The following is a 117,000-nucleotide window of genomic DNA, read 5'->3' as shown; positions in this document are numbered from 1 at the left end:
GCCTGTTCTTCCTGTTTACAGTAGCCTAAAGGGCCTTGTCTACTCTACACCCTCCTCATCAGCCTGTTCTTCCTGTTTACAGTAGCCTAAAGGCTCTTGTCTACTCTATACCCTCCCCATCAGCCTGTTCTTCCTGTTTACAGTAGCCTAAAGGCTCTTGTCTACTCTACACCCATCAGCCTGTTCTTCCTGTTTACAGTAGCCTAAAGGCTCTTGTCTACTCTACACCCTCCTCATCAGCCTGTTCTTCCTGTTTACAGTAGCCTAAAGGGTCTTGTCTACTCTACATCCTCCCCATCAGCCTGTTCTTCCTTTTTACAGTAGCCTAAAGGGTCTTGTCTACTCTATACCCTCCCCATCAGCATGTTCTTCCTGTTTACAGTAGCCTAAAGGGCCTTGTCTACTCTACACCCTCCCCATCAGCCTGTTCTTCCTGTTTACAGTAGCCTAAAGGGTCTTGTCTACTCTATACCCTCCTCATCAGCCTGTTCTTCCTTTTTACAGTAGCCTAAAGGGCCTTGTCTACTCTACACCCTCCCCATTAGCCTGTTCTTCCTGTTTACAGTAGCCTAAAGGGTCTTGTCTACTCTATACCCTCCTCATCAGCCTGTTCTTCCTTTTTACAGTAGTCTAAAGGGCCTTGTCTACTCTACACCCTCCCCATCAGCCTGTTCTTCCTGTTTACAGTAGCCTAAAGGGTCTTGTCTACTCTATACCCTCCTCATCAGCCTGTTCTTCCTTTTTACAGTAGCCTAAAGGCTCTTGTCTACTCTACACCCTCCCCATCAGCCTGTTCTTCCTTTTTACAGTAGCCTAAAGGGTCTTGTCTACTCTACACCCTCCGCATCAGCCTGTTCTTCCTTTTTACAGTAGCCTAAAGGCTCTTGTCTACTCTACACCCTCCCCATCAGCCTGTTCTTCCTGTTTACAGTAGCCTAAAGGGTCTTGTCTACTCTACACCCTCCCCATCAGCCTGTTCTTCCTTTTTACAGTAGCTTAAAGGGTCTTGTCTACTCTACACCCTCCTCATCAGTCTGTTCTTCCTGTTTACAGTAGCCTAAAGGGTCTTGTCTACTCTACACCCTCCTCATCAGCATGTTCTTCCTGTTTACAGTAGCCTAAAGGGTCTTGTCTACTCTACACCAGAGTCCTGCACCGGGTCGGGGTTCCGCGGGGCCCCGCCGGGTACCCGCAAGAAAATGCGGGGGGCGGGTGTTATTTTGTCTTCATTTTATTTGCAGGTTCGGATCTGGGTAGAATAAACAACATGCGGCCCGGGTCACGGGTGTTGTATAATATATGTATTTTTATTTACTTTTTATATAACGATAATAATTCAGTCAGTGTGTAACTTCATGTTTTGTCTGAGTCTGACCTGACGTCTTTGACCTCAATCATTTCCGCTGGTCCTTTCCTTCCGGGTCAGCTCTCCCTCACTCCGGTCAGGTATAAACAGAAATGACCTAGACCTATGCTAGCTAGCTTGTTGCATTGCATGACAGCTAGCGCCAGCAAGGCTAGCATGTTTCCTTTAGCTGCTGGCTGGCCTGCTGGCACCGTCAATGTGCTTAATTGTAAATAACGTTATGCAATGCCTGCCGAGTGCGACTGCACCGACCACCGTTGTTGGCTCTCTAACACTTTACTGGTACATATATACATGAAGTAGTAGGCTGAACTAGGTGTTTGTTCTGTATCACTACACACTTCTCTAACACTTTACTGGTACATACATGGAAGTAGTAGGCTGAACTAAGTGTTTGTTCTGTATCACTACACACTTCTCTAACACTTTACTGGTACATACATGAAGTAGTAGGCTGAACTAGGTGTTTGTTCTGTATCACTACACACTTCTCTAACACTTTACTGGTACATACATGAAGTAGTAGGCTGAACTAGGTGTTTGTTCTGTATCACTACACACTTCTCTAACACTTTACTGGTACATACATGAAGTAGTAGGCTGAACTAGGTGTTTGTTCTGTATCACTACACACTTCTCTAACACTTTACTGGTACATACATGGAAGTAGTAGGCTGAACTAGGTGTTTGTTCTGTATCACTACACACTTCTCTAACACTTTACTGGTACATACATGGAAGTAGTAGGCTGAACTAGGTGTTTGTTCTGTATCACTACACACTTCTCTAACACTTTACTGGTACATACATGGAAGTAGTAGGCTGAACTAGGTGTTTGTTCTGTATCACTACACACTTCTCTAACACTTTACTGGTACATACATGGAAGTAGTAGGCTGAACTAGGTGTTTGTTCTGTATCACTACACACTTCTCTAACACTTTACTGGTACATGAAGTAGTAGGCTGAACTAGGTGTTTGTTCTGTATCACTACACACTTCTCTAACACTTTACTGGTACATACATGAAGTAGTAGGCTGAACTAGGTGTTTGTTCTGTATCACTACACTTCTCTAACACTTTACTGGTACATACATGAAGTAGTAGGCTGAACTAGGTGTTTGTTCTGTATCACTACACACTTCTCTAACACTTTACTGGTACATACATGGAAGTAGTAGGCTGAACTAGGTGTTTGTTCTGTATCACTGCACACTTCTCTAACACTTTACTGGTACATACATGAAGTAGTAGGCTGAACTAGGTGTTTGTTCTGTATCACTACACTTCTCTAACACTTTACTGGTACATACATGAAGTAGTAGGCTGAACTAGGTGTTTGTTCTGTATCACTACACACTTCTCTAACACTTTACTGGTACATACATGAAGTAGTAGGCTGAACTAGGTGTTTGTTCTGTATCACTACACACTTCTCTAACACTTTACTGGTACATACATGAAGTAGTAGGCTGAACTAGGTGTTTGTTCTGTATCACTACACACTTCTCTAACACTTTACTGGTACATACATGAAGTAGTAGGCTGAACTAGGTGTTTGTTCTGTATCACTACACACTTCTCTAACACTTTACTGATTGAGTTCTTTATTTATTGATAATGAATACACAGTATATACAATGTACATATATACATACACAGGCCCACCATTATCAAAAGGATAAAAACGCAATAAAGCTAGCAGCTTATTTCCATTGCGGTCCTCATGATGACTGTTATAAAATGTGTACTGTTGTGTGTATGTCTGGATGTGTGTAAGTGTATAACAGTGTGAGTGCCACAAGCACTTGTCAGAGTCTGAGGGTATCGCGTGGGTGTGCCTGCCACGCCGGGGGGAGAATAATATGGGAAAGTGGGGCACAGTGAATAACCAATAAAAATAAGCATAAAATAAAATAAAAGACAATTTGTGCTATTAAAAAATAAACCCATCAAATCCTAATAGAAAACATACATTAAAATATAATCAAGTAAAATAAATAAAATAAAATAAGATCTAATAAAATACAGGGTCGAGTGAAACACCGGCTCACTTACTGGCTGGCTGACAACAGGTCGCCCCCCACCTCAAACACCTTGGCTACCATCAAATCCAGCATACCTGTACCTATACTGGACAATATATTATAAGATATTATAGTTCATACTGGTACATACATGAAGTAGTAGGCTGAACTAGGTGTTTGTTCTGTATCACTACACACTTCTCTAACACTTTACTGGTACATACATGAAGTAGTAGGCTGAACTAGGTGTTTGTTTTGTATCACTACACTTCTCTAACACTTTACTGGTACATACATGAAGTAGTAGGCTGAACTAGGTGTTTGTTCTGTATCACTACACTTCTCTAACACTTTACTGGTACATACATGGAAGTAGTAGGCTGAACTAGGTGTTTGTTCTGTATCACTACACACTTCTCTAACACTTTACTGGTACATACATGAAGTAGTAGGCTTAACTAGGTGTTTGTTCTGTATCACTACACACTTCTCTAACACTTTACTGGTACATACATGGAAGTAGTAGGCTGAACTAGGTGTTTGTTCTGTATCACTACACACTTCTCTAACACTTTACTGGTACATACATGAAGTAGTAGGCTGAACTAGATGTTTGTTCTGTATCACTACACACTTCTCTAACACTTTACTGGTACATACATGAAGTAGTAGGCTGAACTAGGTGTTTGTTCTGTATCACTACACACTTCTCTAACACTTTACTGGTACATACATGAAGTAGTAGGCTGAACTAGGTGTTTGTTCTGTATCACTACACACTTCTCTAACACTTTACTGGTACATACATGAAGTAGTAGGCTGAACTAGGTGTTTGTTCTGTATCACTACACACTTCTCTAACACTTTACTGGTACATACATGAAGTAGTAGGCTGAACTAGGTGTTTGTTCTGTATCACTACACACTTCTCTAACACTTTACTGGTACATACATGGAAGTAGTAGGCTGAACTAGGTGTTTGTTCTGTATCACTACACACTTCTCTAACACTTTACTGGTACATACATGAAGTAGTAGGCTTAACTAGGTGTTTGTTCTGTATCACTACACACTTCTCTAACACTTTACTGGTACATACATGGAAGTAGTAGGCTGAACTAGGTGTTTGTTCTGTATCACTACACACTTCTCTAACACTTTACTGGTACATACATGAAGTAGTAGGCTGAACTAGATGTTTGTTCTGTATCACTACACACTTCTCTAACACTTTACTGGTACATACATGAAGTAGTAGGCTGAACTAGGTGTTTGTTCTGTATCACTACACACTTCTCTAACACTTTACTGGTACATACATGAAGTAGTAGGCTGAACTAGGTGTTTGTTCTGTATCACTACACACTTCTCTAACACTTTACTGGTACATACATGAAGTAGTAGGCTGAACTAGGTGTTTGTTCTGTATCACTACACACTTCTCTAACACTTTACTGGTACATACATGAAGTAGTAGGCTGAACTAGGTGTTTGTTCTGTATCACTACACACTTCTCTAACACTTTACTGGTACATACATGGAAGTAGTAGGCTGAACTAGGTGTTTGTTCTGTATCACTACACACTTCTCTAACACTTTACTGGTACATACATGAAGTAGTAGGCTGAACTAGGTGTTTGTTCTGTATCACTACACACTTCTCTAACACTTTACTGGTACATACATGAAGTAGTAGGCTGAACTAGGTGTTTGTTCTGTATCACTACACACTTCTCTAACACTTTACTGGTACATACATGAAGTAGTAGGCTGAACTAGGTGTTTGTTCTGTATCACTACACACTTCTCTAACACTTTACTGGTACATACATGAAGTAGTAGGCTGAAGTAGGTGTTTGTTCTGTATCACTACACTTCTCTAACACTTTACTGGTACATAGCCTACATGAAGTAGTAGGCTGAACTAGGTGTTTGTTCTGTATCACTACACTTCTCTAACACTTTACTGGTACATACATGAAGTAGTAGGCTGAACTAGGTGTTTGTTCTGTATCACTACACACTTCTCTAACACTTTACTGGTACATACATGAAGTAGTAGGCTGAACTAGGTGTTTGTTCTGTATCACTACACACTTCTCTAACACTTTACTGGTACATACATGAAGTAGTAGGCTGAACTAGGTGTTTGTTCTGTATCACTACACACTTCTCTAACACTTTACTGGTACATACAGGAAGTAGTAGGTTGAACTAGGTGTTTGTTCTGTATCACTACACACTTCTCTAACACTTTACTGGTACATACATGAAGTAGTAGGCTGAACTAGGTGTTTGTTCTGTATCACTACACACTTCTCTAACACTTTACTGGTACATACATGGAAGTAGTAGGCTGAACTAGGTGTTTGTTCTGTATCACTACACACTTCTCTAACACTTTACTGGTACATACATGAAGTAGTAGGCTGAACTAGGTGTTTGTTCTGTATCACTACACACTTCTATAACACTTTACTGGTACATACATGGAAGTAGTAGGCTGAACTAGGTGTTTGTTCTGTATCACTACACACTTCTCTAACACTTTACTGGTACATACATGGAAGTAGTAGGCTGAACTAGGTGTTTGTTCTGTATCACTACACACTTCTCTAACACTTTACTGGTACATACATGGAAGTAGTAGGCTGAACTAGGTGTTCTGTATCACTACACACTTCTCTAACACTTTACTGGTACATACATTGAAGTAGTAGGCTGAACTAGGTGTTTGTTCTGTATCACTACACTTCTCTAACACTTTACTGGTACATATATGGAAGTAGTAGGCTGAACTAGGTGTTTGTTCTGTATCACTACACACTTCTCTAACACTTTACTGGTACATGGAAGTAGTAGGCTGAACTAGGTGTTTGTTCTGTATCACTACACACTTCTCTAACACTTTACTGGTACATACATCGAAGTAGTAGGCTGAACTAGGTGTTCTGTATCACTACACACTTCTCTAACACTTTACTGGTACATACATGGAAGTAGTAGGCTGAACTAGGTGTTTGTTCTGTATCACTACACTTCTCTAACACTTTACTGGTACATACATGGAAGTAGTAGGCTGAACTAGGTGTTTGTTCTGTATCACTACACACTTCTCTAACACTTTACTGGTACATACATGAAGTAGTAGGCTGAACTAGGTGTTTGTTCTGTATCACTACACACTTCTCTAACACTTTACTGGTACATACATGGAAGTAGTAGGCTGAAATAGGTGTTCTGTATCACTACACACTTCTCTAACACTTTACTGGTACATACATGGAAGTAGTAGGCTGAACTAGGTGTTTGTTCTGTATGACTACACACTTCTCTAACACTTTACTGGTACATACATGGAAGTAGTAGGCTGAACTAGGTGTTTGTTCTGTATCACTGCACACTTCTCTAACACTTTACTGGTACATACATGAAGTAGTAGGCTGAACTAGGTGTTTGTTCTGTATCACTACACTTCTCTAACACTTTACTGGTACATACATGAAGTAGTAGGCTGAACTAGGTGTTTGTTCTGTATCACTACACACTTCTCTAACACTTTACTGGTACATACATGAAGTAGTAGGCTGAACTAGGTGTTTGTTCTGTATCACTACACACTTCTCTAACACTTTACTGGTACATACATGAAGTAGTAGGCTGAACTAGGTGTTTGTTCTGTATCACTACACACTTCTCTAACACTTTACTGATTGAGTTCTTTATTTATTGATAATGAATACACAGTATATACAATGTACATATATACATACACAGGCCCACCATTATCAAAAGGATAAAAACGCAATAAAGCTAGCAGCTTATTTCCATTGCGGTCCTCATGATGACTGTTATAAAATGTGTACTGTTGTGTGTATGTCTGGATGTGTGTAAGTGTATAACAGTGTGAGTGCCACAAGCACTTGTCAGAGTCTGAGGGTATCGCGTGGGTGTGCCTGCCACGCCGGGGGGAGAATAATATGGGAAAGTGGGGCACAGTGAATAACCAATAAAAATAAGCATAAAATAAAATAAAAGACAATTTGTGCTATTAAAAAATAAACCCATCAAATCCTAATAGAAAACATACATTAAAATATAATCAAGTAAAATAAATAAAATAAAATAAGATCTAATAAAATACAGGGTCGAGTGAAACACCGGCTCACTTACTGGCTGGCTGACAACAGGTCGCCCCCCACCTCAAACACCTTGGCTACCATCAAATCCAGCATACCTGTACCTATACTGGACAATATATTATAAGATATTATAGTTCATACTGGTACATACATGAAGTAGTAGGCTGAACTAGGTGTTTGTTCTGTATCACTACACACTTCTCTAACACTTTACTGGTACATACATGAAGTAGTAGGCTGAACTAGGTGTTTGTTTTGTATCACTACACTTCTCTAACACTTTACTGGTACATACATGAAGTAGTAGGCTGAACTAGGTGTTTGTTCTGTATCACTACACTTCTCTAACACTTTACTGGTACATACATGAAGTAGTAGGCTGAACTAGGTGTTTGGTCTGTATCACTACACACTTCTCTAACACTTTACTGGTACATACATGGAAGTAGTAGGCTGAACTAGGTGTTTGTTCTGTATCACTACACACTTCTCTAACACTTTACTGGTACATACATGAAGTAGTAGGCTTAACTAGGTGTTTGTTCTGTATCACTACACACTTCTCTAACACTTTACTGGTACATACATGGAAGTAGTAGGCTGAACTAGGTGTTTGTTCTGTATCACTACACACTTCTCTAACACTTTACTGGTACATACATGAAGTAGTAGGCTGAACTAGATGTTTGTTCTGTATCACTACACACTTCTCTAACACTTTACTGGTACATACATGAAGTAGTAGGCTACACTAGGTGTTTGTTCTGTATCACTACACACTTCTCTAACACTTTACTGGTACATACATGAAGTAGTAGGCTGAACTAGGTGTTTGTTCTGTATCACTACACACTTCTCTAACACTTTACTGGTACATACATGAAGTAGTAGGCTGAACTAGGTGTTTGTTCTGTATCACTACACACTTCTCTAACACTTTACTGGTACATACATGAAGTAGTAGGCTGAACTAGGTGTTTGTTCTGTATCACTACACACTTCTCTAACACTTTACTGGTACATACATGGAAGTAGTAGGCTGAACTAGGTGTTTGTTCTGTATCACTACACACTTCTCTAACACTTTACTGGTACATACATGAAGTAGTAGGCTGAACTAGGTGTTTGTTCTGTATCACTACACACTTCTCTAACACTTTACTGGTACATACATGAAGTAGTAGGCTGAACTAGGTGTTTTTTCTGTATCACTACACACTTCTCTAACACTTTACTGGTACATACATGAAGTAGTAGGCTGAACTAGGTGTTTGTTCTGTATCACTACACACTTCTCTAACACTTTACTGGTACATACATGAAGTAGTAGGCTGAAGTAGGTGTTTGTTCTGTATCACTACACTTCTCTAACACTTTACTGGTACATAGCCTACATGAAGTAGTAGGCTGAACTAGGTGTTTCTTCTGTATCACTACACTTCTCTAACACTTTACTGGTACATACATGAAGTAGTAGGCTGAACTAGGTGTTTGTTCTGTATCACTACACACTTCTCTAACACTTTACTGGTACATACATGAAGTAGTAGGCTGAACTAGGTGTTTGTTCTGTATCACTACACACTTCTCTAACACTTTACTGGTACATACATGGAAGTAGTAGGCTGAACTAGGTGTTTGTTCTGTATCACTACACACTTCTCTAACACTTTACTGGTACATACAGGAAGTAGTAGGTTGAACTAGGTGTTTGTTCTGTATCACTACACACTTCTCTAACACTTTACTGGTACATACATGAAGTAGTAGGCTGAACTAGGTGTTTGTTCTGTATCACTACACACTTCTCTAACACTTTACTGGTACATACATGGAAGTAGTAGGCTGAACTAGGTGTTTGTTCTGTATCACTACACACTTCTCTAACACTTTACTGGTACATACATGAAGTAGTAGGCTGAACTAGGTGTTTGTTCTGTATCACTACACACTTCTATAACACTTTACTGGTACATACATGGAAGTAGTAGGCTGAACTAGGTGTTTGTTCTGTATCACTACACACTTCTCTAACACTTTACTGGTACATACATGGAAGTAGTAGGCTGAACTAGGTGTTTGTTCTGTATCACTACACACTTCTCTAACACTTTACTGGTACATACATGGAAGTAGTAGGCTGAACTAGGTGTTCTGTATCACTACACACTTCTCTAACACTTTACTGGTACATACATGAAGTAGTAGGCTGAACTAGATGTTTGTTCTGTATCACTACACACTTCTCTAACACTTTACTGGTACATACATGAAGTAGTAGGCTGAACTAGGTGTTTGTTCTGTATCACTACACACTTCTCTAACACTTTACTGGTACATACATGAAGTAGTAGGCTGAACTAGGTGTTTGTTCTGTATCACTACACACTTCTCTAACACTTTACTGGTACATACATGAAGTAGTAGGCTGAACTAGGTGTTTGTTCTGTATCACTACACACTTCTCTAACACTTTACTGGTACATACATGAAGTAGTAGGCTGAACTAGGTGTTTGTTCTGTATCACTACACACTTCTCTAACACTTTACTGGTACATACATGGAAGTAGTAGGCTGAACTAGGTGTTTGTTCTGTATCACTACACACTTCTCTAACACTTTACTGGTACATACATGAAGTAGTAGGCTTAACTAGGTGTTTGTTCTGTATCACTACACACTTCTCTAACACTTTACTGGTACATACATGGAAGTAGTAGGCTGAACTAGGTGTTTGTTCTGTATCACTACACACTTCTCTAACACTTTACTGGTACATACATGAAGTAGTAGGCTGAACTAGATGTTTGTTCTGTATCACTACACACTTCTCTAACACTTTACTGGTACATACATGAAGTAGTAGGCTGAACTAGGTGTTTGTTCTGTATCACTACACACTTCTCTAACACTTTACTGGTACATACATGAAGTAGTAGGCTGAACTAGGTGTTTGTTCTGTATCACTACACACTTCTCTAACACTTTACTGGTACATACATGAAGTAGTAGGCTGAACTAGGTGTTTGTTCTGTATCACTACACACTTCTCTAACACTTTACTGGTACATACATGAAGTAGTAGGCTGAACTAGGTGTTTGTTCTGTATCACTACACACTTCTCTAACACTTTACTGGTACATACATGGAAGTAGTAGGCTGAACTAGGTGTTTGTTCTGTATCACTACACACTTCTCTAACACTTTACTGGTACATACATGAAGTAGTAGGCTGAACTAGGTGTTTGTTCTGTATCACTACACACTTCTCTAACACTTTACTGGTACATACATGAAGTAGTAGGCTGAACTAGGTGTTTGTTCTGTATCACTACACACTTCTCTAACACTTTACTGGGACATACATGAAGTAGTAGGCTGAACTAGGTGTTTGTTCTGTATCACTACACACTTCTCTAACACTTTACTGGTACATACATGAAGTAGTAGGCTGAAGTAGGTGTTTGTTCTGTATCACTACACTTCTCTAACACTTTACTGGTACATAGCCTACATGAAGTAGTAGGCTGAACTAGGTGTTTGTTCTGTATCACTACACTTCTCTAACACTTTACTGGTACATACATGAAGTAGTAGGCTGAACTAGGTGTTTGTTCTGTATCACTACACACTTCTCTAACACTTTACTGGTACATACATGAAGTAGTAGGCTGAACTAGGTGTTTGTTCTGTATCACTACACACTTCTCTAACACTTTACTGGTACATACATGGAAGTAGTAGGCTGAACTAGGTGTTTGTTCTGTATCACTACACACTTCTCTAACACTTTACTGGTACATACAGGAAGTAGTAGGTTGAACTAGGTGTTTGTTCTGTATCACTACACACTTCTCTAACACTTTACTGGTACATACATGAAGTAGTAGGCTGAACTAGGTGTTTGTTCTGTATCACTACACACTTCTCTAACACTTTACTGGTACATACATGGAAGTAGTAGGCTGAACTAGGTGTTTGTTCTGTATCACTACACACTTCTCTAACACTTTACTGGTACATACATGAAGTAGTAGGCTGAACTAGGTGTTTGTTCTGTATCACTACACACTTCTATAACACTTTACTGGTACATACATGGAAGTAGTAGGCTGAACTAGGTGTTTGTTCTGTATCACTACACACTTCTCTAACACTTTACTGGTACATACATGGAAGTAGTAGGCTGAACTAGGTGTTTGTTCTGTATCACTACACACTTCTCTAACACTTTACTGGTACATACATGGAAGTAGTAGGCTGAACTAGGTGTTCTGTATCACTACACACTTCTCTAACACTTTACTGGTACATACATGGAAGTAGTAGGCTGAACTAGGTGTTTGTTCTGTATCACTACACACTTCTCTAACACTTTACTGGTACATACATGGAAGTAGTAGGCTGAACTAGGTGTTCTGTATCACTACACACTTCTCTAACACTTTACTGGTACATACATGAAGTAGTAGGCTGAACTAGGTGTTTTTTCTGTATCACTACACACTTCTCTAACACTTTACTGGTACATACATGAAGTAGTAGGCTGAACTAGGTGTTTGTTCTGTATCACTACACACTTCTCTAACACTTTACTGGTACATACATGAAGTAGTAGGCTGAAGTAGGTGTTTGTTCTGTATCACTACACTTCTCTAACACTTTACTGGTACATAGCCTACATGAAGTAGTAGGCTGAACTAGGTGTTTGTTCTGTATCACTACACTTCTCTAACACTTTACTGGTACATACATGAAGTAGTAGGCTGAACTAGGTGTTTGTTCTGTATCACTACACACTTCTCTAACACTTTACTGGTACATACATGAAGTAGTAGGCTGAACTAGGTGTTTGTTCTGTATCACTACACACTTCTCTAACACTTTACTGGTACATACATGGAAGTAGTAGGCTGAACTAGGTGTTTGTTCTGTATCACTACACACTTCTCTAACACTTTACTGGTACATACAGGAAGTAGTAGGTTGAACTAGGTGTTTGTTCTGTATCACTACACACTTCTCTAACACTTTACTGGTACATACATGAAGTAGTAGGCTGAACTAGGTGTTTGTTCTGTATCACTACACACTTCTCTAACACTTTACTGGTACATACATGGAAGTAGTAGGCTGAACTAGGTGTTTGTTCTGTATCACTACACACTTCTCTAACACTTTACTGGTACATACATGAAGTAGTAGGCTGAACTAGGTGTTTGTTCTGTATCACTACACACTTCTATAACACTTTACTGGTACATACATGGAAGTAGTAGGCTGAACTAGGTGTTTGTTCTGTATCACTACACACTTCTCTAACACTTTACTGGTACATACATGGAAGTAGTAGGCTGAACTAGGTGTTTGTTCTGTATCACTACACACTTCTCTAACACTTTACTGGTACATACATGGAAGTAGTAGGCTGAACTAGGTGTTCTGTATCACTACACACTTCTCTAACACTTTACTGGTACATACATGAAGTAGTAGGCTGAACTAGATGTTTGTTCTGTATCACTACACACTTCTCTAACACTTTACTGGTACATACATGAAGTAGTAGGCTGAACTAGGTGTTTGTTCTGTATCACTACACACTTCTCTAACACTTTACTGGTACATACATGAAGTAGTAGGCTGAACTAGGTGTTTGTTCTGTATCACTACACACTTCTCTAACACTTTACTGGTACATACATGAAGTAGTAGGCTGAACTAGGTGTTTGTTCTGTATCACTACACACTTCTCTAACACTTTACTGGTACATACATGAAGTAGTAGGCTGAACTAGGTGTTTGTTCTGTATCACTACACACTTCTCTAACACTTTACTGGTACATACATGGAAGTAGTAGGCTGAACTAGGTGTTTGTTCTGTATCACTACACACTTCTCTAACACTTTACTGGTACATACATGAAGTAGTAGGCTTAACTAGGTGTTTGTTCTGTATCACTACACACTTCTCTAACACTTTACTGGTACATACATGGAAGTAGTAGGCTGAACTAGGTGTTTGTTCTGTATCACTACACACTTCTCTAACACTTTACTGGTACATACATGAAGTAGTAGGCTGAACTAGATGTTTGTTCTGTATCACTACACACTTCTCTAACACTTTACTGGTACATACATGAAGTAGTAGGCTGAACTAGGTGTTTGTTCTGTATCACTACACACTTCTCTAACACTTTACTGGTACATACATGAAGTAGTAGGCTGAACTAGGTGTTTGTTCTGTATCACTACACACTTCTCTAACACTTTACTGGTACATACATGAAGTAGTAGGCTGAACTAGGTGTTTGTTCTGTATCACTACACACTTCTCTAACACTTTACTGGTACATACATGAAGTAGTAGGCTGAACTAGGTGTTTGTTCTGTATCACTACACACTTCTCTAACACTTTACTGGTACATACATGGAAGTAGTAGGCTGAACTAGGTGTTTGTTCTGTATCACTACACACTTCTCTAACACTTTACTGGTACATACATGAAGTAGTAGGCTGAACTAGGTGTTTGTTCTGTATCACTACACACTTCTCTAACACTTTACTGGTACATACATGAAGTAGTAGGCTGAACTAGGTGTTTGTTCTGTATCACTACACACTTCTCTAACACTTTACTGGGACATACATGAAGTAGTAGGCTGAACTAGGTGTTTGTTCTGTATCACTACACACTTCTCTAACACTTTACTGGTACATACATGAAGTAGTAGGCTGAAGTAGGTGTTTGTTCTGTATCACTACACTTCTCTAACACTTTACTGGTACATAGCCTACATGAAGTAGTAGGCTGAACTAGGTGTTTGTTCTGTATCACTACACTTCTCTAACACTTTACTGGTACATACATGAAGTAGTAGGCTGAACTAGGTGTTTGTTCTGTATCACTACACACTTCTCTAACACTTTACTGGTACATACATGAAGTAGTAGGCTGAACTAGGTGTTTGTTCTGTATCACTACACACTTCTCTAACACTTTACTGGTACATACATGGAAGTAGTAGGCTGAACTAGGTGTTTGTTCTGTATCACTACACACTTCTCTAACACTTTACTGGTACATACAGGAAGTAGTAGGTTGAACTAGGTGTTTGTTCTGTATCACTACACACTTCTCTAACACTTTACTGGTACATACATGAAGTAGTAGGCTGAACTAGGTGTTTGTTCTGTATCACTACACACTTCTCTAACACTTTACTGGTACATACATGGAAGTAGTAGGCTGAACTAGGTGTTTGTTCTGTATCACTACACACTTCTCTAACACTTTACTGGTACATACATGAAGTAGTAGGCTGAACTAGGTGTTTGTTCTGTATCACTACACACTTCTATAACACTTTACTGGTACATACATGGAAGTAGTAGGCTGAACTAGGTGTTTGTTCTGTATCACTACACACTTCTCTAACACTTTACTGGTACATACATGGAAGTAGTAGGCTGAACTAGGTGTTTGTTCTGTATCACTACACACTTCTCTAACACTTTACTGGTACATACATGGAAGTAGTAGGCTGAACTAGGTGTTCTGTATCACTACACACTTCTCTAACACTTTACTGGTACATACATGGAAGTAGTAGGCTGAACTAGGTGTTTGTTCTGTATCACTACACTTCTCTAACACTTTACTGGTACATATATGGAAGTAGTAGGCTGAACTAGGTGTTTGTTCTGTATCACTACACACTTCTCTAACACTTTACTGGTACATACATGGAAGTAGTAGGCTGAACTAGGTGTTTGTTCTGTATCACTACACACTTCTCTAACACTTTACTGGTACATACATCGAAGTAGTAGGCTGAACTAGGTGTTCTGTATCACTACACACTTCTCTAACACTTTACTGGTACATACATGGAAGTAGTAGGCTGAACTAGGTGTTTGTTCTGTATCACTACACTTCTCTAACACTTTACTGGTACATACATGGAAGTAGTAGGCTGAACTAGGTGTTTGTTCTGTATCACTACACACTTCTCTAACACTTTACTGGTACATACATGAAGTAGTAGGCTGAACTAGGTGTTTGTTCTGTATCACTACACACTTCTCTAACACTTTACTGGTACATACATGGAAGTAGTAGGCTGAAATAGTTGTTCTGTATCACTACACACTTCTCTAACACTTTACTGGTACATACATGGAAGTAGTAGGCTGAACTAGGTGTTTGTTCTGTATGACTACACACTTCTCTAACACTTTACTGGTACATACATGGAAGTAGTAGGCTGAACTAGGTGTTTGTTCTGTATCACTGCACACTTCTCTAACACTTTACTGGTACATACATGAAGTAGTAGGCTGAACTAGGTGTTTGTTCTGTATCACTACACTTCTCTAACACTTTACTGGTACATACATGAAGTAGTAGGCTGAACTAGGTGTTTGTTCTGTATCACTACACACTTCTCTAACACTTTACTGGTACATACATGAAGTAGTAGGCTGAACTAGGTGTTTGTTCTGTATCACTACACACTTCTCTAACACTTTACTGGTACATACATGAAGTAGTAGGCTGAACTAGGTGTTTGTTCTGTATCACTACACACTTCTCTAACACTTTACTGGTACATACATGAAGTAGTAGGCTGAACTAGGTGTTTGTTCTGTATCACTACACACTTCTCTAACACTTTACTGATTGAGTTCTTTATTTATTGATAATGAATACACAGTATATACAATGTACATATATACATACACAGGCCCACCATTATCAAAAGGATAAAAACGCAATAAAGCTAGCAGCTTATTTCCATTGCGGTCCTCATGATGACTGTTATAAAATGTGTACTGTTGTGTGTATGTCTGGATGTGTGTAAGTGTATAACAGTGTGAGTGCCACAAGCACTTGTCAGAGTCTGAGGGTATCGCGTGGGTGTGCCTGCCACGCCGGGGGGAGAATAATATGGGAAAGTGGGGCACAGTGAATAACCAATAAAAATAAGCATAAAATAAAATAAAAGACAATTTGTGCTATTAAAAAATAAACCCATCAAATCCTAATAGAAAACATACATTAAAATATAATCAAGTAAAATAAATAAAATAAAATAAGATCTAATAAAATACAGGGTCGAGTGAAACACCGGCTCACTTACTGGCTGGCTGACAACAGGTCGCCCCCCACCTCAAACACCTTGGCTACCATCAAATCCAGCATACCTGTACCTATACTGGACAATATATTATAAGATATTATAGTTCATACTGGTACATACATGAAGTAGTAGGCTGAACTAGGTGTTTGTTCTGTATCACTACACACTTCTCTAACACTTTACTGGTACATACATGAAGTAGTAGGCTGAACTAGGTGTTTGTTTTGTATCACTACACTTCTCTAACACTTTACTGGTACATACATGAAGTAGTAGGCTGAACTAGGTGTTTGTTCTGTATCACTACACTTCTCTAACACTTTACTGGTACATACATGAAGTAGTAGGCTGAACTAGGTGTTTGGTCTGTATCACTACACACTTCTCTAACACTTTACTGGTACATACATGGAAGTAGTAGGCTGAACTAGGTGTTTGTTCTGTATCACTACACACTTCTCTAACACTTTACTGGTACATACATGAAGTAGTAGGCTTAACTAGGTGTTTGTTCTGTATCACTACACACTTCTCTAACACTTTACTGGTACATACATGGAAGTAGTAGGCTGAACTAGGTGTTTGTTCTGTATCACTACACACTTCTCTAACACTTTACTGGTACATACATGAAGTAGTAGGCTGAACTAGATGTTTGTTCTGTATCACTACACACTTCTCTAACACTTTACTGGTACATACATGAAGTAGTAGGCTACACTAGGTGTTTGTTCTGTATCACTACACACTTCTCTAACACTTTACTGGTACATACATGAAGTAGTAGGCTGAACTAGGTGTTTGTTCTGTATCACTACACACTTCTCTAACACTTTACTGGTACATACATGAAGTAGTAGGCTGAACTAGGTGTTTGTTCTGTATCACTACACACTTCTCTAACACTTTACTGGTACATACATGAAGTAGTAGGCTGAACTAGGTGTTTGTTCTGTATCACTACACACTTCTCTAACACTTTACTGGTACATACATGGAAGTAGTAGGCTGAACTAGGTGTTTGTTCTGTATCACTACACACTTCTCTAACACTTTACTGGTACATACATGAAGTAGTAGGCTGAACTAGGTGTTTGTTCTGTATCACTACACACTTCTCTAACACTTTACTGGTACATACATGAAGTAGTAGGCTGAACTAGGTGTTTTTTCTGTATCACTACACACTTCTCTAACACTTTACTGGTACATACATGAAGTAGTAGGCTGAACTAGGTGTTTGTTCTGTATCATTACACACTTCTCTAACACTTTACTGGTACATACATGAAGTAGTAGGCTGAAGTAGGTGTTTGTTCTGTATCACTACACTTCTCTAACACTTTACTGGTACATAGCCTACATGAAGTAGTAGGCTGAACTAGGTGTTTGTTCTGTATCACTACACTTCTCTAACACTTTACTGGTACATACATGAAGTAGTAGGCTGAACTAGGTGTTTGTTCTGTATCACTACACACTTCTCTAACACTTTACTGGTACATACATGAAGTAGTAGGCTGAACTAGGTGTTTGTTCTGTATCACTACACACTTCTCTAACACTTTACTGGTACATACATGGAAGTAGTAGGCTGAACTAGGTGTTTGTTCTGTATCACTACACACTTCTCTAACACTTTACTGGTACATACAGGAAGTAGTAGGTTGAACTAGGTGTTTGTTCTGTATCACTACACACTTCTCTAACACTTTACTGGTACATACATGAAGTAGTAGGCTGAACTAGGTGTTTGTTCTGTATCACTACACACTTCTCTAACACTTTACTGGTACATACATGGAAGTAGTAGGCTGAACTAGGTGTTTGTTCTGTATCACTACACACTTCTCTAACACTTTACTGGTACATACATGAAGTAGTAGGCTGAACTAGGTGTTTGTTCTGTATCACTACACACTTCTATAACACTTTACTGGTACATACATGGAAGTAGTAGGCTGAACTAGGTGTTTGTTCTGTATCACTACACACTTCTCTAACACTTTACTGGTACATACATGGAAGTAGTAGGCTGAACTAGGTGTTTGTTCTGTATCACTACACACTTCTCTAACACTTTACTGGTACATACATGGAAGTAGTAGGCTGAACTAGGTGTTCTGTATCACTACACACTTCTCTAACACTTTACTGGTACATACATGGAAGTAGTAGGCTGAACTAGGTGTTTGTTCTGTATCACTACACTTCTCTAACACTTTACTGGTACATATATGGAAGTAGTAGGCTGAACTAGGTGTTTGTTCTGTATCACTACACACTTCTCTAACACTTTACTGGTACATACATGGAAGTAGTAGGCTGAACTAGGTGTTTGTTCTGTATCACTACACACTTCTCTAACACTTTACTGGTACATACATCGAAGTAGTAGGCTGAACTAGGTGTTTGTTCTGTATCACTACACACTTCTCTAACACTTTACTGGTACATACATGAAGTAGTAGGCTGAACTAGGTGTTTGTTCTGTATCACTACACACTTCTCTAACACTTTACTGGTACATACATGAAGTAGTAGGCTGAACTAGGTGTTTGTTCTGTATCACTACACACTTCTCTAACACTTTACTGGTACATACATGAAGTAGTAGGCTGAACTAGGTGTTTGTTCTGTATCACTACACACTTCTCTAACACTTTACTGGTACATACATGAAGTAGTAGGCTGAACTAGGTGTTTGTTCTGTATCACTACACACTTCTCTAACACTTTACTGGTACATACATGGAAGTAGTAGGCTGAACTAGGTGTTTGTTCTGTATCACTACACACTTCTCTAACACTTTACTGGTACATACATGAAGTAGTAGGCTGAACTAGGTGTTTGTTCTGTATCACTACACACTTCTCTAACACTTTACTGGTACATACATGAAGTAGTAGGCTGAACTAGGTGTTTGTTCTGTATCACTACACACTTCTCTAACACTTTACTGGTACATACATGAAGTAGTAGGCTGAACTAGGTGTTTGTTCTGTATCACTACACACTTCTCTAACACTTTACTGGTACATACATGGAAGTAGTAGGCTGAACTAGGTGTTTGTTCTGTATCACTACACACTTCTCTAACACTTTACTGGTACATACATGAAGTAGTAGGCTGAACTAGGTGTTTGTTCTGTATCACTACACACTTCTCTAACACTTTACTGGTACATACATGAAGTAGTAGGCTGAACTAGGTGTTTTTTCTGTATCACTACACACTTCTCTAACACTTTACTGGTACATACATGAAGTAGTAGGCTGAACTAGGTGTTTGTTCTGTATCACTACACACTTCTCTAACACTTTACTGGTACATACATGAAGTAGTAGGCTGAAGTAGGTGTTTGTTCTGTATCACTACACTTCTCTAACACTTTACTGGTACATAGCCTACATGAAGTAGTAGGCTGAACTAGGTGTTTGTTCTGTATCACTACACTTCTCTAACACTTTACTGGTACATACATGAAGTAGTAGGCTGAACTAGGTGTTTGTTCTGTATCACTACACACTTCTCTAACACTTTACTGGTACATACATGAAGTAGTAGGCTGAACTAGGTGTTTGTTCTGTATCACTACACACTTCTCTAACACTTTACTGGTACATACATGGAAGTAGTAGGCTGAACTAGGTGTTTGTTCTGTATCACTACACACTTCTCTAACACTTTACTGGTACATACAGGAAGTAGTAGGTTGAACTAGGTGTTTGTTCTGTATCACTACACACTTCTCTAACACTTTACTGGTACATACATGAAGTAGTAGGCTGAACTAGGTGTTTGTTCTGTATCACTACACACTTCTCTAACACTTTACTGGTACATACATGGAAGTAGTAGGCTGAACTAGGTGTTTGTTCTGTATCACTACACACTTCTCTAACACTTTACTGGTACATACATGAAGTAGTAGGCTGAACTAGGTGTTTGTTCTGTATCACTACACACTTCTATAACACTTTACTGGTACATACATGGAAGTAGTAGGCTGAACTAGGTGTTTGTTCTGTATCACTACACACTTCTCTAACACTTTACTGGTACATACATGGAAGTAGTAGGCTGAACTAGGTGTTTGTTCTGTATCACTACACACTTCTCTAACACTTTACTGGTACATACATGGAAGTAGTAGGCTGAACTAGGTGTTCTGTATCACTACACACTTCTCTAACACTTTACTGGTACATACATGGAAGTAGTAGGCTGAACTAGGTGTTTGTTCTGTATCACTACACTTCTCTAACACTTTACTGGTACATATATGGAAGTAGTAGGCTGAACTAGGTGTTTGTTCTGTATCACTACACACTTATCTAACACTTTACTGGTATATACATGGAAGTAGTAGGCTGAACTAGGTGTTTGTTCTGTATCACTACACACTTCTCTAACACTTTACTGGTACATACATCGAAGTAGTAGGCTGAACTAGGTGTTCTGTATCACTACACACTTCTCTAACACTTTACTGGTACATACATGGAAGTAGTAGGCTGAACTAGGTGTTTGTTCTGTATCACTACACTTCTCTAACACTTTACTGGTACATACATGGAAGTAGTAGGCTGAACTAGGTGTTTGTTCTGTATCACTACACACTTCTCTAACACTTTACTGGTACATACATGAAGTAGTAGGCTGAACTAGGTGTTTGTTCTGTATCACTACACACTTCTCTAACACTTTACTGGTACATACATGGAAGTAGTAGGCTGAAATAGGTGTTCTGTATCACTACACACTTCTCTAACACTTTACTGGTACATACATGGAAGTAGTAGGCTGAACTAGGTGTTTGTTCTGTATGACTACACACTTCTCTAACACTTTACTGGTATCATACATGGAAGTAGTAGGCTGAACTAGGTGTTTGTTCTGTATCACTACACACTTCTCTAACACTTTACTGGTACATACATGGAAGTAGTAGGCTGAACTAGGTGTTTGTTCTGTATCACTACACACTTCTCTAACACTTCTCTAACACACTTGGTCACACACGCACTCCCCCAAACCCCCCCCCCCTCCCGCCCCCCTCCCCTAAACCCCACCCCCCACCTTCAGCAACTTCCCCCCGCTTTCGCAAACCACCCACCACCCCCCCCCCCCCCTTCCCTCCCACGAACCAAGCTGGCGCTGAAATGGCAGCCTCCTTGGTGTCGTGGTGTGGGTTGTCTTTGCTGGTAATCCTGTACATTTACAACAAATGTATTTGTATTGTATAATATTGAAGTGTGCCTTCATTACTTTTCAAATTAGTAATAATGTGAATTCTGAGTGTATTTCATTTAAATGCTTTGTCCAATCCAAATTGCTGGCGCTGTTCAATGGCGACCCGGTTTTGCTCTCCGACTCTGAGAGGGAACCAAGCAGAATTTCGCTCGTGATACTTGTACCATGAAGTGACAATAAAGTTGATCTCATCTCATCTCATCTCATCTCACTTTACTGGTACATACATGGAAGTAGTAGGCTGAACTAGGTGTTTGTTCTGTATCACTACACTTCTCTAACACTTTACTGGTACATACATGGAAGTAGTAGGCTGAACTAGGTGTTTGTTCTGTATCACTACACTTCTCTAACACTTTACTGGTACATACATTAGGGATGGCCATTTCTAGCAAAAACACTATTCGAAATTCGCTGGCCAAAGTCGACTTTTAATCGAAATTCGAAAAAAAAAAAAAAAAAAAAAAAAATAATAATAATAATAATAATTGTGTGAGTGAAATGTTGCATTGTCTCCCCTGATTCTAAGTCTAAGGCTTTATTAATTAATAGAAAAAGCTTCTGCTGTGGATTTTTAGCTCAAACAAGCATTGCACCACTGAAGTAAAGAACATGTTACATGACATTGACATTTTCGAAAATAAAAAACAGTTTTGACAATCATGAGTGGTTCATGAAATATTTAGTAGGCTCTAGTCTCGGCTCGAAGACGTTTGGTGAGCTGCGCCACCAAACGTCTGGGAATTTCACTGTCAGAAACTGTGTCTCCGAGCCCGGCGAGAACCGCCGGCAGCAGACACGCCTACATTTATTATTAGAATTTTATTTGGTAGCGGCAATGCCATTTATCATAGTCCTAACACAGAGCATGAAGCTGATATGCTCCAAACAAAATTTATAGCTGTGGTTTATTTTACAATAATTTTTCCTACCCGGAAGTGGTCCGCTTGCTACTGTGAAGTCATCAGCAGGCTCTGTAACGTTAGCCTCGGGAGTCTGGTTTATCGCTGGGGGAAAGACCTCTAGCCGCCGGGGCCGGATGAAACACGTCCTATTAACAGGTTATGTTTGTTTCTAAGTGATTAATATGTTTAATCACATCCGCAAATGCAACGATGTTTTGCGAGACACCGGTTCTGCATGAGAACTGCCCCCAGAAAGCAGGCCCGCCCACAACACTCATGATTGGTTCTCCGATGCAAGGCTTCCAACAGCGCCACCTAACGTTATGCAAAGATTTAAATAGTAATATTCTCAGTCTTACAGGAGTGAAACGGATTAAGACTGAGGGCTGAGTCTAAGTAGGCTCAGGTCTGAGTGCCAAAGGGGTGCCAAAGTCACCCCCTCTCCCTCTTCATGGGATTTCATCCGCCATTCATTTTTCCATAAACCTTGCTTAAAATGCTTATAAAAATTGTTTTACTTGCTCAAACCAAGCGATTCGACTATACTTAGAATCAGGGGAGACAATGCAACATTTCACTCACAAAAAAAAAAAAAAAAAAAAAAAAATCTTCTAATTTCGACTTTCAATAATAAAAGTTGACCTTGATAATAACAACGATTATTCGGAAATTCGATGCCCATCCCTAACATACATGGAAGTAGTAGGCTGAACTAGGTGTTTGTTCTGTATCACTACACTTCTCTAACACTTTACTGGTACATACATGGAAGTATGAAACGCATTAGGAAAGTGTTTACTGAGGCCACAAATCAATGGGTCGCCCCCTGCAGGCAAAGAGGACACTTCTGCATTGGCTTCAATTTTGACAAACAGAGCTACCCCCTTGTACACATTTATGTGTCATGAATGGTTTACACTTTAGATTAGGGGATGCAGAAAGCGTTGTAAATTAATTGTAAATTATTTGCATAATTTACAACAGGTGAGGAACACTTCATTTACTAAAGGTTTATAGATGACTTACAACACATTTGTATATGTTAACATAACATTTATTAATCATCTACAAATGTATATTCATGTTTTGTAAACAGTGTTGGGGGTAACTCATTACAAAAGTAACATATTACATGTAATATATTACTTTTAGCAGTAACTCAGTAATATAACTTACTACTTATACGATTTCGGTAATATTATACCAGTTACTTTGTCAAGTAACTCAAGTTACAAATTGAGTTACATTTTATTAAATCAAAGCACATATTTAAAAAAGATACAATAATTTCCTAATCAAACTGTGTTTTTATGCAAATAACTACTATAGATGACAATAACAAAGGAAAAGAATAACATTTAGAATTTTGGATTGTTTACACTGACTACAAGGCGGTTGAAATTATTTTTTGGGAAGGTTCCGGGCTGGCGATGTCATTCTGCTGCTGCTGTTGTTTTGGTGAAAGTAATGCAAAAGTAGTGTAATAAGTAATGAGCTACTCTACACAGAAAGTAATATTGTAAAGTAACTCGTTACTTTCAAATGAAAGTAACTAGTAATATGTAGTATATTACATTTTGAAAGTAACTTGCCCAACACTGTTTGTAAATGGTTAGTTCATCATTAACTAAAGGCTTATAAATGACTTACGACTGAACGTTATTATAAAGTGTTACTGATTAGGGTTAGGTCAATAGGTTATGGTTAGGGTTAGGTTAAGGTTCGGGTTAGGTCAATAGGTTAGGGTTAAGGGGTAGGGTTAATGTTAGGCAAGTAGTGGCTATGGTTATGGTTATGGTAAGACTACAGGGCAGGGAATGCATATAAATCTATGTAAATACCCCCAAAGTGACCTAAGTAAGACTGTGTGTGTGTGTGTGTGTGTGTGTGTGTGTGTGTGTGTGTGTGTGTGTGTGTGTGTGTGTGTGTGTGTGTGCGTGGTTTGTTTCAGACTGACTAAAGTCCTGAAGATGGGGGCGAGGCAGAGCAGAGCAAAGTCTTCAACACCCCGCTCTAAGGAAATACTTCCAAACTTCAGTAATGAACCTGGACCTTCAGACACAAAGTAAGACGACTGTTAAACTGTAAAGAGATAATCAAAGATAATCAGTGCTGGACTGGGACAAAATATTGGCCCTGGCATTTTGGCCCCCAGACTGCCCACAATCCATCACAGACCATCTTTGTGCTCCCCTGAATATGTACCCACCGTGCCTCTCCCTAAAACATGAAAGCTGTTTACATGTTTCAATGAGTCAGATGAAATCAAGGAGTATTAAGAGAGAGGACACATGATAAACACCTTCTAAACATGTCTGTAACATAGAAGGCTCAGGGCAGAGAAATTAATTGATGACTTCCTGTTCCTTGCTCTCCTCTTGTTCCTTGCTCTCCTCTCTCCGCCTGACACTCTCCTCTGGTGATGCTAGCTCAACCTGGCTCAGTAGAGTACTGCAGGGCAGTGGTGCCAGAATGACTTTTGAGATGGGGGGACAATAAAATAAAACAAAACTAGATATTTATTGACCTCCACAGTGATCGATGTGTCCTGTGTGTAAGCCAGCATCTTCTGCACTGCCTCTTTGCGCTGTTCGCTCATCTCATGATTGTCCAGAATCTGGCATTTCTTCCAATTGTTCACTCCTATGCTGGGGGGGGGGGGTCACTTCTATGCTTGGGGGGGGGGGGAGTTCACTTCTATGCTTGGGGGGGAGTTCACTCCTATACTGGGGGGGGGGGGGGGAGTTCACTTCTATGCTTTTGGGGGAGTTCACTCCTATGCTGGGGGGGAGAGATCACTTCTATGCTTGGGTGGCGAGTTCACTCCTATGCCGGGGGGGGGGGGGGGGGGGGGGGGGGGGGGCGGAGTTCACTCCTATGCTGGGGGGGAGGAGTTCAGTCATATGCTGGGGGGGAGGAGTAAAGTCATATGCTGGGGGCGGGAGTTCACTCCAATGCTGAGGGGGGGGGGGGAGTTCACTCCTATGCTGGAGGGGAGGAGTTCAGTCATATGCTGGGGGCGGGAGTTCACTCCTATGCTGAGGGGGGGGGAGTTCACTCCTATGCTTGGGGGGGAATTCACTCCTATGCTGGGGGGGAGGAGTTCAGTCAAATGCTGGGTGCGGGAGTTCACTCCTATGCTGAGGGGCGGGGGGGGTTCACTCCTATGCTTGGGGGGGAATTCACTCCTATGCTGGGGGGGAGGAGTTCAGTCATATGCTGGGGGCGGGAGTTCACTCCTATGCTGAGGGGGGGGGGGGGGTTCACTCCTATGCTTGGGGGGGTTCACTCCTATGCTGGGGGGGAATTCACTCTTATGCTGGGGGGGGGGGGTTCACTTCTATGCTTTGGGCGGGAGCCGGTCACATGAACTCACATTTCATTTTGTTCTACAGACCATCTGGCCTCAATCCCTGGGAGGGTATTTGCAGAAATTGCAAATAATTCTAGCCAAGCCGCCTCATAGTTGACATCATAACCGGCCAATCAGGAACGCTGCTAGCAAAACAATAATGGCTGCCTCCTTGCCTCTCCGCCTAGACTTTAAACCGCAATAAAGTGCAGTTATTGCAGAAATATACTCGATAACAATAATTAAAGAAGTACAGGAGTATGCAACAGCGGAGTTCCTCAGCGGAAAATATGTTTTTGCCTATACCAAGCTATGGGGGCGTGGCTCGCTCGCTTTCCCCTCCCCGGCTGCTGTTTATTCTCCTCTCTCTTTTTTTTCACTCTCCGTCCATAGAGAGCCCCAGGAATGAGTCCAGAAAACATTGATGCTAGCACTTCCTGGTTCTTCACTGTTTTCGCCTATGGGATTTTTGAATGAGTTTTTGGTGCGATGCTTCTAATAAGGTCTCTGGGCAATGCAAGCTTATTCAAACATGAACCAGCTTTCAGCGAGATAATCTTCACACATGAGGACCACTTTTATGAGTTTTTAAGCTTTTACGTGCCGTTAAAAGGGCGGCTAGCTAGCAAACGGCTAAATGAGACTACACTGTTGAGTCGACGGGGATATTATACGTCAATAACGTCATCACTTCAAAGGACGAACACGGAAATTCTCTTTCCCTCACCTGGTTCAGCCCGGGGTAATCAGTGCACAGCAGCGCACACATCAACAACACTACAGGTTGAGTGGTGACTGTGTGTAGTTCTGGATTAGCTTAGCACAAGCTTTTTACTTCTAGGGCTCGCATTTACCCTTCAAAACTCATGAAAGTGGTCCTCATGTGTGAAGATTATCCCGCTGAACACTGGTTCGCGTTTGATAAAGCTTGCGTTGCCCGCAGACCTTATTTGACGCATCACACCAAAAACCCATTCAAAAATCCCATAGGCAGAAACAGTGAAGAACCCGGAAGTCCACTACTTCCGCGTTCTGACTACAAAAATATGTCATCCCTGGGGCTCTCTATTGCGGGGACAAATTGTCCCTTTGCTGCTGCCCCCTTTCTGGTGATGCTGTAGGGATGACATTTTTGAAGGCTTAACCAGGAGGCCCTGCATTCCTGGTTCGTAGGCGTAAAAGTCAATGGGATTTTGCATGGGAATTTTGGTTAAATGCATGAAATAAGGTCCTGTGGTTAACAAAAGTTTATGAAACGGCAAAGTTTGTGTTCAATCTTCACACATGAGCAGGGTTGGGGAGTAACGGATTACATGTAACGCCGTTACGTAATCTGATTACAAAAAAACGGTAACTGTAATCTGTCACAGTACATTTTAACACATTCACTGCCAACAGTTTTTCCAATACAGTAGGTAGCTTCTGCCAAGGGTTTTTTTGAGGATTCTGGCTCATCTTTCAAGAGCCGAGGATTATTTTCTGCTAGGACTTTGTTAACACAAAATATCTCAAAAGAACTAATAGAATGTGTGCTTTCTCTGTCTAAAAGAGTTAGTTTTTATCATGTTCTGTTATGTAGGCATTAGCAGTTGAATACAGCATGGTTTCAGCGTCTGAGAAAGAAAGCTGAGATAAATGCATTTTTGTGAAATTCGATAGAACAGGCAGAACAGTCACTTTAACCATTTATTTTTGGCATCAGTGAGACATCAGACATCTAAACAATAGTTCTGAACAGTAATTTCCTCCAAAACAGCACCCCCACCCCCCTCTCCTTCAAACTCCTCCCTCCGTGGGTGTGTCTCTGGTGGCTTTGCAGCGTGTGTCACAGGCGAGTCTCTGCTGCCTGTCTGTGCTGCCTGGCGGCCGCTCGTCGGGCAAGTCTGGATCGGGCTCGTTCGTTTCTGGGGTTTCGGTTGTGAGCTGGGATGAAGCTGCGTGCGATTCTGGGCTTTCTGCTGCGTGTTTCAAAGTGTGTTGCACCCAGAGTCTATTTTTGGAATCCCCCACCGTTGTGCGCCAGCTCCCAGCGCGAAAGCGTTTTCGCCAAACCATTTTCATGCGAATGGTTTCCTCACGCTTTTTCCTGCTGTTTTTGCTCGGCTTTCTCTAGTCTGGAGAGCACTGTCGCCACTTAGTGGGTCGGTAAAATAGGTTATACACATTCAATAGCTCCCATATTTTTATAGGAGATGTAAAAGGGTTTGATCCACGTCCCACCGTCAAAAAAAACAAACTTTTTGACGAGTTAACTCGTCGACGGCAGTCAACCGTTGTTGTTTTTTGACGAGTTAACTCATCGACGGCAGTGAACGTGTTAAGATGTGTAATCTAGATTACAGTAACGGGGGTATAGTAACAGCGTTACAGGCGGGATTACATTCGCCCTTGCCTCTTCATTAATTTTACAAAATAACAACAAAAAACGGTGTAGCCTGGTGCCAGTGACTGACTGTGACGAGGACGAGCGAGGCGGAGCAACAGCAGCTGCAGGCAGCATTCATGATGACAGAGGCACCCGCCTATGTGGTGCCTCCTCCCACGAGTGCATTCACCTCATGGAAATATAACAAGCATTTCACTTTTACGTTCGCTCAGTGTTTAGACAGATCAAGCGTCTTCCACATGTGGAAGGCACTTGTGTGTGGGGCTGTCAGCTGAACCTTACGAGCTGCCAGGCAGTGGAAAATCTGCATTGAATTTCTCCGCCAACACCTGTGCTGACAAACGCTGCTCTAGTCTGCATGGGGCGAGAGGTTTTTACTTTCACTTATATGGACACATTCCACTGAGTCCGTGTTCGGTCCGTCTGCGCTGCGGTACGGCTTCGGAGCCGATACGTTTCCACTCTAATCATTGTGTCAACTCCCACCTTGGTTCATTGTCTGTACTGACACTGGGCTGACCCAATCACATCTCTTACTAGCCCCTCCTCCCCACCCCCACCCCTTGTCCTCGCACAGCTCCGAGCCAGAAATGAGTTGATGGGCCTTTTTTCAAAGCAGTCATTTTGTGTCTAGAAGGCAGGGTAAACATGTCCAAGCTAAATATTAACACGTTCACTGCCAATGACGTGTTTTTACGTCAAACAAAATCCAACCGTTCACTGCCAATGACGTGTTTTTTCGATTTTGTTTTTTTGACGGTGGGATGTGCATCTAACCCTTTTACATCTCTTATATAAGTATTGGACGTGTACAACGTGTACAACCCATTCCACCGACCCACTAAGTGGCGACAGTGCTTTCCTGACTAGAGGAAGGCAAGCAAAAAGCAGTGTGACGAAGCCATTCTCATGAAAATGGATTGGCGAAAACGCTTTCGTTTTCACGCTGATTGCTGGCTGTGCGGGATTGCAAATTTGCATAATAGATTACGGGTGGAACACACTTTGAAACACGCAGCATAAATATGACCAGAATCGCAAAAGCTTCATCAAAGCTCTCAACCAAAACTCCAAGAAGCGAGCGAGTCCATCCAGACTTCCTCAAAGAGCGGCCGCGCAGACAGGCACAGCAGCAGCAAAGCAGTGAGACTGGAACAGAAACGAGCTTGTGACACGGCCGCTGCAGCCAACAAGAACACACACGGAGGGAGGAGTTGGAAGCAGAGGGGGGTTTCCTGCTGTTATGGAGGAAATTACTGTTCAAAACTATTGTTTAGATGTCTGAGGTCTTACTGATGCCAAAAATGAATGGTTAAAGTGACTGTTCTATCGAATTTCACAAAAAGCCGTTTATCTCAGAATAATTTTTCTGATGCTGAAACCATGCTGTATTCAACTGCTAATGCTTACATAACTACTAACTCTACAAACTAACTATTTTAGACAGAGAAAGCACACATTCTATTAGTTCTTTTGAGATATTGTGTGTTCACAAAATCTTAGCAGAAAAGAATCCTCGGGTCTTGAAAGATGAGCCAGAATCCTCAAAAAAACCCTCTGGCAGAACCTACCTACAGTAAAAAAAAAACGGCTGGCAGTGAATGTGTTAATAAGGGCTTCCAACTTCCATCTATTTAGGTGTTCCAGTGCTGGGGCCCTCCTTAATATTTTGGTTGCACCTGTGTTCTCCCTGCCTTTTAAACACAAAATGGCTGCTGTGAAAAATGCCCATGATGATGGATAAACAAAAGCCAAGCGAGGTGCAGAGAAGTTTCATGCCAAGAAACTAAAATAAAACTTGGGTTGGATGCTGGCAAATATGCATGTTTGCAGGGGCACCCGTCATTGTAGAGCAATGTGTGCCTCTCCATGCTCACCATAAGCCATTTCCAGGCACGGTGGCTCAGTGGTAGAGCTGTCGCCTCACAGTCAGAAGGTCCTGAGTTTGATTCTCGCCTGGGACACTGTGGGCGCTGTGGTTGTGTTCCCCCCCATATCTTCAGTGCCTACTGCCCAGGTGGGGTATCTCGTCATAAGGGCCTTTCTCTCTGTGTGGAGTTTGCATGTTCTCCCCGTGCTCCCCCAGGGGGTTCCTCCGTATATAACCCCCCCACTAAAAACATGCAGAAGATCAGATCGTCATCGTCATCCGACCAGTGACGACAACATCCGAAGTTGGTCCCCGGGCGCTGTACGAGAAAGCGACCACTGCTCCTGGCCTGCCCCCCGGAGGAAAGGACATGCCTGGATGGGTTAAATGCAGAGGACACTTTTCACACTTTTCACCATGTGGCCGCATGCATGTGTTGTGGTGTTCGTGTGACAATAAAAGACAGGGCTTGTCCCGTTACGAGAGAGTTTTTTTTACGAGAGTTTTTTTTCCACACATGAAGTCTGGACTCTGCCCATTAAATCAGACCTGGGTATTTACCAGACTTAACCTTCCAGACACGAGGGATCATTTCCACACATGAAGTCTGGACTCTGCCCAATAAATCAGGCCTGCCTGACTTTAGTTAGCTAACGTTAGTCCTAGTACTGGCCAGCTGGCCAGCCTCCCCTCCGTACCGGGAGAGGAGTCTGGGATAACTGGGATAAACCCTCCCCTGCTCTACTCTGCTCTCCCATTGGAGCGACTGTTTCAGTCGCTGCCGGATGTCCGCTCCCGGCTTATTACAAGCTCTGTCATTGGCTCCGACCATGTCAATCAGAGCGGGTTCCGCTCCCTCCTCCCTGTGTGTCGCTGTAAATAGTGCCCTGCCGCCGCAGCGAAAACAACAACGCTAAGTAGCTAGCCAGCTAATGGCACAAACCTCCACGCTAGCTCATTGCTACATGCTGAAAACGGCAAGTTGGATTGTTGGAAACTATTTTCCATGGGCAGTGCCGCTAAGCGCCGTCCATGGCAATCCCATTATGGAGACCTGCGGCGCCAGACTCCTCTCGCGGTAGGGAGGGGAGGCTGGCCAGCGAGACTAGGGATGCATCAATATGAAAATTGTGACCGATACCGATAACCGATATCAACTTTGCTGTTATGGCCGATAACCGATATTTGCCAACATTTATTTACTCAAAAGGAATTTCAGCATTTCAGTTTAATGTGTTTCCAAATGCAGCTGCTTCTTTTAATTAAATACTGCTTCACTACCCTGTTTAATTTGATGCTGCTTTTAACACTACTTTTAATCAATAGTGTTACAATATGATTGTATCTGTGTATAGGATACTAGTTTCCACACGGACAGTTTTGTGTGTAACACCAGGAACAGAGAATGGTGTATGTTTTGCTATCAGTCTGCTGAGCATGTTCATCTGAAGACTTGATTAATAAATAATAGTGTAAGCCACTAAAGAGCTTTAATCGTCCTTTCTATAGATACAAGATAGAATGAAACATGGTGGCAGCAGTGTTGGGAAGTAACGAGTTACTAGTTACTCGTTACTGTAATAATATTACTTTTTCCAAGTAACGAGTAGTGTAACGAATTACTATAGAATATAAGTAATAATATTACAGTTACTTCAAGATAAACGAGCTTGTTACGTTAGTCGTTACATCTTTTGTTGAGTCCATTCTGTGATGCCCCTGCGCTGCAAAACGACACGCGGCATTCATTGATCACAAGCAGCATGGCTTTAACGCTCCCAAAACAAGGTGACGTCACCGCAGAGCCGAGGAGGAAAATCCGTGGCTGCGAATATATTCCCATGACTTTGTTTTTGTCGGGAAGAAAGGTGACACGATTGAACATCAAAGTCAAATGTAAACGGTGTCCAGGACAGGTAGGCTACTAACACTCTTTCCACTGTGAAAAACACGAGCTCAAACTTCCTAACGTTAACGTTACGAGACGAGAGGACAGCACAACAGAAACCGGAGAGATAACGTAAAAACTCACAAGCTGGTGGACATCAAACATTGCTGTTATTATTGTCAGGTTAATGTTAATGTTGCAGAGCTAACGTTATTTGTGACACAAACTTGTTAAGCAAAGATGTAGCCTATACGTATTGAGTTTGCATTGGCAGTGCTTACTGCATTCTATAAAACAGAAGATAAAAGATTGCATCTTGTCAGTCATCACTTTGAGCCAGGTGTGCTCTTCATCAAGCATCTCTGTAGGAAGCTGTGCTCTGGCAAAGCGATTAGTTTAAATGGAACGGCACATAATAGACCTAGTTCACACATTCGCACCGCAAAGTCTGCATTTTGATGAGAAAAACGCTATGGGCCTTTTTCACAACGGCCATTTGTGTCTAGAAGATACAGTATACACAGGTGCAACCAACTAACTAATTAAGGCTCCAGCACTGGAACACCTAAATGGACTGGAAGTTGGAGGCCCTAATTAACATCTTGGTGCACCTGTGTTACCTCCTGCCTTTTAGACACAAAATCGCTGCAGTGAAAAAGGCCTATTGCCATTTGTGTGGAATGTAACGGAAAAGTAATATAACGAGTATCTAACGAATTACTTTTGGCATGGAGTAATAAGTAAAGTAATAATATTACTTTTGAAAATAGTAACGAGTAATATGTAATATATTACTTTTTTAGTAATGAGTGCCCAACACTGGGTGGCAGCGGTAAGCTACTTTGTGAAAAAGTAGTAAAAAACTAACTTTAGCTGTGTGCAGCTACCCAGCGCTAGCGCGAGCTAGCAGGCCGGCTAGCAGCTAGCAGAAACAACGCAGGAGCTGGAGGGGGATAGCGAGGAGGAGTCTCCGGATCGGCAGGTGAAGATGGAAGGCTTGAAGCCCCCCCGCCGCTATGTTTGGACTCTGGCAACCTGGCGAAGTCGTGGAAGTCATGGAAAGAGGAGTTTACACTCTACATGGATCTTTCAATACCGGATGCAGATGAAGGTATGAAGATAAAGCTGTTCTACTACCTCATAGGAGAGACCGGTAGAGAACTTTGTGCAACCTTGATGAGCGATGTGACTTCTGCCAGAAGGAAACTGGATGATATGATAGCAAAATTTGATGAACATTGCAACCCGAAGATAAATGAGACAGTAGAAAGATATCGATTCTTCATGAGAAATCAAGGCAATGAGGAGAATATTGACTCATATGTGACTGATCTCAGAGTGCTAGCCAGCACATGCAACTTCGGAGACATAAAGGACTCACTTATACGTGATAGGATTGTCTGTGGCAACAACAACTCAGGACTGAGAGAAAGGCTACTCAGAGAGGAAAAGTTGACATTGGACAAGTGTCTACATCTGTGCAGAGCTACAGAACTGTCACGTGAAAATAGCAAAACCCTGCAAGGAAATGCAGTGGAAGAGGTCCACATGATGAGACACACGGCTGAGCATGATAAAAACACAAAGACGGTGTCATGCATGTTCTGTGGGAATACGCACGAACGGAACAAGAGCAAATGCCCAGCCTTCGGAAAACGCTGCAAAAAATGTGGTAAAGAAAATCATTTTGCGATAAAATGTAAATGCAAACAAGAAAAATTCAAACAAGAGAAATGGAGAGGAGGAAAACAGGTACACTATGTAGCTGAACATGACGGCAGGCGCGGCTCCAGTATTGGGCCTGGCGGGCCTAGGCCCACCCACTTTTTCCCCAGGCCCAATCAGATTTTTTTTTTTTTTTTTTTTTTAATTAATTAATTTTTAAAACGAACATTTGAATACAAAATAAACACACAAAAACGTTTCCTGACTCTTTCTAACAATAAAAGAAAAATAAAACTGTTATATTAGACTTCAAGTACTGACGGGAGTTAAATTTGGCGCTTCAGTTGTTGTTGTAATGTACAGTGTAGCTAAAAAAGGTCAAAAAAAGCCCTCAAATCATTAATTTAAATGAGATATTCCTCTAAATATCGCTAAAAATGTAAAAAAAAAAGACCTCAAAATTTTTTTTGGCGAGGGTGCCGCCAAATCGGGTGCCGCCCATCTTGGCGGCACCCTTCGGGTGCCGCCAAGATGGGCCCAGCCTACATTTGTTGAGCCCACCCAAAACTGAAATCCTGGAGCCGCCCTACGGTGAGGATTATGAAGATATCTTGAGTGTCCCTGCTACAGAGATTCAGAAGGGGGAAAGTGGCAATGACAAAGCCAAGAGCAGCCAGCTTTTTGCAGGGATGCTGGTGGACGAAGAGCTTGTGAGGTTTCAAATAGACTGTGGAGCTACGTGTAATATAATCCCCATAAATCTAGTGAATCCAGACACTCAAATGGAACACACTAAAAAAGTGTTGGTAATGTATAATAAAACCAAGCTCTATCCACTAGGCAAATGCAAAGTGAAAGTGAGGAATCCGCGGAACCAGAAGCTGTACCGGCTGGAGTTTGTGGTAGTGGATAAAGACTGCAGACTGCCACTGCTGGGCAGAAAAGCAAGTGAAGCTATGAAGCTAATCAAAGTACAGTATGAAAACATACTGGCTATCGACAGCATTGTGACAGAAGAGGAACCATCTCAGAGCGAAACAATAAATATGGAGAAGATAAAGAAAGAGTATGGAGATGTGTTCACAGGTGATGGCTGCCTGGAAGGGGAGTACAAGATCGAGATCAAAGAAGAGGTGGAGCCGGTGAAACTTCCCAAGCGACGAGTCCCAGTCGCCATGATGACTCCGCTGAAGGAGGAGTTAAAAGATCTTCAAAGGAGAGAGATCATCACTCCAGTGGAGAAAAGCACAGACTGGATCAGTAGTCTGATCACCGTGCGTAAACCTAATGGGAAGCTACGGATATGTATAGATCCTAAACCACTAAATAAAGCACTGAAGCGCAGTCATTTTACCCTTCCCACTATTGATGACGTCCTCCCCGACCTCTCAAGAGCAAAGGTGTTTTCTGTCTGTGATGTCAAGCATGGATTTTGGCATGTTAAACCCCGTGGAGAAATCAAGCCATCTGACCACATTCTCTACACCATTTGGCAGATTCCGGTGGCTCAGGATGCCCATGGGAATCAGTCCGGCCCCTGAGATTTTCCAGCTGAAACTGACACAGGCACTGGAGGGACTGCCGGGCATATACATCATAGCCGATGATGTATTGATCACTGGAGAGGGTGATACACAGGAGAAGGCCAACAAAGACCATGACGAGAAACTGAGACAATTCCTAAACAGGTGCAGGGAAAAGAACATAAAACTGAATGCGGACAAGTTCAAACTGCGCCAAAAAGAGGTGCCATACATCGGACACCTGTTGACAGACGATAGACTAAAGCCCAACCCAGATAAGGTTCGAGCGGTGAGAGACATGCCGAGGCCAACTGACGTGAAAGGCATACAGAGACTCGTCGGCATGGTGAATTATCTCTCCAGTCAAATTTATTTATATATTTTTTTTTATATAGCCCTAATTCACAAGCATGTCTCAGAGGGCTTCACAGAAAGTATGTCTAGCTAATTCTAGCTGACACAACAGTAACATGAATATACAGAATAAAGATAACATTTGAACAATTGATAATATAGAAAATATAGGAATGAGGGGAGAGCAGAGGAGAGCGCAGAAGAAGGGAGAATAGCAGGGGGAATGTGAGAGAGTGATGGGGTGGGGAGGGTATAGGAGGTGGGGAAGGAGCAAGAGGAGAGAGCAGGAGAGGGGAAGGGAGGGGAGGTGTGGGGGAGAAGAGAGCAGGGGGAGGGAGGAGGTGGGGAGAGAATGAGCAATATAGACGGAGGAGAGGGGGGAGGTGGGGAGAAGATAGGAATGTGGAGGAGGAGAGAAGGAGAGATGGGGATGCAGGGGAGGGAGAGCCAGGGTAGAGAAGCAGGGGGAGCGTCCCACATCCCCCCCCCCCCCCCCCCCCCCCCCAGAGAGGACAGAGAGGAGGAGAGAACAGAGAAGGAGAGGTGGGAGGGTGCAGGGGAAGAAGTGCAGAGGAAGAAGTGCAGAGGAGGAGAGAACAGAGAAGGAGAGGTGGGAGGGTGCAGGGGAAGAAGTGCAGGGGGAGAGGAGGAGAAAACAGAGAAGGAGAGGTGGGAGGGTGCTGGGGGAACGCGGGAGGAGGAGGCGGGGGAGGGAACAGACCTCTCCGCCCCCTCCCCCCCCCCCCCCCCCGAGAGGACAGAGAGGAGGAGAGAGCAGAGAAGGAGAGGTGGGGGGGTGTAGGGGAAGGAGTGCAGGGGGAATGTGAGAGAGGGGAGAGGACAGGGAGGAGGAGAGAACAGAGAAGGAGAGGTGGGAGGGTGCAGGGGAGGGAGAGCAGGGGGAACGTGGGAAGGGGCGGCGGGGGAGGGAAGAGCATGGAAAGAGAGGGGACGGGGGGGGGTGGGAAATGTGGGAGAGTGGGGAACAGGAGGGGGAAGAAGGGAAAGGAGCGGGGGAAAGAGAAAGAGAGGGGGGGGGGGGAAGATCAGACAACTGACTACACTGACTACTCTAAGCATTAACCAGAGCTAGCTGGGACATAGTATCTAGCTAGTCTACAGCCTAATCTGGCCTATCCTACTCTGCTCTAGTCTGATCTTTGCCTGAACACTATAACAGGTCAGCCTTAGGCTGTAGCTAATCTATCGCCTACCTAAACTGTTCTAAACCAACCGGCAGCCCTCGACCAGTGATGAAGAGCACCGATGCCCCCCGCCCCGGCCCCCCGCCCACATAAGGCGTGGGAGAGAAGGCCGGGCCGGGACACAGCGGCGTCCCCACACCCCCAGTGAACGCAAGAAAACCTTTCCACCAAATGGATTGCCCCAGTGACTTGGCTTGGCTGAGGAGGAACCTTGTGAGGTCGTTGTGCTACAGGGGCCCAGCAATGGTCGCCTGGGTAAGCCCACCCCCCACGCGACCCGCTCCCAGACCCGCCCCCAGCTAGTGACTGGGAACTGAGAGAGCAGGCCACGCAGGCCACGCGGGCCCACCCAGGCAGTGAACCCAGCGGCGGACCCCCATCCGGGGACTCCCCTCCGAGACAGGCCGAGAGATGCCGGGCTAAACCATGAACAGAGTTTTCCAGCAGTGAAACTCTGCAAATGGTTTATTATGGAAATAAAATTTACAAGAGAACAGAAAATTGAAAATGTAAAAAAGAGTCCAATAGAGGGATATAAAAATGTATTTTTTAAATTATCCTAAATCAGGGAAGGGAGTTGAAAATGTCAAAAGTAGAGTCCAAAGGAAATAGAAAATGTAGTCTTTAAGTGTTCGTAGGTTTAGAGAATACTAGCTAAGGTGATGAGGCCGGGGGGGGGGGGGGGGGGGGGGGCCCGGTCCCCCCCTTCCCTTAGGCAGGCAGGTGACCAGGATGATGAGGATAGGGGTCGGTGGTGGTGAAGAGCCCGGGGTGTCAGACAGTAGAAGGAGTAGCGGGTAGATGGCCTAGAGTGACGACAGGTGGCTAGGGCGATGACGGCCGGACCTAGGGCTGCAGCGGCGGGGGTGTACGTCAGGCCAATGAAGGACACCTGAGGGGGAGAGAGAGAAGAGAGTGGGGGAATCTGCGCAGAGGTGGAACTGACTCTATAGACAACAATAAAATTAGGTCAAAACAAAATTTATTAGGATTTATTTTTTTATTTTTTAGGATGACTAATACTATACTGCTAATTCAGGTCTAAGTACCACCTAACACCACTGTCAATGATTCAGCCCTGTTGATGCGGACCGTAAATCATGACCTACAACAAAATTTATTAGGATTTTTTATTTTATTTTTTAGGATGACTAATACTATACTGCTAATTCAGGTCTAAGTACCACCTAACACCACTGTCAATGATTCAGCCCTGTTGATGCGGACCGTAAATCATGACCTACAACAAAATTTATTAGGATTTTATTTTTTTTATTTTTTAGGATGACTAATACTATACTGCTGATTCAGGTCTAAGTACCACCTAACACCACTGTCAATGATTCAGCCCTGTTGATGCGGACCGTTAATCATGACCTACAACAAACAAAACTAAATTAGGTCAAGTCTAAGTTTATACTGATACTGCTGGCTTGTGATTGCCCGCTCAGCAGTTCAGGACTAAGTTTATTCACCAGCTATTAGATTTTGTATCTAAGCTACTGGGTCGACTGATGCCATATTATTAAATTAGGTCAAGTATAAGTTTATAATGATATTGCTGGCTTGAGACAGCCCGCTCAGCAATTCAGGATTGTATGTACTCAAGAGCTAATAAATATTTCTAGAGAATGACATCATCAGACACAACTATCAAGCACAACCAAATGATTGGGAGAATAAATGGGTTTTGAGTCTAGTTTTGAAGATTTCAATGGAGCCAGCTTCCCTAACTGACAGAGGAAGCTGGTTCCAGAGATGTGGAGCACGGTAAGAAAATGCTCTGCTACCTGCTGATTTTTTCTTAATTTTAGGGACGGTAAGATAATTACCGTCCTGTGAGCGGAGAGTACGCGTGGGAACATAGGGAATGATTAGCTCAGATAAGTACGGAGGTGCGAGCCCATGCAAAGATTTATAGGTTAACAGAAGCACCTTAAAGTCTGATCTGGCCTGAATTGGGAGCCAGTGGAGGGAGATTAAGACCGGAGTTATATGATCAAACTTCTTAGTTCTAGTTAGAATTCTAGCAGCGGCGTTTTGCACGAGTTGTAATTTATTTGTGCTACAAAGTGGAAGGCCAGAGAATAAGACGTTACAGTAGTCGAGTCTAGATGAAACAAAGGCGTGTATTAAGGTTTCGGCATCCGTTGCATTTAGCAAGGGACGGATCTTTGAAATATTGCGGAGATGAAAGAAAGCTATTTTAGTGATATCCTTAATGTGAGCATTGAATGACAGAGTAGGATCAAAGGTAACACCTAGGTTTTTCACCTTTGAGTTTGGAGTAATTACGCAGTTCTCAATGTTCAGACTAAGATCAGCGAGGAATGGAAGTTGGGTTTTTGGGCCAACAACTAGTAGTTCCGTTTTGTTGGCGTTTAGTCGTAAGAAATTATTTGACATCCAGTCTGTAACAGCGGTTAAGCAGGATTCAAGATTAGCGAGTTTAGAGCGATCGTCTGGTCTAATTGGTATATAAATTTGGGTATCATCTGCATAACAGTGAAAGTTAATGCCATATCTACGGAAAATTTCGCCAAGAGGCAGTAAGTAAACTCCAAAGAGTAAGGGACCCAGGACTGATCCCTGCGGTACACCAAACTTCACTGAGGAGAAAGTGGACATAATATTTTTATATGAGACACAGTGTGTCCTATCAGACAAATATGACTTTAGCCAGGATAGGGCAGTGCCCCGGATACCTACGTAGTTAGATAAGCGGTCTAGGAGGATCTTATGATCGATTGTATCGAAGGCTGCGCTTAAGTCTAATAAAATGAGAAGAGAGGAGAAATTAGAGTCGGACGCAAGGAGAAGGTCATTGGTTACTTTTGTAAGAGCAGTTTCAGTACTATGGAGTGATCTAAAACCAGATTGAAAGGGATCGAGAAGTTTATTATGTGAGAGGTAGTCAGTTAATTGTGTCGAGACTACTCTTTCAAGAACTTTAGAGAGGAAGGGGAGATTTGAGATTGGCCTGAAGTTGTTAAGAACCTCAGAATCAAGGTTTGGCTTTTTAAGTAGAGGTTTGATTACAGCAGATTTGAAGGAGGTAGGGACAATGCCAGAGGATAGGGAGCTATTGATAATGTTAAGTAAGGGGGGGCCTAGTATTGGAAGGAGTTCCTTAATCAACTTTGCAGGGAGAGGGTCGAATAAACAGGTTGTGGATTTAGATGAAAGTACAATTTTTGAAAGTGCATTTAGAGAGATAGTCTCAAAATTCGAGAGTATAGTACTCTCGTCTAAGGTTCTAAGGACAGGGCTAGGAGAGGGGTTAGCACCCTTTGTGAGTAATAGAGAGTTGCTAATTTCATCTCTAATACAGATAATTTTACGGTTAAAGAAGTCAAGGAAGTCATTAGCTGTAAATGGAGAGTTTGTATTGGGGGAGGGTTTGCGAGTAAGATTTGCGACCGTGTCAAATAGAAATTTAGGATTATTTTTATTAGTGTTAATAAGATCTGATAGGTAGGAGGCTCTTGCAGCGGAGAGCATACATTTGTATTTTAGTAGGCTATCACTCCAAGCTAGTCGATAGACTTCAAGCTTGGATGATCGCCATTTACGTTCTAGTTTTCTGCATATTAATTTTTGTGCGCGTGTATCGTCAGTATACCAAGGCGAGGGTTTTTTAGGGCGACGGATTTTAGTACGTAGAGGTGCGATAGAATCAAGCGAGGCAAGTAAGATTGAATTAAATTGATTTGTGAATTCATTAATGGAGTCGATCCGCTCTGGGAGAGAGGAAAGCGGCCCCGATAACAAATCAGCGAGTTCAGTGGGAGTAGAACTATCGATACGGCGGGCGGTGTAGGTATCGGCTAGGTTTGATTGCCGGAGGGGCAGGTCTATTTTAAATTTAATTAGATAATGATCTGACAGTACTGGAGGGTATATCAAATTCTATGAACACTTATCAGATGACTGTGAGAGACTGAGACAGCTCACCCACAAGGAGAATATGTGGGACTGGACGTAAATGCATGAGGAAGCATTTTGCCGTCTCAAGGACAATATGACCAAAACGCCAGTACTGAGGTACTATGACCCAGTAGAAGAGCTGACACTGCAGTGCGACGCATCAGAGACAGGTCTAGGTGCGGCGCTGACACAAAAAGGGGAACCTGTCGCATTTGGAAGCAGAGCACTGACGCCAACAGAAAGGGGCTATGCCCAAATCGAAAAAGAATGTTTGGCTATTGTTTTTGGCATGGAAAAATTCCATCAATACACATATGGTCGAAGAGTGACAGTACAGAGCGACCATAAGCCGTTGGAGAATATCGTAAAAAAGCCACTGTTGAGCGCACCAAAGCGGCTCCAAAGAATGCTGCTTAGGCTGCAGAGGTATGAGATAGATGTGATTTATGTCCCTGGACGTGACATGCTGTTGGCAGATACCTTAAGCAGGGCATACCTGCCAGAGAGCTCAACGGCAGGGTCGGCGGAGTCTGAGATCGAAACAGTCAACATGGTAGACTACCTACCTATCTCCACAGAGAGACTGAGCAAGATACGCTCTGCCACCCAAAATGACAAGACACTGCAGACACTGATTAAGACCATTCAAAGCGGATGGCCACAAGACAAGAATCACACACCGAGTGATATAATGCACTATCACTCGTTCCAAGAGGAATTGAGCTTTCAGGATGGAATCATCTTCAGAGGTGAGAGAGCCGTCATTCCAAAAGCACTCCAACATGAGCTCACTAGCCGTATTCACTCTACTCACCTGGGGGTGGAGGGATGCCTCCGGCGTGCGAGAGAATGTTTGTACTGGCAGGGAATGAGCGAGCACATTAAGACATTCATACAAAAATGTGACATTTGCAGATCTGTAGAAATGAGACAACAAAAAGAGACATTGCACCCACACAAGGTAACAAGCAGACCGTGGGCCAAAGTTGGCACAGATTTGTTTACATACGACAACAAAGATTACCTCATTACGGTAGATTACTACTCAAACTTTTGGGAAATTGACTATTTGCCAGATACAAAGTCGTGTACTGTGATAAGAAAGCTGAAGGCTCACTTTGCCCGTCAGGGTATTCCAGACATTGTTGATGATAATGGGTCACAGTACGCTTCCCAGGAGTTCCAGCGGTTCCGTCAGCTGTGGGAGTTCCAACACAGAACTTCATCTCCCGGATACCCACAAAGCAACGGGATGGCGGAGTCGGCGGTGAAAACGGCAAAACGACTGATGATGAAAGCCAAGGCAGCGGGAGAGGACCCGTATCTGGCTATGTTGGATCACCGCAACACGCCAACTCAAGGACTACAGACAAGCCCAGCTCAGAGGTTGCTGAGTAGGCGACCAGAACTCTGCTACCAACGAGGGAGAGTCTTCTACAACCAGAGGTGAAACACACAACACAAGCACGGATAGACAGACAAATGAGACAAGCCAAATACTACAACAGGACAGCTAAGGACATGGACACACTACAGCGAGGAGACCGTGTTCGAATCCAGCCTTTTGAACCCCGCACCATCTGGAGAAAGGCTACAGTGGTGGATCCAGTGGATCACAGGTCCTACGCGGTACGACTGGACACCGGCGGTGTGTTACGGAGAAATCGCCGTCACCTTAGGCAGGACCGGGGCACTGAACCCGGTCTGTCAAACGAAACAGGGACTCGAGAACCACACACAAAACCAGACACTGTTGCAGCACCTGACATACGTGTTGGGGACACACAACGAACTGTGACCACCAGATCTGGGCGAGCAAGTGTGAGGCCAGGGTACCTTGCAGACTATACACGTTGAACTGGGGTGAAAGAGGGAAGAAAATAAATGAATAAAATATTGAAAAGTAAAAAAAAAAATGGAAAAATAGAAAATAGAAGAAAAATGAAATAACAATAATAATAAGAATAATAATGAGAAAAATGTGAATGAAATGTACATGATGTGCTGGAGGAAAAGAAAAAATGTTGACAGGTTGGGAAGAACGGATTGAAATGTGTTCGGAAATGTTTTTGTGTTACAGTAATTGTTGATTACAGTAATAGTAGGCTATTGTTTGAAATGCCACTAGAATGTTTAATTTACAACAGTAACAGATTGTTGATTACTACAGCAGAGATAAGTGCCACTGAGATTATATTTTATTTTCTAAGTTAATATGGAAAACATTCTGTTTATAATATTCAGTAACTGATTTGGTTATGGTTATTGTTAACAGGAGGTCACTTCAAAAAGAAAAGAAAAAGGATGTTACAATATGATTGTATCTGTGTATAGGATACTAGTTTCCACACGGACAGTTTTGTGTGTAACACCAGGAACAGAGAATGGTGTATGTTTTGCTATTAGTCTGCTGAGCATGTTCATCTGAAGACTTGATTAATAAATAATAGTGTAAGCCACTAAAGAGCTTTAATCGTCCTTTCTATAGATACAAGATAGAATGAAACAAATAGCACGTCCATCATGTGTCAATCAAATTGTCTCATCCCGCCCGCCCACCAGTAATGTAGTGTACACACTATGATCTGTGTACTCGGTGATCGACTGCACTTGACAGGTTTACGTTTGTGTCATCAAGTTAGCAACAAAGATGCTACATGTCTTTCTGTGAAGAGACGCAGGAACAGAGAGACATGACGCTTCTCTTTTGGCCCAGCAAGTAGCTGGAGCCTTTCCTAGTACTCTACATATTCCATCGCTGCTCACAAGATAGACTGAATCACTAAGCCAGAACGTGGCAATACCTCAGGCCATATCCCATAGTCCTTTGCGGGCCATGTGACTGTGGCCCTCCTTGCCCAAACCTGTACTTGTGATTTATGTCCACTAGATGTCACCACAACTGATACTTTCCATTAATTCCATACTCTGCTTGCTAGCAACAAAAGATAGTTAAACCCTTTTTTAGTTGTTTTACTACCTTTATAAACTATTCTAATTTGTATGAATGAATTGCCTTCATCTTTACAGAGAGAGGAAGACGAGTGATGACAGACGGAGACCTGGACTGCAGACATCCAGTCAAACCAGCATCGTACAAAGTAAGACTTGGAGTGTATCTACTGTTGTCACCATTTCTACAACCAGGACTTCTTGTGTTGCTACAGACACATTGTTCTTTCTCATGCAACATATACACATACACAGTTTGTGTGTGTGTGTGTGTGTGTGTGTGTGTGTGTGTGTGTGTGTGTATACACACACACACACACACACACACACACACACAACATTAATACCAGATACTATACAGTATTTGAGTAACCCTTATTTACTCCTTCATGTCTTCCAGTGGACGGTGCTCTGCAGGTGGTTTTAGATAAGCATAAGATCATTCTGATAAAGAGATGTGGATTTGTGACAGAAGGAACTGAAGCAGGAACCGCTGAAGCAGGGACTGGAACCTCCTTCAACAGGATCTACACTCTGCTCTACATCACAGTGGGACGAAGTGAAGATGTTAATACCCAACATGAGGTGTGGCAGCTGGAGACAGTGTCCAAGATGAAGACCCGCCTCCATGATGCTCCACTCAAACAGGAGACAGCATCCAAGATGGAGGAGAACCATGAAGCTCCGATCAAGTGCCACGACATCTTTAAACCCTTACCTGGCCAAGAGAAGAAAGGGAAAGAAAACAAACAAAGGTTACCTGGCCAAGAGAATGAAAAGAAAGAAAAAGAGATAAAAATCAGAGTAGTTCTGACGCAGGGCATTGCTGGCATTGGAAAAACCTTCTCAGTGCAGAAGTTCACTCTGGACTGGGCAGAGGGCTCGGAAAATCAAGATGTCAGTCTTGTGATTCCGCTTTCGTTCAGGGAGCTGAACTTGATCAAAGATAAGCGGTACAGTCTTCTCACGCTGCTCCATGTTTTCCATCCAACATTACAGACGGTCACAGCAGAGCAGCTCTCTGTCTGTAAAGTTGTGTTCATCTTTGACGGCCTGGATGAAAGCAGACTTTCAATGGATTTCCAGAAGACAAAGGTTGTGTCTGTCGTCACACAGGTATCATCAGTAAATGTGCTGTTGACAAACCTCATCAAGGGGAATCTGCTTCCCTTGGCTCTCCTCTGGATAACTTCCAGACCTGCAGCAGCCAATCAGATCCCTCCTACATGTGTTGACAGGGTGACAGAGGTACAAGGGTTCACTGACCCTCAGAAGGAGGAGTACTTCAGGAGAAGATGCAGTGATGAGAAGCAGGCCAGCAGAATCATCTCCCACATCAAGGCATCCAGGACCCTCCACATCATGTGCCACATCCCAGTCTTCTGCTTCATCACTGCTACAGTTCTGGAGGACATGTTGACTACAGACCAGAGAGAAGAGCTGCCCAAGACCCTGACTGAGATGTACTCACACTTCCTGCTGGTTCAGACACAGAGGAAGAAGCAGAAGTATGAGAGACGTGAGAGGAGTCAACAGGAGCTGATGAAGACTGACAACGAAGCTCTTCTGAAGCTGGGGAGACTGGCGTTTGAACATCTGGAGACAGGCAACCTCATGTTCTACCAAGAAGACCTGGAGAAGTGTGGTCTTGATGTCAGAGAGGCATCAGTGTTCTCAGGAGTGTGCACAGAGATCTTCAAAAGAGAGTGTGTGCACTTCGAGAAGACGATCTACTGCTTTGTTCATCTGAGCATTCAGGAGTTTCTCGCTGCGGTCTACCTGTTCCACTGCTACACAAACGGGGCTGAGAAAGTACTGGACACATTCCTGGGAAAATACTGGGACAAGGACAGATACAGGACTGAAAGTAATAAATCCCTGGATGTCTTTCTGCAGAGAGCCATGCTCAAAGCCCTGCAGAGTAAAAATGGCCACTTGGACCTCTTTGTCCGCTTCCTTCATGGCCTCTCACTGGAGTCCAGCCAGAGACTCTTAGGAGGCCTGCTGGGTCAGACAGACAGCAGACCAAAAAGCATCCAAAGAGCCATCAGCAACCTGAAAAAGATGAACACCTCCAATCTCTCTCCTGACAGAAGCATCAACATATTCCACTGTTTGATGGAGATGAATGACCAGTCAGTACATCAGGAGATCCAACAGTTCATGAAGTCAGAGAACAGATCAGATAAGGAACTCTCTGAGATCCACTGCTCAGCTCTGGCCTACATGCTGCAGATGTCAGAGGAGGTTCTAGATGTGTTGGACCTGAAGGCCTACAACACATCAGATGAGGGACGGCAGAGACTGATCCCAGCTGTGAGGAACTGCAGGAAGGCTCGGTTAGTCCTGGTATCTTATTTATTTATTTATTATTTACTTATGTATTTATGTATGTATTTATTTATTCACTCATGTCAATGGCACCAGCTAGTCTTCCTGGGGTCTGAATCCAGTCCATCATATTCATACAACATCACATTTGTGTTGTATATGTTCATCAATAAAAAATGTTGATCAGTTTAAATACGTTATTGTAGATCCCACTCTGTGCTTTAAAAAGCATATAAGGAAGATCAGCCAAACACTGAAATAGGGCTGCACGATATATCGTTTACACATCGACATTGCGATGTGCGCATGCGCGATAGTCACATCGCAGGACGTGCGATGTCAAAAGCAAATTAACTCGTCATGTTGCTTGATAAACTCTCACTTTAGGGGTAGCCTACTGAGTGAAATGCAGGCTCTCTCAAAGGAGAGAGACGCCCCGCTACTGTACTCACTCATTTAATGCTTAGCTTCAACACAACAAACATGCACAGAGAGCAAAATTGAATTGTTTTTGCTTATGTTGCGTTGCTGACAGTAGCCTGTCTGTAAACGATGTGATTGCGAGGCGGACTTGTCCACAGCTTGCAGCGCACTAGTATACAGCAGGCTGGCTGCTGTAACTCAACATGTCCGTGGAGTGGAGATATTTACTCTTGAAACACCAAAAAGCAAGACCGCAACTTATGACACGAAGGCTAAAGTGATTACTGAGAAGTTGTCCGTGTATCACCGCAGCTCTCTCTCCCCCTCAGTCTGATGTTGCATCACATGATAGCAGTAACGTTACGGTAGAGGTAATCATACATAGCGACTCATTTACACAAAACATGTCGGTGAAAATAAAAAGACAATAGACATAGCTGGGCAATTAAATATATATTTATTACTTTTCACGAATGAATTGTTTGTCACCGGTCGGCTGCATGTGAATCCTCGTCTCTGTACTGCCCTGCGTGCGCTCAAAAACCGGAACTCCCCAAATGCGGAGCGTACCACTTGGTAGTTTCTGGAGGGGGGTCAGACCAAGTGTGTGAAGTAACCATGTGTGAAGTGGCAGCGGTGTTTCATTGTTGATTTATTGAAACGTTAGAAGAACGAAAGAAGTTGAAAGCAGTGATTATAATCAATTAAATCTAATGTTTTTCTGCAAATAGCATCATTGGGAGGTAGATTCTGGCACTCAATATTAGGGGTGGGCAATATATCAAATTTATATCCATATTGTATTGTGATTTGAGACTATATGGTCTTAGATGTTGGATGGTAATATGGTGATACAGCATACATGTTGTCTTTCCCTGGTTTTAAAGGCTGCATTAAAGTGAAGTATAGGCTAGTGACATTTTAAAGTAGAATGTCATAACTCACTTTTTCATGTATGTAAGTCATGGAAATCCATTGGTCAAAATGTGTATGCACCCTGATAGATGACGCTCTGAGGCCTACCAGTAGGTCACAGCCCAGTGGTTGAGAAACATTAAAATACCTAATTTCCCCTCCAAAATCAGATGGACTCCTCTACAAAATCATCCCAATCATTCTAGAAATATTATTTTCTTTCAAATAGAGCTAATCTGGTGAAAATCTGTATTTTTTCATATCGCAATATATATCGCATGGGCGGGGAATATCGCAATGTCAGTTTTTTCCAATATCGTGTAGCCCTACACTGAAATATAATCTAGCCAATTTCAGACCGATCAGAAACTCGCTCACTACTGTGGCATCCAAGATCTTTTTAAACACAATTATTTTTTCTCATTTCTCCTATTGTATGACATGTTGGTCATAAAACATCCCTAAAGCTGCTTGAGTCTCTTCATAAACGAGCTCTGAAAATATTTGACAAGAAACCACGACAACATCACCAATGCCGTATTGTAGAAAAGGCTCCAGGTTGTAGGCGTGGAGCTGACGCGATGACGTCACCCACACACGTTTCCCCACACGCACTATCTCACTCTCTCACTCTCTCCCTCTTAATTGATACATAAAAGAATTAGCGCTTCTACCGTCTGCAGAAAGCCAGCTGAGAGACGAAAAGAGGTGAAAGGAAAGACGGGCAGTTCTCATTAACTCATTGAGTGCCAGCCACTTTTGGAGAACGGACGCTCCCAGTGCCAGAGTTTCAGAGCGTTTTCAGTGATTTCTCGAGGCCCACAGAATATTGTGTGATATTACTATGTAAACACCGAACACGCACAAAGAACGATGAGACTCTATTGTATCAGCAGCAAAAAAAAGTTTATTGATATCATTTTCCGTTCTTTAGTTATCAGCCAGAGAAGATAGGTCAAAAACAGCAAAAACAGGCGTTTCTATCTACAAGCTGAGATATTGAGCCTTTTGTGAAATTAAGCATTTCAAGCAAATCACTGACTCTGAAGCTAATATTTTCTGACCTGAAACATCTGAACAGTAATTTCCTTCAATATAACAGCACCCCCACCCCCCTCTACTGCAAACTCCTCCTCCGTGGGTGTGTCTCTGGTGGCTCTGCTTGCTCTGAGTGCTGCGTGTGTCAGGCGAGTCTCTGCTGCCTGGATGGCGGCCGCTCGTCGGGGGAGTCTGGATCGGGCTCGCTCGTTTCTGGGGTTTCGGTTGTGAGCTGGGATGAAGCTGCGTCCGATTCTGGGCTTTCTGGGCTTTCTGCTGCACGTTTCAAAGTGTGCTGCACCCAGAGTCTATTTTCGGAGCCCCCCACCGTTGTGCGCCGGCTCCCAGCGCGACAGCGAAAAGCCAAACCATTCTCATGAGAATGGTTTCATCACGGCTTTTTCTGCTGTTTTTACTCAACTTTCTCTAATCTGGAGAGCACTGTCGCCACCTAATGGGTCGGTAAAATAGGTTATACACATTCAACATGCCCCAAAATTTTACAGGAGATATATTAGGCTTTGATCCACGTCCCACCGTCAAAAAACGCAATTGACGACAATCGTCGTCATTGGCACTCTACGTTACTAAACGAATTGACGACGATTGTCGTCATTGGCACTCAATGAGTTAAGTGAAGTCAGCAGTCCTCAGTTCTCCCTGTGTTGGATTCCTCCGACGTGCGTTGTGCGTCGCTGAAGAAGAGTTAAAGTGGACACTTTAAGTTTTCCTCACTGTTTGCACCAAGAGATGGCGATGCCGCACGTGGTTAAGCACTTGTTCAGCTCTCAGCAGAGAGCGTGCATCCACATTAGAGGCAGTGAGCCTCGTCAGTATCGGGAAGAATGATGTGGAATTTGTAGTGCCTGTTGAGTTCAATGTAAAGGTTTTTTTTTTTTTTTTTTTTTAACCTTTATTTATACAGGGGGAGTCTCACTGAGAGCAATGCTCTCTTTTTCAGGAGTGCCCTGTTCACATTCACACACACATTCATACCTGGAAGCTGACCAGTACAACCACAGTCTGATCTGCTGGCCACTGATCAGCTCCACTGGAGCAGTTGGGGTTAAGGGCCTTGCTCAAGGGCACCTCAGTGGTGGTAATGAGGGAGGGGCAAGCGCTGCCTTTTCACTTTCCCCACCCAGATTTATCCTGCCGGTCCCGGGGATTGAACCGACGACCTTCCGGTCACAAGCTCGCTTCTCTAACCATTGGGCCACCACTGCCCCAAGGGGTGAATTGTAGGGGTGCACCGATCGATCGGCACGCAATCTGTATCGGCCGATTTTGACCTAAAATATGTGATCTGCTGCTGCAGATATTTCTTTATTGTCGCCGATTGCATAGCCGATCATGCTGCACGTGAGAAACATGAGGCAGCCCATTTTCATGTCTTCAATGTCTATCGTTTAACTTTCATATTGTGCTCTAACGTTTATATCATTGTGTTGCAAAGCACACGCTTTGCTTTCGTCAGTGTACTCACCTCCACACACCACACCAGACTGTCAACACACCCCTTTGAATCACACAAATCAGCTGGTGATTAGAGCAGACTCAGCAGAGAGAAGTTACCTGCAGTCCTCCCGCCTACCGAGGCATTTGCATGCTGTTAAGTCCGTGTTTGATCCATATTTGCGTGTATCCTCCTAACGTTAATAGCTCCGGTTAGCTTTAGCCTCTTTAGCTTAATCGATAAAATAGTTAACTTGGGTCGAAGTTATTTTTGTTGTGTAACAGGGAAATCCCGGAAAATGGAGTATTTTTGTTGAGTGAACTGAACTGCATTGAACTGGTAACATGGAAATCCCGAAGTGGAGTGATTTTTGTTCTTTTATAAACTGAACTGAGGGAACTGGACTACTACTAGCCATTTAGTTCAACACAGTCTTGTGCTCCAATTATCTCACACACACAAAATCATGTTGGCGGTTTCCTTTAGCCTACAAAATATAAAATATTGATGTAGAAAAAAAAGAAAATGTGCTGCACTTTCAATTTGATGAATGAAATGTAGGCCTATATGTAAAATGGAAACTGTTCTATAATAGACTGCTATAGCTGCTTACAAAATAAAAAAATAAAAAAATATATATATATATATCTGTGATCGGTAATCGGTAATCGGTGATCGGTCGATGATCGGTTGGGCAGATATTTCTCATAGGTGATCGGCAATCGGTGATCGGTGGCAAAAAACGTGATCGGTGCACCCCTAGTGAATTGTGTTTGTTTATATCTGTTTATTTAATTCCTGCAAGTTAAACGCCCAAACCTTCATGTTATTTGTTAGACTAAAAATGGGTTAATATTCTTTATGAGTGCAGAGGAATAATCGTATTGTAAATGTGAAGATACTATGATAAGCTACAGGTACATCTAGGTTTGGATATAATTACGGTTAAGTTAAAGCCCCATTCAGTAAGTTTTCCACTGCGCCCTCTGCGTGCATTAGTATCGATAACGATATCGCCGTTCAAAGTCAACAAAACACAGCGCCAGAAGCTCTATGTACATGTTGTGACATCGGGTACTCACCACGTGATGAAATAATAATCCATAGTTCCGTGAAACATCATTTTCGTAGCAAATCCGAATCGAGTTACTTCCTTGCTTTCCAGCAGACAGCGCTTACGCTGTACAGCTCATGCGCACATGCTATTTTTTTTTCTTTCTTCTTGCTACGGGACGTGACAGACAAACTGCTTAGTCCCAGTGCTGGCCAATGGAGGGCGGTGTGGGATAAATAAAGACGAGGGTCTCCCTATTAAAAGTCAATCTACCATGTCCTGTGACTAAAAAGCATTTATATTACAGTAAAAAATGTCAAAAATCTTACTGATTGGGGCTTTAATTCATTTATTGTGCATGTAAAGCCTGTCTACTTAGAACCTGCTAAGTTTCTGCCTTACACATTGAGCAATCCTCATCACCGAAATGGACTACATATGCTGTAGGATTTAATTTGGAGTTGGTTAATTAATTAATTAATTCGTTAATGACCCTTGGTGATATATATATATGTGTATATGTATACAGATAAGAAGATTATTTTACTGATCGTGATTATTATTGTTTGTTTCATAGAACCACACCCACCTGTCAAATAAACACCTTGAAAGGAAGTTCTGCCTCCCTGTACTTACCCTACACCCCATGGCGACGGTTTAACTGCTGAACCACATAGCCTCTAGAACACGTATAACCTCCCGCTATAAAATGTTAAATTTTGAAAATACAATCATGTGTTCCAATATCCATATGGTGTTCAAGATAACACATAATGCTCCTCCCTTTGTCCAACTCAGCAGCAGAACAAAGGTTTGAAAGTAAACCATAGTTTATAGATATTGACGCAGCCCTTTCAGAGGCTGTGCATGTTGGATAGTAATCCCTCACGTCAGCGATGACTAAAGATTGTTTGTACTTGCTGTCACCAACCATGGCCACGCCCCCTTGCACATCACTCCCCTTAAGGGCCGCATGTGGGGTATATAAGGCAGGCGCGCACATCGTTCTGCTCCCAAAATAGTCCTTTTTTTTCACTATTCTGTGGAGCAGTGTGCCCAGATCTGAAAGGGCTGCGCCAATATCTATAAACTATGGTTTACTTTCAAACCTTTGTTTATATTCTATTGGCTCCGCCCTTTCAGAGGCTGGGGTGACCAGGCAGGGTATTCCCCTTTGGACCACCTAGCATCCTCACGGGCCGGGCCCGGGGAGCAGGTGTGGTTTTCAAAGGGGAAAACTCATTTAAGACATAATAGGCAGAATCAGATTCTAGCCTATCCTTTCATGTCCATGAAGCACCATTTGCTCTCTACAGGAAACTCGGGAGGAAAGGGAGAGAAATAGTCTCCTGGAGAAGGTACCCAGGCAAGCATTTTGTGCCCTAATAACCTTTCCTTAAGGAGGAGGGGCAGGGGAAGTTCCTCTTATAGGAAGAAGACCCCTGTTAAGAAAACCCCACCATTTGTCTTGCTTTAGGGTTTGCACTATTTAGTGCTTGTAGAAGCATAGAAAGAGGTATTACCTTCTTTCTCGTGCTCCCAGTACTGAGTGGGTCAGAGAGCTCTCTGAGACATCTCTCAGGTAAAAGCGGATGAAGGGACCAGCTGAGGCCCATGATGCCGCTGCACAGATGTCTGCCACAGACATACCCCTCAACCGGGCCATGGAGGAGGCCATGGCTCTGGTGGAATGTGCCCTGATGCCCTGTGGGGGCTCGGTTCCTGTCTCCATATAGGCCTCTGTGATAGCATCTCAAAACCAATGGGAGAGCTGCTGTGTGGATAGGGCGGCCCCTGGTGACTGGACTCTTTAGTGGACAAACAGCTGTTGTCTCCACCTGATTTTTGACGTGCGTAAAACATATTGTGTCAGAGCGCGTATTGGGCACAGGCAGTGTGCCGCCTCCTCAGAGGGGTCTCTGTGAGGAGGAGGACAGGAAGCCTCTAAGGAGATAGTTCTTGATCTGAAGGAGCTATATAGAGACTTTGAGATAAAGGAGGGATTTGGCAACACGGTGGCTGATCCTCCATCTGCTCTGATAGACAGACACGATGGTGCTGATCCTCCATCTGCTCTGATAGACAGACATGATGGTGCTGATCCTTCATCTGCTCTGATAGACAGACACGATGGTGCTGATCCTTCATCTGCTCTGATAGACAGACATGATGGTGCTGATCCTTCATCTGCTCTGATAGACAGACATGATGGTGCTGATCCTTCATCTGCTCTGATAGACAGACATGATGGTGCTGATCCTCCATCTGCTCTGATAGACAGACACGATGGTGCTGATCCTCCATCTGCTCTGATAGACAGACACGATGGTGCTGATCCTTCATCTGCTCTGATAGACAGACATGATGGTGCTGATCCTTCATCTGCTCTGATAGACAGACATGATGGTGCTGATCCTCCATCTGCTCTGATAGACAGACACGATGGTGCCACTGACAGAGCAACAAGTCACTCACTCTTTTGGCTGAAGTGAGAGCCAATAAGAGGGCCGTTTTTAATAAGAGCATTTTGAGCCATATTTTGTCTATCGGCTCAAAAGTAGGCTCTCTGAGGGCGCGCAGTACCAAGGGCGCACAGTACCTAGGGCAGGTCCCACTGGGGGGCCAGTGAGCGCACGACAGGTCTGCTGCGTCTCAAACCTCTCAAGAATCTCCTCAGAAGGTTATGGGAGAAAACTCTTCTATCACCAAAACCTTCATGGCATGACAACATTTCTGCTGCATAACCTTTTATGGTTTCTGCAGCCAGATTTCTGTTCACCAGGGACTGTAAATATGAGAGGATAGTGGGGAGGGGACACGATGTGGGTTCCACTCCCTTTCCCTCACAACAGGCTTGGAACACAGCCCATTTTGCTGCATAAACCATGGTAGTGGAAGGGGCTCTGGCGTTCTGAATGGTGCGTACCCAGGGCGAGAAATTCATTTTGCAAAATAGGGGGGAATTCCCCCCTTAGGTTCTTCAGATAGGGGGGATTATTAGATGTTGGGGGGATTTATAGACTTTGGGGGGGATTTATTCAGTCTTAACCATCAATATTTGGTAATTTTCTCATTCACTCCCATGTCACCACCTGCTCTCCCTGCAGGGCTTGAAATTAACTTTTTTGATCACCAGCCAATTAAAGTTACAAGCCAATTAGAATTTCCACTAGCCAAAATGTTTTTCTTGAAATAAACCAGAATATGAGTGCCACTGGGTTAATTTAAGCATAAGTATCAGTAAAAAGGAGTTATAGCATAATTAATCTATAAATTACAGTATTTCACTGCTAAATTGTGTGATTTCAAATTGTGTACAAATATTTTTAGTAGCACTTCAAGTGTTAATCTATGCCTGACTGTATGTAACTTTATTTTTTATAAATTTTAATGAGAGGGGTTCCCGCTTTATACACCTGGCGCCACATTACAGAAACTCCCTATCTTATGTCTTAAGTTAGGATAGGACTAGTTTAAGATAGGATTTTTTCAGATTTTGTATTACAGAAGCAAATCCTAACTAACTTTAGGAATCCTATCTTATCTTGCTAAATCCTATCTTATGTCTTGTTAGGAAATCCTAAATACTCATCCAGCATCGGTTATCAACTTTTCTGTCTGTTACCCTAGCAACCACTAGCAACAGACACCTCCTCCTTTCTCAACTCGCAGGGGAAGTAGGAGTGCTAGTAGCCTGCTATTAGCTAGTAGGCTAACGATGTGTGTTGTTGTTGTCAAACATTTTTGAGATTGTGGGGCAATGGACCAAAAACGAAGGGCATTTAACTTCAAGGCAGATGAGTTGGAGGTCTTAGTGACCGCCGTAGAAAAGGTTAAAGACGTGCTTTTCGGAAAGTTTTCAGCCACCCTCACGCGGGAGGTGAAAGAGAGGGAATGGGCTAAAATAGCAGAAACCGTCTCTGCCGCATCAGGCATTCCTCCTCCCTTGGAAACTATATGTACCGAGGAGCCAAATTGCTGATGGCTGTTGTTGCTACCTCAGTTAAATTACGTGACATAGCAGGCCGAGATATTTTGGATATGTCGGCCACTTCAGTTTGGAAATCTCCCTTCGCAAAAAAACGAAGTGCATTTGTAAGTTGTACTACAACCGGCAGAGCCCCGTGTCGCCTAGTCGGTCTCTCCAACACAGGTCTCAGCTCCTTGGCTAGCTGCAGTATCATGACAGGGCAGTCTGTATCGATAACGAACGTTCTGTCATCAAAACGCAAAATGTCATTCGGGTCCCGCATGAGCCTTTCGGCAAATAAATTGCGCCTGTTGACATTTTGTTGGTTTTGCAAATGTAATAACAGCGCAGCCATAACGTAGGTAGGTAGGCTATAAATAGGCTATAAATTATGACGAGATGCAAGATGGCTGTTTTCCAGTTGAAAATATCGTAAATTAGTTAGGACAGCATAGCTGGCATCTTAAAGTTAGGAGAGCTTTTTGAAGATTTTGGGGAGTTGGAACGCTTCTGTAATACGCTTTTCCCATTTTAAATTAGGATGAGAATATTGACTTAGGAACTGTTGTTCTGTAATGGGTGTTTTCCTAAATCAAGTCCTAACTCTAATTACCATGGTTACCAATCATTTAGGATAGGATTTGGAATTTAGGAAGTTTCTGTAATGTCGCCCCTGGCCCCCAAAATGTCTGCACACCTCTGGCTGCATCTTACGCTCAATGCAGCAGCTCACTTGTATGTTTCACTCATGTTTTCTCTCTCTCTCTCTCTCTCTCTCTCTCTCTCTCTCTCTCTCTCTCTCTCTCTCTCAGTCACTACTGTATCTGTAAGTTCTTCACAATAGAAATCGTCCGGGTTTGTTGATGAAAGCTCGCTTTTTTATCAGCAAACGTTCAACACGGCTCCACACGGCTGAAAGCAATCAGGATCACGCCTGGCACGGGTGCTGCGTGTCAGGATCGTTAACTCATTGAGTGCCAGCCACTTTTGGAGAACGGACGCTCCAGTGCCAGAGTTTCAGAGCGTTTTCAGTGATTTCTCGAGGCCCACAGAATATTGTGTGATATTACTATGTAAACACTGAACACGCAAAAAGAACGATGAGACTCTCTTCTATCATCTGCAAAAAAAAGTTTATTGATCCCATTTTCCGTTCTTTAGTTATGAGCCGGAGAAGATAGGCTGTTTTGAGCAAAAAGACACTTTTCAAATTAGAAGCTGAGTTATTCCGCCTTTTGTGAAATGCAGCATTTCAAGCACATTCACTGAGTCTGAAGATAATATTTTCTGATGTAGTGACGTGGTTGTGTGGTGCACTGCATGCCCCACCCCCCTCTCCCCCCCTCAGCTGCAAACTCCTCCCCACACTACACAGCCTCACGCACCCAGTCTATTTTCGGAGCGCTCCGTTTGTGTGCGCCGGGCGGCTCCCAGCGCGACAAGCCCAGCGCGACAAGGAAATGCCAACCCGGACTGCAGGGAAAGGTTTGGCCCTTCGGCGTCGGGTGCTGCCTTTCTGGCGGCTAATCGTGTGAAGAAACTATGCAGACAGACAGACAGAGGCAGAGGAGCTCAGTTGTGTGCGCGGATTGACTGCTGTTCGCAGGCACCGTCAGTTGCAGCCAGAGCAATCTACATGGCTCTGGGCTGCAGCATGAGCGGTTTCTCTTTGATCACAGGGCTTTTTCAAGCTGTTTTCCGGACCTTTCTCTAATCTGGAGAGCACTGTCGCCACCTGATGAGTCCGTAAAATAGGTTATACAGCTTCAATAGCTACAATATTTGTACAGGACATACATAAGGCTTTGATCCACGTCCCACCGTCAAAAAAGGCAATTGACGACAGCTATCGTCATTGGCACTCTACGTCACTATTTACATTGACGCCTGTCGTCAATGGCACTCAATGAGTTAACCTCATTCTCGTTCTCTGAATCAACTGGCACTCAACATCGGGAGGATTAACTTTACTATTACAGTAACGTCGTTGTCGATATCAGATTCTTCATCATAAACATCACTGACACTAGAGAGTAGTGTCGAGAGAGGACAGAGTGAGCGTGCTATGACGGAAGTGAAATTTGGTCCGCGGGTCGTGTAACCATCTAACGCGTCCACCAGTCATTTGAATGCAAAGCAACGTTCTGCACTAACATAAATGGGTTCACGCATCCAATGCAGGATTATTCCCCCTTTATCAATTCAAAATATGCAGGAATTCAATAAAAATATGTATGAATCCTGCAATCCAAATTCAGGCCCTGCATAACACATTTGGTGACAGGCCTAGCCTTGTCAAACGCTCCCGTTCAGCAGCCAGGCCCACAGGCTCTCAGGAGTCACCACGGTCTGCCTCTCAGGAGTTGGATCATAGTTGGGAACTACGACGCATTCGTGCGTTCTGGTGCTCCCAGTATCAAAGATAGGCCGTCCTCCTGAACCTGTGTTAGGAGATGTGAAATCACGGGGACAGGAGGGAAGACATACAGGAGGGACTTGGGCCAGGGCTGATGGGAGAACGCGCCTACCCCTAGAGGGGGTTTGTCTCATGTGTTCAGGGAGAACCACAGAGGACAAGGGAGAACCACAGAGGACATTGCACATTTTCTTTGCTTGCAAAGAGGTCCACCTCTGCCCTGCTCCTTGCACTAGATCAGGTACCAACTTCCATTCTCCTGGACGAGCACCACCACGTGACATAAGGTCTGTGGCTTGCTTTTCCACCCCTGGAATAAAAAGAGCTTTGATGGATAGCAGATGTGTTTGTGACCACATCAGCAAATCCCTTGCTATTTCCAGGAGTGTGGCGGAGTGTGGCTCCCCCTGGCGGTTGATGTACGCTGCTGCGGTTGTGCTGTCTGTTCTGACCATCAACATATAATAGATGGACTAAGGACCTGGTCCCGTTCAGTGAAGCCGCTGCATGTTAGATCGCCGCTCTGGCGGCTGTATCCAGTATAGGTCACAAGGCCCGCCTCCCCATGTTAGTGGATGGGGAAATGGACAAACTAAACAATCACAGTACACGTTAGATAATCTTTTCCCAAAGGTGGTTGGTATCGTTTTAGATAGTTCTTCTCATGCTAATGCCTGTGCAAGTGGTCATTTTTCTGATCAGTTTGTTTTTAATTAGTTATTTGACATATAAAAAGGGATGATTGACATACATAGAGAAGACACTTCTTGGTAAAACAGTAGGAAGACACTGCTTGATCTGTCTACCAGACTGTATATCGATGGACATTGTTTTGAGAAAGGTGCGCAAGGAAGTAACGTTGGTTGGGGACTGCAGTAAGTTCAGAAAATGTGTTTTATGAGTTACTCCAGCTACGTTATCAGTTATTTTAATACACAATGGTTTTAACCGATGAAGGCTAGCATTAGCTGCTTGTGTTTTACCCAGCTGTTTTTTTGTCGGCTTAATATTACTCAGTAGCGACTGGTGCATTTTTGTCCAGGGAGGGCTATACCAAATATAGGCCTGGACAATGGGGTTGAAATCAATATGATAATTATAAGGATTATTCTCAATATCAATATCATATATTTCACGTATGCAAAATCAGTGTTCATCTCATTGAACTGAATGGTGATGTCAAACAAACCTTATATTTTGAAATAATATTCCTGCCATACCTCATTTGATCAGTTTTTAAGTAACATTTGCTTGTCATCATCAATTTAGACAGCAGAAATGTCACTATTAAAATAACTTCATATCATCACGATGATTCTACTGAAAGACAACAAACAATAATAGGCTATTGAATTATTATCCACTCCAGCCCTAAATCAAGCAAGTAGTAATGGACATTAGCCTACTAGTAGCCTACCTTCTGAATCATATGGGCAACAGATTAGTAGGCATATCAATCACGGAGCAGATTACAGAAATAGACAGTAACCTGGTCAGCAGCCCTCTGATCTCTACATCAAACTTCCCTTTAGCATCCATATTTATTTGAAAAGCACATGGCATAAACACTTTGGAAGAAGGACTTGCCACAGCATGTGAATGAGTTACATTACATTACCTATGAGGAAAGCACGTTCGTGCATGCAAATAGAGAGTCCATCAAGAATGCATTGCCATCGCTCTACCTGGCCCCACCTCCACCTGGTCGCTAGATACCAGCGCCCCAAATCCCTTTGTTTTGAGAGCGAACAGCGCATGTGCGATTTACACAGATCCCCGGACGGCGTCCGTGGCAGAAAGTAGTTGACCCAAAACAGTACACATGTAGATCATTATGAATCTACATATTTATTGCAGATTATATAGGCTACTCACTATCTAATATTCACCTCGCTCATAAAAAAAAATATATATACCGTAAATTCCGGACTATAAGCCGCGGCTTTTTTCCCGTTTTTTGGCCTTTTTTGCCCCCTGCGGCTTATATAACGGTGCGTCTTATCTATGGATTTTTTCAAAAAAAAAAAAAAAATCTCTCTTTTTTTAGCACTCTTTCTAACTATAAATCCACTTCTGTTTTAATTTCCTCTCTTGCCCTCTTTTAACAACATAACATAACATAACATAACACAACACAGGTAAGCAGAAAGAAAAAGACGAAGCAATCACGCCATGAATGAGGAAATGACTCACCTGCTGGAGGCTGGAGATACACGCTTGGGCTAAACTTTTACTCCGTGAAACACTATCGATTAAGTCCGACATCGCTCAGAGGTTTTGAGCAGCTTGAAAACAAGTTTGAAAACGTGCAGAAGTCCATCCACTCACTCACTAAAGAAACTAAGGCAACCGTGAACAGAGTTTATAATGCGGAAAGCGCATCCGCGCACTGGAGGACAAAAACAACACAGTGAGTCCGAAAATGGATAAAATGCAAAATCGAAACCCTGCACACGCAGGTTGATGACTTAATCAGCAGGAGTAAAAGAAATAACATTCGCCTGATCAATGTAAAAGAGGAGCTGAGATCGGTGACATGGACGCTTTCGTGGCAAAATCCTGTGTTACATCCTGGACCTGAAGGAAGGCGAGAAACCACCAGAGGTGGACAGGGCACACCGGGCGCCTCGGCCACGTCCAGACCCCGGCCTGCCACCGAGGGCCATCTTCATCTGCCTACTCCGCTGGCCCGACCGTCAACTCATCCTCCAGGCTGCGGGGAAGAAGCCCCTCACCTGGGAGGGTACGCGCTTTTTCGTCCGGGCAGGACCTCTCCGCGTTGGTGCAACAGAAACGCGCAACATACAACAGCATCATCGAGTCAATGGATATCGCTTTGGCGTACTGTACCCAGCGAGACTCGTCATAACCAGACCGGACTATCTTTAGCACTCTTTCTAACTATAAATCCACTTCTGTTTTAATTTCCTCTCTTGCCCTCTTTTCACCACACCGCGGACACTGTGTGCCCAGCGGCGGAACAAGAGCTCAAAGTGAAACTGCCGAATATCTTTTGAGTTGGACTGGTCAATAGTACTGTGAGTAACTAAAATAAAAAAATAAAAAACGGAATTCTCTCTTCTTTAGCACTCTTTCTAACTATAAATCCACTTCTGTTTTAATTTCCTCTCTTGCCCTCTTTTCACCACACCGCGGACACTGTGTGCACTGTAAAAAAAACAAAAAATACCACAATGTGTGATTTTGTCTGGGGATTAGTGACCTGACTTTTGTTTTGTTGAAATGTTAATAAATGGGAGCTTCCCCAAACAGCGATCTCTTTCCCGACATTCCTCTCTGTGCACGAACCCTTTCATATGGTAATTAAACATCAAAACACCCGCGGCTTATAGACCGGTGCGGCTTATAGAAGAAAAAAATAGTCACCTTTGAAGGTGCGGCTTATAGACCGGTGCGTCTTATAGTCCGGAATTTACGGTATATATATATATATATATATATATATATATATATATATATATATATATATATATATACTGTATATATAAGTTTTATTTCCCCCTCCTTTATGTGCGTAGGTGGGGCGGCGCCCTGGCGCCCTCTAGTGGCCGGCCGCCACTGATATTACTATAACCTAACAACCGATAACGATAACTGGAATAACACAACACATATTTTCAGAACTTACCAGGTTGTCCAACTGCCTGCGTATGCCAGGACATGTGTTTGATAAGGTTACAACTCCCGGGTATAAAATGAGGCCTACACAATACCAGCCATTAGCTAAAAGCTAACGGTTTAGCCTGTCGCAAACGGATACTATGTTTTATTTGGGGTGAAGCACGAGGAGAGTATTTAGCCTATATTATGGATATCTCTGGGATGTGCTTTTATTATGGGGATGTTCGCAAGCTCCTCTCCTCATAGCTGTTGTATAAGGATACAGAAGAGACAGGCAGCTGGATAACGTTAGAAAAATGACCCGACTGAGAGCCAGCACTGGGCTGCCCAGTCAGTAAACGTAAGTTACAACGTAGCCAAAGGTTCAGTTCGATTTCACCTGTTAAACCAATATTTGTTACAAAATGATCTTGGAACACTCCTCTTGTGCCGTATCGAGTCTACTTTAATGTGATTAAACCAGCGCTGTATCCTCCTCATGTGAAGGAGATCCAGAGCCACCACGACGTGACTCAATGCCATTATCCCCAGTAAGTGCCTCACAGTGAGGGCTGTCACTGTGGCTCCTGGGGCAAATTGATGGAGGAGGGAGAGTAGGACTTCCACCCTTTCTGAGGATAATCTCCCTCTCATGACCCTGGAGTCGAGGTTTATCCCCAGATAGGTCACTGTCTGACTGGGGAGGGGAGAGCTTGTCTTCCAATTTATGGCAAAACCCACACACTAAGAAATACTGGTTTGAAATCAACCCAACTGTAACCACATCGCTGGGTACATAGTGGACCTAACACATGTTGGGTTGTTTTATGATCAACCCAACCTGTGGGCTGATGATATAACCCAACCCTACTGGGTCGGAATAACCCAACATGTGGGCTGTCAACCCTATATTAACCCATCAGGTTGGGTTGATTTATTACCCAGTTCTGTTGGGTTAAAACAACCCAAAATGTGTTCTGATCACCAATTCCAACCCAACAGGTTGAGTTGCTTCAGAACCCAGGCCTGTTGGGTTAAAACAACCCAAAATGTGTTCTGATCACCAATTTCAACCCAACATGTTGAGTTGCTTCAGAACCCAGGCCTGTTGGGTTAAAACAACCCAAAATGTGTTCTGATCACCAATTTCAACCCAACAGGTTGAGTTGCTTCAGAACCCAGGCCTGTTGGGTTAAAAGAACCCAAAATGTGTTCTGATCACCAATTTCAACCCAACAGGTTGAGTTGCTTCAGAACCCAGGCATGTTGGGTTAAAACAACCCAAAATGTGTTCTGTTCTGATCACCAATAAACCCTTTTCATGGGGTCCATTTTGTGTTGAAAAGGCAGGGTAAACACAGGTGCAAGCAAAACACTGGGGGTTTCCAATTTCCATGATTGGAAGTTGGAAACCCTCATTACCGTTTTGCTTGCACCCATTTACCCTGCCTTTTCGAACAAAATGGACACCGTGAAAAGGGTCTATTTCAACCTTTCAAGCAGAAAAGCATTTCAAGCATAAAAATTAGGAGATTTCTAATTGTCACATTGTATTTATTGAAATGTAAACCCTGACTAACATCAGTTGTGACAAAGTATGTCTGTTGACTATTTTTTAAGAGGCAAAATGCAACATTAAAACAAAAACAATCATCTTGCTCCAAAAACAAATCTCTCAGAACAGACAGAATCTATGACTATAAAAGTGCAAATATTTTTCAAAAAGTTGTCTGAACAGACGTGTCATACAATAAGTATGTTAAGTACATAGAGAGAGTAACATTTCAATGTACATAAATAAAGGCAGTGGTGTCATATAAAGACTGTCAAGGACTTACCAACAGTGAAATGGGCATACATTCAATTAGCCAACGGGGCAGCCTCACAGGGAAAAATCAACATCTTTAAAATAATTCACCAATAGAAAAAATATGTCATGTGTCATACAATAAATCTGCAAAGTACATAATCATAACTATTAAACATATAACTGCCCTTTCAGAAATGTAAAAGTGCAAACTGTCTTTTTCAGAAATGTAAAAGTGCAAATCTCTCAGAAATGGATTTTAACAGACAAAATTGCATTTAAAAAGGCAAAATGAAAACATTTGACTTGAGCACACCAAAAACAAACACTGCATCGGAACAGACACAATCACAATTGGTCGATGTTAAGTCTATTTAAAATGGCAAAATGCAGCACATTTAATACAACTTTAGACTTTAATCCATCCTGCTCTCACACATTAAACAAAACCAAAACTGCGGCTGAACAGACAAAACTACAGCTACACATTTAGAGTCCAGCAGACTGAATGGTGGTTCTAAGGAACCGGACAGCTGGGGGCTCTCTGCCCGTGCCCTCCATCTGGTAAATCGCGTGCTGCAAGAATTCCCAAGAAGGACTGCACTGCTTGGGGTAGTGGATATCAAATACATAAAATGCTTTGAAGCATACATCAACAGCTCCAAGCAATGAGTTGTTTTCAAGGGCCTCGCCTGCTATTACCGTGAACGCCTGGGAGCAGGTTGTATCGTCACCGAGGCACAAGACGTAAGGTGTTGGCTTTGTGGCTTTAGCAAGCTCGAGGTGTTGAACCATGTTTGTCCCAACCTGGTAATGATAAGATGGATGAAATTGGATTTTAATTTCATTCATTGCATTAGCAAAAAATAGCATCCCCCAGGCAGATGGCCTAGGCCTATTTCTCTTTTTTAACACAACGACCAAGTAAAAGTTCATTCACAACAAATCATGGTCACAATTTGAACAACTGTACAGTATTAAGCATTAGATAAGTACTAGTGCAGAGCCCGTTCTCCTCATTCACCACCAGTGTTGGGCAAGTTACTTTCAAAATGTAATATACTACATATTATTAGTTACTTTCATTTGAAAGTAATAAGTTACTTTACAATATTACTGTCTGTGTAGAGTAACTCATTACTTATTACACTACTTTTGCATTACTTTTACCAAAACAACAGCAGCAGCAGAATGACATCGCCGTCCCCGGAACCATCCCAAAAAATGATTTCAAACGCCTTGAAGTCAGTGTAAACCATCCAAAATTATTTTCCTTTGTTATTGTCATCTATAGTGGTTATTTGCTGGTGGTTTTATCCAAAGCGACTTACAATATCACATTTTTGTCAGCAATAGAGCAATCAACTATGCAACACAGTCTATGACAACTTCTGATGGAACAGTGGTACAAGTTTAGTTCAGGTGTTTTTTTTTAAGAGAGAAAGAAGTTAGTTCAAGAAGGGCCCAGATGGAGCACAGTTTGATTAGGAAATTATTGTATCTTTTTTAAAATATGTGCTAAATGTAACTCAATTTACTTGACAAAGTAACTGGTATAATATTACTGAAATCCTATAAGTAATAAGTTATATTACTGAGTTACTGCTAAAAGTAATATATTACATGTAATATGTTACTTTTGTAATTAGTTACCCCCAACACTGTTCACCACCCCGGAGAACCCCCCCCCCCCCCACACACACACACACACACACACACACACACACTGCACGGTCAGGTCCCCCGAAGCGCACTCCCCAAGTTTGAAGTCGATCCGACAAACGGTGGTTCTCGAGATACGCAAAGGACAGACATACAGAAGTCGATTGGACGGACAGTCCTGGAGATATGTGAAAGCTGTGATCTTTTTGGTTGAATTGCACAAAGTTAACCCAACAATGCACCTGCCAAGTTTGAAGTCGATCGGACAAATGGTTCTCAAGATAAGGCGCTTTTTGTGTTGCCAGTAGGTGGCGGTATGCCGAATTGCACGAAAAAAGGGCACCGCACTCAGTCAAAGTTTGGAGTAAAAATCTTGTAGGGATGAAAATCGTATAGGGACGATATAGTACGGCAATACTCACAGGCTGCACATCAATGAAGAATCTCTTGGCCTCCTCGACACTTGGCTTGAAGAACTTCTGTCCAACCCTGTATGACGATGGTGGAAGCAGGAGTGGCAGCAGCTTTAATGCCAAGTCGCCTTTTGCATCTAAATTGATTTAAAATATGCATTAGTCAAATAGCTGTATGTTAGCATAATCAGAAAACCATATTTCTTAAATACAAATGTGCACATGTAAAAATGCAGCATTATATCATAAGATTTAAAATCACCTGGTGACATTTCATCCGTTTCAATCCGAAGCTTTCCCTCACGTCTGGCAAATTGAAGCACTTTCTCTCCAAAGGGAACCCAAGTGTCGAGAAGCTTTTCTGCAGGCTCAGCATGGAGGTGGGCAAAGTCTTGAGCAATCTAATAATTTTGAAACATAAAAAAGGGCAGATGTGCTTATTCTAAAGTTTATTCAAAGGCACCATTCATTCATAGAATGTAACTTAAAAAGTACTATGTAAAATTCATTGATTAAAACAAATTCAAAACAGAATTACCTACACTATGCTTTTATATATCAACAGTGAGCAAGTGGGCAATATCTGTCTGTCGTCCGTTTAAATTTTTGTCCCACTGATGATGTCACAATGCCTATGACATCACTGATGTATTCCATTATAAGTGAGCAAATGGGCAATATCTGTCTGCCATCAGTTTACATTTTTGTCCCACTGATGATGTCACAATGCCTATGACATCACTGATGATGTCTCAATGTCTATGACATCAGTGACATCATTATTGACCATACTCTTATGACATCACTGATGTCATACGCACTGATGATGTCATAAGCATTGTGTCACAATTGTGCACTATGCATGCCAATAGAGCAGGCAATTGTGTGCTGCGCATGCCAATAGTGCGGGCGAGGACACACGAGTATATGGATAAAAGTGCTTACAAGCTCAGAAAACTTAATTCTGCATTAGTATTTAGATGCCACGTTTTAAGTGTTTGATTTTCCCAATGATGAGACAAGTTGGAATGTGAATATGTATTGATTTCTGATTCATACCATGCCTGGAGTATCTACGAGCCTTGGGAACTCCCGAATGACTTCTGGAATGCTGATGGAACCACTTCTGATCCACTGTGCCCTGTACACAACAGTCTCCTTCATGGAAGCTTCTACTTGCGTCACCGGATACTTGTGGTTCTTCATCCAGTTCACCATTTCTTCAGCCGTCTCAGAAGTAACGGTGGATTCTGTTAAGGGGAGAGGGAGAAAAACAAACATGCTTTGTGTCCATAATCTGTCTGGACAGGAATGAAATCCAGTGGTGTTTATAAAAGATGCATCTCATCAGATGTTATCCTTTAGTATTTATTAAGAGTCTGCAATAATCTGTAGATATGTACAGTGGATTACCAGGTAGGACTCTAGGGGCTGCCACTTGTGCTTGACGATTTTCTCCTCTCAGCTTCCTCAGCTTTTTCCTGATATTACGCAATCTTTCTTCAAGGAAACCTGTGGCAGGCCGCCCTTGCCGGCTAGGTGTAAACCATGCATCCTTAGAAGTATTAAAATAATATTCAGTAATACAAAACTGACATTCCAGGCATATCAATTATATAGAAAAGTGCTGCAATCTTCTGAATTTACTTACATAGCCACTGCCAATTTGGTCCTTCAGGCATGGAAATTCTTGCACCAATGCCGCTGCCATGCCCCATTTGGTCTCTGAAGATGGTCTATGAGAGTACATATGAAAGTAAATAGAGAGTAGACCATGGTGCAAAGTTTGATGGCAGCACATGCAGCTGAATTTCTAAATCATTTTAAATGTACTGCATATTTTTTCTAGCCTGGTAAACCAGCCGGTCACGTGAACTCACATTTAATTTCGTTCTACCAAACCGTCTGGCCTCCAGCCCTGGGAGGGTATTTGCAGAAACTGCAAAGCGTACGTGCCAATCAGCGACCCGCCTCATAGTTGACATCGTGAACGCCGCTAGCAAAACAATGATGGCTGCCTCCGTGCCTGTCCACCTCGATGACTAACATCAAGGTTCATCGAGTTTAAACAGCCATAAAGTGCAGTTATTGCAGAAATATACTCAATAACAACAATTAAACAAGTACAGGAGTATGCAACAGCGAAGTTTCTTGCGGAAAATGTTTTGCTGTATTTAAACTGCCTTGAGATTTGTTTGAAGAGCATATAATGGAGACAGACGGGGATGAAAGTTGGCAGAGAGGGAGGGGGGGAGCTCAGAGCATTTTGGTCGCGGGGGGCTTGAAAGGGAACAATGTGACTGGTTTACTGCATATCACCAATGGCCACAGTAGTGAATAATTATACGCTTAAAAGACGTGGTTAAATGGTTAGCGCCGCACATTCTGGGTTTAGCGCCGAGGAGAAATTAGGGAATGCGCCTGACCACGCGCACTAAATAGCGCTAGGCCAAGGCATAAACGCAAATTTAAGGCCAGGGGGAAGATAGAGCCCATCAAGTATGATTTTTTTTCCACTAAAATGTTTAATGTTTCTACTCACGTCTCGCCATATCTCTCAATTAAGTGGGACACCAGCATCCGAACCATGGCACTCCTCTCTTTAACGGTAATTGCTTTTGTCTTGTCCAGGCTCTCCACAATAATTCGGCCCTGATAAGAGGCTGTGAGAAACCTACGGAGTTCCTGTGAAATAAGAAAGCGAGGTATAGAGATAGATAAAGAAACACATGTAACAGTGTGAAAGGTGGGAGGAAAGAAACCAGTCAATATGTTAAATATGTTGTAGGTCCACAAGTATTTTCAAATATAATATATAATAAATATAATAAACCACATTGGTATAACCAAATTGAGAATAAAGAAACTCACAAATACTGGAATAATCTGCAGGCCAGGTTCAAGCCGTATTATTGATGGATTTTCCAACGCGGCCCCTGCTGTGGAGTTTGGGTTGATGAGTAGGCCATTGTTTGCACTGGTGGATGGGGCTTCACTTTGACTTGCAATCTGTTGAACATTATGAGTATATGAGTACACAATTCAACTCTCAATCACTATTAACCCCCACAAAAGCTGCTCTTACCTTGGCGTCAAAAATCGATGTTTTCTGTGGTGTAAGGTGTTTGCAGCAAGGATAGTGAACTTGGACTACTCAATCCATACTACAACTTGGCATGTTTGGCTTAAAAATTGAAGCTCAATAAATAAAGTATCAGAGGCTGTGGATCAGTCTGTGAGGTCTGGTTCTGTGGCTCAAGAGGCTGTGGATCAGTCTGTAAGGCCTGGTTATGTGGCTCAGAGGCTGTGGAGCTGTCTGTGAGGCTTAGGGTCTGGCTCAGAGGCTGTGGAGCTGTCTGTGAGGCTTAAGAGGCTGTGGATGTGTCTGGCTCAGAGGCTGTGGAGCTGTCTGTGAGGCTTAAGAGGCTGTGGAGGTGTCTGTGAGGCTTAAGAGGCTGTGGAGGTGTCTGTGAGGCTTAAGAGGCTGTGGATGTGTCTGGCTCAGAGGCTGTGGAGCTGTCTGTGAGGCTTAAGAGGCTGTGGAGGTGTCTGTGAGGCTTACGAAGCTGTGGAGGTGTCTGTGAGGCTTAAGAGGCTGTGGATGTGTCTGGCTCAGAGGCTGTGGAGCTGTCTGTGAGGCTTAAGAGGCTGTGGAGGTGTCTGTGAGGCTTACGAAGCTGTGGAGGTGTCTGTGAGGCTTAAGAGGCTGTGGATGTGTCTGGCTCAGAGGCTGTGGAGCTGTCTGTGAGGCTTAAGAGGCTGTGGAGGTGTCTGTGAGGCTTACGAAGCTGTGGAGGTGTCTGTGAGGCTTAAGAGGCTGTGGATGTGTCTGTGAGGCTTAAGAGGCTGTGGAGGTGTCTGGCTCAGGAAAAATGAGCCAGGCTGTGGAGCTGTCTGTGAGGCTCAAGAGGCTGTGGAGCTCTGAGTTATCAAAGCAGGTAAGCGATTTTAAAACAGTCTGAAGCGAAGTGCAATGTAAAGATTGTCGTCATCTGATCTGAATGACTTTACTGCATGTAAAGGATGATGATCAAGGAGAGAAGTTGCATCAACTGCTGCCATAACTGTGGTGTGGGTTACACAATAGGCAAATAAATGCCTCTCAAAGCTCAATGTGTCCCACATCCGAACAACAAGTTTAATGACAGAATCCAGAACCAACACGCATGTCACCAGGCCAAACTGTGGCTCACCATCTGGACTATATGATAAAAAGACTGTCATACCAGGTCTGAATTCAACGCCCCTAAACTTAACCCAAGCTGCGACATAAACTTCAGTGAAAGGTGGAATGTCCTCCAAGCCATGATGATGAATGTCTTCATAATGCTCTATGGTAGCAAGGAGCGAACCGTGACCTGGGCCAACTTCTGTATTGTGCTGAAACACAGAACCAGTGAGGAAGGTGTAGCACTGGGTCATCTGGTGGCGAAATGCCATGGTCTTACAAATGTTTTTGAAATTGCAAGTGTTGTGGCTAATGCGTTTGAAAAAGCCATGCTTTGCTTCAAACCGCATTGCCCAGTACTGGATTAGGGGCCCAAGTTTTCTTATCGAGCTTGCGTAGTGAAGCATGAAGTGATGCTTTGGTCGAAGATGCAAGTGTGGGTACAGTTCAAGAAAAAGACTGTGATGTTGTTCAATTATCTTGGCCAAGTACACTGTACCTCCATGAGTGAGAGATGGCGAGAAAATGAACTCCATACAATGAAGCAAGAGAAGCAGGAGATCCCAGTGTTTATTCCGAATGGGAATCAAATCACCAACCAGTAAGGGCAGTAACCTCAAAAGGCACCACATTTGAGAAGCAGACTGGCGCATGGATCCTTCACAGTTGCGTACCTCGTGTCTGCTAACGAGGGAAGGTTTATTCCGTCGATCACAAAAGCCATAATCAAAGCTTGTGATTCGGTAGTTAAGCTCATCCAAAGTTAGGTGCTTATCTTCAATGAGAGAATTCAGAACGAGTTGAACTTCATATGGTCCCACACCCTCAAGAATATCATGCATAATGTCAGGGATAACGTTGTCAACAACGCTGAAATATGAGAGGCTATTCAACGCACTCTCTCTTTTTAGACCTGTCTCAGAGGGATTGCCAGTACGGATATCAGCTTGGTAGTTACATCTGTTCCGCAGAAGACTTTCATCTTCAGTTGTCTGGTTTACATTCTTGTGAGCCTTGCACTGTCGACAAAAGTAGCTGGCAGAAAAGCTCTCTGTGAAACCAAGAATTGCATTCAATCCAAGATTGTCTCCACATACTTGCGCAAGTGAGAATCGGACTTCACCCTTGAAATTTGGTGTGTCCAAGAAAATACCATTGATTTCCAGAGATTTCAGTTCTTCCAGGACTGGTTGTAGTATTGCATCAATCCCATAGGTTTTCCCATCGTCTGATTTATAGACTGCCAAGAGGAAGTGTGAATCAAGACTCGAAAGCAACTCTGGTGGCAGGCTTTTTATGGTGAAGTACAAGAACCCCAACTTGTGAACCGAAGTTTTACTGCCCAGCGGGTTCACGGTTTCACAGTCATCGTTAAAAAGAAGCAAGGGAATGGAGGTCTTAGAAGAGAACAGAGGATGATTCTGACAATAGTCCCCATCATAGAAATCCTGCAATACCCCACCCTCTCTTTGTTGCCACATGAAGACAGCATCCAAAATTCCAGGGATCTCAAGAACTTTGGTTAGGAGGGGCCTCAGAGGGATCCGGTGAAATGTATCTTGAATTGCCACTTGTTTGACTGTGCCTGTAGCAGAATCCCGCCTCTGTACATATGATTGTCCTGGCAAAGGTTCTTCTATAGGATGGATAAAGTTACCCGATAGGGCAAAGTACTGCAACTGCTTGTAATCACTTTCCAGACCTTTAAAGGGATTAGCTGCAGTTTCAAAATCCTGAACAAGCGCCTGTAATTCTTCACCTCCAGTGTAGCCTATACTTCTGATAAATGACAGTGTTTTGGATTGTAGTGAGCCAACAATATCCGAAATCAAACTTGACGTCTGCTGGACAACTAAATTGACTGATGAAAAGGTTTGTGAAGATTTGGCCTTCAGTGTGGCAAGAAAAAGAGCAACCCTTTCTGTGATTGCTTGTGGCTCCAGATCATCCCACTCAATGTGCTCCTCAGTGTCTACGGAGAGTGACGGTTCCTCAACCATACACTCTGCATTACCTACTTGGGCAGGTAATGAAATTGGGGCAGGCGCAGGGAATGAAAATGGAGCAGGTGGAGGCAATGAAACTGGAGCAGCCACAGTCAAGTCATTTTCAGCACCATGTTTGAGAATGTGTCTCTGAAATGATCTCATATAGTGAAAGGTTCTGCCACAACCAGGCTCACAACACTTAAAGAATGTGGATGATTTGTTTATACCATGGACTGCACGTAAATGTGTGAAAAGGCTCTTATGCCCTCCAGGTATTTTCTCTTTGCAATGAAAACAGGTATACACCATTTTTGCCTGAGAATAATTTAACACCTTAAGTGCCATAGCCGAAATAATTCGTCTTACATAATCCAGCGCTTGAGTGCCAGAGCCGAAATAACTCGTCTTACATGTTTTTTTGACGGTGGGACATCAATCAACCCCTTTTACATCTTCCAGATAACTATTTGGAGCAAGATCATGCGTGTAATCTATTTTACCGACCACTAAGTGGCGACAGAGACCGAGAGAAGTCACAGCCACAGGACCCAAAAGCCACAAAAGCAGCCGCCTCCCGCAGAAAAGCCCGGACACACACACACAGAACGGACAGAGATCCCTTCCCCCCAGAGCCGCGCAGCAACGCGCGAACACACACACACACACACACACACACACACACACACACACACACACACACACACACACACACACACACACACACACCGCGGGAGAAAGCCATTCAAGGAAATGGCGACGCGATTTTACAGTAATCCGTTTCAGACTCGTCTTGCCCGACAGGCAGACAGGCAGGCAGGCACGCAGACAGACAGGCAGGCAGCACAACGCGCTTCTGACACGCCCGCTGAAGCCAGGAGGAAGGAGGAGAAGACACACGGAGGGAGGAGTTTGAATGAGAGGGGTGTTTCCTGTTGTTATGGAGGAAATTACTGTTCAAAACTATTGTTTAGAATGTCTGACGGTCTTACTGATGCCAAAAATGAATGGTTAAAGTGACTGTTTCACAAAAAGCCATTTATCTCTGAATAAATTTCCAGACGCTGAAACCATGCTGTACTCAACGGCTAATATCTACATAACTACTAACTCTGCAAACTAACTCTTTTAGACAGAGAAAGCACACATTCTATTAGTTATTTTTAGATGATTGGTGTTCATGAATTCTTAACAGAAAAGAATCCTCGGCTCTTCTAAAATGAGCCAGAATCGTCAAAAACACCCCTGGCACAACTTACCTACAGGAATGAAAACATGGCTGGCATTCAATGTGTTAAGATGTATGCCTCAAAGATAAAAAGAAAACTTACTAATGGTACTTTACTTCTATGGCGCTATACTTCACTGGCTACTTACAAATTCATTGTAATGCTTTACAAACTTGACTCTCTGGCCAATAATTGGAACCAGACACTTTATAGTGTCTGCGTCCAAAAGCGTGAAGCTCTCCTCATCCACTTGCTCTGCTGGAAGACAATAAACAAACAAAACAAATTAACCAACATGCCAACACGGCCTGTTTTGGGCAATAGCTTACTATCAACTTCCGATCATAGGACATACTTACTCTCAAACTTATCAAGGAGAGATAGTAGCTGCCATTCTCTCAGTTTGTGGCGAACAAATTCATCCATGTAAAATCTGTCTGGGAGGCACTTGAAACTTGGAAGTCTGCACAAGAATACCAAAAATATTACAAACCGTTTCAGGAGGATAACAAGACAAGCACAGTCAAGATTATCACATGAGCAGCGGTTGTAGATAAAAGATAAAGGGTGTTTTTATTATTTATTTTAGATCTAGAATGTAAATCGACTATAAAAAACAATACATTTTAATGTAACTAGATTATCAGGCTTGATAATCTAGTTTGTTCCGGGCCGATATTGGTTCCCACAGTATTAAACGATCTAGCTGAAAGCACTGTGACTCACTACACACACATATTGACTGAAATGAATGAGCCTATGCTGCCCTAAATAAATCTGAAATGTCCTGCATCATCTTAACAGAATAGGGTTCCCACAGTATTAAAGGAACACTCTGCCCATTTTCAACCAGCTTTGTATCATTAGAACATCAGTAGTATATCAGAAAACTGTAAACTGTTTTGAAGTCTGTCATTTAATTTGACAGTTATTGAGTGTGGACCAGTGACATCACTGGTCCACACTAACTCGAATTAATAACTCATTAACTCAAATCAACTCTCAATCACTGTCAAACTAGATGAATGATGAATAGTTTGACAGTTATTGAGAGTTGATTTGAGTTAATGAGTTATTAATTTGAGTTAAGGTGCGTTCACACAGACCTATTAAAAGTTTTTCGCTGGCGTCGAGTTTACATACAAAGTCAATGCAAATGAGCGATTGAGCGTATATTCGCCTGGGAGAAAAATCGCTGGGCGTCCGAGCGGCATGAGACAGAGCGATAGGGAGAAAATTCGCTCGTCGCTCGAGATGAAATAAACCAACTCGAGCGAAAATACGCTGGCATCAGTCGCTCGCTGTTCAACGCTGTGAGAGCGAGTCAAGGATCACACTGGCTTGGAACAAACCGCTGGTTTATTGTGTGGCAACAAACCACATTGACAGACTGACAGCTGACATAAAGTAAAGTCTGTCCTACTGGTATGGAGCTCGCATTAGGAGCACGCTGATAGGCTTTAGCTTGTAAACAATGACGGTGGCTCGTAGTGGACAAATATCATGACATTGCTTAACGTTATATCCCCCACATGTCCGTCATTTCGTGTGCCTGTTGATAAGCGATTTAAACAGAGCGACAGATCGATTCCAAAGGGTTGACTTGAGCGACAGAGCGAAAAATAAATATCTCGGTGTGAACGCACCTTTAGTGTGACATCACTGGTCCACACTTTAACACTCAATAACTGTCAAATTAAATGACATACTTCAAAACCGTTTACAGTTTTCTGATATACAACTGATGTTCTAATGATACAAAGCTGGTTGAAAATAGGCGGAGTGTTCCTTTAAACCAGGGGTGGCCAAACTTTTTTGGTTGTGGGCCGCATACAGAAAAATATAAGGAGTCGCGGGCCAAACAAACAAGACAGAGATAATTTAACATAACATTAGTATTAAACATTAATTCAGTATATATATATATTTTTTAAATAAATAGACCAGGTCAGGGTGCCCAAGTATAACCCATTTTCAATGGTTTTAAATTGAGAAAACGAAATGGGGGGAATCCGTTTTTTTTTTTCAGTTTCTTTTTCTTAATGTTTTCGTTTTCCGTTTTCAACTTTGAAACAGAAAAACACATTTTTTCTAAATGCATGGCGGGCCACTTAAAAATGGGCAGCAGGCCGAAGTTTGCCCGCGGGCCGTAGTTTGGCTACCCCTGCTTTAAACGATCTAGCTGAGGGTTCTATATCAGCGTTTGTCTAGTTTAAACAGCCATAAAGTGCAGTTATTGCAGACATAGACTCAATAACAATTAAACAAGTACATGAGTATCGCCGCAACGGCGGAGTTTCTCTGCTTTTGTTTTTGCCATTCTCCCGAGTGGATTTGGGTTTGACTGGATCTGACCCTGATTGGCTGAAGGAGTTGTCTGTCAAGGCAACTACGCCCGCCCATGCTCCCGCCCCTGCTAAGGACTGGGTGAAGAGTTGGGGCCAGACCGTCACGCAGAACCAAATGAAATGTGAGTTCATGTGACGGGCTGGTTTACCAGGCTACAGTTTGAGGACAAGCAGAGCAAATATAAGCACGCGCCTTTGAGTCCAAGGGTCCAAAATATGAACATGAAAAGGATAAATCATGATCTCAAATTGCTTGAACAACCTCTTGCATTTAGATGCAAACTTTCGAAGCCACCATTGATTAAAAAAATATTCGCTTCAATCGTTGCCATGGTAATCAACGCTCAAATCAGCAATGACGCTTGTGAATGACGAATGGCCGCCTCGAGTTGGCATAAGCAAGCAGTTACCTGGATGAAGCGTTTCAGCCGTTTTTTCTGCTGCAGGAGCTGGGTCTTCTCCAGCTCCAAGGAGAATATGTAGACTGCTGCAAGATAGATAAAATAAAATACAACAGTGTATGTACATTCTTCAAAACATTGTTACAAAACTGGTGGTGAAGCACAAGGAAAACACAAATAAAGAAAGTATTGAGGCCATTTACACCTGGCACTAACATGCGTTTTCTGTGATCAGATTGCAATCTGATCTTTTTTTTAGCATGACATCCAGCCATAGTCTATGCCAGGGGTCAGCAACCTATGGCACGAGTGCCACCTCTGGCAGGCAAAGTAGGGATGCACGATATATCGGCAATGATATCGGTATCGGCCGATGTTTGTCATTTTTTAATACATCGGCATCGGTCCGATGAGCAAAAGTAGTCGATGTGAACAGCCGATGATGCCACGTGTGTTGTATTATCATCAATATTAACATACAGATAGAACTGACCTGACGGAGCCGGATTTTTTTATTAGGTGATTGCCCATATATACAGTATATATATATATATATATATATATATTTATACCATGGTCTGGGTGAATACTCGATTCTGATTGGCTGCAAGGTGTCCATTAAAAAGTGATATTGTACAGTGATAATGGACACCTAGCTAAATGGTCTGTTCACCGTTCATATCAATGCGCCATAGTTTCACAGTGTGGTATCAAGAGAGCTGTTTGAGCTCTATACCCCCGTTAAGGGTTAATATGACAATTTTGGAACTTGAGAAAAAAATTGAGTCGGTCAAAGTAAGTATTTAAATCACCCCTGTGTGCTCAGTTTATCAAAAATAACTCTTATTTACAATTTTGATTTTCGTTTCGGAGATTTTTTAACCTCGCGTCACCAGGCTCTTCTCGGCGAGAAAGAGGAGATTTCCCTCGCTCGTGCATGAGCGGGGGCGAGCCCGGCCTTTGACACAGAGAGAGAGAGAGAGAGAGAGAGAGAGAGAGAGAGAGAGAGAGAGAGAGAGAGAGAGAGAGAGAGAGAGAGAGAACGAACTCATTTTCGTTTCGGAGATTCCCTCTCCTGAGAGAAGCCGGCTCTGTTCTGGTCAGCTGACAGAAACCGGGCTCTCAGCTGTCAACTGTCAAACCCCCTGTTTACACCCTGCAGCAACCAGCAGCCAGGCGCTCTGGGAGAGCGCGCGCTGCCTCTTATCACTGATACAAATCAAGTCAAGAGGAAATAGATGAGATCAACAAAAAGAAAACAACGCAATGGGCAGTTAACGGCAACACACTGAGAGACGTCCTTGTACAAAACATACCTGGACTCCAACATACTGAAAGCAGTATGTTGTATGTATGAGAGAGAAAGAGAGAGAGAGAGTTCTCTCTGCATGTCACCACATACAGCCCCCGCTGCTCTGTGTTACTTCCTGAAACTCGATCGCTCTTAAATGTTAATATACTTGGCCAATACGTATCTATCATACAAAATAAAGCAAGCTGGCAAACGGTAATGTCTTCATTTAATGTAGAACGCAAAACATCGTTAAACCCGCATTCCTGTGATAAAGTTAACGTTTGAGTCGGCTTTAAAACGGAGGGTGGTGGAATAGTGGGAGGGACTATTTTATTTCGTGGAAGACTGATTTACAGTATGAATAACAGACATTTAGCCATTTAGATTGCTTTATTTATTACACATGGAAATATAAATGACTGGTCTTATTGTTTTGTTGGCAAGTGACCATGGTATAAGCGGGTTAATGCACTTCGAGGTGTACATTATCACTTTTTAAGGGACTTTGCGGAGGCAACCATCCTCGGCTTCGCCTCGGACGGTTCACGCCTCTCGCGTCGTCCCTTAAAAAGTGATAATGTACACCTCGTCGTACATTAACCCTTACATACACTCCAACTTGGAGTCTATCTGCCATAAGCCCTGCCCCCTCAGCCGTGTTGGTGACTTGAGTGTGGCGTACCTGCAGAATGAGTATGAAGTAGTCCACAGGTTTGCCTCGTTGGTAGAGGAAGTGCTGTGGCGAGCGCTTGTCGTTGTCGTTGAACTTGATTTTGTGGATGACGTCCGGGTGGCGCAGGATCCTCAGCAAGACCTTCTCTGTAATCAGGAAGGGGCTGAACAGGCTCACCTCTGATTGGGGGAGGAGAGGGGGCGATGTGGGGGAAACAGAGATAGAGAGATCAACCTAACTTTTCTACTTGTACTTGAGCTAGTGATTTCCTACATTTCCCAGAATACCTGGGAAATGACTAGCAACAGAGAAGCAGGGTCAAAGAAGGCAAGCGATGAAGCTTTTGTGCTTTTGACAATAGAGCTACTGCCATTTCAGCCTGAAAAAATGGCTCCTTGCACCAATGGGACAACACCACAGAACCATGACAGCCAATCAGCAAAGAACACTCTGCTTAAAGCTGTGACAGAGAGATTTGCAGACGTTTTCTCCCAGCCACTGTACTACTTTGCAACGATCCTGGACCCAAGGCACAAAACCCTCTATTTTGACACAGCAACCAAGCGAGAGGCTATCACCATGCTACAGAAGGACAGGATGAGCAACAGTGCCACGACGATGCTGAAACAATATATTGTGCAGCCCTAATATATATATATATATATATATATATATATATATATATATATATATATATATATATATATATTCATTCCAACTTGGAGTCTATCTGCCATAAGCCCTGCCCCCTCAGCCGTGTTGGTGACTTGAGTGTGGCGTACCTGCAGAATGACTATGAAGTAGTCCACAGGTTTGCCTCGTTGGTAGAGGAAGTGCTGTGGCGAGCGCTTGTCGTTGTCGTTGAACTTGATTTCGTGGATGACGTCCGGGTGGCGCAGGATCCTCAGCAAGACCTTCTCTGTAATCAGGAATCAGAACCCAATGTCTTGAGGCACACAGAGGCAGCATTGCATTCTGGTCTGGTTAAGGCAAGTTTTTGGTTATACTGAGGGTCCGCACTGTGCTCCTCTCAAACAAATGAAACTCTGCAGAGGTCTTTGCAGATGGCACAAAAATGCCACACTGTTACCGCATTTACCATGAAATACTGCACCTCTGCAGAGAGAACGGTGCCGTGAACACTGCAAACACACAGCAGTAACCATACTAGAACTTCACAACAAGGTATAGAACTTCACAACAACATATAGAACTTCAGAACAAGGTCTAGAAATTCACAACAAGGTCTAGAGAACTTCACAACAAGGTGAACGTGCGGGACAGGGGTCATCCAGCCCCACAAGGACCAGTGCTAATCTAGCACACGCCCTGACTGCACAGATAGTCTGTTGAATGAGCTTCTAATTCAAACAGATCTCAGCTGGCTTGCTGTGACATTATCTGTCATGTTCTCACCTGCGGCCAGAAAGCGGTGAGCTGCCAGCATGAGCTGAGGGGAGATCTTCACATTACTGTCTGTCTGCTTGAAGGCGGAGAAGTCTTGCTTGTGTTTTTTCAAGTTGATGTTATCAGCTGCAGAAACACAGGGACAGTAGACAGAAGTGAGAGTGCACATTTTTTACATCTAGGCTATGTGGCATAGGGCTGGGAAATATATTGATATTATATTGATATTGTGATATGAGACTAGATATCATCTTAGATTTTGGATATCATAATATGACCTAAGTGTTGTCTTTTCCTGGTTTTAAAGGCTGCATTACAGTAAACTGATGTGATTTTCTGAACTTACCAGACCGTTGTTCTATTATTTGCCTTTACCCATTCAGTCATTATATCTACATGACTGATTAATATTTATCAAAAATCTCATTGTATAAATATTTTGTGAAAGCACCAATAGTGACCCCGACAATATTGTTGCAATATCAATTATAGGTATTTGGTCAAAAATAGTGTGATATTTGATTTTGTCCATGTCGTCCAGCCCTAGTGTGGCAGCCAGCAAGTGTTGACTCACTGTAAAGGTCAGACTCGTCCAGGATCTCTGATTTGATTATCTCCTCGATGACGTCCTCTAAGGTGACCAATCCCAGCACCTCGTAGAAGGGATCGCCCTCCCCCTCGTTATTCACCTTCTGGACGATGGCCAGGTGGGATTTACCTGGCGAGGGCAGAGAGGTGGGTGGTTACATACTGAGAACTCCACATCAAATATTGTGCAGAAGTGGCACATCTTGACCATAAAACACTAAGGCTACGTTCACACAGCAAACCTTAGTGCTTGAATCTGATTTGTTGCTCACATCTGATTTTTTGTGTGGCTGTTCACAGAGACTTTTTAAAAGTGACCCATATCAGACTCCAGTGTGAACAGATCACGAACATGAAGTGACCCGCATGCACAGAAGAACAACAATAACGTCACACGGAGCACACTGCTGTTCTACATAAACCTGGAAGAAGACAGCAGTAAACATGGCGGTAGCTGATGTTGTTTCATCTGTTGTTTATGGTTTAATTTACAAGTTATTGTGCAGTGGAAGCCAGCGAATACAGGAGCAGATGATAGCGAGGAAGAGGAGAAAGCCAACATTTTAATAATGGCTTTCTGTGGAGCAATAGCTGTTACTTCTTGCTAATACAGATACTTTATTAATCCCCTTGGGAAAATCCAAGCGTCCAGCAGTTCACACATAGTCTGATAAAACAAACACACATTAACGACAAGACAATAATATAGAAGAATAAAGTATACAGTGATTAAAGTTGCATACTATGCATTTCCACATCATTTACTAAATGAAAAAGCTGATTTGTGCAAAGGCTCTTCCTTGTTTAAATTATAACTTTATACACCTCCTCCACCTAAGAGCTTTGTTGAACTCTGCTCTGAGCAGATGAGCTGAGTTACCCTCCCAAGTCAGAGCCCACTGCAGTATTGTAAAAGTGAAGCTGAAAATGAAGCTGGGTTTGAAACCATTCAAACATTAATTTATCATTAGCAGTCTGGAGTGCCCACAAACACACACCTGTGTAAATAGGCATCCAAACCTTTTGCCTTGCTCACAACACCCCAACCATAAAATGGGGTGCACCTCAGCATACACACGTTCAATAAGCAACACTGATTCAGGCACAATTTGAATGTTTATACCGCCTTCCACAGTGTGTTTAACTGAAGAAGATTGCGGGATTAACAGGCGACCACTTCTAGAATTGACATTTTATTCACAAATCAGTCCACGAACGTGCATTGCTAATGTTAGATGAAACTGATCTGAGAGCATCCATCATGCCATCATGGCTAGTTTATACAGACACACAAACTGACCTGAGAGCAGCCATTTTGACGGCTGTTCTAAATTGAGTCTAGGCGGCTAAGTTATAGCCAGTTAATGTTATCTAACTGTAACATTAGCTAACGCAAAGTGTTCACATTATTATAACACTTCACTAGCGGCCTGGAACGCTAACCGGGCTAGTTAGCATTAGCGTTATGAAATCAAAACGAACGAGAGAAGAATTTTCCTCACAGCGCAACAGTATTACCCTCGACCTAGCGTTGGCTCGAATAATGAAACTGATCTGAGAGCGGCCCTTAAGCCACATGGCCAGTTTATACACACACACAGACTGACCTGAGAGCAGCCATTTTGATGCACGCACAGCTAACGTAATTCAAAATGGAGTCTGGGCAAAACAGATTTGGAGGGAATTTCATTAATTTGCCAATATACAACCCGCCAAGCAGCAGTAGGCGAAATTATAGCAAGTTAAGGTATCTAACTGTAACGTTAACTAACGCAAAGTGTTTACATTGTTGTAACACTTGACTAGCGGCCTGGCCCGCTAACCTGGCTAGTTAGCATTAGCGTTACAAACATGCTAGCGGATAACACTATGTAGCTAGCAATAACGATAGCTAATGCTAACAGCCACAATAACGTTACACGGTTCCATGTCGCTGTTCCGACCTCTCGCTGTTCCGACCTCCCCTCTCCCAGCCCCCATAGCGGGTGGACACCCGTTACACAGTCTCTGTCTTGTGCGTGTTTAACATCACGTTAGTGAGGTTTTGCAAACAATACTCAAATTTCTTAGCCTGGTATCTCACCCCGCTAGCTGGCTAGCAGGGTTAGACAGTTAGCAGGGTTAGACAATTTCAAACACTAACTGGACAGTCGACACACCAACAGAATAATACTTTGCATGAAATTAATAACAGGCATTATGCACTTATTACTTGAAAATAAACGGGTGGTTACATTATGTCGATAATAAATAAATCCAAGAGGGGCCCGGTGCAGCAGTGAGCAGTCCTCAGTGGGTAAGCAAGCATAGAAGTGAGTCCTTCTTCCTGCTTCAGTATTCAAAGTGGCCGGGCCAGGGGCGGGAACGGAAACAAAGGCTGGGGGCGGGGTGATCAACCCAAACGTGTGTTTGGTCCAACCAAAAACAACCCTAGCTGAGGCTATCCAGCTGCTGGCCCAAACCTTGGGCTAGGAAGTCCCGCCTCTTGATAAAAACGTATACAGTCATCATAAAAATAAACCAAAATAATTCCATGAGGTTCCCAACCCAAGAGCTGGGCCTTCCAATCAACCCAAAATATATTTTTATTTCTTAGTGTGCAGTGATTGGAGGAGCTCTACTGTCTCCATCGTATGCAACAAGGCAGTCTGTTCTCTTGACTCGTCCAGCAGAATCAGGTCATCCAGATATAGGCGATGGGCCCAGCCGGCGTATCTGCTTTAGTTATTGAAAGCAATGATCCTCATCGAGGGAGAACCCAGCCCTCTAAAGTTGCGAATATTATTTTCATCTTAATCAGATTCCGTTTGTTGCCACTCGCAAATTGTACAAGCCTTTCCAAAACCAGAGTTTAAAGTACGTTACATTTGCAGGCAAATGCTGCGACCTACTGGCCGGTGGAACCAATAGCACACCAAGATACTGTTGGAGGGACGTCATTGACCTATCAGAGTTCGTTACGTTATCATACGGCTCTACTCTTCCTCCCCGAGACGAGTTGGACACAACAAACAAAACAACATGATATATAGCAGCAGCTGCATCACTATACATTTGAGCGTAAGTATTAATGGTTTGCAACTTGTTTGTGTTGTACAGCATTTTGTTCAAACATATGGTGACGTTGAATCAGTGTTAGCTTAGCGCTAGTTAGCTAGCACACGCTAGAATGGGCCTGCATAGCCATTTCTAACTAGCTAGTTTTTCTCGAATTGATATAACGTTAGCATGGAACCATCTCGTTTTGACAGTGGGGAGATGATGTTAGCTTTTAGGTTGATACTAAACCTTCAGATCTTTACTACCTAACATCAGAAAAGCTAGTCACAATGCAGGCTGCAAACTCACCGTTAGCGTTAGGTGACAGCTTAGGGTAAGGTGACAGCAAACTTTTCATACCAAAATAGGAGGATTTCTGAGTCGTTTGATTTCTGCCCTGGTATCTGTCACCTTTTTCACTCTCCATGACTTTGCATCCCTGAATATGAAGTCAGTTAGATTTATGGATCACTGCGCCAAAACTTCTGATATGCATACATGAACCACCATCATTCAGTCAGTCAGTCAATTAATCAACAACTGTATTAATCCAACTCGTTTTGAATAGTTTGTTGATGTAACAAATAGTAACATAAAAAGCAGATACACCAAATAGCTCAAATGTGAAAGAGAATCTATAAATGTTGATAAATGAAGATGGCTGTGAACCCAAAATAAAAATAATTACAATATTGTGACCCAGAGTTTAACTAAACTTCTGTGGGCACTGGACAGGGCTCTGCTAAGCACTGCAGTGTATGAGATTAAAAAGTGACTTCTTCTGTTTTCTTTGCAGGTATATTTCCACCAATTCCAATGGATCTGTGTCCTGTCAGAACCCTCAACTGCAGTGTCCTGCAATACAGAACCATCTAGGTCACACATGACATGGGCCGGACCCGGCCCCTGGACCATCTCAATCCGGCACCCAACGTCCTCAAAGGAAAACAAAACAATGCACAAAAAGTCAATAAAAGACAGCATCACGTTAATAAATCTAATCCGCTACAGCCATTTGATTTGTATCACTATGATATCAGGAGATTAACAGGAGAAATTACCAATCACAGCGGGAGAGAGGGTTACAAATAGAGAGACCCCCATGAAAATCAGGAGTGTTGGCAGTTATCAGTCCAATGTGTTGCACTTCGCTTACTTTATATTATGTAAGTTAGTATGGCCCTCTGGAAAAGAAATGTCCCACCCCTGATCTAGGTTGATAGACTTTCAGATATCAAGTATCTTGGTCAACAGGCTGGCATAAGTAATGTCTCTTATAATGATCATTAAAACTGATTTGGTGACAAAGTATTTAACACTGTTTCATTATTTGCATCATCAAACATAGCTGCTATCAAGAGGTTTTGAGGTGTCTTCAGTGACCAGCTTACTGTACCAGGTCACTCTTACCAGAAGTGACTACGCTGTTGTCTGTTAGCCAAATATATTTCCAGGCTGTTAGATTATAGATTATCTGACATCAGCCATCTTGATAGATATTCCACTGTCATTGTTTTAATTTTGCAGAGTTGTTGGCTGATTTGTTCTCTCTTTAGTTGAGATGTTTTGCATGAACTGTAATACCATCTGATATTTTCAGTGTTCCTGCAAAAAAAATCATCCACAATTCATTTAAACAGATGGACATTTGCTGGTCTCAGTTCATTTATTTTCACGGCTCAAACCTTCAGATTTGTTGAAATACTTGATCTATAGAAGTTAAAATAAAAAGACTGCATAGGAGTTATGAGTGTGCAATCTGTTTCCTTGTTTACAACTTAGAACACACTACAAAACATGAAAAGCCACTTTTGCCTGCTCCTTGGTTGACCGTGCAGATGTATAAACATGACAATTAAGCAAAGAAGTGATTTTATATTTAAACTGAGGTTCTAATTACATTTGAAGACCCAGACAGTAGTCTACATCATGATAGCAGAAACGGGCAGCTACAGATGCACTCATTTGGCTTCCATCAGGTCATCCTGTCATTGAAGGTTGGAGGCAGTAGATTCTTGCAGACAACAGTGAGCCATGTCAGCCTGGTTTTGCAGCATGTCAGATTTTCAAACCTGTCCAACAAATCAATATAAAATATCAAACAATGTTGCTGCCTGTCCAAAAATCTATAAGTAAGTCACATTGGTTAATTTTAAGTAATTTTAATTAAAATGTTTGTGTTATTAATGCAAATGTAACGTTACTCTAGATTAGAGACTAGTGAGCAGATTACTAAAATATACTGTAGTTGAGGTAATAGCCACATTTTTTAAATGAGGTTGATAGTTTACCCAACTCATTTACCAACCATTACACCCCTGCCTGTAACGTTAGTTAAATATGCTGGCTGCTGTTTATTATGTTGGTATTTCTAATATAGTTAATCACAATAGCTAGCGTTTTAGTCCAAGTGACAGACCAAGGGAAGCACCTGATCAGTTAGTGCTCATAAACTACTAGCGTTGTACTGCATTGACTAGCTCACAAAAGTTGCTAATGAAATAAACAGACTTTGAAAGGGGTAACGTTAGTTGTAAGGGCAAATTTACCAAAGAACTTACCATAAATTAGTATTTTATCTGGCGTGGCGTGCCCCACTTCCAAGCCACCAGAAGCTGCCGAACCTTCACAACTGACGTCACGTCTTAACACCGAATTGCTGGCTAAGTTAATATTATATAAATTAATACAAATCATAGTAAAGTGCCACTGAAAATCATTCCAAAAAGTTAACAGCGTGTGATGTTGTGGTGTTTGGATTTGACAGTAACCAGGAACTACAAGAGCAACGTGAACCACGTGATACTTTTCCAAGCCCGCTATTGGATGATAAGTACAAATACGTCATGCATGGGGGACCCTAAACATAGCTGTCTGCTCTCTTTACCGGAGAAAATGCAAGTTGACAGAGTTAGCGATCACAAAATATGGCAAGAAAGAACGGGTGGCAACAAATTTATTTTCATTTGTTGAGACATGTCTCAGTTGTTAATAAAGGACTGGGTTTTCCCTCGGTAGGGATCGTTTAAGTGCACGAAATCTCCGCTGGGCCCGCCGCCTAATAGTGTAGGACCCTGATATCTCTCCTTCATAGAGGGGCTAAGGCTAGCTCCATGCACTTGGTAAAGGTTCGAGGGGCTAGCGCGTAACCGAAGGAGAGACGGTTGTATTGATAGGCTACCCCCTGAGAGGAGAAGCGCAGGTATTTGTGGTGTGCCTGGCAGATTGGAATATGGAAATATGCATCCGCCAGGTCTATTGTCACAAACCAATCGTGTTGTTTTCTGCACGACATCAGATGTCTGACTGTCAGCATGCGAAACTGACACTTTATTATGAAATAGAAAGCGCTCTGTACTTCCCTCAGGGGAACTCGGGAGATCGTCTCTTTTAATAGAAGATCTTGCAATTCTGTCTCCAGAGCCAACTTTCCATCTGGGAAAAATACTTTCCAACTGGCCCTTGAATGGGAGGGTGTTGTTTTGAATTGCAGAGTTTAACCTGTTGTCATTGTGTTCCAAAGCCATTTCTGGCCCTGGGAGATTTCTCTTCACAGCAGGCTGCATTCTGAGAGGGCCTGAGGGACATACTCTGTATAGCCGTTTTCCCACATGCGCTTTGTACCGCTAAATGACCGGAACGTGGTCTAATGCCTGCATGTGGGAAAGTCGCCGACATTTCACCAGTTTCGAGCCAGTCAGAAGAGCGGTATGCTCTTAAGGGCACACAAGTGGGAAACGGGTCCAGTCATTTTCCGCGACAGCTGTCCTTCTCATGGGCGAGGTGTAGCCTACACACGTTGCGTAATGTTCCAGCGGGCATAATCTAATCATTCGCGCACATTAAAGCAAACTGGCGAAATGATCTTGTGATAATAAGAGCATTATGTCAGCTTCATGTGTGGGCGTGCTGATTTCCCCCTCTCTCCTCTCTGCTGCCTGCTCGCTCTCTGGCCACAGTCCGTCCTCCTCCTTCAGTCAGCAGCCCGACAGGGACACAGACGAAGCAAATGCACGAAGCGAAATGTGGAAGTATTTTGCTTACGTTGCCGACAGCGAAGGCAAGCCCGGACACATCAAACGAAGCCAGTCTGTAAAAAGTACTTCAGCGCGACGCAGGTGAACGGATAAACAAGCAAACTTATTTCACCATTCGGAGTTTTGCCGACACGTCACTCCCCACCCGCTCTGCAGTGCCGCCCCGCCCCCCAACATACAGGCAAATTCGCTGCTAGATTCCCACATGCCAGAGCCAAGGTGTGAAGGGAAATGTCCGATATTGACTTACAGGTAATTTTCCGGTACGCATGTGGGAAAACGGCTTATGAGTCTGTATGTTTCATTTGTTTCAACAGCAGCTTTCAACCCACCGTGCTGCTGCTGTGTGCGCGGGGGCCATTCATTCAAGAACACTCAAGTCATAGAATTAACCATTTATTGCATAAATGAATATAATGCATACAATTATGTTTGGCGTTGAAGGCTCCGCTCTTAGAATTAATTTAATATTTAATTTAATATTTAATTAATTCTATTCTCCCTGAACTCGGCTCAGCAGCATGCTACGCCGAGCAGGGAGAGCAAGCAGAATCCCCCATGGGAATAAAATATTCCAGATACATTTAAACCATAGAAAGAGGGAGCCTAAAAGCAAGACATGGAAACATGTTCATTTTTTGAGCCATGCAGACTCCAGAACTACAATACATGATAGCATTTGCATTTGATCTAAAAAGGTGGAGGTTGGGGTGGAGGTGGCAAAGCGTTGCCAGCAGCCGCACGATCCAGCAAGGATCCAGCAAAGTGGGGAACAGATCAGTGAGTGAGAGGCTGCCCTATTTAAACGGACCGCCTTGTTGTGAGAATGACTGTGATTGGAGAATTGGTTAAACGGTGAACCAAACAGAGGCTGTCAGCTGGTACAGCTGGGGCGTAGACTATGACATCATGTCTTGAATGAACTAACGCAGGCTTCATTTCATTCAAGAACACTCAAGTCATAGAATTAACCATTTATTGCATAAATGAATATAATGCATACAATTGGCGTTGAAGGCTCCGCTCTTAGAATTAATTTAATATTTAATTTAATATTTAATTAATTCTATTCTCCCTGAACTCGGCTCAGCAGCATGCTACGCCGAGCAGGGAGAGCAAGCAGAATCCCCCAAACAACGGAACTCGACAACGCCAAGCATGAAACGCCCATGCGAATGCATCAGCCAGACTATAGAAGCTATGTGTAGCAGCAGCATGCTGCGGACCTCGGGTCACCTTGAAAAGAGATACACCGAGTAACTCGAAAGAGGCCCATACTATGATTAAGTGGATTACCTATGTGAGGCAGTATGCCGCTGCCGACCTTTCAATTAAATAGCATGTAAGCTTACAACCAAAGGTAATTCTAGTATTAGTGAACCATTTTAAGAGAAGCAGCATGGATGCTGCAGATAGGGGGAAGCAAGCCTTGCGACCCTGAGCCATGAGTGCAATGAGATAGGAGGAAGCAAGCCTGCGACCTTGAGCCATGAGTGCAATGAGATAGGGGGAAGAGACCCTGAGCTATGAGTGCAATGTTCTTTGTGCGAATGCATCAGCCAGACTATAGAAGCGATGTGTAGCAGCAGCTTGCTGCAGACCTCGGGTCACCTTGAAAAGGATACATGCATGTATCTTGAGAGGCCATACTACAGTACGATTAAATGAACTACCCATGTGTAGCAGCAGCATGCTGCGGACCTCGGATCACCTTGAAAAGAGATACAACCGAGTAACTCAAAAGAGGCCCATACTACGATTATATGAACTACCTATGTGTGGCAGTATGCCGCTGCCGACCTCACGATAACCTGGATGTAAACTTGCATCCAAGAGGTCATTCTACCAATATGTGAACAGCAGTATTTACTGAAAGTGAAGCAGCACGCCTGCTGCGACCTCAGCTGCGTCCCGCTTGGGAGAGAAGCAACTGCAACCCCTGAGGTCATAATACCTACGTCAGTACAATGAACCCAGCCAACCACTGTCCAATGCAGCAATTAACATAATGGCCGTCTCCTCAGGTGTTTAGAGCTCATGCCTGTTGAGCCGAGATGTCATTGACCGAATATGACGTTTGAATGGTGCAGAAGACCAATGTCCCATTGCTTTGAGAATAGATGCTGAGACATCTCAGCTGCAGAGGTAGACGTGCCAGTGCAGGAGTGAAGAGAGCAGCTGACGAGGGAGTCCTCGTCATTTGCAGAGGAGACGGCAACGGGAGGTCGCCTTCCCTTCGAACTCAAGTCAGGAACAGAGTTCCTGCCCCACATCAGGATCTCATGCGGTATGAATCTTAGAGGATAGACAGATCAAGTATTAGTTTGAGAGATAACAGATGAGCCTTTAGCATCCCTGTCTGTTTAAAAATAAAGTGAATAAGAAAATTAGTATTTTGTCACTGGTTGGGACAGCAATGGAATATTTTATAATGTCAAATAAAATCAATCCCCCAAAACACACTTGCTTCCTGCTGGATCAGCGGCAGTACTGCACCAGCAGGTGCTACTTGCTGGAACAGCAGCAGTACTGCACCAGCAGGGTCATCCCAAGAGTAACCATACTGTATGCCTAGCCTAGCCTGTTGCATACCCTAAATGCACTTTACCTATGAGAAGCAACAAGCATTCTGCTATTCTCATTGGGTACTGAGAGCCTTTCTTGTTCAAGTGAGAGCTAAGCGAGCATGACCTACCCCTTGAATGAACATCGGAAAGACACAGCATCTTTATCCAAGAGAAATATTTTACACATTAAATGACTTTACCTATGAAGAGATAAGCCTGGCACAGATATAAGCTGAACACTTTCTCCGATGGCAGAACATAATGAGCTGCGATTTCCATATTAGATATTGAATGAAACTATAAACTATAAACAATGAGCTGCATTTAATATATTTGATATTAATTAACTATACTCCATGTGCAGAAATACCAAGCTTTGCTTTCACTGAGGCGGCAGCCGGCATCCCGTCTTTGGCACTTCGCAATGCACGCTCTGGCTCATGGAACATCCTGAATTGAAAAGAGATTCTTAAATATCTTATTTCTTGCAACTGACAGCAATGACCGCAGATGAGAACCATGAATATCAACTGCTAATTGAATGTTTGTGATGATAGCCCTATTACCTATAATAATACTGAGAAAAAACTGACTTGACTTCCTCCTGATTGACAGCTGTCTTCAATGATTAAACATACATAAAATAACTAAGGATAGAGGTCAGCGGCAGAGTCATGATTAACTTAAACCAAGATGGTTATCTGAGAAGTTCCACTGTTTTATCCTATCCAGCAGAATCCCTTCTAACTTTAACATGTGCTGGCCAAACAATGGCCTATAGATGTCCAAGTTACTTTACCAGCTTTGACCTTCATGACAGCATGCCATGATGTAACTAGTAAACAATAGCGAGAGGAGCCATCCTCAACATGAATGTGTTCCAGCAGAAATGGACTAGCCGCTAGCTTGTTGTCGAATATCTTGTTCATACTCCAGTCCTCAGGGAGGAGGACTCACCAGACAAGGAACTCTATAACAGACTGGCCGTCCCAAGATGTCGCGTGGAGAAATACAGGTCACCTACAGGTGTATCCCCTCCTATATGAGGAGACTCCTAAATGACAGTGGATTTAGGACTTTTAACATGATGAGATTTTAGTCTAGAATTGCAAAGTATCGTCTTTTAGCTTTATTTGATCTTACTGTTACAGCAAAATAGGTGACGATAAAGACAATTGATTTTACCGACCTCTAACATCACTTTCAGCTAACCTAAACCTGCAGACTGACTTTGTTACGATTCTTGATATTATTTGCTTAGACAGATCAATGTACTAAAATGCTGTTGCCATACTCAGCAATATTAATTATCCCAAAATCCTTCTGGAGCTTAAACATGAATCACCCCTTACTTGTGTTGTAATATAAAACTGATGAGTTATACCTTAGAGTATTGAGCTTCTTGTGCTCAACACGCGCCCTTGCATCGGACTAACTGCCGTAGCCCAAGATGTAAAGCTTATCGAGCTTCACGTGAAATTCAGCCGCACATATGCTTAGCAATCATCCTTACAAGAGCTTGGATGAAGCCGAGTGATTATTGAACTCGATAATCCTCACAATTATTTCTCACCAAAGGTTCATGCAGCTTTTTTTTTTTTTTTTTTTTTTTTTTAGAGTTATAAAAAAGTACCAACCAAATTTTATGGACTCAGACTATATCGACACGTCTTAATTGTTACTGTAAATTCAATGTAAAATAAGCTTATATCCCTTATACCCGCAGCAACGATGTAAGTCATTACTTTATATTTTACCAGCTGCTTCATATTACTTTGAATGGTTTGATCAGAATTATTTAATGCTTACTAATTTCCAGAATACATAACAAAGCACTTAATCCATCCATCTATCGTTTTATAGACGGAATTCAAGTTTCATTTGAAAAAACCCTATTATGAAAATCAATCACTTCCAATGAATATATTGATAAAGCATATTCCTGAACATGGTTAAGAAGCATTTCCAACTTAATCGCTGAAATTGAGCTGCGCTTGAATTACAACCACTGAAAAACCATCCAGTGAGGTGATTTGCATTGATGCAGTTACAATAAGACGCCACCAGAGTGCACCGGGGCTCAGAGTGGCACAAGATAATATAGCAGAATAAGAATTACATCATGCCAGCGTTGTGCTGATGAATACCTGCCAGTAAACATCGGTTTGATATTGCCGAAATCAATCTGTTAGCAAACAGATAGATCAACATGCCAACATAGTAGCTTATCCACCAGGCTACATGAAATTATGCTTGATTGAATACTCAACTTTAGAACGCAGCCATGAAAGCAATGCAACTCCATTTCCCAGCGTCCTTGTCGGTGAGGTGACGTCACTCAGGAGGGCACCCGTACCTGACGTTGATGCTAGCTAACGTTAGCTGCTAGCAGCAGAAGCCGACAGCCCTGGCTTTGCTGTTTGAGGAACAGTCAGAACAAACACGACATCAACAGAATAGCTTAAACCACTACAAGAATATAGGCGCTTGGCCACCAGCTGGAACAGTACACAACATGCTGAATGCTTGAACCTATGATAGCATACACAACTGAATACTCAGCTTTTAATGAAGAAACGCAGCGATGGGACTACATTTCCCAGCGTCCTTATCGGTGAAGTGACATCACTCAGGGGCGCACTCCGGCTACCGTCGTGTTTAGCGATAGCTTGCTAGCAGTAGCATAGCCAGCAGCCATGGCCTGAAGTTGTTCTTTGTGGAAAAGAGACGGGAGTTTCCAAAACCTGGAGCGCACATGCCTCTCACTGGACGATCGGCGCGGCAAGAACAGACTGGACTTCATCCGGCGTAACGTTTATGATGGGAGACTTGCTCTTTAGCAGGGGAGCTAACCGCTTAAAGCAGAAGAGAAACAGCAGAGCAAGTGCAGTTCTTCCTTGAAAACTTGTGCGTGGAGATGGAAAGTGTTTGCACAACTTAACAGCTCCTCGTGGCTGCCCCCAGTCAGGATGCGGAGATATTGGCTAGACGCTTTGGGGATCTTAATGCTTTCCCGGTTTTATCAATGGAGGAGCTCCGGTCCCTTCATCGTCATGAGAGATCCTTCCTCCAGAAACAGTAAGTGCAATGAACAAGCATAAGAATCCTACTGAACTTGGGACTTCCGGTGGCGCAAGGCACGAGATGGCAGCGTAACTTGAGTGCTCCAGCATTGGCCTAGTGAAATCCCCGTAATTCAAAGAACTTTGAACATTAAAACATGAGCAAAGATATCGGAAAGAAAGGGGATAAATCCCAAAGAGTAAAGGGTGCTAGTACTCGATCGCAGAAGAATGGTAATACGGCGGAGAATGGAAATAGCTCGGACGATGAAGTACAAAGAGAAAATGGCGGCCCGGGGGAGACTGGAGAAGAAAGAGAGACTTCTGCCCTCACTCTCGATTCTATCCGTAAAATAATGGGTGAAGTTATGTCAAAGGGGATGTCTGAACTCCAATCAGAGGTAAAGAAAGAACTCGGTGAATTCCGTTTCAGTCTCCGTGAAGACATGAAAAAGCAAATGGAGGAGCTAACGTCCGACATTAACCTGAAACTACAAGACGCGACCGGGCAAATCCAGGGAGCAGTCGAACGCATGGGCGAGATGGAAGACAGAATGGTGGACGCGGAAAAGTGGGATATAGATGTCAAGGATACCCTCGTCCAGCTACTTAATAACCAGCGGGCGCTGCAAGATAAAGTCACCGACCTGGAGGGCCGCTCCAGGCGTAATAACATTCGGATTTTTGGGATACCAGAAAACGCAGAGGGTACGTCTGTCATCAACATGGTTGAAAACTTGATAAAGACAGAGCTGGGATTCACACCAGGTCCCGGACAGACGGCTGATTTGGGTATTGAAAGGGCCCACAGATCGCTTGCCCCACAGCCCCCACCGGGAAAACCACCGCGCTCTGTTGTGGTGCGTTTTCTAAAATTCACAGTCAAGGAGAAAATCTTGAGTGCGGCCTGGAAGAAGAAAGATACTCTCTTTCAAAACAAACGTGTGTACTTTGACCACGACTATGCGGAGGAAGTCCAGAAGAAAAGAAAGGAGTACATCCCGATAAAGAAGAAACTGAAGGAAAAAGGCATCCGCTTCCAAACCCCATTAACCCGGATGCGCGTCCATTTCAACAGCGGGATTGCCACATACAGCAGCGCAGCGCAAGCAGCGGAGGATTTGACCAAACGCGGATTCGTCCTTGATGAGCCCCTTCGCCACAACGCGACTTCAAGCATAACAGAAGAAATCCTGCAGAATCTCATGCCATGGAACCCCGCAGGCAGACGGGAGAGTAGAAAGCGTCAGCAACAAATCCGAGAGAGGCTGAACGTAGATCAGTGAGGTATCACCACCCACCCACAAGCATGACCCGAGTAAGTTTAACGGCTCTCTTGTGATTGCGCTGTGAGGAGACAAGCCCCCCCCCCCCCCCCCCCTACTCAAGTTACAGCAGCAAGGCCAATGTTTGTTTGCTTACTGCTGAAGAGCGAGCCACACACCCCACTTCCTTTTCCCTTTCTTGATTGAGGGGCCCCACCCAGTGGCCTGTTCCCCTTACTACCAAAGGTGTATTCTACCCTTTGTGATGGGAGTCAACCCTGTTAGTGTTCACTGTAGTTCCTGCAGTTTCTGTGTAATACTTGTGTGTGTGTTTTATTTTTTTCTTGAGGTCAGGAGTTGGATGTCAACACAATGTTCTTGGAGTGGACTGAATGCATGGTTTGTACTATAACATACTTTCTTTGAATGTAAACGGGCTAAACAACCCAATTAAGAGGAGCAAAATAATAGCAAAAATGAAAAGAGAGAAGGTAGACATTGCTTTTTGGCAGGAATCACATCTGTCTCGACCTGAGCATGAAAAACTAAAAAAACTGGGTTACAAAAATACTTTTTTTTCTTCTTACAAAAATGGCAAAAAGAGGGGAGTGGCCATTCTTATTTCAAATTCTCTTAAGTTTGAACTCATCTCAGAAATAAAAGATAAAGATGGCAGATTTGTTCTTGTCAAGGGTAAACTAGAAAATAAGGAGGTTACCCTATTGAATGTGTATGTACCCCCCCCTGTAACTGATGTAGATTTTCTTAAAAAGGTGTTTGATTTGATAGCCTCAGAGACTTATGGTGTCCTTATCTGCGCAGGAGATTTCAACTTGCTCCTCCATCCTAGACAAGATACAACTACTCAGACTAGAAACAGGAGCCCTGTAGAGAGACGAGTCATCAGAATGCTTCAGGACCTAGGGTTAATAGATGTGTGGCGAGACACACATAAATCAGAACTAGATTACACCTTCTACTCAAACAGGCATAATGCCTACTCTAGAATCGATTATTTCTTTATGTACAATAGAGACATGCACAGAGTAAAGAACTGTAAAATAGGTCAGAGGGACGTCTCAGACCACTCGGGGGTGTACCTATCGATAGAATTAGAATATAAACAGAAAAACACAATATGGAGGTTAAACGCTGGCATGTTAAACAACCAAGCGTTCATAGCTGAAATGTCCACACGCCTAGATTTATATATGACCGAAAATGATACGGGTGATGTCGACCCAATCATACTTTGGGATGTGGCTAAGGCAGTCCTCAGAGGATCCATTATAGCTAGGACTTCACTCCTTAAGAAACTTAAAAACATGAAGCTACTCGATCTACAAAAACAACTTAGAAACTTGGAACAGACTCACAGTAAAAGTAAGGACCCCTCCATTCTATCTCAAATGAAACCAATCAGACAGGAAATTGATAAAATACTTAGTGAAGAAATAGAGAAGAAATTAAGATTCATGAAACAGAGGTTTTACGAAGCAGGCCCAAAGGCTGCGAAACTACTGGCTTGGAGACTTCGAAAACAAGAAGCAGATAGAACAATTCATAAAATCAAAGAGCCCCGTACCAATAAAATGACCAGTACATGTGAGGGCATTCAGAAAGCCTTTGAAAACTATTATAAATCCCTTTACACACGAGTAGACAAAACTGACCGACACACAATTGAACATTTTTTAGACTCATTAGATCTTCCTTCAATTGGTGAAGAACACAATAAAGTATTAACCTCCAGAATCACCTTAGAAGAAATCGATAGGGCAATTTCAAACCTTAACTCTAATAAATCGCCAGGCACTGATGGCTTCCCCCCCGAGTGGTACAGGGCCATGAGAAACAAACTACTCCCCCTACTAGACACCTGTTTTAATCATGTTTTGAAAGAAGGTACTGCACCTCCATCCTGGAGGGAGGCTTTTATATCGGTCATTCCAAAGGAGGGGAAAGACAGGACTGACTGTTCAGGGTATAGACCTATCAGTGTTCTTAACACTGACTGCAAACTCTATGCCTCCATACTAACTAAACGGATGGAGGTGGTGATGCCTCTCTTAATAGACGAAGACCAGACAGGTTTTATAAGAGATCGGCAGACACATGACAACATCCGGAGAACCCTCCACACTATTCACCAAATTAAGAAAGACAAAACATGCTCAATTTTGCTTAGTTTAGATGCGGAAAAGGCTTTTGATTCTGTTGGGTGGGAATTTTTATTTTTAGTTATGAACAGATTCGGATTTAGTAAGGAATTCATACTCTCAATACAAGCACTCTACACATCCCCGACAGCACGGATCAAGGTCAATGGTAGCCTATCAAACCCTATAAACATACAAAGGGGCTGCAGACAGGGTTGTCCGGCTAGTCCCCTCCTCTTCAATTTTTTCATAGAACCGCTGGCCCAATTAATCAGGCAGGAATCAACCTTAGAAGGTATCTACATAAATGGGAAAGAATATAAAATATCTCTGTATGCGGACGACGTATTGATCACAGTCAGGGAACCTGGCTCCAGTGTACCACTGCTGATGAACATTCTGAAAGCATATGGACAATACTCTGGGTATGTCATTAACATGCATAAAACACAGGCCCTATTATTTAATTATACCCCCACACAAGAACTTAAAGATAGATATAATTTTAATTGGCACTCCCCACATATAAAATATTTAGGTGTACTTATACCAAAAGAACTATCATCACTAAACGACATTAACTATAATTATATTAATAAAAAAATATATGATGACCTCAACAGATGGGACCACCTCCCACTTGAACTGGGTAACAGAATTAGAACGGTGAAGATGAATATCCTACCACGTCTACTATACTTATTTCTGGCTCTTCCAGTGGAGATTTCCCCCAAACAATTTAGAGAATGGAACAGACATATATCACGTTTTATTTGGAACAATAAGAAACCTAGGGTGAAATATACGACACTTCAACTACCAAAGGAGAGGGGGGGGCTTGCCCTTCCATGTTTGATGGACTACTATTTATCAGCCCAGCTGAGACCCTTAGTAGGCTGGTGCAATCCCACATATGTGGCAAAATGGAAAAACATTGAAACCTCTCTAGTAGAGACTCCAATTCAATCACTACTCGGCCACCCTAACACGATAGGGGAACTGACACTGGCTTCAAACCCATGGGTTAACCTCTCACTTAAAGTGTGGAGGCAAGTGGTCAAGAGATTTCGGATTCAAAGAGAGATTAAGTTACTCAGCTGGCCAGCATACGACCCGGGTTTTGCACCAGCCTCTATGGACTCCAGATACAAAAGATGGTCTCAAAATGGAATAACAGCACTCTGTGGAATAGTGGTGAACGGGGAAATATATAGTTTCCAAAACCTGTACCAGAAATATGACTTAGACCCCAAATCAGACTTTTTTAGATACCTTCAGCTTCGCAGTTACTTCTGGACTAACATTAAAGATGCAAACACCGGGGAAGTGTCAATGATAACCAGAGTATTCATGGATGCTTATAACTCAGCGAGTAGTAAGGGTATCATAAGTAAATTATATCATGGTATTCAGTCTCTGAATAAACACTCTACAGAGTACATAAAGCAAAGGTGGGAAAGGGAAATGCAAACAGATATAACAGAAATCATGTGGAGCAATGTCTGGGAAACTCAAACCACTTCCACAAACTCTTTGACATGGAGAGACTTTTGTTGGAAGAATATAATTCGCTTTTTTATCACTCCAAAACAGAAATCTAGACAAATGGGGACTCCACTGCCCTGTTGGAGATGTGGGGCAATAATGGTGGACCATGCCCACATATTTTGGTCTTGTCCTGACATTGGGCTATTCTGGAAGGAGGTGTTGAGGATAATCTCTGACACGTTGGGCTATGATGTTTGCTTTTCTTTTCCCACCTTATACCTCGGACTAGTTTCTGAGGATACCGAAAGAAATGATCTATATCTCCTGAAGATATTTCTGGCAGCTAGCAAGAAGGCCATCACGAAATGCTGGCTTCAGAAGCACCGCCCCCCGGTGGATATGTTTATAAACATTGTAGAACAACTGCACAGAATGGAGCAACTAACTTTTAGTCTGAGGTTACAAAAAGAAAAAGGGGAATCACTCTGGTACAAATGGACAGTTTTCCTAACTCATAGAGCGGAGATGTCTGGGCCCTCTTGAGTGGGGGACAGAACGGACGATGTGGAATATCAGCCTCTTCACTGTTTCTGCCTGGAGCCTGTCTGTGGACTGTTCTAAGACAAAGGTTGCCAGGGACGTCCTGCCGGCCCCTGGGCCAGACGTTGGACAAGCCTGTTAAGTGAAATGACTCTTGCCAGTACCCCGTTTTACATTCACTTTTTTCTTTTTGTCAAAATGTATTGTACAAAGTGATGTGCTGTGTATATTGTGACCTCTCCTGACCTCCTGTTACATGTCTGTTACATATCTTTGCAAAAATGATGTAAAAAAAAAAGTATAAAAAAAAAAAAAGAATCCTACTGAACTTCATACCTGGCTAGATTTGACATCCAAACTCGGCACGGCAGCAATGAAAGTAACAGCGTGAGATTAGCAAAGCGTTGCCAGCAGCCGCACGATCCAGCAAGGATCCAGCAAAGTGGGGAACAGATCAGTGAGTGAGAGGCTGCCCTATTTAAACGGACCGCCTTGTTGTGAGAATGACTGTGATTGGAGAATTGGTTAAACGGTGAACCAAACAGAGGCTGTCAGCTGGTACAGCTGGGGCGTAGACTATGACATCATGTCTTGAATGAACTAACGCAGGCTTCATTTATGAAAGAGAGTGAGAGTGTTATCTCTTGTAGGATTGCTCTGTCTCTCCTCTGGTATTGTTGTAAAGCAGGTGAGAGAGGAAAAGTCATCTCTTTTTGAATGAGGCCACCTAGGCAAACACCGCTTCCCCTCCTGTGATAGGACAGAGAGCGAGGCTTCCCCTCCTGTGATAGGACAGAGAGCGAGGCTTCCCCTCCTGTGATAGGACAGAGAGCGAGGAGTAGGTGTGGTTACTGACGTCCCAGAGAGGAGGGGGGAGAGTGCGAGCCGGAATCTCACTTCTTTCAGAGTGAGCCCACGTGGGGAGAAACGGAAAGGTTGAGTCTTTCGCGTCCTCACAAGTTATAGGCCAATCAGGAGGCTTGCTTTTGTCTGAGGTTTTCTGCTGTAAAACCTTTGAGGCCCTCTCGGCCTCCCATCCAGGGTGAAGCCGAGTGTGGAGCTGCCGGCCCGGGTCTCTTACAGGAAGTCACACCAAGCTTTAACACACACACACACACACACACACACACACACACACACACACACACACACACACACACAGCTTTGTGATGTTGTATTAAAGGCGCGAGTCTCTTTCACAGCTTTATTATTATTATAAAGCTGTGGTCCAGCGGGAAACGTTTTATTTAATTATTTTCCTGTTTTAGACTCAAAAAGTGTTTTAGACAAACCAGCTTTCTGAACGGCACCAGCCCCATCTGGAGAATTGGGCTTTGGAGCCGAAGCCGTTAATGTTTGTACACTATTAAAAAACACATTACACTTTATCTCTGATATCTTAGTTTTAAGAGGGAGGGGGTTTATAGTGTTTTTATTACCCGGCGGGTGATATTAGGCTTTATATCAAATTCCACTGCTATCTGATATTTGAGCTGCTTGGCTGGTGGTGAGGACCGGGGAGAAGGAGATGGGATAGCGGGGACACTGAGCTGCTCCATCCTCTTCATCTGAGCAGGACTCAGCGGGACTGGAGCTGGAGCTGCAGAGGAGGAAGAAGCCCTCTTCTTTCCCCCGGCACACCTCCTTCTTGAGGGCGATGGCACCGGTCTTGCTCCCTCTCCCTCCATGGCGGTGAGGTGGAGCTCATCCCGAGCCGCCTGTGTGGACGGGCCAAATAAGCCGGCTGGGGTTATCGGCCCTTCCACCAGCGTTTGGTGCTGTTGTGGCAGGATGGAGCTCTCGAGTCAAATGTTCCTCTGGATCTGAGTTGTCCAAGCCATGGTGCAGGAGGAAGTTACTGTTGACGCCTGGGCCAACTGCATGATAGCCGTAAGAGATGCCACCACCTCTCCCACCAGCTGGGCGGGGACCTCGCTGCTCCAGTCTTGCAGGGAATCGGCGGAGGAGGCCAGGACGATTATGTTGTTCTGGGCAGCCCGAGTTTGAGTGGCGCTCTTGTGTGCTTTATCCGAGAGCCGTAGGAAAACAGCGTCTCTCTCCAGCGGCGGGGTGGGTTTTCTTTGTTGTAGAAGGAGGTGCCAGGCAGGAGCACGGGGACCAGGCTGTCTTGAAGTGGAGCCCAGTGGAGAGTGGTTCCCCTCCTGGAAAAGAACTCCACTCTGCTCACAAGCTCAGCGTGTGGAAGCTCTCTGCAATGCAGGCAGGCGAAGTCAGAGGATGACAAACCCCTCCTCCAGGTTCATGTCGGTGGCTTGTAGGAGGCACTCATGGGCAAACACAGATGCTAGGCCTGAAGCCAGAGTTCGGGCGCTTCGGCCTGGCACCCGCGCCGCCCGGAGCTGCTGTTCTTCTCAGTAGTCATCTTGCTGGTGAAGAAATGTTGGGAGCAGATCGATGTGCGCGCCTGCCTTATATACCCCACATGCTGCCCTCAAGGGGAGCGATGTGCAAGGGGGCGTGGCCATGGTTGGTGACACCAAGTAGAAAATATCTTTAGTCATCGCTGACGCAAGGGATTACTATCCTATAGAGACACTGCAAAACACGTCATCATTCAGAAGCCATGCCCAAGACGGGGGAAAATACAAGGAAGCACTGCCTGACGACTACTGTGTTGTTTTCTGCTATTTGAGAAGTCGAAAAAGTAAAGTGTTGAAGTAGAATAGTGGCCTCGTGCGGTAGTAGTGGTCACTCGCACTTTATTAGTCTTATGTTTATAATTACTGTTTCTTTTATGGGGTGGTAAATCTAATATGTAAGGGGATGCAACATATCTTTATAAGTAGTTATTATTTTGATTAATGGTGTGGTCATATTTAATACTGTGTAACGGTGGGGTGTGTATTTGTTTACGTTTAATGGTACGTCAGGTTTCCTCTGTTGCGCATGCGTCGACCGGCTGATCCTCATATGTGATTTCGTTGTCGTTCTGAGTGGTATGCGGAGCTGGTAAGAGAAAAGCTGTGATAAATAATATTATTACCTGTATGTTGCTACCATTAACGTGATCGGATATGTGTCTTATACACTCGATACCATTACCATGTCGTTAATGTTGCTGGTGTCTGTGTATTTGTGTTTTACAGTCGATTACCTGCTGGCAACCGAACTGGTTTACTGTACACAGTGTAGCATAGCATATAGCCTGTATGAATGAATGTGTGTGTGAAATAAACGGTAAAAGACAGTATCGAGTTTGCTTGAGTAATTCACCGTCATCCAGTCAAGAACGCACCCCGTGCGGAGGGAGATTATTGTGTCAAAGTAGTTGGTGCAGTAAAAACCGTACAGTAATCGACACTAAGCCAGTCCCCGTGAAGGAGAAGCGGAGGAAGGACGGTGTCAACACAGGCGAGCGTCGCAAGCTAGCGCCGAGGCGGACCAGGCGGAGCATCCCAAGCCAACGCTGAGACCAGCGAGAGGAGCGCCCGGCCCCTCTACGACGCTACTGGATCGATCAAGCCATCGGTGGGAGTATCTGTGGATATTGCTTGTGCAGCCGAGTGACTTTGTGGTGTATGTTTAGGCGATCGGTATAGAATAAGCCGATCGTCGCAAAATTGACTGTGCTAACTTGCAAACTGTTAGCTAGCCGCTAGCTAACGTTGACCGGAAGTGACTTGCCGTCGGCTAAACCGGAAGTTCGGAAGCCGCCGTGTTAGGTGTGTCATCGTTGCCGTGGCGACAAGCACAACATCAACAAAGACAAGCAGTATGGAAGAGTGGAAGAAGAAGCGTTCCCACTCACAGGGAGTTTTCAATAGGAGAGCAAATGCTGTTGCTTTCAACTATGAGCATTTAACAGAGCAACAGCTTGCATCTGAACTGAAAGCATTAAAGGATGATTATGATGAGCTATGTAATGTCAGTTTTGATTACATTGCTGTCATGGAAGAGGAGGAAACAGAAGCTTATGCGGGGGATATAGCAGCAGTGGAGAAAAAGCTGATTGACTGCCGCAAGAAGTATGTTGAAACTGATCTAAACCTCAAAAAGGCAGTGTGGCTGCGTGTAACAGACCTGTTTAACAGTCTAAAAGACGATCTCAAGCAGAGTTTTGATCTGGCCGAGTCGTACAAGAAGCAAGTAATGACTTATGAACAGTATGTTTCGGTGCGCACTACATTGGAGAGCAGAGTCGAAGCACAAGAGGAGTTTGTGCGGGACTGGGCCGACTACATCCCTGAAGGGGAGTTGACTAACCTCAGGAACAGCTACAAAGAAAACAAGGAGAAAAGAAAAGTGACTATGGCTGCGTTGTCTGACCACCTGCGCAAAAGTGAGGAGCGCGGTGGTGTTTGTGGTGAGAGCGGTGGAGAGGCGACCACCGCTATTAAACTCAGCAGTCCTGTGGACAGTGATGGTGGACAGAGTGTGAGCGTAGTCACGCCCACTATTCAAACCGGCGCAGGCAACGGCGGAGCACCGGATGGTAATGTTAACTCACCTGAGGGAGAGCAAAAAGTGGGCGCACCGCCGGGCTCTCCTCAGCTTCCATCGCCAGACCAATTCCCACTGCGGTCCTTGGGCTTGAAGTTTGAGTCCGAGTCCTTTGGATCACAGCAGCAGCGAGGGGCGCATGCTGTGCCACCAGACGGCGCGCGGCGAGCACACGCGCCAACCTACAGTCCTAGGATTGCGCTCGCACCCATTAGCCTGCCGAAATTCACCGGTGACAGGAGGTGCTACTGGCGCTGGAAAGGTAATTGGAGCACCCTCCAAGCATTAGCTGAACCCACAGGCTCACCTGAGTGTATGCTATTTCACCTACTGGACAGCATCAGTGACTTGGTGAAAAAAGAGCATAGACTGTCTTATTGCCGTGATGCTGGTGAAGTATTCCGGGTCCTGGAGGACCGCTACGGGGACGTTTCACAAATAGCGGACGACATCGTATTGGAACTACAGGAATTACCAGCTGTGCGCAACAACCAACCAAGAGAGGCGTTGCAGTTGATTCAAGCTGTAGAAAGAGCACTGTTGGACCTTATAGACTTGGGTTGTGAGGACGCTATAAAAAATCAGCTGGTGATCCGGTCACTTGAAAGTAAGCTGCCGGACAGTATGAAGGAGAGGTGGCTTTTGTACCGGTGCGACGCTGCTAACAATGTCAACCCACGCAATCGGTTTGACAAACTATGGCGCTTCCTGAGGGACCAGAAGACTGTCCTGGTGCAGCTAGAGCAGCTACAGTCCAGCCGACGGTCGAGCTTCGCCAGGGCGGGTGATGCACAACCCCGCGAAAAGCCAAGAGAAAGACCGGGGGACAGACTGCAGGAGAGGCGTTCATCTACCAGGGCCACGGCGAGCGAGACCAAGGGAGAATCACAGCGGGGTCCTTGTACCGTGTGTGGTGAAGAGGGACATACTGGACGTTTGTACCGCTGTAAGACATTTAAAAAGGCCAACCCGTCAGAGAGGAGGGCCCAAGTAAAAAAGGCAAGAGCTTGCCTGAGATGCTTGGATCTCCATGGAAGTGACGGGCCGTGCAAAAATAACTTTCTGTGCCGCAAAGACGAATGTAAGAAGGGCGACGCCCCTGCAGATCACCACTTTTTCCTGTGCCTTAAATCACCAGTCAAAAGAGACACTGCCAGGGAGGAGACTAAGGGGGAGAACAGGAGAGAATCCCGTGGTCCGACTGAAGAGCAGGAGGCTCTATTCGCTGGCCTCGGTCTGTCTCCAGGGCAGCTGGAAGCTGTTCGTAAGGCCTGCACCAATAAAGTGTCTTCGACGGTGTGTGCCGGCCAGGTGGACAATTGTGGACCGGAGGAACATCCGGTCCTCATGATGTTGCTGGACGTTACGACCAAGAGAGGAGATTGGGTCGGAGCGTTAATTGATCTAGCCTCTGACACCAATTACATAACTCACCAGGCAGCAGAGAGGCTTGGTCTAACCGGTGAACCAATCACACTGGTTGTGTATGGTGTAGGCGGAATGGAGGCGAGAGTGGACACTAAAAGGTACTTTGTGAGCATAAAAGTAGCAACAAAGAAGGGGACGTGGCGGCTCCATGAGATGCTCTGGTCTAGACGAGATCGCCAAGATGGGCAAAGCAGTGGACTCGGAGCGTCTGGAGAGGTTCTTCCCGGGTGCTGTCAAACCGGGGGAGCTGATCCGCCCAAAAAATGTTGAGCTGCTCATCAGTACCCGAGAAGGCCGTCTTGCACCCCAGCGGATGATGCGGTGCGGAGACCTGGTGCTGTGGGACGGGCCGCTTGGCAAGACAGTCAGCGGCGTGCACCCAGAACTGTTCGAGGACTTTGAAGTGACTGCGTGTCACTCATCGACCCACTTTGCATGCTCTATGAGGGCGGAGTCCAGGAGAGTTGAGGTACTCCATGACTGCCTGGAGCTAAAGAGCAGCAAGGGGGTCGGAACCACTGCGGCGAGCAATGCTGAGGTCGTGAAGTGGCTGCAGTGGGACAGCATTGGTGCCGCTTGCGACCCCATGTGCGGTGGTTGCCGTTGTGGACAGTGTGCCCCTGGGGGAAAGGAGATGACTCTTGCTGATGAGAGAGAGTTAGAAATCATCAGAGGAGGACTGACCTTCAAGGTGAGCGACGCTCACAGTGACAAGCCCCACTGGGACGCCAGGTACCCCTGGAGAGAGAACCCTGCTACCCTGCCCAACACCGCAAAGCTGTCGAGGCGACGTTCCTGAGATCAGAGAGGCGCCTCGAAAAAGACCCGGTGTGGAAGGGAGCCTACACCAGGCAGGTGCACGACATGGTTGCCAGGGGGGCCGCGGTCAAGCTAACCAGGACTGTGTTGGACAATTGGAGCGGAGCTGTGTGGTGGGTGAACCACCTGACAGCACCTAACCCACACTCTGTCTCCACACCGGTCAGGCTTGTCTGGGACAGCAGCCAGGAGTTTAGGGGTGTGAGCCTAAATTCCATTCTGCTGAAGGGCCCGGACGTCCTGAACCCCATCCGGGCGGTGTTGCTTCGTTTCCGAGAGGGGCTACATGCGGCGATCGGTGACGTAGCCAAGATGTATAACTCGGTGTGGCTGGAGGAGCAGGAGGTGCACGTCCACCGATTCCTGTGGAGAGACTCTCCGGCCGAGGACATCGAGGACTATGCCGTGGTGCGGGTTAACATGGGCGATAAGCCAGCTGGCTGCATCGCCCAGGTAGCCATGCGTGAAACCGCCCATCTGCCGCAGTTTACCCACATGGTGGAGGAGAGAAGCGTGATCGTGGACAACGCCTACGTGGACGACCTCCTTGTGTCCCACAACGACCCCCAGAGACTGAGCGAGATCCTAGTGGGGGTCGAAGCCATACTCGCAACCGGGGGGTTTTACCTGAAACCCTGGGTGCGGTCTGGCCAAGGTGGGAGGCAGGGTGTTGTCCCCGCTAAACCAGAGACTATCGTGTTGCCTAACCAACTTCGAGCAGAAGACAACAAGGCTCTGGGAGTTGGTTACAACGTGAGTGAAGACAGTCTCTTTCTGATGGTGGCCATTAACTTCTCCACAAGGAAGAAGAAGATGCGCACCGAGCTCGACCTCACCGTGAAAGACATAGAGGAGAAGACACCTGATCCCCTTACCCGCCGCTCATTGCTGAGCCAGGTAGCTGGACTTTATGATCCCCTTGGCCTGGTGACGCCCCTGAAACAAAAGGGCGTCATTCTGGTCCGGAGGGCTTTTCAGGAGGCCGGGACATTGACCAAGGATACGTGGGACCAGCCGCTGTCTAATGAGCTACGCGGGAAGGCGATCAAGCTCTTCAAGGACTATGCGCGGTTGAGTACCGTCTCTTTCCCTAGGAGTATAACACCCTTGGGTTGGGAGGGTAAACCCTGGGGGATTACATTCTCCGATGGCAGCTGTGACTCCTATGGGGCGGTGCTCTACCTGCGCTGGGAGACCCCGGGCGGGGTTGAGACGCGGCTCGTGGAGTCAAAAGCCAAATTGACCCCCCTCGATCAGAAGGGCGAGGCGGTTAAGGCGGAGATCTGCGGGGCCGTCTTTGCCACGCGCCTGAAGGGACACATGCTGAAGCATGGACGTTTAGAAGTGGAAAAGTGGTATCACTTTGTGGACAGCCAGACTGTGCTGGGGGCGATCCAACGAGAGAGTTATGGGTTCCAGACCTTCTTCGCTAACCGTGTTGGTGAGATACAGAAGGCTGGACCTGTAACTGACTGGTGGTGGGTTCCCGGTCAGTATAACGTGGCCGATCTAGTCACAAGAGGATGTTCCCCTGAACAGCTTGACGGGGACTCCCTGTGGCAGAAAGGTCCCGAGTTCTTGACCAGACCAGTAAAGGAGTGGCCCATGAAATCTGCTGCAGATGTGGCCGCCGGCGCCAGGGAGATCGTGAGCAATCTACAGAGAAAAGCTTTCTCTGCCGTCGTGACAAGAGCCCAGGCAAAGAGGTCGTCAACACCAGTCGGGGCCATCGTTGGGGGAGGTGCGACTGCAGAGTCTTCTCCGGTCGGTGCCATGGGGGCCTCTCCAGGTGGTGCTCCAGGGTCGTCGTCGTCGGCCCTTGATATCTGCAGTCCGAGGAGATTTTGGGGCTCAGCTCTCGTGGGTCAGATGGACCTTTCGAGGTACGGGACCTTAACCAAACTTTGTGGGGCCGTGGGGTGGGTCCGCAGAGCCGTGCTCTCATTCACCGGGATTCGGACCGGTAAGCGAGTGCGGTGGGAGGCAGCGCTCACAGTCAAGGAGCGCGAGGCTGCGTTTCAGGACTTATGCCTCGCTGCCCAGGCAGGGGTGTCCTTCCCCACGACAACTCTCAACCGACTCGTTGTGAGCAAAGATAATGAGACGGGCCTTTTACTATGCCGCGGCCGTATCCAGACTGTGGACGAGGAGATTCCCGGGGTTCCGTTGATCCCCTACAAAGAACGCATCAGCACCCTTCTTGCCGAGGAAGCACACCGGGCCAACCATGAAGGCGTTGCCGGTACCCTCCTCCGGAGGAGAAAGAGGGCCTGGGTGTTACAAGGCCCTAGGACCGCCCGCCAAGTGGTTGACTCTTGTGTACACTGCCGGAAGCGCAGAGCCAAGCTGGGCACTCAAGTAATGGGCAGTCTTCCCCCTGCACGCACCAGACCAGCCGCGCCTTTTGAGTACACCACGCTGGACTTGTTTGGCCCGTACACGGTCAGAGATGCGGCGAGGCGGAGGGCGAAGATGAAGGTCTGGGGTGTAGTATTTAGTTGCATGGCCTCGAGAGCGGTCCATGCAGACTTGGTAGAGAACCTGTCGACTGAGGGCTTTCTCAAGACATATCAGCGATTCACCGCCTTGAGGGGTCATCCCCAGAAGCTCTGGTCCGACATGGGGACCAACTTTGTGGGGGCCAAGCCAGCGCTGGAGGATCTCTACAGCTTCCTGGCGGGCATCAACAAGGAGGATGTCCAGGGGAGAGCAGCGGCGGCCGGGACTGACTGGGCGTGGGAGTTTAGCCCTGCAGACTCGCCGCATCGGAATGGAGCAGCAGAGGCGGCTGTTCGTGTGTTGAAGAGAGCGTTGAGCAGCGTGGGTGAGGAGGGTGACCTTACCACCTTGGAGTTTCAAACCCTCCTCTACCTGGCTGCCAACCTCTCCAACGAAAGGCCGATCGGAGCAAGAGCCCAGGTTCAGGATGAGACTGTGGACGTTGTGACGCCCAACTCTTTGCTACTGGGACGAGCGGGGCCCAGTGGCGATACCGGGGGATTTGACTTCCCTACCTACCCGTTCAGTCGTCTACGGGCTGTTCAGGTGGGGGTAGACAAGTTTTGGAAGCGCTGGAGTCAATTGGCTGGCCCTCACCTTTTCGTCTGACAAAAATGGCATGCTCCGGCCAGAAATGTCGCTGTCGGGGATCTGGTCTGGGTCGCAGACCAAAACGCCCTCCGAGGTCGTTTCAAGCTGGGTCGGGTGGTGGAGGCGTGTCCGGATGACAAGGGCGTTGTCCGGGACGTCAAGGTGAAGACTTGCCATAGTCTCCCCATCAGCCTGAGCCAGGCGAAGAAGGATAAGGGACCGTGTCCTTCCTCCCTTCTCCACAGGGACGTTAGGAGACTGGTGGTGTTACTGCCAGTGGAGGAACAAGGAGGGGCCACGCTGGCTCCTCAGAGTGCCTAAGAGACACTAACAGTAGAACCAGAACTGTCCTCAGTGTGCTGTTATAGTGTGCATTTTTTCTAACCCTTTTTTCCTTCTAAGCAGCACCGTTGTGTTAATTGTTTATTGTGGCCTACTTGTTCAATGACCAGTAGCCCAGGTGGGAGGTGTGTTGTTTTCTGCTATTTGAGAAGTCGAAAAAGTAAAGTGTTGAAGTAGAATAGTGGCCTCGTGCGGTAGTAGTGGTCACTCGCACTTTATTAGTCTTATGTTTATAATTACTGTTTCTTTTATGGGGTGGTAAATCTAATATGTAAGGGGATGCAACATATCTTTATAAGTAGTTATTATTTTGATTAATGGTGTGGTCATATTTAATACTGTGTAACGGTGGGGTGTGTATTTGTTTACGTTTAATGGTACGTCAGGTTTCCTCTGTTGCGCATGCGTCGACCGGCTGATCCTCATATCTGATTTCGTTGTCGTTCTGAGTGGTATGCGGAGCTGGTAAGAGAAAAGCTGTGATAAATAATATTATTACCTGTATGTTGCTACCATTAACGTGATCGGATATGTGTCTTATACACTCGATACCATTACCATGTCGTTAATGTTGCTGGTGTCTGTGTATTTGTGTTTTACAGTCGATTACCTGCTGGCAACCGAACTGGTTTACTGTACACAGTGTAGCATAGCATATAGCCTGTATGAATGAATGTGTGTGTGAAATAAACGGTAAAAGACAGTATCGAGTTTGCTTGAGTAATTCACCGTCATCCAGTCAAGAACGCACCCCGTGCGGAGGGAGATTATTGTGTCAAAGTAGTTGGTGCAGTAAAAACCGTACAACTACAGCTGGCAAAACAAACCGGGGCGAACGGAGGAACTCTCATCAGATATAAATAGTTTTGCGGGGTTTTACAGGGATTCGGACAGTTTTCTTTTTAGATACTGTCAAAAGATTATTTCACTACACTTCCTCCAACGGAGAGGGAAAGGTACATCGAGAAAATGAACTCAGTTGGCCTTGAGCAGTGTCCCTTTTCATTGCCCAAACAACGCTGGATAAACGATCCCACACAGTGGCCTGAAGTGAAATACTATGACATGAGCTTTTAGGCATGTTTAAATGAATGAAAATAACGCTGGTGTAACATCAGACAGATGGCATCAGATGCGCTGGCGTTCTCCTACAGTATGTCACGTAGTTGCACACAAAGATCATATATATGGAAGATGAACACTCCAACTTACTTCCTTGACAGCTAATTCCACATTTTCTTCTCGTGAATGCTCAATGGCTTCCTTGTTTTGCTCGGGAGTACAAAAAAACTTTAATTGGCGATTTTTTACATTTGTTGTGTGCGCAGCCCACCACACAATAGCCCTGAAAGTCTGTACAGATTTTATATATATATATATATATATATATATATATATATATATATATATATATATATATATATATATATATATATATATACACATTATATACATATACATTGTGCTTATGTGTGTATGATTTGTGTGTGGGCCACCCATCACAAAGGGCCACTGTGGGGCCACCTTTGTGAAATCTGCCTGACTGAACATGCATTTGTGTTGCTTACTCAGTGTGGGTCCGCCCTATACGCTCACTACACAGCTTGTGTAAGGCCTCCAACACTGTAAAGGCCCCGCAAAATAATAATAATAATTGAGCAAAGGAACTTGCATTGATCAGAAGTGACAACTAATCGATCCATTGCAACACTAGTGCACAGCAATCCAGGGCCGCTGGAAGTCATTTTAAGCAGGGGGTGCTGGGAGGAAGGGACTCTCGGTGGGGCCCGCAAGGGCGTTTTTTTTAAACATTTTTTTGCCATATTTAGAGGAATATCTCATTTTAAATCAACATTAGGATACTGTTGTGATGTAATTATTCAGTATTTTCTCCTTTTCTCACTCATTCAGAGCAAAGAGGGAGATATATAGCATGATGATAATGCTCTATATCTCCCTATTTGCTCTGAATACACCAGTTAACATGACACAGACTTAACATGATAGAAATATTATCAGCAAACTTAATGACTAGACTAATTATTCTGATCTGAATGGCATATATCAAGAAACATTGACTCCTCTCTTTGCTGTATAGTGGGAGGTGCATTTTTGAGTAGGCTATTAAAATAGCATGTCAAGTTCACATTTCTTTATTGCCAGATTAAACAATTCGTATTGGTTGTTGGTTGGTTCAACACAACATGTGCGTGCATGCGCGCTTCTTCTTCTCTAGCCTACAAGCATGTAACTTCCTTGATTGTTATTGTTGAATAACCGAAGGTCGGCAGTTCGTATCCACCCCTGGGCAAGCCCTTAACATGGGTTGCTGCAAGTACCACCTACACAACGCCGTTATACAAGCATATCTGACAGGTACTCAGGCGCAAGGCTGTTGAGTGATTTAAAAACCAATCCCCCCCCAATGGGGGGTGGGGGTGTGTGTGTGTGTGAGAGAAACAATAATACTAGTGTGTTTAAAATGAGATATTCCTCTAAATATGGCTAAAAAAGATCCAAACATGCAAAAGGGAAGAGGCCCACTGAGAATGGTCCACCCCCTCTGAAATGAGAGGGTGACTCCACCCCCTGGGTGATATGTATAATTAAGATGTGTTGATATCTGTTATGTACCTTGTTATTTATTATTTATTGTATTGTTGTTTTGTTTGTGCTGGCAACCTGCCCTGGGACTGCAGATGGAAAATAGTAATTTGCTATAATCTGGTGCAAAGCATCTTTTCTCTCTGACATCAATGTTATCTCTGCACATGGCCCCTGACAAATAAACTAAAGTAAAACTAATCAGAACGTGGTCCAGAGTCCCCACGGTAATGATGCGCTGCATGTCCGGGTTGCTCCAGATGAATGATTTTTGGTTTTTCAAAGACAGAAAAGTGGATTTTATGCAATCATTTGGAAGCGGCCACTACATTTATTTAGAAGAAGAGGATGTTAGGCGTCGGATAGCGTCTTCACTTCAGGTTTCTGCTGTGGTTAAAGTGTTTAATTGTGATTAAAACAACTGTTATTATGATTATTACTATTATTATGACTAGGATTATTATCATTGTGATTATCATCATCATCATCATAGGTATATTCATTCAGCATAAAGTTATTGGTATGCTTGTTCTCAGCTCTGTTTTCATAATAACTGATTCTACATTAAATCTGTCATCACAGACTCGTTGAATGTGGACTCACAAAGACTCACTGTGAAGTCGTGGCCTCAGCTCTGAAGTCCAACCCCTCCCATCTGACAGAGCTGGACCTGAGTCAAAACACGCTGACAGATTCAGCAGTGGAGCTGTCTGCTGGACTGGAGAGTCCACACTGTCGACTGGAGACTCTGAGGTCAGACATGCTGTCAGTTCTTTGTTCATTAATAGATGTTATGAATATCATGCTGACATTTAATGTAAAGAACACAGGAGGTGGAGATGAGCACCCAGAGACTTCAGGTGAGGTGCAGACTGTCTGAAGAAGGCGTCAGGTGAAAAGATGGAGAACTGCACACTCTGTTATGCTTCTATATTTAAATCAAGTTGTGACCTGATGAAAACACACTGTGCCTTCATCAACGTCACAAAAAGTGTAGACTTTACAGCCTAACATAAGAGATAAATAAGGTTCAGCTGGTGCAACAGTTACCCTGGTCTCAATGAGGACTTGGAGCTCTCATCATACTTATAGCCATGGCCTTAGTCCTAACATGTAGCCATTGGTTCTCTCTCCTTTGATTCCCAATGCTCTTTCCTCTAAAACACTGTATTGCTCATGTGGTTTCCTCATTGGTTTTACTGTATTTTTATTGTTTTATTGCAGTAGTGTATTTGAGAATGTAGAATCCTGGCTTGCCTCTGGCCGGTGACACTTAGGAAAGACTAGGTGACAACCAAGTATAGTTTGGTGACGAGCTGGAGAGACAGTTGACGGCCGGAGAGACGGCAACCCGGTACGGGATGGGATTAGCACCCCATCTTGGCTCTCTCGTGAGGGAGAAATCCACAAACGCTACGGATTAGCCTCCTGAAAATCTGCGCAAGATCGGCGCGGCCTGGGGTCCTCCAGGCTAGAGCGAGGTGCTCGACGCAGGTAAATGACGTGCAGCGCACAGGCCCTCTTGGGGCGTCCTTGAGGCATCCCTTCAGCCTCTGGATTGCCTTTGACATAAGGGGGGTCTGGTGAGACGAAGGAGGAGCACGGCCGGGAGAAACCCACAGAGCCTAGATCCTCCATGCACCGAAGGGCCAATACTGCGGCGTAGCACTAGCTCTATTGCAGCGGATTGGGTTCTCTTTTACCCCTCCCGCGGGCAACGTTGCAGATAGAGTAGTAAGGCTGATCCGTAGCGGCTTCTGGGACGTGAGTCGGGGTCTTAATTGGCCTCGGCTGGGTCTACTGGGCGAGGGTGTATGATGTTGACAGACCCGAAACACCTTACGACCCCAGATAACATCACTGATGACACGTCCTAGCGCATGCGGCAGTAGTGTATTTGAGAATGTAGAATCCTGGCTTGCCTCTGGCCGGTGACACTTAGGAAAGACTAGGTGACAACCAAGTATAGTTTGGTGACGACCTGGAGAGACAGTTGACGGCCGGAGAGACGGCAACCCGGTACGGGATGGGATTAGCACCCCATCTTGGCTCTCTCGTGAGGGAGAAATCCACAAACGCTACGGATTAGCCTCCTGAAAATCTGCGCAAGATCGGCGCGGCCTGGGGTCCTCCAGGCTAGAGCGAGGTGCTCGACGCAGGTAAATGACGTGCAGCGCACAGGCCCTCTTGGGGCGTCCTTGAGGCATCCCTTCAGCCTCTGGATTGCCTTTGACATAAGGGGGGTCTGGTGAGACGAAGGAGGAGCACGGCCGGGAGAAACCCACAGAGCCTAGATCCTCCATGCACCGAAGGGCCAATACTGCGGCGTAGCACTAGCTCTATTGCAGCGGATTGGGTTCTCTTTTACCCCTCCCGCGGGCAACGTTGCAGATAGAGTAGTAAGGCTGATCCGTAGCGGCTTCTGGGACGTGAGTCGGGGTCTTAATTGGCCTCGGCTGGGTCTACTGGGCGAGGGTGTATGATGTTGACAGACCCGAAACACCTTACGACCCCAGATAACATCACTGATGACACGTCCTAGCGCATGCGGCAGTAGTGTATTTGAGAATGAAAAAAAAATATTGCATCTGTAGTGATGGTGTCATTTGGTTGACTTGCTACATTTTAATGTTTGTTTTCTGTATTTCTCTGTGTGTCATCACACCCTGAAGAAGGTGCAAGCCGACACGTGTTGGTGTATTTTAATGATTCAAGCCCATTCAATTTAAGCCTTTTACATTTTCAAACCTCCTTGAGTGCCTGCCATTTTTATGCCCTTTTGGTTATGAGTCTTCCTCTCCATTTGATTCATTTTCCTTTCCAAGAGCACCGGTGGTTTGAGGGACTCAAAACAATATTTTCTCTCCCCAGGATGGCGAAAGCGGCAGGTCATGCCTTCACCATCCTGGGAAAAAAGATATCGCCTACAGTTTTCGAGGCTAGCAAGCTAGGTAGCTACCAATTGTTTTCTAAGAGGCGGAGTGTTTCGGGGATGCTGCTCTAGCTGTGGTATATGCTAAATACCACAGCTGTGAACCAATCAGATTGCTTGATTTGAGAGGGCCCTTTTATAATTACTCATAGGGCTCTATCTTCCCAACGGCGGTAATTTTGCATTACCGCCCGTTTTGCGCTGGAATAGCGCCGCGCAAAGCCTTAATTGTGGGCGTGTCGGCCCGCTGCACTTCACGTCATCTCGCCGCACATCTCCGTATAGGCATGTTTATGCCCAAAAGCATTGTGGAGGTGTGGTCATGCCCATAAAACCACAGCGTCACGTCAGCAGCTTCCTCCTTCACTGAGAGTAGAGTGAGAGAGAGAAAGAGGGAGAGAGAAAATATACTATAGCCTAGATGGGGAGAGGGAAAGAGAGGGAGAGAGAGATGTGAGGCTGTCATGCATAGAAATCAAATAACGTGCTCATGCCCACCTGTGAATCACCTGTGTATTATTGCCATTTCACATGCTGAAAACAGGCTGCTGCCCAAACGTCTGTATGCTTATGCCTTTTCGGGCTCTCTTCTATCTCCGCTGCAGTAATATACTGCCTGCGTAATTACGCAGCGTACTGAGAGCCGCGATGAGTGATGCTGCTCTATTTTAAGAAGTTGAATTTCCACCAGCACACATTTTATTAATCAGCTATTTTCTATTTGTTTCTATTAATATAGGCTACAACGAATCCCACCAATTTAGTCATGTCCCCTTGGCGCACATAAAGACACATGCTTCCGTCACTGTCTGCTTGATGGCGAGAGGCACTTCAGCTGCCATCCGCGCTGTGGAGAAGCTGGTCTTACATGCGTGCCATTGCAGTGAAAGAGGTTACTGTACTGGCCGGACACATGTGTTGTGTGAAAAAATTATGCGTTTTGAATTGGATTAGGGGAACGAGGGCGCCGGGTGCTGGGGGGGGTCTCCCCCGAGAAGGTGGTATTATCACAGGAGGACAGAGGGGGTGAGGTGGGTCGTTCTTTCCCGAGGCTACTGTTGGGTTCCTCCGCTGCAGGGGGAGTGGATGAGGCCTGTCTGGACTCTGTCAGAGGAAAGAGACTCTACAGACTCTGTGTGAAAATAGTCAACAGAGACAGGCTGAGCAGCAGGCCGACACCCCGTGGAGGACCAGCCTCGGGTGGGGTCGGAGGTCAAGCCTCCATGGACCACACTGTATAAGGGGCCGTTGCCAAAATAGTCCGGGGACTTACAGTGGAGGGTACTACATGGGGCACTGCCACTCAATGCTTTTGTCTCTGTGGTGAACTCTGATGTGAACAGTGGCTGTCCTTTCTGTGGGGTGAGAGAGACAATATGTCACTGCTTCAGAGACTGTGTGAGGCTCAGGCCTCTCTTCAACATGCTGACTTCTTTCTTTAATTTTCTTGCTGCTGTTTTGACTCTTTCTGTCTTTATTTTCAGTTTCCAGTGTAGCAAGAGCAAACAGAGGATGGCCTATATAGTAAATGTCTTGTTGGGGCAGCAAAGATGGCTGTGTGTCTTAGCAGGAAGAGGAAAATAGATGCAGAAGTCTAAGTAGGCCTTGTAGTCTTGTTGAAGGCTCTGGTTAGGGTGAGAGTAACCATAGACTTTGAGAAGTACAAAAGGATGCAGGACATGGGAGTGTTTCAGAGCAGCTGGTGTCTGGGGGAAGCTGTGTGCAGGCTGGAGGGAGGAGAGCTGCTTTTTAACACACAGCTGGGATGAGGAGGGCTTGACAGTGTGTATGATTGTCCATGACTGATGTGTTATGTTTTGATTGGTGTTGTTTTGTTGGGTTTTTGGGGGGGTTCCATTGGTTCTGATTTTGTGTTTTGTGAAACTTGTTTGTCCTCTGCCATGATGTACATGTCTTAGGTAGAGGTTTCATTAAAGGTTTGATAAAACTCAAACTCTCCTGCCCTCTGCTGGTGAGTAATTACGCTGAGGAAAGACAGAGATCTGTGTCGTGCCCTTTGGGTAAAAAATAAATAAAAATAAAACTGGTAAATAGAAATGTGTTTGGCACGGGGAATTGACAACACTGAAACTCTGATTACAGGGACACAAACATCTTTTTTGCAAGTAGGCTACAATGTCCAAGTTTGTTATTTATTTGTTAACACATTGAGTGCCACAGCGCTTCAGTAAAATTGTCTGCAGCCTGTGCCAGATTCACTTCCATTCAGTTGAAAACAGCTATAGAATTTTTTCTATTAGGGCTATATTGATAGGGCTGGACTTTAATGAAACATTGAACACTCCTGCTTCTTCCAAAGAAGACATTTTGTTTCTAGACAGTTCCATTATGAAATGACAGCCTTTGAAAAAAGTGCACTTTCAAGGGTTTTCTGTCGGGTTTTTTTACTTTCCAAGATATAGTCCCTTTTATGAATACCTTTTGCACTCTAATTTCGAGCACATTCACTGACTCTGGCTGGTGTTTTCTGATGTGGTGGCGTGTGGTGTGGTTTTTGTGCAGCCTGCGTGCCCCCCCCCCCCCCCCCCCCCCCCCCCCCCTCCACCTCTGAGCTGTGGGCTCCTCCCCACATGCACAGAGTTTGTTTTCTGAGACTCGTTTTTGCCCCGGACGAATCCCAGCGCGCATCAAGGAAATGCCAAACGCGACTGAACGAAAAGGCTTGCCGTTCGGCTTCGGATGCTGGCTTTCTGGCAGGGAATCGTGTGCAGATAGATAGAAGCATAAGAGCTCAGTTGTGAGCGCGGATGCAGCCGAGCCCACTCTCCGCTGTAGACAGAGCAATATATACGGCTCTGGCTGAAGCATGCATCGGTTTCCTCTTTGATCACGTCTTTTCCTGCTTTCTCCTGTACAAAGTAAAGGATCTGAGGTGGGTGGCGCAGCTTCCGTGTCGATGTTTAAGGTGGCGCCGTGTGATCCCTTGAAGGGATTCATGCTCACTGGCTAGGTACGACCTTAAACAGCAGAATTATGGAATAATATGAATTATGATTTTAGGACGTCCACAGACGTCCTTGGCACTCCTCGTTACTTTTTTTTAGGACGTCCACAGACGTCCTTGGCACTCAATGTGTTAAGTTATGGAGGCAGGTTGCAGAGACAGAGACTCTGAGGTCAGATAGGGTTCAGTTCACCTGTGTGTGTGTGTGTGTGTGTGTGTGTGTGTGTGTGTGTGTGTGTGTGCGCGCGCGCAGCGCGCGCGCGCGTGCGTGTTTCTGTGTGTGTGTGCGTCCGCGCTTCTGTGTGTGTGCGCGTGCGTGCTTCTGTGTGTGTTTGTGTGCGTGTGTGTGTGTGTGTGCGCGCGTGCGTGCGTTCTTCTGTGTGTGCGTGTGCATGCGTGTGTGTCTGTGTGTGTGTGCGTGCATGCTTCTGTGTGTGTGCGTGCGTGCTTCTGTGCGTGTGTGTGTGTGTGTGTGTGCGTGCATGCTTCTGTGTGTGTGCGTGCGTGCTTCTGTGTGTGTGTGCTTGTGTGTGTGTGCGTGCGTGTGTGCTTATATATATATATAAATCTTTATTCAGGAGTTCACAGGGGATCCATAGAAAAACATTACATACTGACATAGAAATAAGAACATAAAAGAGGCATTTAAAAGAGAGACATTTAAAAGAATCAATGCAGATACAAGAATAGGCTCCTGCGCCAGTGGCGCCGTAGACTGGAGCTGAATCTATATGAGCTTTTGGCCGGGTCTGTTAGCTTCATTATGATGTCATTGACAGAAACATTCAGGCGACACATAAAACTGTACATTAGGTTCCTGAGAAGCGCTTTGAAGGTGGGTAACCCCAGACTAACAAATAGTGTGCTGGCACTGTGCCATCTAGGCACACGCAGGAACAGTCGCAGTGCATCATTGTATGCTACGTTTAGTCTCTGCATGGACTTGGCCTTATAGCAGTCCCACAGGTGAGCAGTATAAAGCGGAGAGCAGTACGCTCTAAATAGAGAAGCCTTGACATCATCAGAACAC

General features: G+C 44.0%; 1 protein-coding gene across 1 annotated transcript; it reads left to right on the top strand.

The window, feature by feature from the left end:
- Positions 1 to 24,805: 24,805 nt before the first annotated feature.
- LOC310771333 (NLR family CARD domain-containing protein 3-like) lies at positions 24,806 to 110,826 on the top strand (the record flags this gene model as incomplete). The annotated part of the gene is made up of 4 exons (XM_083663968.1): positions 24,806 to 24,916; positions 44,052 to 44,122; positions 44,374 to 46,312; positions 110,656 to 110,826. Coding segments are annotated over exons 1-4 (2,276 nt in total), but the record flags the coding sequence as incomplete, so codon positions are not given.
- Between the last annotated feature and the right edge of the window lie 6,174 nt (positions 110,827 to 117,000).

The sequence above is a fragment of the Poromitra crassiceps genome (genome assembly GCF_964638095.1).
Source record: "Poromitra crassiceps genome assembly, contig: HAP1_SCAFFOLD_532, whole genome shotgun sequence".
Taxonomy (NCBI): Eukaryota; Metazoa; Chordata; class Actinopteri; order Beryciformes; family Melamphaidae; genus Poromitra; species Poromitra crassiceps.
Note: the sequence above shows the minus strand (reverse complement) of the source record. Positions and strands in the feature narration are given on the sequence as shown.